We start from the raw sequence: 139,530 nt of genomic DNA on the forward strand, positions 1-139,530 counted from the left end.
GTTGCTGTTGTTGTGATGTGGTGTGTGTGTGTGTGTGTGTGTGTGTGGTGGTGGGTTTTGGTTGTTGTTGTTTTTAGATTAATCATTTTCCTTTGTTTTCATTTTAGACCCAATGGTGGTTGGGCTTCGGGTCACGTGACGGCTTCTTTGTAGCTACTGAAGAGGACTGTGAAGTTTAGGTTGCATGGAAGAAGCAACAATCAGCCAGATTTTTTTGTTGTTGTTTGGGGTTGGGGGACAGGACAGAAGTTGTGACCAAAGGAGGGAACAGACAAAAGGTCAGTGAATGAAAGAAACCTAGAGGCAAACAGGCTGAACAGAAAGACCTACAGAGAGCGCCCACGAGCCTCCCTCTTAGAACTTGTTACTTAAATCTTAGCTAAAGAATTTTGCGGAATTTTCCAGGTTAGTGTGAGTGAGAAAAAATGGGTTTAAACCTGAGACATAGCAAGGGAAAAGCAGGGGCCTGAGCAGTGGATGGGAAGGCCAGGCTAGGATCGCCAATGTCCTTCTGTTGGGAAAAATTTGCCAGTCAGCAACCTGGCTCTGCTATCTAAATTGGACCACTAGGACAAGATAAAATTGATAACAGAAAGTTTATTCAAGAATTGTTCAACAGACAACCCTTTTAAGTAAGGAAGAAAGTAACTACGAAGAACAAAGAAAGTTCCAAGAGGGAATAACTCTAGTTCTACAAATTCAGGACTATATAGTGACAATTAGGAGCTGAGTTCATGCCTTTTAGAACTAATTACAATCGCTCATAAGTACGAGTTTAACATAAATCTACAGCTCTTTTCTAGAGTACAATAATAACTAAAATAGCTGGTTATACATGACAGGAAACACAACATCCTTTATAACAAGTAAATACTAAAAAAGTACAATTTTTTTCCTTTTTCCCTCATATAAATACATAACATAGGGGGATAAATAATACAAAAAAGAAAATATTTTAACAGGCTATAACCAATAAATATATATGAAAATGTTCACTAGAACACACGCTTTTTGAGCGATGCTGGGCTCCTACAGGTCCAGGCATCTCTCACAGTTGTTTTTATATCCATTAAAATGTAAACTCTAAGTGCAACAAAAGTGTCCTGTCAAGAGGGTGAGCAAGGCACATAGGCCCAGCTGCAGCCCCTGCCTGGGACAGACAGTTTGTTCAAATATACCCTGTTTTCACGTTAACTCAAGAGAGCAACAGAAGAAAAGAAAAGTGTAGAACCTCTGTCACCGATTGCTTTCTATGGAGAGAAGGGGGTGGACCTGGAGCCGAGATGGGAGGTGGCAGAATGGGCAAAACTTTAGTCCTAACAAGTAGCTTGCCCTTGCCTCTCAACTTATCCATAAAAGAAAAAATATATATATATATTTATAATATAGGCAGCTCTGACTTTCAGGATCTCTCGCCATCCCTGAGCCCTCTGAAAACTTTAATCAGTGGGAGCGGGGTGTAGATATTAATGTTCTAGAGCAGAAAAATATGGGGCTACAAATGGAGGGAGTCAATAAATTGCAAATGGATGGGAGCTAGTTTGAGGCTTCCAGGGAGCCAGAGGGGAACGTGCTTTGTGCCCTTAGGTTTGAAGTGTCTTTTCAGCTTTTTGTTTTTTTTTAAGAGAAGTGTGGGGCGGGGGGAGGGGGAATCAAGGACTTGGGGGAATTATCCACAGATGGAAAATAAGTTATTTAGTTGGTTAGTTGGTGATGGTCTAGTAATCTTGTCTGTTTTTTTTAATGTGCTTCTCTGCCTTGTTTTCTCTCACCTCCTCTTCCTCTACCCCACTTCCAAGCCTGGAATTCCAAACGGGTAGTGCTGGAGCCCTGGGGTTGATGGGGTCATCTCCAATCTGCTGTGGATTCCTTTCCTATAGGTTGGCTGGCAGATGGAACTAGGAACTGAAGGATTTAGGGACAGCCTTTCAGGTGGGGCGGGGGGACAGTATTGGGGGCTCCAGGTTCTTACTTCCCACAGAGCCTGACTGCCCGTCCTCCGGGGCTGCCCTCTTCCCCCACCACTCCCCTGTCAGATCAGCCTACTCCCCACCCCATACCCTCTGACCTCGCCCCTCCTTCCTCACTCTCCCATCACAGATGTGTTAATTTGGGCGCTTCTTGGATTCGACCCTGAGGAGGCGCGTGGTGAGAGGAGAGATCTGTGTAGGTGGGGTGGGGGTCGCACGGTCCATGGTGCTGACTGGGGGCCATAGGAGGCCCCCCATTGTAGTCCAGATTCCCCGAGGGATGGTGGGAAAGGTGGTTGAGGCCGTAGAGGGAGGGGCCGGCAGGGGGCGGCAGCGGATCCGCGTAGCCGCCCCCTCCCACGTACACCGGGCTGCCCTGCATGGTGGGCGTTCCATAGGCGCCCCCGTTGGCTTGGAGAACGTGGGGCTCGTAGTCGGGCGCAGGTGTCGGGGGATACTTTTGCGGGGGGGCCGCAGCCTTTGAGAGGGGGCTGGTAATTGGAGGGCAGCGCGTAGGCATTCTGGTGGGCTTTGCCAAAGGCGGGCGGGGACGGGCTCTCATAGCTGGGGGTCATGGAGTGTAAGGCGTTCATGAAGCCGGCGGTGGACTGCATGGGCTGCGGGGGACTGCCGGCGGGGGAAGGACCCCCCGACGACGAAGCCAGCCCCTTGGCCTTCTGGTCCTTCTTGTACTTCATGCGCCGGTTCTGGAACCAGATCTTGATCTGCCTCTCGCTGAGGTTCAGCAGGTTGGCCATCTCCACGCGGCGCGGCCGGCACAGGTAGCGGTTGAAGTGGAACTCCTTCTCCAGCTCCACCAGCTGCGCGCTTGTGTACGCCGTCCGCGCCCGCTTGGACGCCGCCGAGCCCGGGGGGCTCTTGTCCCCTCCCCCGCCGCCGCCCCCGCCACCACTGCCTCCGCTGCCACCGCCGCCGCCGCTGCAGCCCTCTGCCGGATCCGAGGGGGGGAGGGGCGGGGAGGGGGGAAAATGAAATAAAAGATAATTACTGAACACGCCGAAATTGAATGCATCGTTTCTTAATAAATCCAGGCCTGGACTCCGAGCCCCGGCCACTCGCCCCTTCGCGTCCCCGCCTCCTCCTCAGCCTACGCCCCCTACCCCCCACCCGCCCGTCGCATTAGCGGACACTCTATAATAGTGGCATTTATTAAGAGACCTGTTCTCCTTTCGCTGCCCCAGCTTATGAAAATTTGATCATGTCACGCAGACGGAGCTGCATGGCCATTTATTTAGGGCTGGATATTCTGGCGCGCGCTTTATCCCCCGATCCCCAATTCCAGATCTGGAAGAACACCCCCATCCCGTGGACGGGGTGGGTGGCTGAGGAGAACCCTGGAGGGGCAATCTAGACTTTCGTGGGCAATATTAATTGTGATTAATACCCACAGTACTCCTACTTCATAATAATCGATCGTTGAGGCGGCTGCATTCTCCCGGCAGCCTCTCTTGGCTTTGCGGCCTTGCAAAGGGCTCTGAGGCCGGGCGCCTAGCCTTCTGGGGTTCTCAGAAACTGAGGGGGTGGGTGGCTGGAGGAAAAGGCTTCTGGCAGCGTCAGGGGTCACCAGGTGGTGGTGGGAAGGGAAATGCACCACTGCTGCTGCCACAGCCACCTGATATTGTTCCCAGCCCTGCGCCCCAGGCCGCCACGGGGGAGCTTAAGAGCTGGGTGCTGCAATAACAGTGACATTCCTGACCCGGCAAAAGCGGAGGGACGAGGAAGGCAGAGAGCTGGTACCTGTGCCGGGGGAGCTGTTTTTCAGCTTGGACGTTTGCCTCGACTCTTTCATCCAGGGAAATATCTGTTTGGTGAGGGTGGAGTTGGAGCTGGGACCGCACTTGGGGGGGCCGCTTTTGCTGGGCCCGCCCGCGTTATTGCTGTTGCTAGTGGTACTGGTAGGTGCGGCGCTGGGCGGGGGTGAACCCGGAGGGGCGGGCATGGGCTCGGGGGCCAGGCCGGGCCTCATGCAGCTGCCGTTGAGCTCCTTGCTCTTGGCATGTGGGGCGGCGTTGCCCAGGGACTGAAGCGAGCACGCTGAGCGCTGGTAGTCACCCTCCAGATGCGTGGCCGCCTGAAAGGGGGGCTGGGGGGGACCGTCGTAGCCGAAACCATTGCTGCCTGGGTACGAGGAGTAGCCTCCGAAGAGCGCAGCCGCGGCGTTGTCGTAGTAGGTGGCTTTGTGCATCGCTGGGCGAGGCCCGGGCAGTGGGTGGCAACTTGCAAGGGCCTGATACCCTCACGACCGGACATTGGCACCCCCGGGGGTCACGTGAGGCACCGGACCCCCCTCCCCTTTCTGCCTCCCTCCTCCCGGGGTTTGTTCGAAGCGGCTGACCTGCGGGGTGAGAGAAGAAACACAGGGGGGAGAAGAGGACTGGGGCTCTCGTATCCATCTTAGGAACTGAAAAGGGAACTGACATCAATAGAGTTTTTTTTTTCTTCTTCTTTTTCCCACCCCAACATCTCCAGAGCAGATGCTGAGGCTAGCTGACTGAAACAGGATTTTCATTATTTCAAACGCTTTAATTTAAGAAATGAAAGCCTACCAGTTTTCATTTCCACCTGAAAAACAAGGACTAGACTCCTTTGCGGCCTGTCTAGGTGTCGATTCTTATTCCTGCAAGGGCCACTGCTTCTCTTCTGCCTGCGAACTAGCCCCGACCTCTTCCTCTCTGCGACACAACTTTTGGGATAGGGTGGCTCATGGGGAGGGGGCTGGGAGACTCCAAAATAAAAGCCTCAGCAACATCTCCTTCCAGCTGAGAGGCCTCTCCGCCTCCTGCCTGTCCCTCCCTCCCTATCCTCTCTCCATGTCCATCTAGGTCTCTTTCATCCAAGTAAAGTCCAAAGGAGACAGGAGGGAGAAGCAAGTTCAGAGGGTAAGGTCTCCTGTGAGGGATCCTCTCCTCTCGTTCCCCCTCTCATCTCACGAAAACAACATCAACAACAGCCTGACCTGGAAACCTTGAAGATTTGTAACCTCTAGAACTGGCAGAACCAAGCCTCCTCTGTGGCTGCACTGCAGGTACCACCACCTCTAGTCCCAGAGTCGTCGCTCAGCCAGACCTGGGTCCCAGCAGCCAGCGGCTCCATTGGGGCACCCAAATGGAGCCGGATTGTTTCCCTTTTCCTGGCTGGCTGGTTGGTGCTGTGACTGACCATTTGGCTCAGACCCCCCCCCAACACACACACCCTTTTTTTCATTAGACTTAATATTTTCACAGCCTTCCTTTGCCGCCTATTTCCTTTCGTTTCTCCAAAAGAAGAAAGAAATTTTGCCACAGCTGGACTTTTCTAGCAAGAGACAGGAAAAGTGTTTTCTAAAAGAGAAAATTATTTCCTAGGAAAAAAGTCAACAAAGCAATAAACAACATTATTCTCTGAGCTGAAAACAGAGGGTATCCCTGTTTACTGAGGCTTTCTGAGGCAAAAAATAAAATCTCTATTTTTTTATGCAGCCTTTTAAAAATGTGCCAGAAAAATAAAGATTCAAGCTGTCATAGGATACTGTGTATTGGTTTGGAAACTTCTGATTGCATTTCCCCCCCCCTGTCTTCCCCAACCCTTCATCACCACTTTTAATAGACCCTCCAGGCTGACTCTCGCTGCTGCATGTATGTTTGCCATACTTATATCTCACTCTGTCCAGCTGGTCAACTCCAAAGAAAACGGAAAATAAAATGAAAGGAGTACAGGTGAAGGAAGTCCCTCCCACACATAAATCTCCTTCTGAATGGCACAGGTTTATACTGAAAAGGGAGCCGGGGTAGCCCTGAGTTCCGATTGGTTTCTGGGAAAAATCTGTTTCTGGGAAATACACATGGGTCTGCAAAGCAGCAGGTCCTTCCAGGGAGGAGAACTGGAGTTCAATTGACCAGGCTGACCCAATCCCTTTATTATTATTACCATTAGCCTCTGATGATTTAACCAAAATTAGCTTCCGAGCAGCCCTGGCTGAAGGGGGAATTAATTAACAGGCATCAGTTGAGTTTGTTATTAATAGATAGAGAAGAGAATGAAATAAAAACGTTGGAGGGGGTTGGCTGGCTAGGCCCTGGCTTTATTTAGTCTAGATGATTGTTACAGCAATAATGATGATGGCGATAATAAAACAATAATTTGACTAGACGCCTGGGGCCGAAATTCTTGTCGTTCCCCCTGCAATAAACCCCAAACCATCGTAGGACCGAGACTAGGCGAGTGTGGGAACCGAAGGAGCCAGAGAAGTGACAGAAAATAATGGAGACTCAGCCGGTAACGACGAGACAGGACCAGGAGGGTTTGCGGATGGGGCTCGACCGGGGCTACCGCCGCCGCCGGGCTGTCTCGGCCACTGCTGCCACGGTGGCTGGCGAGGAGCTGCCAGCCCCCGATGCTGCCCCAAGGAGGCGAAGAGAAAACGGTCAGGACGCCGAAACAACCAGTTAGCGGAAGCAGGTTTCAAGCGTATGGGGCCGGCCGAAGGCCAAGCCCCGCGGGTGGCTGCAAGTTTGGGCGCCGGAGGTAACCGAATTAAAAAGCGCCCTAGCAACTCCGCTCCGGGACTTTGGCCAGCTGGGTTGATGGGACAGTGAAAAGAGGGGTCGCTCTGAGATCTGGGGATCCAGGAGAAAAGGGAGTGGGTAGCAGCTCTACCCAGCCAAACATTTCTATTTCCCTTGCCTCCATGTTGGAAAAATTCAGGCTCCATATGGTTCCTCCGGAGGAGGGAGGAAGACCGTGGGTCCCAGCTTCTCCCAGGGTCTCGCTGGAGAAGGGAGGTGAGCCCCCCGCCCCACCACGAACCCCACCTCACTAGGCACACCCCCACGAGAGCAGGGGAGGGTAACAATTGTCAAAGCCCCGGGAGAAGGGATAGGCCACCTTCCAAGATTTAAAAGAAAATTAATAGAAAGAAGAAAAATTAAAAATAACACAAAATAAGGAAGGAAGAGAGAGAAAGGTTAGGCTCTTCTTAGCAGCGGGGGCAAAATCCAACCCTGCATCTGGCTGTTAAAAGAAAAGAAGGAAGAAAAGGAGAGAAGCAGGAAGAGAGGAAGAGAGAGAGAGGGAGGGAGGGAGGGAGGAGGGAGAGAGAGAGAGAGAGAGAGAGAGAGAGAGAGAGAGAGAGAGAGAGAGAGAGAGAGTCGCTGCGTGGAAGGAAGCTTAAAGCTTGTGAACTCTTCTTGAACCGAGATTGGAGTCATATGGGCCATAAATCATTGAGACATACTCTCCGCCATTCACAAACTGATAGCCTATTTCAGTCCAGCTTACCTTAGCCACCGACGAGGGGAGAACAGGCAGACATAATATATATTCACATCGAGCCCCAGCGCGAGCGGCAGGCGAGAAATCTCCCCTCCTTGAAGGCAAAGGAAAAAAAGACCACTGTTTAAAGCTGCGTCGCCCCCCCCCTTCCCTTCCCCAATAGCCACCCTGGCTGGGGAGCCCGAGGGGCAGACCGGCCGGAGGAGCCGCGCGGCGTCCGCTTCAAATCACTCGGCTTAGGAGTGGGGGTGCGCAGGAGGGCGGGGGTGGGGGAGCGGGGGAAAAAAATAGAAGAAGAGCCAAAAGGTGCTCGGGCGGCGCAGCCTGCCCAGAATCCAGCTCTGGGCTCCCGCTCGGCCAAGCCGCCACAGTGTGGTTGCCCTATAAGACTGGTACGCCCTACTCTCGGTAACAATGGCCTCTGCTTTTGCACAGGGAAAGAAAACCACACAGACACACACACTCACACTCACTCACACACAAGCTCACACACACCCCCACCTCTCCCCCTTTAGCAAGCTTAGATGCCTGATAAGGACGGAAGGTGGTGGTGATGGGGAGGGGGGATTTTAGAATATCGCCCCCCCCCAAAAAAAAAGTGAGAAAAGAAGGAAAGTAAAGGTTTTCTTTCCTTTTCTTTTCTTTTTAAAGAGCAGGTAAATTTTTGAGATTTTGGGGGGTTATGCGGCACAGAGGGAAAGCAGAGTAGATAGAGCCTGCGGAGTTCACAGCCCTCCCCACCCCAGCACTTGTAAGCCATTATGCTAATTTAAGAAGTGGCATTTAGAGGCCTAGTCAAAGCTGCCGGCCTTGCCTGGGGGTGGGGGTCCTGGGTGCGTGTTCATTTGCAGTTGGAACACCAGGACTTTTTTTTTTTAAGTAGTTTCTCTCATCCGGGAGTGCTGGTGGCTGGGTATTCTGCCGTCTTGCTCTGGTTCCCTCCTTCTGAGTCTCGAGTTACGTTTTTTTCTCTCTCCCACACTCTCTCTATCCCTCCTGGACATTCTTTTCTTTCGTTCTTTTTTTTTGCTTGTTTTAACAACCCCCTCCCTTTTTTTGAGAACAGACAACAAGCGGTGAGTGATGATTTTAAAAACCCAGAACCTCTTGGGGGCGTGGGGGGGATGTTGAGAAGGGGTTGACAAAAGCTTGAGCTTCAGGCAGGGCTGGCAGTAGAGGGGCTGAAGGAACTTCACCCAGAAGTTTTTGTTAAGATTCTCACCTCCCGATAGGCAGAAGGGGCGAAGAGGTGAGAAGGACATTTGTACTTCTAAGAAGATGAGAAGAGTTGGCAAAATGGCTTTGGAGAGATGGCAGTGGCAGAAGAGCCAGAGAATGGTGATTATTATTGTTATTCAGAACAAACCTGTTTGTTTCTCTCTGCTCTGCAAGATTTATGACTCTTGGCACAAGTAAGGAAGGCTACAAAAGCTAAACTTTTTTTAGGGTGTGTTTGAGAAGGGCAGGAAAAGGCAAGGAAGAGGCCTGTAGGCGGAAGACAGGAGCAAAGAATGTAGGTGTCTGCAGATTTGGGGCGGGGGTGGGGAAGAGCCATGCCCAGTGGAGGAAAAAGACCAAAAAAAAAGCACCAGGACATTTCCAAAAGCAGGAGAATTTGCAACTCTGCCTAATTGCTGACTCGGGGTTTAGAGAACAAAATAGAAGGCAGACGGTGTCTCTTTTGTATAAAGGCAGCTTGGAAAACTGGTTCTCTTAACTCCGCGTACACAGAGCCAGCCACTATCCTGCGGTTTCCTGGTCAAAATACTTTCCTCGCTTTTGCCCTTGTCCATCTGGATGCACCCAGGAGAGGAGACGGGACTGGTGAGAACAGAAGATGGGACTGGGGAGATGTTTCCAGCTATTGTCTTCCCTTCAGGAGAGGGTGGCAGTGTCTGGCAAACCTTCCCTCACACCCTCTCCTCCCTACTCGTGGGATCTGCTTTGAGCTGAGAAAGAGTCCTACTCTCCTACGAGGTGGACCCTGGCCTCCGTTCCCATTCCCAATTCTTCCAGATACCCTGGGCCAGACTGGGTGGGTTGGAGCAGCTGGTTTCCTGACCCCCCTGCTGAAGAGAGGGAACCCATCACCTCCCTACCCTCCAGCAACAGGAGCTGCACACAGAGCCTTCAGCTGTGGTATCCTCAGGATCCTACCGCCTGCAAAAGAGTTGTTATCTGGGACAGAAGGAAGGGGGAAAAAGTGCAAATGGAGGGTAGGAGTCATTTGTCTGTGTTTATTAGTAGTAGCAAGAGAAGAAAATGCCCAGGCTAGCCCCAGAGCTGGGACTCAAGCAAAGAGAGCTTTTAGGGCTTCCTAGGTGTGTGGCTATGACGAATATGCTCTGGTTAGAGACCTACAGGGTTGGACCCCACGTAGCTTTGAACCTGGTATGTCGGGGGATTCTGGCTAGGAAGGTTTCTACAGGCTCAAGGGAACCAGCACTTTGGATGTCTTCTCTTACTGCCCCAAATAAAAATCAGGAATACAACTCTGACCATCCTGCTCTCCTGGCTGTTGCTACCACTGGTCAGAGAAGGTCACTGTGAAAGAAGAGAAGAACCTGGTGGCTTGGGGAGCTGCACAGCTTTGCCTTAAGGAATAATAACAGCAAAGAGGGCGCATAGCCATCTGTCTGCCTGCAAGATGGGGCTGCGGGAAGAGCGGGCCTGGAGCTGAGCTGAGGGTGAGAGTTTTCCAGAGCCTCCTCAACCCCTTGTTGTCCCTTCTGGCTACACAAGGCGGTGGAAGGTAGTGGGGGTGGGAGCAAAAAGGAGGACTGGTGAGCAAGAAAGCTAACCTGGAGAAAAATTTCAGAGGACAATGCACCCCCAAATGCGGTAGGAGATGGAATGGGAGCTTCTTAATTCTGGAGAGCACAACCTATTTTGAAATGCTTGGGAGGCAGTTAGATAGTTAGATCCCAGTTTGGTTTCTTTCTGTCTTTCCTTTTTTCTACCTTTCTCAGAGATTTCAGGCTGCAGTTGTCCCCTGACTGGGTCTCGGAGCTTGGTGGGGGTGAACGGTAGAGCAGGAAGGCTCTAGAGTGCCCATTTCGTTTGAGGTGCTGCTGTGGGTTAGGACCCTTGCAAACCTCACAGGACAAAGGCCGGCTAGCAAGGAGCTTGGGCAAGGAACTTGGGGTGGGAGATATTTGAGGGGTCTGAGGGAAGAGTTTGGGGCCCAGGAGAAAGATGGGGGAGGGTTTATCATTCCTGACAGAGAAGCTGTGATTTATGAGGAGACTAGAGATAGAGAAGAGGGGACATTTTTTTCTTGGATTTGGAAAAAGAAACTTGGGCAATGTGCTGTGCGTGCATGTGTGTGTGTGTTGCAGGGGGGGATAATTAAAAAGAAAAAAATTGGAATATTTTTACTCTGGAAGAGACAGACTTCAGTGGAAAATAATAAAGGCAAAAAATTAATAATAAAGGTAAAAAGAAAATGCTCCTCTCGGTAGACATCTTTCCTCCGATTCTGTTTCCCCCAGCCGGAGCACTGGCCCCTCCCGACTCCTCTACTCCTACTTGGTACCCCAGGAACGAGGAGCATTTTAACCCCCCTTGAGCAATCATTGGTTGGCCACCCTTGGGGCTTGGATGAGACCAGGCCTGCCTCCACCCCCCAAATATGACAAAGAGCGAATGAAAATTTCCCACTTGATAAGGGCAAAATGGCCGGCTTCCTAAAACCAATTTCTGATCTCAATCTTGGGGAAGCCAAGGATCCAGTGCAGAATTAGCCTGGCTCCCTGGGCTCGCTGGGGAGCTGGACCTGGGGGTGTGGGGCAAGGAATCTAGTGCTATTTTTCTTTCTGGTCTCGTCTTTTTCCAGATCGGCTACCCAACTTTGTAGCCACTGCCAGAGCGCTGTAAAGTTCATACACGCACCAAATCTCCATCCCTTTTAAATATCAATAAAGATTTCAAAGCTGGGTGTTTTTTTTTTTTTTTAATGGGAATTGCTAATGAAGATAACTCTGGCTTTGGAATCCCCACCCCCCACTTCTCTAATATGCCGGAGCTGGCTGGGAACAAAGGGGCAAGGGGCTTGGCGCCTTCACGGAAGCCCGCATAGACCCGGCTCAAAAAAAGCAGGAGAAAAAGAAGCAAAAGAGTGCTAGAGTTGGTAGGAAAATAAATCCAAGTTGTACTCTCCCTCTACCCCAGGTTGGGGTGCTGCCCTGTCTCGGGCCAGCCTGCTTTGGGGGAGGTAGGAAACACCAGGGCAGCCACAAGGGTCTCCCAAATCTACTCAGGTGACCATGGAAGTTACCTGGACACGCTATAAAGGGATGGCGGATCTGTGGTCCAAGTCGGGAGCCACGGGCAAGTGGCCCTGCTTTGGCAAATGAGCCGGTCCTGATTCAGGGGTTCTGCCTCATAAGTCCTGGCTGGCAAACTCCGCCCCACGGGTGCAGAGACTAAGTTTGAGCAGAGTAGAGAATGTAAGAAAGAGAGAGGCTGTAGAATCTTGGGCAGCTTGGGTGGGGGTGTTGCTGGGGAAGAGAGGGAGAAGCAGGCAAGAGAGGCACAGGGCCCAGTCCCCTGCGAGTAGCTGCGTGGGTCTCTCCTTGACAGACTGGACATCTCTCTCCCAGTGACCTCTGTTTAGCAGACAATAACTCACCGGATTAATGACCAATCAGCGGAAGGCCTTTGGAATTGCCTTCAAATACAGAACTCCAACATCAGGATAGGATAGGGCCAGAGTCTGGACCTGCCAGGACTTTTGATTCTCTCTCAAAAGGAAGTTTCGGATGCAACTTTAGGAAGTGGAATATCTGGTCAGAGGCTATGATTTCCAGAACCCCAAAGATGAGATTTTTTTTTTCTCATCTTTTACCACTTCCTCCACCAGAAATCACATCCTAGACTACACTTTTCAAGGCAGTCTGGAAACCTCTCCTCCCTGCTTGCCTCCTCATATCCCTGATCCTACAAGCATACCTCCTTCTCACAACCAACCCCATGCAATTGAGATGCCTCCACCTCATTCAGATTTAATCTTCTCCCAATTGTGGAGAGAAATGGAAAATAAGAGCAAGGATGGGAGAAAGCTGTTCATTCACATTGCAGGCCTTCTTTCCTTTTCTGGTAGAGACGTGGTTCAGCACTGTGGGTGCTCCCTCCCAGGAAGAGGGGGCCGAGGGGCCCAGGAGCCAGGGAAGTGGGGCTAGGAGTGGGCACCTGCTATCATCGAAACTAAACTCTGAAACCTCAATTCAGCCCTCGAGCTGCAGCAGAAAGGATCTCAAAAACCTCAAAAACCTCAGCCTAAACCCAGCAACTAGCAGTGAAAGGACTTCGCTCAGTGAAGCTGAGTCCTTTCTCCCTTGCCCCACCCCCCGCCCGCCCCCTAATGCCAATCCCATCCTGGCCCACTAAGCTGGTGTCCCTCCACTGCCTTCTACTTCCACTGCTCTCACCCTGGGCTCATCTGCTGCTGAGAATAAGGATGCCTTTGGGAGGAGGAATGGTCCAGTTTCCAATGGATTTGCTAGAATCAGTCTGAATAACCATCCACTGCTGAGCATTTACAAATTCTCTTTATATTGCAAATGCATATGCAGTAACTCCTACACCCACAGGTCCATAGAACCCCAGGAAACACAAGGAAACTGTGCCCAAGAACTGTCTACAGAGTATGGATACATAATATGGGGGTGGTAGAGAATAACCCAGGTCAGAACTGGGGAGAATTCAGGGAGCGTCCAGTCCAACCTTGCTGCTTTTACATCTAGGGAACCAAGGTCTGCACTGGAAAGAGATCTGCCTGCAGTCACACTGGGGATAGGCCTGGGCATCTCCGGAGGCATGGATTCTCACTGTTCCAGCTTGATTGTACAGCCTGAGGCAAGGCACACTTTGGATCACAGTGTTCCCCTTTGTAAAGCCAGGGCATACACGTGGAGGGGAGAAGTTGGACTGAATGATCTCTAAGGTTCCTTTCTGGACTCACAGTTGGTGGTTTTCTATGAACTGATGTAAAAGCAAATGACAATAAATAATAATAGACTGTGTTTGGAATTAGCAGTCCCATTTCATTTAAAAGCTCAATCCTGGCCTGGTAAAACTCACCCCTACTGATGCCAAGACAAAGGTGGGCAGAACTGAGAAGATAAGAAGGAGCAGGGCTGTGAATTTTAGACAGTTTTGGCCAGTGGGGCCAGGGGGACTGGCGGCTGTGTCTCCCGCCCTCTGGCGTTCTGGCCAAACAAGAATATTTCTCTTGGGATTTAAATGCTTACACCCCCACCACTGAGCTCACGCCCCACTTCTGGTCCATTCCGCCCCAACACACAGAGACACATGCAACTCACTGGTTTTTAACACAATTCTGTGTGGGGTGGGCTGTTTTCTACCCTCATCACCAAATCAAGTGCTATATTTGGACATGCAACCTGAGCAGTAAATAATTAATTTGTATAATTAGAGGAGAAAACCTTCAACCTGGCAATTTTTAACAGGGAGTCAATGCTCCCATTGTACCCGCCTGGACTTCTCACCACTCCCCCTCCCCCCACCCCCACCCCCACCAGCCACCTCAACTGCCTCCTCCCAGTTAGAGAGCCCCATTTCCAAAATGGACCGCGGAGTCCACGAAGCCAGACTCCGCTCCCTACCCAACAAAGTTCCATTCTCTGCCTTGCTCCGCACAGAAAGTGGTCCGCCAGCAGCTGCACTTCGCAGCCTGCTTTCCCCATCTCCCTAAGCTGTGCCGGGCTCCACGTCCAGCTCTCTGCTCTTAGAAAGCATGTGATCCACCTCCCCAGACCAAGATGCCCAACAATGCAGTGAGTTTGCATTTCAAGAAACTCCCATTAATATCAATTTACTTCACTGAAACCTCGGGTTCTTCATCAAGTTGATGATTTATGATAAAATCAATTAAATTACGGCCACTTAGGGCCCAGCCGCTTCCTCTCAGATTTCATTGGTGCGGGGCCCAAGTGTCTGGCGGAAAATGCAAGTTAGCTGGAGGCGAGGAAAGATAATTCTGCGGCTGAGAAAATTTAATGCAAAACAATTTCCAGGCAAAGCCGGGCGTCCAGGCAGAAATGCAAGAACCACCAGTTGGCCTGCGGAAATAAGCATCTGGGGGTCAAAATGTTTCTTCCACCTGCACCCCGTTCCCCTTCATACTGTGTAACTAACTCCCTTTCTCTGTTTCCCTGTGTATCCCTCCCAAGCTGGGACCTGGGGGAATTTAAGCTGGAATGGTAGAAACCCAAGCCTGCCAAGGCCCTGTCACAGATCTCCTCTATCACCCAGGCCTTTTTCTCCTCCTCACCCAACCAGGCTCACTAGTTCCTCAGACTCCCACAGCAGGGTTAAAGATCCAAAGTGAAAATCAGGCAGTGTGGGCAGAGGGCACACGAGGAAGTGCAGAATGGACAGCTGTCGGGCCAAGTGGGTTCTGCTTCATGTGGCCATGGGAGGAAAGAAAGCACAGACGGAGCGTCACCCCCATGGAGAGGGCCCAGGGCAGCAGAGCGTGTCCAGTCACCACAACCCAGAGGACCGGCACCAGAGAACACTAAGTTTCCCGCCCAGCCATTCGATGTACCCTTCCCAAAGCAATGCTGCAAACCCATCTCACATACCCAGAGTGGAGCGCAAATGTCCCAGTGTGCCAGCATGCTTGCACAATTCACAAACACACCTACAAGTGTGCATGCCTGCACGCTCCCCTTACACCACACACAGACACATCACAGCAAAGGACAGTTCCCACCATCTCCCCACATCTGGGAAAATAAATCCCAGCGCATCAACCTGCCTCCCACTCCTAACAGAGGGGCTTCTCCCGCCTCTGCTCTGTTTGGTTTTGGGTTTCCAGAGCAAGGCGAAGCGTAAACACATTTCTCCGAAGCCATAAATCACCCCCTCTCCTACCTGCCCGGCTTAACACCCAGACTCAATCCCTTGTAGTTTCAGCTTCAAATAACCCGCTAGGTGCTAAAGGGCTCCGCCAAGGTGGCAGCTGGACTGTGGGAGCCGAGCTCAGCCTCCCCCGTTCCCTGCAGATGCCCCTCACATTTCCCTCACAACTCGCAGCTCCCAACCTCCAGCAAACTCTCCACTGCCTCCACCCCCCTTCCTAGCCAGGAAAGCTCCCCCAAACCCTAACCCTGTCCCTGGCCACACAAAGTGCGAGGAATGCCCCACATTCCTCCACTCTTTCTACACACCAGGAACCCCCCACCCCTCCCTTAGACCCCTCTCCCTATTCTAAGTTGTTCTCATCTTTTTTCTCCACGATATTGGACCTCAGTTTCTTTCTTGCCCCAGGAGAGAGGCCTGAGAAGCAGCGGCCTCAGGCACTTCCTCTCTCCGCCCCCAGCCAGCCCCGGAGCATCGAGCTCAGCACCCCACCCTTACCTGAGCGGTCTCCCGCTAGGGTGCGGGCAGCGGCGGGCAGCCGGGTGCAGGGGGCGCGGGGCGCGCGCGGGAGCCGACAGCCAGGCCCGGGTCCCTCGGCCCCAGCTGGGGCTCCGCCGCCGCGGCCGACCTCATCCTGGTCATTCAAACCCCAGCAGTCCCGGAGCGCCCCGCCGGGCGGGGAGAGGCCCGGATGCGCTCGCCCCCACCCCGCCCCCGCGCCCGCCCCCGGCTTTGTTAGGCCGACGAGGCGGCCGGCGCTGCCAAGAGCGCGCGGACTCCGTACTCGGGGTGCGCCCGGCGCCCCTTTTCCTGAGAAGCCGGCCTCCCGGCCCGCTAAGGGCCGCGCGGGTCTGCGGGGAGCCCGGGCGGGTCTGGTCTCGAGCTGGGGTCGGGGCTGAGAGCGGGCCTGATTGCCTGGCGAGGGGAGCAGCGACTGGCGGGGGGCACGGCGAGGCGCGGGGAGCGCGGGGGGCGCCATGGCGGAAGGCGGGCGCACGGGCGGCTCTTCAATGTCACCGGCGAAATGGGTTCCATATGTCTGGCCCGGCGGAAAAAGGAGGGGAAGGGAGGGGAGCTCTGGGCAGGACAGGGGCCGTGGGGGGCGTGCGATGGAGGGAGCAGAGCGATGGCAAGGGTGTATGCGAAGGAGTGGAGAGGCAAGGAAGGTTTGCATTTTCCATTTTCCCTCGAGTTTTCTAGAGCTGCTTAGTCTGGTAGGAACTTTCTTGCCTTTTTTTCCTTTTCTTTCCTGAAAGATGGGGGAGGGAGGATGTTAGTGAGGGCAGCATCCGTTTGCTAATGTTGGGAGTTCAAGGGAGGAGATGTGGATTGGAGGTGAAAGGGAAAGTTCTTAGGCAGCTGGAAGACCAACTCCTCCTCCCCATGCCTACAGAGGGAAGAAGAGACAAAAACCTTAAGGCAAAGAGAAGCCAAGGGAGGATTCCAGGGTCCAGGTGTGAGAGACAGACCCCAGCCCATCTCCCCGAAGGTGGAACTCTGTTTGGGGAGTTTCCAACTTAAGTTCCTAGTGATGGTGGTGGAGGAGACTGAAGGAGAAGTGTCCAAGACATCTTGGCCCTTCCCTGACACCCGGATTCCTACAGGAGCTGCCCCACACCTGATTTACCACTCTCCAGGGCCTGCTGCAGAAGCAGTTGCTTCTGAAATAGCCTCTGCTCTGGGCAGCTGCCTGTATGGAAAGCCGGATGTACCTAGAAAGACAGGGAGCTCAAAGTCGGGAGGAGCTCCCAGGCCCTCCTCTGTGCTTGCCTCCCAGGTGTCCGGGCTCTCTTTCTTTTCCATTTTCCTCTCTCTATTTGTGCTTGTCTCTTTTCTGTGTCTCTTTTCCTGTCTTTCTCTCTCTCTGACTTTTCTAACCATCTCTGTTGTTTCTCTCCCTTTCTCAGCGCCCTTGTCTCCTCATACTCTGCCTCTCTGTGTTGTAAGTGAATTTGAATTGAGCCTTGCGAAGGACTCAGGAGTAACTCCAGAAATCACTCTGGGCTCCTTCAATAGGCTGCCTCTCTCCTTCCTCTCTCCTTGTAGCAATGGGGAGTCCTTGGCCTCAGGGCACTTTCCTCCGTGGGGGAAACACAGCTTCGGTCATGGAGACACTCTTGTAAAGGAAGGGGGCAAAGAAGAGGCTCCAGCTGTCCTGAGTGGTCTCCTTTCCACTCACCTTCTTCTCACTTAACTCTGAGTTTGTGTGTGTGTGTTTGTGTCCATCCAAGTTGTACCGCTCTTTCTTCCTGGGCAACCTCCCTTCTCCACTCAGGGCCTTTGCCTCTGCTCTCCCTGTCATCCTCTCCTTGGGTTCAGCCTTGATTTCCCACCCTTGAAGGGGATTCTGCTGCCTGTTCTCTCACTGGGTACCTTTCCTTTCTCTTCATCCTCTCATGTGCCTCTTCTTTCTCTCCAACTTCTCCAGTCAATAAAGTGTAGGCAGGTTGGCTTCTTAAAGGCTCAGGGATAAATACTATATTTATATGGAGAAAGAGAACAGCAGCAGCCTGGGAAGAAGACAGAGCCAGAAGCTTTCCTAGAGCCCCTTCCATCAGATGCATTCTACCCTACTCTCCGAACAGCACAAAAGCAAATCAGAGGTGGGGGTCACAGAAATGGGAAGAGGCAGGGTGCTTCATGGCTAAACAAACCAAATAGATAAACAAAGTCTTTACAAACTTGCTGATTAGGGAGGGAAGGTCAGGCTTAGATGCCTAGATGGAGGGCATCAGACCTTACATAGGGGGGTTCAAGGAGGGACCAGTGACTGAAAGATAATGGTGGAGAGGGATGGTCTCCTGCTTTTGTCTCCTGGGGAAGAGTCTGTGTGTGAGTTGGGGAAAGGGAGGGGGAGGGGTATCAGCGCTCCCCTCCCCAGGGGCAGAGGAGACAAAGACCTGAGAGGGGTTGAAAGAATGGAAGGGAAGGGGGGGGGGGATCAGACTTCTACGTCACAGGCGAAGGCAGCTGGGGGAGGGGAGACCGAGAAGAGGTGGGGGAGGAGGAGCTGGAGACATGGGGGGTAGGGGGCTTGTGGGACTGGCTCCCAACTCTGCACCGCTAGCTAAGGCCTTCCTAAAGAGCAAGTCCTTCAGCTTCCCCTTTTGTTCCCCATCCTCCAAAACAGACTGAGTTCAGAAGCTAATAAAAAGGGATTCTACCTCTTCCTTCTCCTTCATGTCCTTCCTTCTCTCCAAGGAAGAGATGACCCTTCCCTCCCCTACTGCCAGACATTCTAAAACAGGCTTTGGCCTAAATCGTTTTGGGAATGCACTCATCCCCTCCACAGTTACATCCCCCCTACTTCCCAGGAGACGGGAAAGTGGAACTACTCACCTCCCACACTAAGTGTGTGTGTGTGTGTGTGTGTGTGTGTGTGTGTGTGTGTGTTTTATTCTCCAATGCAAAAAGACCAAGGTTTGGAGTTCCCTACCTTCCAGGTCTCTTTGCTGCCTTCCCCAGCACTCCCTCCACACACACACACACACATACACACACCTCCCACCATCTCCAGCCCTGTCAAAGCCACCTGGAAAACCAGACTCTCCCCAATTTCTTTACTACAGGCCAGGCAGTGCCCCCACCCATCTCAGCCTAGGGTCTTGGCCATCTACCTCTCTGTCCCCTTCTCTTTTCACTCAGACACTCAAAGTCAAAGGCTTCACCCACCACCCACCTGCAAATCTGCCTGCTAACAAGAATGGGGCTCAGCGCCCACTTGGAGCAGACTGTGGGAGCGAGCTGAGCTGCTGGTGGCTGTGAGGCCTGGGGCCCAAGCCGCCAGTCCACGCGGCTGATGCCATGAATAATTAACACCCGGTGAGGCCTCGCTCTAATTTCCCTGCTCAAAGGTTTACACTAGCAGACAGAGTTAAATATCACAGCTAATAGTGGCTATAAAGTCAGTTGGCCGGGCTCCAGCCAGAGAAAGAGCAGCCAGCAGCCGGGATAGGACTTGGCTAGGACGCTGGCCCTCTGTCCCTCATCCATCACAACTTTAGGGCGCAGGGCAGGACATCGCCACAAGCCACCTCTGGCTCTGCTCTTGACCAGCAGACTCCTCCCTAATGGGGATGGGGGGACTGGATCTCCACATGAAATCCAAGGGAAAAGTTGCCAGCTCCCCCCCTCTCAACCAGCACCCCAGTTGTGCCCTCCTCCAATTGGGACTTGGTGGCGGAACCAACACCCCAGCCCTTGAACACTCTCCAACTTTCCAGGACCACCTGGATCTTAGAACATTTCTTTTCTAGAAAAAACTTAGAGAACTTATCCCCCCTTTAGCCCTAGACACACACACTCCTTCACTATTGAGCAAACTTTCTTTGTTCCAGAAGGTCTAAGGAAGACTGCTGGGGTGTGAATTCATTTCCTTGTTTTGTTAGCCAGAGGTGGAAGCCAGTCTTCCAGCATCTCTCCCTGCCCTTCACCCTCTGCCTCCATTGTCTCCCCCAACTTAAGTAGCTCCTTTTCCACACTTAACCCCACTCCGCCTGCACATCCGTCCTATGAATTAAGCTTTAATACGATAACTGAATCCCTCCCACCACCTTGCAATTACAGCAGACTTCGATTTGATCCCAATTGATTATAAAAATCTTTGCCTTCAACTCCCATAATGTTTTCCTCCTTCTCCCTCATTTCTCCCTCTGTCTCCTTCATTTCTCTTGCCCAAAGACTCCTTCTGTCACTGGAGTTGAGTTCGGTCACCCAGGGATGGAGTTGGAGAAGCCCAACTCCTGGAGGTTAACCGCTGAAAAATGACGCTCTGTCTGCTGCTGCAGGAACGTTGGTTCTATCAGGCTTGCAGATATAATTTTTATATTAGGTCGTGGTCTTTGACTGGGTTTATATGCCAATGAGGCATTTCTGGTTTACCAAATTTATACAAATCTCGCCTTAATTGATAATCTCAGATGCTGTAATTTAAGACCTCCAGCTATAGAGCTTTCATATTAACTGCTGATATATTACTGCAAATCGTCTGAAATAACCAACTCCTGGGAGCAGTGCAGAAAGGGAGGAAGTGCCTCTGAGAGCGACTCTCTCCCGGCCGCAGAAACAGCCCAGCTTCCCCATCATTTTCCATGAGAAATGATTTATCGAAGACATGGCCATAAACAACACAACTTGCTCACAAACACAAGCAGACGCGCGCGCACGCACACACATACACACACACACAATGGCTGGCATGCCGGTCGAGAAGCTGACACCCATATTGCTATAAATCAAGAAAAAGGTTGGAGGAGAGGGAGAGAGGGAGAGAGAGAGAAGAGGAATATTCCTAAAATCTCTATGCAATGCCTCAATGGGTATAAACACACAGAGCGCCGTGTGAAGAGAAATGGCAGGAAATGAAGATGGCTATTTGTCACATTTTACGACAATAACATTAATAACAAACAATAAATTTACATGGACATATAAGACGCGGTAGGTAGTGAGAAATCCCTTCTACTTACAATACCCCAGCCCGCGGTGTGGCTCCGGCTGCGGGGCTGTTTTATTGCTGCCTCCCTCTCTTTTTCTCTCTCTCCCTCTCTCTCTCTCTCTCCCCCTCTCTCTTTTTTTTTTTTTTTTCTCGGGGTACAGGCTTGTTTTTCAAAGGACAGTTGAATTGCACGTCAGAAACAGGGAGACCAAGCCTGCAATTTTCCTGACGAATACATATCTATTCTGCAACCTCGGCATTAATTATTTAATGAATCACGTGACCAGGAGGGGGAAGGGGGTCTTTCAATTTCAGGCTCAAAGGACCACTATGACCTTCCCCTTCAGGAGGAGAAATTTTCCTGCAAAATATGTCCCCCTCCCCAACTCACTGATGGAATAGTATAGCGAGATCTCCTCTCTCCCACACTCACAGCTATACCTACTCTATCTGCAGCTCCGTACCCACCCCCCAGACACACACTTACCCACAGCCCAACTCTCCTCTCACCCTTCTCCTCCTGCTTCTGCTTAGTTCCTGGAGGTGCAGGAATAGTCTGCAGGGGCGTCTGGGGGTGGGGGTGGGGTGGGCGCGGAGCCCTGCTCCAAGCCCCTGGATTTCTCAGCTTCCAGCTCTTCTCTCTGCATCCTTTAGGTTTAAGATCTCCCCAACCCCATTCTCTCCCCGACTCCCAGGGCATTTATTTGAGTGGGTCCCACTCCCCCTCTTCCTACATAATCAACAGAATTTCTGACAGGGCCAGTTTGAAAACAAACGCTTCAAAATTCCATGTTATGTATGTATAAAGAATGGGGCTTCTGGTGTTAATTCTCTTTTTGATCATTTGTGGTGCCTTTCGAAGGTGCAGAAAAGGGACAGGGTGACGAGAAGTCTCTTAGAGCTTCCAGACTTGAGAATAACCGCAAGGGGGACTTTTTCCCAATGTGATGTTAGTACTATAGGAAACCAAATTCTACCGACCAACTCAAGAGACAAAGACCGGGTCTACGGTTTCTTCACAAAAGACGCAGACACACAGCCTCTCTCTACCTATGTCACACCCTTTCTCGGTCCCACCACCCCCAAAACTGTGAAGACAGCTGCAGATTTGAACCCCAGGGGAAGGAAGGGGAAGAAACTGGCTTTGAAGTCTGCCTGGCAGTGCCTGGTCCCTATTTCCCAGGTGTTGGTACTCCTAAGCTTCCAATTAGCAGTCAATGGACACTGATCAATGAGAAAAAGGTGGGGGGGGGGGTTATATATGAAAGGGTCAAGGACTGGGGACCAGAGATAGAAGAAATCCAATCTCTAAACCCAGATAGAGCAATATTTACAGATGCTTCCACCTCAAAAATAAACAAAACAAAGCAAAACCCCCAATTTCCCCCAAATACCGTCACACACAGCTCAGTCCCAGAATGAGCAGGCCCATTACAACCAGAATCGAAACCCTTGGCCATGGCAAGGGTGTTCAAAGGGAAGCAGGCAAGACATTCCCGAAGAAGCCCCTCACTGCACATTCCCAGCCTTATCTTCTGCAGCTCTCAGGGTAGTCACCGACCTCCACCGCCTGTGCGGGCAGGGGATTCCAGGAAGAACAAATGCGATGTGGGATAGAGGAGCTCCGGGCTGAGCGGCCTCTATTTTCGTGTTTGGGGGGCTCTGGTCCAAGAGTAACTTGATGGAGAGAAAGCTGAGGACCCAATTGCCTTAATAACCCCCAAAGAGACAGTCACCAGTGCGCTGGCTGTGGTATGTCCCTGCTGGGCAACAGCGCAGTCCCTGCAGAAGGAACCGGCCAGCCTGGCCTCCCCGGATTCTCACTCCCACCACACAGGGTAGGGGCACAGGAAGGGCCCAGACTCTGTAGGGGTGTGTGTCAGGGGTGGGCTTTGATCATCCAGATACAAAACACAGACTGGGATTGAACTCAGCCTAATGCCTATGTGGGCCCTGCTCCCGGCTCCTGCAAGAGCAACTGTGCAAGGTCCTGGTTTCAGATCGATTTAAAATGATCCCCCAAAGGAAAACACTCCACTAAGGTCTGAAAGAAAAATATGATTTGGGGAGGCGGGGGGGGGGGGTGGTGGTGGAATATGCTGGAATATGGGAAAATAATCTCTGAAGCCGAGAAATTCGTTTTTAAGGACAAGGAAAAGAACAGCAGAGAGACACGCAAGCATGCCGGGCAGGTCCTGTTATGCCCACACTCTTTTCGGATCCTGGGAATGTCCATGTTCAAATAAACAAGCGCCTGAGCTCCGGCTAAGCGCTTTCTCGCTGCCGATAAAGTGAACGTTTATACTGCGAGAAAGGCGAGATTGATTTACGAATCTGAACGCGCCGGTTTTATGGCCGATCACAAATCCGTCAGCGCTCAACTCACGCTGGGAAACTTCCCAACTCCGTTTTCCAACCAGAAACCCGTCCCCAGCCGCCGCTTCCCAAGGAGACCCTCCGCGGGCGCTGGGGCAGCCTCGGCAGGCTCTGGGAGAGCTGGACAGCCCCAGTCTGTCTTGTGAGGGTGGCAGGGTGCGGCGGCACTGAAGAGGGAGAGCGGTGAGGGCAGAGGGCAGGGTGGGGGGTGGGTGGGTGAGGGAGGTAAAAAAAAAATTGGAAGAACTCTGTGGCCCCTAGAATTATGGTGGATGAGCCCACTGGCCACCACTGGGCTGAGGTCACTGCAGCCCTGCGTGGAGCCTGCCTGGCAGCTCTCAGCTCTGAAAAGATTGGAGTCTGGGAGTGAGGGAAGAGGGCAGATCTTGCATTCCAGCCTGTGAGACTGAAATGCTTTAGTGGTCTCCAGCCTTTCCTTTTCACCCGTCCTCTCCTCTCTCCCTGTGGTGGACCCCTAGCCCTCACAATGCAGGGAGCTGCCTGTAAAGTCCCAGGTGAGTAGATTTTTGTCACCAGGGCCTACGGAGGCTCTACAATTGTTGTCTGCTCTTCTGGCTACTAGGTGCACATCTCCCCTGAGCCCCAAAGATTTACAGTTCAGCGGTCCAGTCCCCCTTGCTGCTTGCCCCTTTCCTTTCTCTGTTCATGTCATCCAGGGACAAAGGAAAGGATAACCAATTCCAATTATTTCTTGCCTAAAACAGAATCCTCCAAATTGCAGGAAACAATTTTCAAAATGCAAACCAACACCCCACACACATCCCAGCAAGATTCTGGCTCTCTTAGTCTTAACATTTCCTCTTCCCAGTCTGAATTTGTCCTTTTCTCTTTCTTCATCTTGGTCTGTCTCCCTTAAGAGGAAGGCTGTTGGTGTGGGTTTTTAAGACACAACAAGTAGAATACAGATTTGGAAAGGCTGTATGTTTGGGGTTCATCTATTCTTAGCAAACTTCTCAGTCATCTGTTAAAATAAAAAGTTGCTAGAAACTGGTTGACAAGGCATAGTCGGCCCCCAGGAAGGGGTCAGGACAGCCCGTGCTGACCCTCCTCTCACTTCTCTTCTCCTCGGTGGTCTCTAGTAGCTGAGGTAGGATTGAGGATTAGGAAGAGGCAATGAGGGTGACTATGGGAAAGACTTCCTAAACAAAGAAACCAGAAAATGGGTCGAGAGGCTATGGATTTGGATATCAGACCACAAGAGATAGCATGTTCATGGTAAACATCCTCCTTCTCTTTAGGACCACCAAATTTATTCCTTTGGACCTCTAAACTCCTGTGGATTGAGCTTGTCCAAACTCTCATCTCTCACCCCCCTTTGTCTTTCTTCCCTCAGTTCCCTCCAAGTGAAACAGGAGAGAAGAAAGGATGGGAGAGGGTGCTGGAGGAAGGAGACTGGCCTAGCAAAGGGCTGCAGAACAGAGACAGACCAGTACACCACTTCCCTCCCCGGCTGGACTGTTGGGCTAAAATTTGTATTCCTTTTCTCCACACCAGCCAGTAATAGAAAAATGATCCAGAAATTCCACAGTAGCAATAAAGAGAATGGGGGCTAGAGGGAGATGGAGAACAGGGGACCCACAACAGCCCAAGGACCCCTCCCTACAGAGGTGTGATTCTCCCTCCTGGGCAGGAGGCAAGAGCCAGCACAATGTCCAGTCTCAGAGAGGTCAAGGGGCTTCCGAGGTCATTTCGTGGTTCTAATACTGAGCTAATCGCCTAGAAAACGTGGCCTCTCCATGAACTCTCTCTCTCTTGCCGGTCTCCCGCCTCCAAACCCTCACTGAGCCCCAGGGAAAAAGGACTAGTGCTTTTAGGTCTAAGGCAGCGCCCACTGGCTCCCTCACCCTGCGAATCAGGGTCCCAGAGAGGGGAACACAGCCCCCAAACCAGAGTGCAAAAGGAAACCAAACAGAACACAGCCTCCAGGAGGAGGGCGGAGGGGGTGAGAGCAGAAGAGGAAGATTCTGGCGTCAGCGAACCTCGCCTGTGAACTGAGCAGTTTCCTGCTCCAGAGTAGCAAATATTTGTCTAGAATCTCCAAGCTAGACACAAAAAGGAAAAAGGAGCACATCCACCTGTACCCCAGCTCCAAGGCTGGGACATTCCATCCAAGAACCGATGGGTTTTTCCAGGAGATGACAGTGACAACATCTCACTGGTAAACAGGCACACCAGACACAAGTCACAGGGACACGTCGGCCTCGTGTGCGTCACTATGCACACGCGTGCATACACATGCTGGAGCTCCCATGCCTGCCTGCACTTCCCCAAACCAGAAAAGCACCTCGGAGCTGCCTCACAAACAACCTTCTCTGGGATTTTTCAGAGGCCCTGACACCTCTGTCCGAACCAGTTCAAACACTCTCCAGGTGTCAGGGCGCTCTCTCTCTCTTTCTCTCTCTCTCTCTCTCTCCCTCTGACTCAAGCATCAGTCATCATAAAAGGCAACAAACCTGATGAAGGGTCCACCATAAAAACCCCACGAAGATAGTTGAAAAAAGAAAAAAGAGGAGGCGAGAGAGTGTTTCTTCTTTCCCTTGTGAAAAGAGCTCATAAAACGATCAAAAACCGCCAGCCCCAGCTCGGGCTTTGTTACCTTTGCGCCTCTCGCCTCCTCTCTCCCGAGCTCCGCGGATCCCATTCATGACGAAAGGCTTCTTCCAAACTGAGAGAAAAAAGTTTTCAACTTTATGGTTCCAAATTTTTTTCCCCCTCGCGGATCCCGGAGAGACGGCTAACACTTTTTTCCCCCAACAGCCGGTCTGCGGAGATTTGCTGTTGAATAATAACAAAGGAGAGAGGATACGTATTTAAAGAAAAGAAGTGATTAATGGTTTTCTGTATAATTCTCACATTTTTCTTAGCTCTTGTCTACACGGAATGGCTGTGAACTTTAAGCTCCATAGAAATCTTTTTTTTTTTTTTTTAAATTCTATTCATACCTTCGAAGGAGCAGCTTTGATTTGGTTCTATAGAGACATTCCTGGGGGGCATATGCTTTTTAAGAACTTTTTTTTTTTTTTCCTCCTTCCATGAAGGGCCGCCGCATTTCCTCCCAGCTAAACAGCACACCGCGATTCGATCGAAACAAAGCTCGTCCCTCTCATCCCCCAGGTCCGGGCGATTTTTTGTGAGTCTCCCCGCAACATTTCAGCGCGCGGTTCCACCGTCCTTTCTCGCGCCGTGGACACCGCCCCGCCGGCCGCCGGCCCTAGCCAACCGCGAACTGCCGGCGCAGCTAACCAGAGGAATAAAAAATAAAGCAAAATAAAACGTGCGGGGGAGATTGGCTGTTTTTATTTTCTGAAGGGAGATGGCACCGAAACAAGACTTTGAATTGCATATACTTTGCCAAACCCCGAGCGCTTTTTTTTGGAGTCGGGGTGGCTGGACCCTGGTCGACCCAGGAATAGAGACCCCGAGGCCGGAGTCCCCAGACCTTAGAACTTCTCGGCGGCGCTGCACACAAAATCGGCCCAAGCCCGACAGAGCGCCTGAGGGTCAAAACCCCACCTCCTTCCCCTTCCCCCACCCCATTCTAGGGGTGACTGGGACCTCAGCGACAGAAAGCTATTTGGTCCCCAGTCGTACTTTCGATACTTTCTATGAGAAAGAAAATGAAAATTAATACAGGAGCAGGGCTTCACAAAAGAGGCCATTTGTCTTCTTGATTATCTATTTGCTTGTCAGAGTTTGAGCTATAGCACCAGCCAGCTCCTTTGTAATATAAAAATACTCTGAAAACCTGCAAACACCCAGAAACATCTGTGCAAAAAATTAGACTCATTAAAGTCTTAAACACCTTCAGAAGAAAGCGATACCTTCTTACGCAGGCAGGAAAGAGGCCGGCCTGGCGAAATCCTCTCGCGGAACTTTAATAACCAAAGAGCCGTCTGTCTAGAAGGAGACAGCTTAACCGCATTTTATTTGCTTATGACAAATAAATCACGATATGAAAGGCTTTGCAGTGCTTAAGCCTCTTGTGTCCTACAGTGAAACGTTTTCCCCCCCATTAGGGACTGGAGTCAGTCCTACCAATCTCTCAATCCATTTTTGGGCTGGAGGGGGAAAAAATTAAAAGCCCCAAACAAAACACACCCACCCCAAAAGGAAAACAAACCGGCTACCACAATTTGGAGTCCACTGAGATAGAAATTCCTGTCGGACCGTTTGAAAACATCTTCAACCACATCCAATGTGAGGCAGAATCGAATAGGGTGCCCAACATATAAGCTGGGTGGTATTTGTCTGTATCATTACATCAAGGTTTCAACAAAAACACGCTGTGCTGGTCACAAGAAACCAAACATTTATTTCTATTGTCACTCTGTACAGGACACAAATTTTCACGCCAAGGGAGGGTTCTAGAATTAGGTAGCCCCAGAGGTAGGAAGGGGTCTGGGTTGGAATGTCAGAAAGAGAACAGGAGTAGACGCACAAGACATAAAATAATAGTAATAATAATAATAATAATAACAATAAACAACGACGCAACAACGATAAACTATGCGAGAGTGCTCTGCAACATCTTCCGCCCAGACCGGGAGGGGCGCAATATTTTATTTCCTAGTTTCACATTCATTCTCAGTCTAGGACAGAGGGCCTCTACCTCCAGATTTGGCGGTAGAGTGAGGACGCAGTTGGCCCCTCATTCTGCCAGCCACAGCTTTGCCTTCCAGAGGAAGGTCCTCACCTGACTTCGGGTCTCTCTGTATTCTGGGCCTCAATTTCCCTGTTTGCTCCTGCGTTGCCAAGCCACCCCCCTTTGCCCCCTCTTGCCTCCTTCCTGCTGTCCCAACCCGCCCGGCCCCAGCCAGGCATGGAAAGGGGTGAGCAGTCAGTGTCCCAGGAACAGGCACGGAGGGAGAAGGAGGTTGTGTGTGTTTGTTACCGTTGCCAGAACCCTGCGCTATCTGGCAGTCAGGGGTGCTTTCGCTGAATGCTGGACTGGGGGACAAAGAAAGAAAATTCAGGCCGTCTTCCAGCAGCGGCAGCAGCAGAGGCGGCGCGGCCGAGCCGGGCCTCATTTGTTAGCCGGGTGTCGAGGTAATGGTGGCCACCGAGGCCCGTCCTCTCCTCGGCAGAGTAAACAAGACAGATGGGCCTGGGCCTGGCGTGATTAAAGATGAAACGTGGATCCATCTTCACCAAAGCTGAAAACGAGGAGCTGCAGCCTCCTCCTATTTCTCTTTCTGTCTTTTTCTTTCTTCTTCTTCTTCTTTTTTTTTTTTAAGGAAGAAAGCAAGAGACTTGAACCTTGCTTCTGGGGGGCCTTGCCGGGCTCCCTATTGTCATTTCTATAAATAAAGCTTCCCCTCCCCCTCCTCTGCCTTTATTCGCATATAGATAAAGTGGGGGGAGGGCAGATAGGCTTTTCCGGGCCCAGACCCCGGGGCCCCCTCCCGCCCCTCCCGTCCCCTTCCCCGCGCTCGCTGCCCACCCCCGCCCCGAGGTCCGCAGCACCCCCGCGGGGAGCACTAGAGCGCGGGGGGGCCTCCGTTGGGCCGGCCAGGGGGCCCTCCTGCGGTGCCGCCCGAGCGGATCTTGGTGTTGGGCAACTTGTGGTCTTTTTTCCACTTCATGCGCCGGTTCTGGAACCAGATCTTGATTTGGCGCTCGGAGAGGCAGAGCGCGTGGGCGATCTCCACCCTCCGGCGCCGAGTCAGGTAGCGGTTGTAGTGAAATTCCTTCTCCAGCTCCAAGACCTGCTGGCGAGTGTAGGCGGTCCGAGAGCGCTTGGGCTCCCCGCCGGCGTAATTGGGGTTTACTGGACACACACAGAGAGAGGGAGAAAGAGAAAGTTTTATTGCCCCCGAAAGGGAGGAGGGAGAGCCCTTTATTCCAGCTAACAACACAGTGCTTTCCTCCCTCCCTCTCCTGGCACCTCTTCTTCCCCAAGGGGGGGGGGGGAATGAAAGAAGAAAAAGAAGGAAAAAAAAAGAAAGAAAGAAAACCGAAATGGTTAAGAAAGCAGAATCCAAGAAAGAGAAAGAAACCTCAAAGTTTTGGAGGGTTATGTTGTCATTTTGTTGTTTGGGTGTCTGAGGGTATTCAGGAATCTTTACAAGGTTTTAATCGCTACTCCCCCTCCTTGGCCTGGGGCCCGGGATGGGAGAAATGGGAGGGGGCCGGAAAGTGCAAGAGGGAGGGGGGCTTCACTAAATCTTTCCTCTTCTGTTCAGTTCCCATCCTTACTGGTCAAATTCAAAGCAATGTCTTCCCCCAGTAAAAAAAACTTTTGCCTACTTCCATGGCCGATGAACTAGATGAAAGAAGGGAAAAAATAAATACTGGGAATTGACTCAACTCTCGGTTTAAATACAAATTACCTCCTCCCCCAACCTCCACTACTCCATATCCCACACCCCTTCCCAACTTCCAACTTCAGTGTGACTGCATCTCGCCGGCGAAAATGTCGCTGGTGAGAATGGCGAAGAGGATGGGGAACAGACTTCAAAGGCGCGGGGCCCACCAGGCCATAAAAATTTATGGGGGATGTAATTATGTGGCTCTGAAAACAGGCAACTGTAAATCTCCCGCAATGGCGAGTTTACAGCGGGGACAACTGGCTTCCCCCAGCTCCCCCCTCCCCATGCCTCGGAGGTCCCTTCGGTTTAAAGCGCCCGGGGTGGGAGGGGGAAGGGGTGCCCACGCACTCACCCGTGCTCACGTGAACTTTGCGCATCCAGGGGTAGACGACAGGCTCTTTGCACGCGGAGTGGGACGGGCTGGGGTGCAGGGGGTTCTGGGCGCAGGGAGGCGGCGGGGGACTGCTGCTGACCGCCTCGCAGCGCTGTCCAGGCTCCGGGAGGAGGGCCCCGGAGGGCGGCGGCGCAGGAGCCCGAGGGGACAGCCCTGGCGGTGGCGGGGGCGGCGGGGGTGGTGGCGGAGGCGGCGGGGGCCCAGGGTCCCGGCAGGCCGTGTAGCGTTGCACGGTGCACGCCGCGCGCCGCGCGAAGCCCGCCTCCGGCTGGAAGCTGCTCTCTCGCCTCTGGCCGCCGGCGTAGTACCCCGGCGAGTGGTCGCTGGGTAGGTAGTCGTTCTGAGAATATTCCTCGCACGGAGGGAACTTGGGGTCGACATAGTTTGAGTTGATCAAAAAAGAACTCATAGCCATTAATTTCTGGGAATTGCCCACAAAATATACTAAAATTTATTCCGACCCCTGACTCGTTTTCCTGTTTCCGAAAGCCCTCCTACTTACTGTCAAGTGAACAAAGTTAGGGACCCACGTGATCTTCGGAACCAATGGCCGCCCCGCCTGCGATTCCCGGATAAGGAAATCTGCTCACCCGGACCCTACTCCAGCCAAAGAGGTTTATTTCCCCTTCTTCTCGTCCCCCTCCCCACCTACCCAACACCAGGATTTACATAGGGTTCCAGTGGGGGAGACCCCCTCCTCGCCTTGCTCTCTCCGGAATCAGAGAGAGAGAGAGAGAGAGAGAAGGCAGGGTGCGACAGGAGGGCCTACTGGGAGCAGTGGGCAGAGCACAACCTCTGGATTCCCTCAAAAGTCAGGGATCCTCATGTAGCCCCCTCCCGTCCTGCTTCACCTTCGTCCGGCATCCTCTGCCCTCCATAGCCCCCATCTCTTCCCCATGGCAGGACAGACCTTATGCACCCTGTGCCTGTGTGGGGAGTTGAGTGAGGGGAGAGCCGGGGGCTCGCCTGGAAAGGAGAACCCATACGGGGGCGAGGGGCATTGAGCACAGGGGCTTTTCTCTGCGGCCGGATGGGGACGGGTAGGGGGTGACAGAGGAGGCGTTGGGAGCAAGCGGATGGGTGCGCAGAGGGACTTGTCAGAGATGAATGGAACTGCGGGCGGATCGATAGGAAATTCATGCACTAATTCGGGGAGACCTCGCCTTCCAAATCGCATTTAGCTGCGCTATTAGCTTGGCTGGTCAGTCAGTCCGTCTGTCCGCTTTTTCTACCCACTCCTCCCCTTACCCGGTGCGGCCCAACCGGGAGAAGCGACTCGGTTTCTCATACTGAAGATGAGGACTGGAGTAAAAAACCTGCAACTTTTGAGAGGAAATTGAATAGCAATTTGCTAATTCCAGAACCACCCGAGCAATACTAACCGCGGCGCCCGCGGAGACGTTCTAATTGCTGCAATGCCGCCGCCGCTGCGGCGAATAGAAATCTCACATCCTTATGATGCTAGGGATAGGAGCCCTCGAGGTGCCCACACACACAATAACACCGCATGGCAATCGAGGATTTCCAGGACATCTTGTTCAGAACCCAAACGGAAAGGCGACCTCAGCATCCATTTGAAAAGCGAATTTTCTTTGCCCCTCGCACACTGAAGAGAAGTCATTTTTTTCGGGATTCTCAGTAAAGCCTCCCTGAACCCAGAATAGAGAGTAGGTGGTCTTGGGGCGAAAGGGCATATTAAAAACATCATCAACAGCAGTTTTGACCTCTCTAGACATGTGAAAAAGAACAAGGCTCCCAGGGGCAGGCGTGGGGAGATTTCAGGTAGCTGATTCCTCCACCTCGAACCATGTGGCCGAGGAAGAGAACGAAGAAGGAGTCTTCATGTGGGCAGTCACCGCATTGTCCTTATTTAGAGGGAAAAATGTTTTGTTTCTTCTGAGAAAAAAAAAATGAGCGGAGTGTTTATGTCAACTACATATTCCCCTAGATACGAATTTGTGACCACAAAATTCCTTACACAAATTCGGATCTACAGGGTATATACAGAAGACAGACAGATCTTCTTGGCCCAGAAATCCTCCAGTTCTCCTACTTTCCACGCGTTCTTCGTTTGGGGTGCGGTTTGAGGGCTTTGGTTTTATTTCGTTTTGTTCTACTTTTGAGCCCTGGCAACAGGCAAAGACACTGCCGAATCCATTCTTGAAACTACAAGGTTTTCGGTTCTTTTCTATTAGAGAGAAATAGAAGCAGCCGGTCCGCAAAGGGACGCGAACCTCGCGGCCGCCCAATTCTCGCGGCGCATGAATTATGAGATGTAAACATTAGCTAAGCACAAAAGGAGGAAGGGTCATTCCGAGGCTGCCGCCAAGTCAGAATCGGGCCCTCTGGCTGCCCTCGCGCCCCTCCCCTCCGCCAAGGACTTTTATTTTTTAAAAAAGAAAAACAAAACCCCAATCGGCTCCTCCGTGCCCCTCGCAGCTTTTAGTTTGCGATCAAACGAATATCTAGATATTTTCCACGGAGCCTCTCAGCGAAGGGAGGAGGGAGAAGCGGCTGGGTGTGAAGGAGGTATCATAAAAGTCTTTTCGGAGAAAGTCAATGGTAAAAAGAGAGAAACAGCTGTAAAGAAAAATGCTGGGAGACCAAGCAGATGGGGCCCTGGATATTTAATGACGGGCAATTCTGTTTACAACCTGAGAAAAAGATCAAAGGCGTTTCATTTCCGAATGAAGGGCAAAGAGGAATCATAAAAGATCCAGCCAGATGATGTGCCAGGCCCCTCCCAGCCTCCCACACCTCCTGGGGGCCAGAAGAGGGGGTTAATCCCCAGGAGGTGTAAGGAGAAGTCCCGTTTCTCCACCTCCCTAGCCCCAGGCGGGTCCTCTCTCTGTCTAAATGTACACACTGGCTTGGCCCAGCCACCTGCTTGGGTTGCTGGCAGCGGGGCCAAAATGGAGATCTGGGGTTTTCTGGGCTGAATTACAACTTCGTGGGATTCCCAATAACTGCTGAACTTACTAAACTGGGGGACTGAGGGTTGGGCTGGGGGGAACTGAGTCCTACACCGTGAAAGCTAAGGGCCTTTACAGGGTAAGGGGAAGAGGGTGCATAAGACGCCTCCTCCCCACTCAGATTCCTTTCCCATCCTTCTAGACCTGGAAAATAAGCATCCCTTTCTGAGCAAGTCCGACTAATAACAATTTCATTAGCAAGTACAGCAACAACAGGCACACAGAAACGACCTTCTAACCATCACACTCCAGGCCCCAATGTATCTTCAAAGGTCTCTGTCCATCCTCAGTTCTGGGATCTTTGCAAATGGTTAGAACTCCCACCTGCCCTGGCAAGTAGATCCAGAGCCCCTCTGATTATCTATCCCGAATCGAGGCATTGCTAATGTTGGCCTCTAGGCCCGATGTCTAATAACAACATTCCCAGCTGGGCTGGACTCCCACATATTTGCAACAATAATGACAACAACTGAAAAAAACCCAAGAGAAGGTTCATTAATTTACCCCAGACCCCTATCTGAGCTCCCGGGGAGATTGGCGTGTAGCCCCGAGCCCACCAACTAAACACCCTAGTGGGACCCCCGCCAGCACCCCCAGCATCTAGCAGGGACCTTTGCAAATCGTGTCAAAGGCCACTCAGCGAGGGGCTCCAAGACCCACAACCGGTCAGGCCCCTCCCCCACCCCATACCTCTGTCCTCCTCAACTGGCCAGTTCTCAGATACCCGTCCAACCCGTCGGCGTTTCGGAAGTTTGGGAGGGCCACTAGGCAGGCCGCAAGCCTGTCTGCCGCTTTACAGTAAACAAGGGGTGCGGCCCAGGTGCCCCTAGTACCCAAGAGAGAGGGATAGGGTGGGTGGAGTCCAGTGGGGGGCAAAGCCGCCACGAGACTGAGGATGGCTGATCCTAGGGACAGAGCGCGGAGACTTGCTCCTCTGCGCCCTGGGAGCCGCCACCTGCTCGTCCCCACGGAAGCGCCGCATCCGCTACCCCCCAGCTCCAGGCAGCCCTGGAGAGGTTGGAGGACAGGGTTTATCAGCGACACTCAAGACGCCTTTCACCATTGCAGGAGGTTCCCTGTCCCTCCACCCCTCTAAGAATACTAAGATCCAGACGCAGGGTGATAAGAATAAGGGGGAGCCGGGGCCTCTGCGCGCGCCTTCGCAGGCAACTCCTCCGTGCTCCCGGGCGGTTCGGCCTCCGCGGCCGCCTGCTCCCGGCAGCCACAGGTTGCTGAGAGTGACCCCTCACTGCCCAGCCGCCCTTCGCCGCCCCGGGCGGGCCTCGCGGGTTCCGAACCCTCTACCTTTGGTCGGCGGAGAGGGAAGGACGGAGCGAGGGAGGGAAACAGAAGGGAGGAGCCGAGGCAGGCCCCCGGCCGAAAGGAAGGCCCAGAGGGGGAGCGGGCACGAGTACTCACCGGGCGGCTTTCCCGACCACCGACCCGCCCGAAGAACCCGCTTAGCAGCAGACGAGTTCGCTCGCGTCCACTATTGTGTGTCGGGAAAACCGAGCCGCGGCTGCGGGCAGAGGAGCTACGGGCCTCCTCGGGGGCCAGAACAAGATTTTTTTTTTTTTAATTTTTTTGGTTTGTTTTTGTTTTCGAAGCGCAAGTTTTCGTATTAATCTCATACTTTGGCAGTCTTTGTTAAACAGCTAGGCGCGTCACGAGGCTCTCGAACATTTTAATAATTTTTAGACGCCGTGACCTGCGGTTCACCCCTCTCCGGGCCTCCCCCACGAGCAGGCAGTTACTATAATACGCCTCGCGCAGTTCGCTGGGTCATATTGAATTTTGCGCAGGTCATTACTTGGGAGAAAAATGACAGAGCAGGAATTTGATTCAGCGCATCCTCTCCAGTTCCACTTTTAGACAGAACCGTCTCTCCCCTTTCACCCCACCCTACCACACCCCCCAAAATTCCCATTCGGATAGGATTCAGGCGGCTCCGGCCCCGCCCCCCCGCTTTGATTTCCATCATTGCTATATTTTTGTCAGCTCTGGTTCCCGGGGCAAAGAAGGAGAGGGTGGGATTCCATGGTGGGTCATTTTGCGGCCTGAAAATGAAGGTGGCAAGGAACAAGTGGAAACGGAGCCTCTAGTATCTGGCCCCAGAGCGCAGGCCAAAGGGCATGGCCCCTTTCCCTGACTTTCCCCCATAAATGGCCCAAACCTGCACAGGCTAGGGATACATCACTGCATACTATATCCACACTTTACTCCCTCTTGATGCCAGAGATACCCCCCATTTCTACTGAATCTTTGGAGGCTCCAGGGCCGCAGGAATGACCTTTATATCTTCCCAGGCCCAAAACTTTGGGCTACAGAGCATTTAGGGAGAATGGAGAGAACCCTGAGAGAGGAGCTTGGCTACAACTCGTCAAAGCTGGGTACTTGGTTTTCAGAATTTAATTTACCTTTAAAAAGAAAACAATATCTTCTCCACCTCCACCTCCTAAAAACTAATGCTCATCTATACAGTAATTCCTCTTCCTGTCCCAGACACCACCATAGGGAGATGCAGTAGCAAATTAAAGAGGGGTTAAAAATATGCAGGGATTTCCTTTGCATGTATTTCTCCTGGATTAAAGGAGGACAGGTCACCTACAAGGCACTTTCCCCTTTCTCCAGCCTCCAAGGAAACATCAGAGGTAGGTCAGGCAACTTCCCTTCCACCCAGTTCAATTCTGGAACAAATGCTCAGGCCCAGGGAGAATGTGGCAGGGTGCTATCTTCCTAGAATAGGGAGGTCCAGAGAGAGCACCCCAGGATGCCCAGCTTGGTTTGGGATGGCAGAGGCCTCCTCAAGTCCAGGATTTTGGGCTGCCCCAGTCTATCTCTGAGAGCCCCTCAATTGCTAACATTCTGTCCTGGAATGAAGGAAATGGAGACCGAGGGGGGACAGACAGAGATGGCTTCTCCCTGGTTTGACTCCCCACAGAAACTTGCCTGAGGACTGAGTAGAAATGAGGACTTGCTCCCAATTGGTTTAGGAAAAAGCAGGCCAAAATCGATTTGAGATTTGACATTAAATAAACCATTGTCTCTTCTGGCCATATTTCAAAAGGTGTGTTTATGAAAACTCCCAGATTCTCTCTATTCTGGCAGGACAAACACCCACTGTGCCCCTTCTTTATTTATCATGACATCTCAAAATGCCTTAACAAACAATCAGTTCAAGACCCAAAATAGCCATATGCCCTGGTGTTATAATTACAGAGGCTCTCTAAGCAGTTTACTTCTGAGCTAAGCTTAATGCATGGATTCCAGGTTCATTTCAGGTCGCCTGTTTCATCTCTACTTAAAAAGATCTCTGTGAGGCCATTTGGTATTTTTCCTTCGCATTTCCCCTCCCTCCTCCAAACAGGAAGAAGGGGATTTGGAATGAACATAGGAGGTTTGGGAAAGAATGAGAGGTGAGGGGGTCCCTGAAAAACAAACCTGCTTGGGTGGGGTGGGGGGTGATACACTCAGCCGTTCTGGTCCCTTTGGGGCAAGCAGGGTGGGGCCGATGTTGGTGAGAGTCAGGCCTTCACCTTGGAAGCCTACCTTGGCCCCAGCGAACGTCCTGCAAGGACGTGTGGGTAATCGGATTTTTAAAACGTGTGCGGCTGGATAGGTTTTAATTAAATTTTATACAGTGACTCAAAGGTTAGGTTATCTTTGGGAGAGAAAATTGCGCGGAGGATTCGCCACGCCCAGGGCGCTTTCTTTTGTGCAATTCGCCATCACCAGCACCGGTTTTTTGGAAAACGGTTTTTTCCTTCCTCAGTTTCTTCTCTCCGAGATTTCTGCCTCTCCCGCTGCCCAGTTCTGCTCCTCCACTTCCCACAGCCCTCGAGTGCTCCATACCTCGCGCATCACTTGCTCTCTCCTCTCTCCATACACAGAACCCCCTCCCCCTCTCCTACCCCGCCTCGGCCGCTAGACGCCTCCGCGGCCCGCTCCCGCACGCTGTAAACTTTTGACCCTCCAACTTTGCGACCCCGCGGGCAATAACACTGGCCTCCCCGCCCCGGGTCTCATTCTGCTGAGCCGGCTGCAGAGACCCAAGCGCAAGACGCCTCCCCTACCCCTCCCCCCTCGCCCACCGCCCCCTCTAGGAGTCTCGTATCTGGAGGAGTCTTTTGGATTATTAAATAACTCCTTGGACATAGAGGTCGACCTACCCCACTTGTCGCCTTTTCACTGGTCTCTCTTGCTGGGGTGCCTGAAAAGGGCTTTTGACAACCCGACTCCCCTGCATGTTGCCCCTCCCCACCAGAATGGGCTGCGGTTGCAGGGCGGGGGAAACTTGGGGAGCAGCAGAATGAGCTGACCGGGAAGAAGGGTATCTCTGGGGTGAACAGTGGGGAGAACTTGAGGCAGAGAGGAGGGGAGCACTGTCCCTATGAGGCTAGGTAAGAGAACGCGCTGCCCAGGCCATGCGAGGCCGAGCTAGGCCGGAGGCCACCTTGCGCGGCCGCTCGCTGGCGCCTCAGAGGCCCCAGCCTGGCTATGAACTTGGTCTAAGGCGGACTCTACTGGCAGCTCCGGGACGTTACAGCCTCTGCCTCTCGGCCAGCGCAGCGGCCGCGCGGGTGACCCGCCGCACTTTCGGTTTCCCTTCCGCCCAAATGTCGCCTCTGGGCCCCCACTTCTCAGGGGAAGAATTTCATTTCTCTTTTCCTAGGAGCCTTTGGTGAGTCAAAAACGACAACAGCAGCAAACAACAACAACAAAGACAGACAGAGGGAGAGAACGATGTTTAGAGAGAGTGACAGTGAATGGAACAAGCCTGCAGAAGCCCGGTACACAGGGACCATCCTCCATCACGCCTCCAAGGCCTGGAGTGAGAGGCCTCCACATCCTCAGACTTTTCCTCCACTTCCCCTAAATGCTTCTCCACGCCCACTTCCTCCTTCCCACCTGGCCTGGGTCATCTCTTAGGCCTGGAAGGCGGCCTGCAAGGTACCTTCCCCCACCTAGAGGCATTCATCCCTAGCCCACACGGCTCCAAGATCAGGGATCCTTACAATTAAAGCCAGCAGCCACTCTCGGAGGTCGGGGCAGAAGCAGGAGCTTGGGTGCTCAGCCGGAATCCACTCGGAGAGGAAGGCCAGAGCGGGACAGGGGAGCCTGGGAGCTGGTTACAGGCAAAAGAAGCTAGAAGATGCTGCAGAGACAGAAGGACTGCGTTTTCCTTCCCAGAAGGGAAGTTGGGGAGAGGAGAGACAGGACAGGAGAAGCCTATACTGGGGAAAGGAGGGAGAGCCATTAAAACTTGGGTAGGAGGTGATATTCTGGGTCCGACAGGTTCCATATTGCATGAAGTCCAATCCTCTTCAGCCCCCAAATCCCCACCTCCTCCTGGAGCCTGCAATCCGGGTGTCAGTGAATTCGCCAGAGAAAGAACGAAAAATCTGCCTAAATCCGTGCGCCTTTCCCCTCCCGGGCCTGGAGCGGCGGTGGCGGTGCGGCCAGTGGCGGGTAATGTATGCGGTAAGCGGCAGCCACCCGAGCCCCACGTAGGCCGGCGCTCCGGCCCCCGTCTGCTGACCTCTGCGTGATCCCGGACTCTATGAATTATTGATGAGATATGAGCGTTGATTTCCCCTTTCAGGATGCAACCTCCATTATATTGTTAAAATGGCGATTTAATCGTTGAGAATAGCTTTGGTGTGGTTTTTTCTCCCCCAACTCATTTGCGCCTCCTTCCTTTTCATTTAACTCTCTTAATTAAATCCTTTAACAGATTTTAATCACTTTTTGGAGGGAGGGGTAGGAGGATGGGGAAGGCAATAACACCATCACTATCACCACCAACAAACGGGACACTGTAGGAAACAAGACAAATCCGAAAACCACCTAAAGCTTCTACCTTTGGGAAGTTGAAAGGAAGGTGGGGAAGGAGCATTAACCCCTCTAGAAATGGCATATTGGGAACATCCACCAGGAACCGAACCTCAGAGTGCTGGGGAAACCTAATTCTGACAAGGAAGGAGCTGGTCAGGGGCCTGCCGAGCCCGCGGGGATGAGTTTAATTCCACCCCCAGGAGGCTTGTGTGGGACGCCCCACAGTGGGTAGTAAGTCACGCTGACCCCTGCTGGGAAGTCCAGCTTGGGAACCATGACAGGTTTCTTGTGGGGAGCTACTCTCCAATCTAGACTCCGGGGTCCCTTAGGGAGAAATGTCCATTCTCTTTAAAGGGTCCCTATTTCTCCCCTCCCCCCCTCCAAACAGCTCGGTTTCCCGGCGGGTGTCTGGGTTAATTAATATGGATGTGTAACAGTGCAGCGGCAATCAATAAATCCCTCTGTAGGCAGATCCCAGTCTCGAAATCGGATTACTCTGAGAAACTCCCAAAATGAGCAGGGCCCTCCCCCCAAATCAAAGAGAGGGTTCTTGCTAGCCCTGTCCTCTTTGGTTAGTCCGGTTGTTTCCCAAGCTGGGGAGCCCATGCGGGTGAGAGTCTGTCACCAAAGAGAGTGAGTTTGGGGGACTGGGCTGAGCTATTCCTCTTCGCCTTTGCTCTGAATTCCTGGCTTCCATCCCAGCATCCAGACCCCAGGGATAAAGGAACAGGCAAGAAGAGCTTCCTTTGGGATCCCACTCCCCCACCCCACCCTCACCCCATTAGCCCCTCAGTGAATAAATTCTCACAGCCAGTGAAGGGTTAAATGTCCCCTCTGCAGTTATGAAGAGGAAGCCGATGAAATATGGGCGCTCGGAACTCCAGGCCCGGCTGGCTTTCCTGTTTACACTTCTTTATACTTCCTCCCACCCCGCGGCCGCGGAGAAACAAAACATAACTAAATAAAACAAAACAAAAAAATCAAAATCAAATTGTCCACTGAGTGGTGGTCAGCCTGGCCTCAGAGGAAAAAGGAAAACTGAAGCCTCCATGTCCAGCTGAATCTCCTCGGCACTGGCCCAGCTGGAGGGTACGCCAGGGATGATCCGTGGAGGGATTTGGCAAGAGGGCACAGGCTTGTAGCCAGGGAGGTTGAGCCCTGCACCCCATGGGGGAGGGTAGGGAGGTGGGGGAGGAGGGGTAGAAGGATCCTCCAGAGGTAGAGCAGTTTCCTTTGAGAGATACAGTCTTCCTTTGGATGGAACGGGAGGGCAAGGGTCTGGGGCACAGGAGAGAGATCGGCTGCACCTGAAATGCCTTTGCCTTTCTCTTCCCTCCCCCAACACATCTCTATTAAGGTTCAGGGGGACCATTGCCCAGAGATGGAGAAGAAGAAAAGCCCATCTGGGGAATCTTCCCCGGGATCCGTTTGGAGCAAGAGACCATCCAAGGGTTTGGCCTCTCTGGGGCCTCTTCGGCGGAAGTGGGTACCCTAGCCCAGGGCTTCTCATCTGCACTCCGGAAAATCTGCCCAGATATGTCCAGCAAATGTCCCCAGGCTGCCGGCCCCACGCATTCTTTTTCAGACTTTGCAGAACTGACATGAGAGGGAGCCAAAAAAAAATCTTCAGGGACAGCCTGGTGATCTGGGATTTTGGGTTCCTGGAAAGGCTCTGAGAGAGAGGCAGCATTAGAGCATTAGAGCAAGGCCTGGGGGACAAAGTCTTGTGCCCCAGGCCTTGCTCTAATGGAATTCCCCTGGAGGCTTCAGGTGGGTTTCTGCCCCCACCCCTCTCTCAGTCAGCCCCCTACCCCTCTCTCAACTCCTTTGCCATCTCTAGCCTGTGAAAGCTATACCCTCCAAATCTGTTAGTATTTTAAATGGAGGGGATGATTCCTTGGGAGCCGATGGGAGTCCCATTCTTTCCCAGGGACACAAATGTCCTACTATTCTTGGAGAAACTATGTCTTCAAATTGGAATGAGGACTTCAAGCTCTCTGTCCTCTAACTCTGCCCTCTCCGCCTCTAAAGGATCTCCTGTAAAGCAGCCTTGGTCAGGGAATGGAGAAGGGCTAGAGGAGAGAGGGGAGATGGAGAGAGTAGTTTGAAGAGGATTCTGTGACCACCTCCTTTTCCAAAAATCAAGGTGCCATATGTCTGATCTCAAGGACTATCCATGGGAATTAGTGAGCTGAATCCAGAGATGGCAGGCTGGCCAAAGCAGGAGCTAAGAGAGTGGTTGGTCCCATGGGTCTTAGAATCAGGGGGGTCATTTTGGTGGGGGAAGGGATCTCTGGCTTTTAGAAGGGTGACTTTTCCTTAGAAAACAACAAGCCCCCCGGGGATCAATTCTGAAATCCCTCTGGATTTCACAAAACAAAGGGGTCTTTGAGGTCCTGGTAGAGAAGAAGAGAGAAAGGAGGAGAGGAGAAAAAAAGAGCATCTCTCCAATTTTGTCTCCCGGCTTCTGGGTCTCTTTTTTTCTTTCTGGCAGTTGGGCTCTGTGTTCCTCAGCAAGTTTTATTTATGTAGGGGTTGCCAGGGTCTACTTAAACACCCAGCTCCTCTCCCTCTCCGCAACGCAAAAAGCTCCCCCATTCCCCCACTCTGGCCAGGAATTAAGTTTTGGGTTGGAGGGGATTGCCCCCTCTGTTCAGGAACCCCCACGCTGACCTCAGGAGCCTACATAGAGCCAAGCAGAAGGGACAGCTTGAGACCAGCAGGCTGAAGTTGGGTGCAAATATGCTGCATTCCCCATCCTGGGTGGCCCCGCTGAGGCCATAGAAAACTGGAGGGGACCCCCTTTCATGGGGTTTGAAACTCTGAAAGCCGAGAGCACCCCAATACGAGGCAGTCCACAACAGACGCCCTTCCTGGTATTTTTTTCTCAGCTCAGATGTATCCAGATAAAAGTGCCCAGCGGCACACTCACACACCCCTGACAAATGAATGTCATAAAGTTTTTTTTTCCCCTGGGGGTGGGGAGATGTCTGTCTGAAGATATCCAGCAGTGAAGTGGCCCCCCCACTACACACAGGGCCCCTCTTTCAACAGTACACACGCCTCTTTCTTGTCCCTAAATTTCCAAGGATACCGAATGGACACGGCTCTCACACGGACCCACGTTCCCCACACAAAATCAGACATTCCTGCAAACAAAAAACAGGCACCTCTCTCCCCACCCCTCACCAAAACGGACTGCCCAGTCTTACGGAACTGAGTACCCCCCATTCAAACTCCCAGCTTGTCAGAACTGGGTGCAAAAAGGGACTAAATTTTCTCCATCTATTGCCCATCCCACCACCCTGCCAGAGGCAATTTCCTTCCCCTAGTCCCAAGCCCCCGGATTTCAAGGGGAGAAAGTGAAAGCTGGAGCTGACTTACTGCGGGGAGTGCTGGGCCTGGGCTGCTGCCACTGCCTCCTGGGCTGGTCCGGCTGCTCTAGGCTAGGAGAGCGCTCACCTACCTCTGGCCCCTTCCCCACCACAGTGAGCAGTTAAAGTGTCACTTAACATTCTGGAGAATGTGAAATATACCGCGCGGTGTCAACTCCCCAAAACCATAAAACTAACTTTATGGACCTCACGTGACTTTCTCGAGCCAGTGAGGGGTATCTGTCTGACTTCTCGGCGATTTTTACGATCTAACTTCAAGATAAAACCCCTATCCATTTGACATCTAAATGTCATAGCGACTTTTGGGATAGTTTGCTATCGACAAAAGGGGACAAAGTCAAGGGGTAAGGGGGAAAGAGGGCCCAGTAGAGCCTTCAGGACCCTCGGCTGCCTCCTCACCAGCTTCCCCTCCCCCCCAAGTCCTGTAAGAAGTTGGGCCAAGCTGGAAGGGATTGACCGGGTAAGTGTCCAGACTTGACTCTTGCGCTCAGGGTGGAGGCTGACTTGGACGGAAGATTGGGTCCTGGCCTTACGCCAGTCCAGCTGGAGGGGGGAACCAGGGGTCTTCCAGGGGGCACCCCAATTCCTAATCAAAAGGGAAAGTTAGCTGGGCCACTGGAGAGAGGGAGGAGCCCTAGAGAAGTGTAGAGAAGACTGAGAGTGAGAGGAAGCCTTTGAAATCGATCTGATTTTTAACGTCTTAGCGGGTGGCAGAGCCGAACTGGGATTTGGAGCAGGGGACAGGGATTTGGGCAGACCTCTATCACTCCCAAAAGGCCAGGAGCCAGGACTTAGGCCCAAATAATTTTCTCTGAAGAGATTTCCAGAGGCCTTCCTGGCCAGTTGATAGATCCCAGGAAGGAACCTAGCAGCAGCCTATCCTCTGCCCTTGCCCCAGGTGAGGCCTCTGAGCCTCTCAGCGCCCCCAGGCCTGGAAGCCTGTCCCTTGGCTCAAGCACCACTGACCAAGCCAGGGACTTGAGTGGCTGAGAGGGGCTGCAGATGAGCACTCTGCTTTCCCTTCTCCTATACCTCAAATCTATCTAGAATAGTCTAGGACGTGCTTTGATGATGGGAGAGGCAGGCCCTCAGAGAAAAGACAATTGGAAGGGCAGTGGAATGGGGGGGAACATTTATTTGACTTCAAGGAAAGCTACAAACATATACCAAAAGCGAATCACTGAGACAGGCCCGGCAAAGACAGATTTCACACGTAGCACAGCATCCACTCGCTCACTACAAATGGTCTTGGAAGCGAAATGGGTAGGGGGGAGGGGATAGGTCTGACCCAGACCACCCCCATATTTACAAGCTTTGGGACCTCTATGCCAGACCCATGGATTCACAGAGAAAGACACGCGAGACGTTTTACACTGAATATTATTTTTGTTTCTGTACACTCCCAGACAAGGCCCTGTGGGGCCTACGCAGGCAGCAGGAACTTAAATCTCACTATTTACCCTTTTCTCTTCTCAACATCACCCCTTTGGTCCACCTTGGCCCTTTCCCGCCCCAGGACCAAGCCACTGGGAGGTTTGGGCCTGGGGACTGGGCGGCAGGAGAGGAGAAAGAGGAGGGCAAAAAGAGACACAGTCGTGAACTCCATCTACTCCGAGGCCAGCTCAGCTGGGCCCGGCGCTCGGCACTACCCCACCTCCGCTGCTGCCCCTTAGAGAAGTTTCAAGCTGAAACTCAAAATCATCCTTTTATAAATAAGTTAGAACATAGACGGGGAGGGGAAAGTTCACATTAAACATGCGAGTTTCTTTCTTTCTTTCTTTCTTTTTTTCCTGGGGAAAGGAGTGCAACCACAGCCACGAACATTCAGAAACACTGGTGGATTTGGGGGGAGGCGTGGGGAGCATTGAGAGGAAAATAATAATTATCATTATTATTAACAATAATAACAAGATTAACCAGTCCAGGAGAGAGGGAGTCACAAGAAGATCTAGGACCAAACGAAAAATCGTATCACAAGGCTGGGGTGAGGCAGGCTGGTGGGAACCGGTCCCCAGCGGACGGCGGCAGCGCAGGGAGGCTTGGAGGGGCCGGGACTCCGGGCGGGCTCAGGGCTGGAAGGCGCTGCCGGCTGTAGCCAGGCTCATACTTTTCAGTTTGTTGTCTTTCTTCCACTTCATGCGCCGGTTCTGGAACCAGATCTTGATCTGGCGCTCGGACAAGCAGAGCGCGTGGGCGATCTCGATGCGCCGCCGCCGGGTCAGGTAGCGGTTGAAGTGGAACTCCTTCTCCAGCTCCAGGGTCTGGTAGCGGGTGTACGCGGTCCGGGCCCTCTTCCCGTCCGGCCCGGTCATATCTGGAGCAGATAGAGCAGAGCCACGAGGCAACGTTATTCCGGTTAAGGGAGGGGGGGGCACTGGGCAGGAGGGGGCGGGGAGCAGGACCCAGGCGTCCTCGGAACCCAGCTCACCGCAGCTCCAATCCTCCCCACTCCAGACGCCCGCTTCCAGACTCTCCTTCAGCACCCCTTTCTCCTGCAGCCCCCACTTCTCCCAGCAGCAAATGCGCCCGGCTTTGTCTCTTGCTTGCTCCCTGCGCCTCACCCTTCCCTGGGCTCAGGCGTCCGCTCGCCTCGGGAGGGAGGAGTGCGGCTGCACTTTTGCCCTGGAAAGCTCATTTTACTGCCCACCCCTCCTTTGCCAGCGGCAGTGTCAAAATTTCAGTGGCAAGAGGAACCCTTCCCCACATTCTCTAAACCATCCTTCACCCTAAAGCTAGTTGGGCTTGGGCGAATAAAATCTAAGTCGGATCTGGGAACAAATTATGAAAAATACACACACACCCCCAGCTAAAGACCTTCTCTGTTTCTCTCCCTGGAGCTGTGAGGACCCTCTTAGAGACTTCTTCCCCTCTGGAAAAAAGAAATCTATATTTGAGGAAAAGCCAAGCTCTCCTCACCCCCCACCCCCACCCCAAACGCAGAGAAGGAAAGCCGAGAAGACAAAAAGAGAGAGAGAGAAAGAAAGAAAGAGAGAAAGCGAGAATTACCGTGGCTGATGTGAAGCTTCCTCATCCAGGGGAAAATCTGCGGAGTCTGTCCTTCGGGCGCGGCTGTGGAGGTGGCCATGGGCTCTGGCTGCGCCCGGGCTAGGCTCGGGCTGCTTAGCTGGCTCGCCGCTTCCTCAGGCTCCGAGGACGCACTGGCCTCGTCTATTTCGGTGAAATTGGCGCTGGAGCTGGCCGGGGTCGCCTGGTCGGAGGGGGACGAAGCAGAGGGCTTGGCGCCGTGGCCGTCGCCGTTGGAGCAGGGCAGAGACTCGGGCGAGGACAGGGAGCAGCTCGACGCTGCTTGCCTGAAGCGGGGCTCCTGGGCGGGCGCGGGGAAGGCGCGCGAGCTCTCACCCACCGCCCCAAAGTGGCTGGAGGAGGCCGAGGAGCGGTTGACGCTGAGGTCCATCCCATTGTAATTGTAGCCGTAAGAGCCGGTGTGCATGGCAGCGGGATCCCTGTAAGAGCCGCTCAGAGAGCTGCCACTGCCATAATTTAGCAACTGATAGTCCGGGCCATTTGGATAACGCCCCGAGAAGGAGTTTACAAAGTACGAGCTCATTTGGGTGATTTTGGAGGGCTTGATTTGTGGATCGTGGTCGTTATAACCCTGTGCTTCACGATTTATGATGTATTAATGAATTATAGCGATGCACTGTACTTCGTTTTGCTATGTATGCGGCCAAATATGGGGGGGGTGGAAGGGGGATGGGGGGGGCGTTAGGGAATCACGTGCTTTTGTTGACCAGTCGTAAATTCTCGCTGATGACCTCAAGAGGTAATTCATGCTCTATGGTTACAAATAATGACGATCCGAGAATCGTTAGGGCCGATTCAATGCGAGCCTCGGAGAGAGGGGGAAAAAAGGAGAAGGGGGAGAAACCGGGAGAAGGTTGGCGGCGGCCTCTGATCAGAGCGCGCCACCTCCCGGCGATCGGCGGAAGCGCGCGCGGCAGACCGCCATGGCGGCGGCGGCGGCGGTGGCGGCGGCCGCCTACCTACTGGCTCACCGCAACCTCCACGAGAAAGAAACCCCTACCGAGGCTCACCCTCAGGGTTGAGCCTTTTAGAGAAGTGACTTGGTTGAACGTTTTACCCACTTTCGTGAGGTTGAGAGAGAGGCTGCCTATTTGTGTCCTTCCGGACACAAATCTGTGTCCTGGCCTTATTATTAACTCTGGACGAGAAGATCCGTCAAAGACCGAGTTGCTTTTCCCTTCCTGGGGCTTCGGGTGTCTCCGAGTTGGGGACGGAAATGGGGAGGGGGTTGGAAGATGTTGTGTGGAAAACATTTCTTGCAATGGCTTGTCTCCGCGAGCTCGGCGGGGCACACTTCCTGACAGAGCTGCTGTGGTGGCTCCACCGCGCCCAGGCCGGGCCGGCAGGACCCGGCCGGAGGTTTGAAAGGAGAAGCTTTCACTTCTCCTGGGCCCCTCTCAAGTTTAGAATCCACTTCCCGACCTTCTCCCTGTCCTTTAGCCCAGCCCAGGGATGTGACAGAACAAGCTAGGGGCCCAGGAGAACAAGTAGTGCTCGGGCTAAGCGGCCTAGCTGCGGGAAAGAGTGCGATGGTGACCGCGTCGGCGCCTGAGGTTTGGGTGGAAATATGTGTCTGAGAGTTTGGAGTCCAGGCGGGACTCCTTCGCCTCCTCTCCAGAAGCCGGCCATTGCAGCTGGGAGCCCCACTCGCGGCCCTTTGCTCGGCGGTTGGACAGTTTCACAGTGCTGCCCCGCGGCCCACGGCCTTCCTGGAGAAGGGGTTCCGAGAACCGGTGGCGCCTCGCTGAGCGCGCTGGGCAGCCAGAGACCGCCGCAGCTGCACTCCTTCTGCTGGGGCTGCTATTTTCTTTAAAAATAAAAATTAAAAAAAAAAAAAAAAAGGCGGGGAGAGAGAGAGGGAGGAGAAAGGAAAGAAAACAGTGTCCGCAGCTTGCCGCTTGGGTGAGGATGGGGGTGGGAAGAGAAGGGCCATTTTGGGTTGAGGGGATGAGACCACACTGCCCCATCACCTGGTCTCCTGCCTTCGCGTCTGCGAGGAGCAGGGGGGAAGTCGTGCCCTCCGCCCTGCTCTTGCCGGCGCGGCTTCGCACACCCCCACTTGTCGCCGAGCTCCTGCTTGAGACGGGAAGGGGCTCCCCGAGCCTTCAGCTGAGGGGCCTGGGGATGGCTGGGGGCCCCGACTGACTCAGTCTCCAGAGCCACAGGCCGGGAGCCGAGATAGCGGAGGCCGGGCCATGTGGGCGGGCCAAAGGCCAGGGGCCTGGGCGAACGCAAGTGAGGACAGAAAAGCTTGGCGGAGGTGCGGAGATCCGCACGCCCCTGTCTCGGCAGGAGCTCTGGGCTAGGAGGTGTTCATTGGCGTCCCTTGTGCCGCGGACAAATGAGGAAAACCTACCTAGAGAATAGGAGGGAAACGGATCCTTCTCCGTTCCCCAAGTCTGCACCCGGAGAGGCCATTCCGGAGCCCAGCACCCGCGAGGCGCAGCGCTGGGACCCGGCCCGGGGCGGGACCGCTCCAGCCTTTATCTCAACTGTAACTTCCGAGTCGTGTCTGGCGGGCCCGCTGGGGAGGCCCCAGGGAGGCCCAGAGCTCCTGCCTTTGCTGCGGAGTTTCCGGCCCGGGCACGATGGGGTGGTGGTGGGCGAGAGGGAGAAAAAATTGGCAGGGGAGGAGCGGAGGTGACTGAGCGGCGAATTTTCATGTCTTTATTATTATTATCGTTATTAATAATATTAATAATATTATTACCGAAGTATTTCACGCCCAAAGCTAAGACAAGACTACAAACACAACACATAGAAAATTAATAAAATAGAACTTTGTTTTCTTCTGAGGCTCCTCTTCTTACTTCTAGGTAGTATGTGCTCCTTCCAGTGGTTTTGGGGAGGGTGTGGGGGAGACATGTTTGGGGTCAGGGAGTCTTTCGAGGCCCCGCTTGAGAGGACAGCGAATTTACCATTGAGCCGTGCAGGGGGGACATGGGAGAAATGAGACGCGACACGGACAAGAGCATTTTGCTCTGCTTCCAGGAAACATCAAGTGAGTCAGATCCTCAGTTCTCACTGGGGAGTTGGATCCGGCCAAGGCGGTTCTGCCAGGAGGGAGGGGGAGCGTGGGGGTGCTGGGTGGGCTAGGGCGGCACGGCCTCGGTGCACCCAGCGAGAGCTCTGCGGGCGGGGTTGTCCGGCTGGGCCCCGCCCGCCGTGCTCTGGGGAGCATGTCCCGGGCTCCCCCGCCCGCAGAGCCTCCTCTCCGACTCTCTGACGCCCTTGGCTCCCCACAGGCTCCCTTTGCGTACCCCCCTCCCTTTCCAGCGCCTTCACTCGGCTGGTTTTTCTTCCTCTTCCTCGGCACTGAGCTGAGATGCGCTGAGCAGTTTGCTCTCTTTTTTCCACTTCATGCGCCGGTTCTGGAACCAGATCTTGATCTGCCTCTCGGTCAGGCAAAGGGCGTGCGCGATCTCGATGCGCCGCCGCCGCGTCAGGTAGCGGTTGTAGTGAAATTCCTTCTCCAGCTCCAGCGTCTGGTAGCGCGTGTAGGTCTGGCGGCCTCGCCGGCCGCTGGGCCCAAAGGAGGAACCTGCTAAGCAAAGAAGAGACACTGAATCCTGGGATTACCGGCCCGGAGCCCCCGCCCCCACCCGATCTTTAAACAGGGACTCCCGCCCGTCCCTGGATGCCCTCCACTCCTCCCCCCACCCCCACTCCTTCAGCGCCCCCTCTAGATTCACTTCGGGTCTCCCAGGCTTGAGCCTTCTGTCTAGAGTCTTGGTGGGGGAGGGGAGGAGCAGCTTGGACACCCACCTGAACCTGAGGGAGGGGACTGGGGAGGTGCTGGCCAGGTGTGTTCTTCCTAACCAAATCTTTCCTCCCCACCCCTTCCATCCATCTAGCTCTCCCCCGCCCACCCAATGATAGATTCCGGCCCTTAATCCGCAATGACGTGGATCGATCCATAGTCGGCATTAACGGCTCCTCACTTTCGTGTCCCGCTAATGGACATCAATTTGGGACTTAAATCCACAAATAATCCAACACGAGACCCAGGCGCCTGTTTCTCTCCCTCTCTTCTGTATCACCCTTTTCTTGGTGCCTCATCTTTCCCCAGCCCCCAACCTCCCCCCCACCTCTACCCCTCGGGGAAGCACAGCCCGGGACAGACCCAACTCCCTCGCCGGCGTCACGCGCCCGCCCCCCCTCCCTGACGCACTCCGTTTTTTAATGGGGCGATCTTTGGGTGGAGGACCCGTCAGCACTGGGAGCGCAAAGGAAAGCAAAGCCAGTGACTGTGGTCCCTGTTTCCTTCCCTGATCGGGAATCCCCGCTCTGGCCTGGCGCTCCACTGGCTCCTGGTACGGCTGGGACTTTACAAACTTTGCAACTCCTGAAGGGCGAGAGGACAGAGCGGGAGACCCCGTGCAGGCGCCCCATTTTCCCTGATCTCCTAACTGAGGTGCCCACCCGGCACCCTATAGGGGAATGAGGTGGGGGTGGGGTGGGGAGACTCGCTGGCTGTGCCTCCCCGGGGTGGGCACCCGAGGGAGGGGGTCGGGGAGGCGGCGTGAAGTCTCACTCACTGTTGCACGAATTCATCCTCTGCATCCACGGGTAGACCGGCGTGGAGCACTTCTGCTCCTCGCTTTCGCCGAACACACTCTTGTCCTGGGCGCAGTCGGACTTCCGCGGCTCCGGGTGGAACGGGGGCGGCTCGTCCGCGCCGGAGAGCGCACAGGCCGACTCCTTCTCGCGGTAGAAGGCCGGAGCCGGCCCGTAGTCGCAGGGCGCCGCTCGGCCGTAGCCGCCGCCGGCCGCCGGGTAATAGGAGGAAGCGGCAAAGCCCTTGTCCTGGCCCGGTCCGGGCCCATAGGGCGCCGGGTAGTGCCTCAGCGGGTCCGCATAGCCGGACGAGTAGAGCGGTAGCTGGCCCAGGAAGGACTCCTGCCCGCTGGCCAGAGTGACGGGGAAGGTGGAGTTCACGAAATAGGAACTCATTGGAAGGGGAGGCGCGCGCGGCCGCTGCTGCTCCGCCGGGTTTATGATTTGTTGTGTTTTATAGTCCGAGCGCCGCGCCTATTAGTAGTATATCCGAGATTGGGTTTTAGCTGAGGGGGGATGGCGAGGTGCCAGTGAGGGCCAGAAGGAAATACAACCATCTGATCCAACACTGACCAATGGCAGAGGCAGGAATTGTCAAATAGCACCCAGGAGGAGCGCAGCCCGCACGAGGGACCCGCGCACAAACCTATCAACCTTTTTTTTTTTCCTCCTTCTTCTCCTTCTTTCTCTCTCTCTCTCCAACAACACAACGAGTCCTGTTCCACCTACGTAGGATCTGCGAAAGAGGCGTCTGTGCCTTAGAGGGAGGAGGGAGCATTTGGATTGAGACACCCCACCCCCCAGGGATTAAACAAATATATCCCCCCCCCAATGCAGGATAGGAAAAAGTTAATTGTGTTTTCAGAAAAGTTAACCCCTGCGTTGCTTGGGCCTCATTCCCTCAAGGAAAGGATGGGTAAACGTCCTTGAATCTCGTTGAGGTAGAACTAAAGGAGAAGGTTTTTACCTAAGGTTTTGTGTTGGCAGAAGGCTAGGAGAGTTCTCTGCTGTCTAATTAGTATCACTTTCAGAAAGACAGAGGTGAAGAAAAAACACCTTCTATCCTAGATTTTGAAAATCGTGTATTCTGTTGATCAGATCAGCTCTTTCTTCTCCAAGCCCGAGTTTATTATTCCTGCTTCTCCATAACTCTTATGGTCTGAGGGAGACAGGCTAGAGTGCACTGCCCAGAGAACCAGAGATGGGAAAGCGGCAGGAGGGTCTGAGCCCCACCTTTCCCTCTGGTTCTGCGGCCAGGCTAGGAGCCTCTGGGAGAGCTGTGCCTGTGGCTGCCCAAGACATCCAGCCTGCTTCTCATATGCAGTCACTAGCTGCAGGGGAGGGGACATGGGGTAAAAGGACTCGCTCTCTCCCTGCTCCAGAATATGGAGGAGGGGAGTGAGGAGTGTCCCCTCGCTAGGTGGTTTTATTTGTCTGGTCCCTATCCTCACTCTACTCTCCCGCTCCCAGTCCCAAAAGACGGGAATACCTTGAGCTACAGTTTCTTAGGAATCAGAGATGTCCCTGGAAGTCTGGGTACATGGAAGAAATTGTTCTCCTTCCCGTTCTGGGCCTTTGAATATCCTGATATTTGAGGCTATCAGAGAACACCTAGCAGAGAAAGGCCCTTTCCTCTTTTCCAGGTCTCTCTAGAATCTGGCACTTCTTTTTAAAATCAATTATTTTCCAAGTCTTGGTTTTGCTTTAGTTTTATAAGGAGGAAGGGGTGTTTGGGTCCTCCTGGAGGACTTAGCAGGCAGCTTTCATCACCTCTCCAGAAGCTCATAGCTCTTCTCTCCCAGCCTCTCTATAATTCCTCCCCATATTCCCATGCTCGCATATCAAGGTTTGCTGCTGTACAAGCCTGGGTGTGTGTAGAGCATATGTCCCTGGCTCTCTCTCTCATCCAAGGAAAATGATCGTGTGGCTAGGCTTGGAGACCTGGCCATGATGCATTTCCAACATATGAATATGCATTTGCAGGCCGGGCATTGCAGGATGACAACCTTCTGATTTGGAGACAGGAAAAGGAGTGTGGGGCAAAGCCCACTATGGGCCAGGCTGTCCCTCTTCTGCTTCATTCTTTGGGGCCCTTTTTATGGCCAGTTTTACCCACTAAGATGGCACAGAACAATACAGAAGGCAGTAAAGGGTTGCAAATTGGCCTCCGAGGCTCCCTGAGCTCAGGACAACTTCTAGACTGCAGCTCTGTAGCCAAGTGACTGCCCCTAGATGTTCCTCCACCACTTCCTAGACAGGCTTTGTAGAGTTTTGATAAGGATTTAGGAAAGGAAACCCATAATTATGGAAAACCATAAATGTGCCAGTGTACTGTGGTTAGGCCCCACTCCTAGAGAGGAATGGGGGCCATTTGGGTTGGAGAGCAAGATGGGTGAGAATTCCTGAGTATACCTCCTTCCTCCCTGACACTGAGGCTGGGCCCTGGGCCTCAGTGCTCGCTGAGTCCTTCCTGAATGCAGTGCTCCTAGTGCTCTTAGGACTGAATGATACGGGCTTCCCTGTGGGGTCTGAGCAAACAGATGCCTGGAAGTATGGGGCCTTTCTCTGTGATATAAGCACAAAAATAATCACCTTATCCTAAAAATCGCAGCTCCAGATTAACCTCACCTCTGCAGGTTGCCTGTCATGAGATGGAGTAGCGACGGCAGAGCTGGGCGCCTGGAGTGGGGCATGAAAGGAAATAGCGCCTCATCGCTCTTATCTAAGCCCAGAGGTATTTATGAGCGTTTATTCGTCTGATCCGTTTGTTTGGGAGAAGGAGCAGGCAGGCCGGCCCGGCCAGAGGCCGCCTGGCTTCTGGAGCCAGAGCTCTACAAATCTGTCTATGGTTCGGTCCACTGCCGTCTGTCTGTCGTTACCAAGGAAAACATAAATACACAGCCTGCACAGCTGCTTGCTCATCTGGGCTGTCTCTTCCTGCCTTCCCGAGGAAGTGTGTGTATGGAGAGGTGACTATGAATGTGTACAGAGTCTTGAGTACACAACAGATACCCTACAGACAAAATTTATCATTGTAATTTTCTGTGCTGCAAGTCTGCGGTCCTGTGGGCACACACATTCCAACTCACCAGGGAAATGTCTCCTAAGTTGTATTCGGCTCAGGAGTAAAATTCTCTTGCAAGGGTAACCGCAGGAAAGGATATTTGCCTGTACCTGTTTGGGGGTGGGGGTGGGGATGGGGTTGAGACACTGCTCAGGCTTCCCAATTCCTCTAGGCTGCCAAGCCCCCATTCCGAGCTCTCTGGATTGTGAGGTCCTTTCCCCACCCTACCCCCAACTCTGGCTGGAGTCAAACATCTGAAGCCCTGGACTCTGTGATACTCTTGGTCTGGATAGCATTTATATTCCCAAGGTGAGGAGTGTAGCCACTCCCAAAGTTTTTGTAGAAGAGGTATCTTTACATTTTGATGCAACATTTTGCCTAAAAATCAGCCTGTCTGCAGAGCGGTACAAAGACCCCATTTCCATTATGCAAATGGACAGTAGTGTCTATGGTCTTCAGAGGGAATGAGCGATGGCGCTTAGGCCGCTCTCCTTGTCCCCTCCGCCCCCCAGGTTGGTGAGTACACCAAGAGGCCTCAAGTGTTACAGCCCCAGCCGGGCCTTTTCTCCCCACCTGTCCTGCCAATTGTCCACCAGAAATCATCTTTGAGGGGCCCAAAACCTTCCTAGGCGGCTCCCTCGGGGCCTCTAGCAGAGCGCCTCCCTGAGCCGGGCCTTCCAGCCGCTATAAAGTCAGTCCCGCTGCCGAAACGCTGAAAGGGCTGCTCCTGCCGCCCAGACTCAAGAGGCAGCGGAAGGCGCGGGGGTCGCAGCCACCGCTCTTGCTACCCAGCGCTGTCGGGCCCCCGGACCTCCGCAGCTCTTCCAGCTCCCGTCCAGACCCTGGCAACACCGCGGCCTGCCTGGAGCATCAGGCAATTTCCTGGAATCCCCGCCTAGGAGCCCAGGCCACTGCACCTTGAAAGGAGCGGCCAGAGCTTCCTCCTGCGGCTTGAAAGCCCGAGCTAATCAGTAACTCGTGAGACAGGGGCCAATATGCAAAGGCTGCAGCAGAGGAGAGGACCCCCGCCCTCCCTACCCCCTTCTGGGAAAGCGGTCAGGTTAAGCGAGTGTGAGGGGTCCAGCAGGAGCAGAAATTACAATGGCTGGTTTCCTTAATGATTCATCCACACTCGCACTCTTTTTTTTTTCCATAAGCCTCTTTGCGTCGATTTCGCTCGAGACCACCGAGAATGGGGGAGGGGCCGGGCGTTCGCTTGCAGACACCAACAATTTCCAGAATACTCGATTTAATTCTTTCACCATGGACCCACCAGCCACAGAACTGGCAAGACCCACCAGCCAAACGAGAGAACACAGACCCGGCTTGTTTTTTGACAACCAAGTGGAACTGCCGGGCGGCGCCTCCCCTGTCGGCCCCCTCCCTTGGTCGAGAAGAAAACCAAATAAACCTTGAACTGCCTTGGCCTCGGATCTCTCCGGCGGCCCCAACCCCTTTCTACTCGGCTCGGGCTCCTCTCCGCTCTTCTCCCCCAATCCTTTAGTTCAGGGCGCCCTGAGTGTGGGATGCAGTATAAGTCCTCTTTAATTATGTCCCTAGGAAAAGCCACGTCCCCTGCCCAGCCTCCAGATTTGGGGCTGAGCAGAGGGGTGGCGGAGTGGGGGATGGGGTGAAGGTGGGCGCTTGTGCTCTAATCCACATCCGGGCGGCGGGAAACCAAGTTCCAGCGGAAAGCTTAGCTCTGGGCCCGAATTTCCCCGAATCCCGCCGAACCTCCGCGGCGGGGGCTCCAGGCGCCAAGCTCGGCTGGTGCTGGGTCTCAGGGCTTGCGGCGCTGAAGCCGCGTGTCTTAGAACCGACGGTAGATGGCAGCAAACCGCATAATTTGGGTCAGAGCAAACTGTCTAAGGGACGATTTATAACCCAAGACTACAGGAGAAAAAGACCTTTAGTCCGGGTGGGTTTGGGGAATTTTCCCGTTGAGAATAAATCCGGATTGCAATGGGTGCTGGCCGAGAATTTCTCTCGCTATGCAGCCGAAGGCTCCTTGGAGCTCAAAGGTCAGGCCTATATGTAGGGTATCTACCTGGGCCCCCAGAGGCTCCCCTCCCGCGCCACAAGTGGCTACGTCCCTCTCCGTCCAGCTCAGAATTGAGAGGACCAATGCCCCTACACACCTCCCACACGCTGCTATCCTGGGGGAACCAGAGGCCCGAGGCTGCATGCCCCACAGCTGGTCTTTAAGAAAGAAAAAAGCAATTCCGCATTCTTGCAAATCAAACTAAATCGCAGTTTTTCCTGCCCTCCACCGCGCAACGCCATTTATCTCTCCACTTGCAGCTTCTGCAGAAGCCCTCTCATCCCATTTTTTAGCCTTTGCCTCGCGACTTGCACCTTCTGCCACCCCGCCACTCCACCACGCCACTACCCCACCACTACTTTAAGAATCTGTCTCTGGCTCAACGGTTCTTCTCCCCATCCCACCCCTCCCCGGAGGCCTGGCTGGGGAATGAAATCAGGCGCTGGGGGCCAGGACCAGCTATGTGAGCTCAGCGCCAAGGGGTTTTCCAGCCTGGATATCTCAGGTCCCTTGAGTGGGTTTTCTTTTTATTTTCTTCTTCCTCATCGTCTTTTTGTTTGCTAGTTTTGTTTTGTTTTTGTTTATAAGCCTTAAAACAACAACACGCTAAACAGATTCTTCACATTTGGACCCACATTTGGATCCAGGAAAGTTTGAAATGTTTCCATGGGTCAGACACACACATGGCATTTTTCTCCTCCACCAAAACCCACACACCCCGTACCAATAAACCACAAGTAACAATCAAAATGGCACAGAATCCAACATGCTGAAACCTACCGCGTTAAAACCACAAAACTGTCTCCCTTCAGAGCGAGGCTCCCTCCTCCGGGAGTGGCAGAGACGTGGGCATTCTCTGGCAGGCTTCCTGGGAGGGGAGGGGGGTCACCCTCGCTCTGGGTGCCTCCACCCACGGCCTTTTAATTTCAGAAATGACTCCCGAAGGGAGATAGTGAGCATTTCTCTGTGAATTGTTCTTTCTGTGTCTCTCTAGCTGCCTCCTCAGCCCCACCGGCCTCTGCGGAGATTCCGGGCCCTCCAGAGACCAGGACGTCTCTCAGCGCCACCACCCCTTGTGCCAATGCTGCCGGGAAACCGTCGATACCAGCACCCGGCCAGAGGAGTGTAAGGGGACAATTGGGGGAGGCTCGGACAAGGGAGGATGGGGGAGGGGGAGGGGGCCAAACCCACAGAGGCTGTAGCGACGGCTGCTACGGGCGCCGCTGAAGCCCAGATGCCCCCATCCTCTCCTTCGCAGCCCCCTCGCCTGAGCCTGTCCTCCCAGCTTAAAAAAGCGACTGAGAGCTCGCTTCCTTGGCCCCTTTCTGTTCCTCCTCCGGTCTTCCCTGCCTTTGCTCTCCCTCCAGGAAGCAGCCACCCCTCTCTCTGCCACCGAATTTCAAGGGAAGCCTCTCGCTGCAATGCCCAGAGGTGGGGTTCAACCCCGTCTTGGGGGGGGGGGGGAGACAAGCCCAAGCCCCACCCCACCCCTTACAAAATCAATGCGAAAAAACAAGAATTGTAGAAGCTCCCTTACCTTTGCAGACCTTGGAATTCTTTTCCTCCGGCTTGAAAGGGGTGGAGAGGGAGGGAAAAAAAGAGAGCGTTCCGTTTCTTCTGTAGCTTCCAGATAATATTGTCCCAACCTGAGAGCCGTCGCTTCCCCTTCTCTGACTTGGGAGAGAGAGTGTTTCGCTTTTCTGACATTTGCATAGAAAATGGAGTAAGTTCTGGCTTTGAAAAATGATATCAAGCTGTGGTCCTGGGCAGATTTTCCATTTACCCTCCATGACGACTAAAATCCCAGATCAGCAAGCAAATTAACTTACGAGTTAAAATTATTTTGGGTTCTCTCTTTTGTGTAATCCCCTCCCCTCCTTCTCTCACTCTCTCTTCTCTCCTCTCCCCCCTCTCTCTTCCTCTCTTTCGCTCTATCAAGCTAATTCTGAAGTATAAAAATATCAAGAGGCTGGAGCCCTGAAGGACGACAGTGCTCCGACCTAGGTGTGGTGTCCAAAAGAATGCTGCATTATAACCACCAGGGAAATGATAAAAAGTTCATGTTCACGACCGCCCGGCCACATGACCGGCGCCGGCCAATCGCTGGATTCAACCACTCATAAACTTCTATCACAAAGTTGTAAATTTTCATAAAACAACAAGGAATTTATTGCATTTCTTCATGGCTGCTCCACCAGCAGCCCTTTTCTCAGTCGCCATCTTCTTTTCTTCTCCTTCTCGCTTTTTGGGGAAACCCCAACCTGAGAAGGGGTGAGATTTGGGGTGCAGGGAATCAGGGCAGAGGAGCCACAAGGGGTCAGTTGGGGAGGGGATTCTTTTTGGACCCTCCCTATTTCCTGCAGGAGCTCTGTCTACCTCTGATAGTAAAAAATCACCCCGATTCCTCAGTATCTGAGGAACTGTTCTTGGGAAATTTGGGGGTTGGGATGGAAGCAGCGGTCGGTATCCAGAGTGGCCACTAGCATCAGGGAAAAAAGCTTCCGTGCACCTTCTTCCCCATCCAGCAGCCCCCTACTTCCCAGCCTCATAGCTGAAGGGACCCCCACCTGTGAGGCTTGCTGCATTGAGGGTGTGGGCACCCTAGATTCCCACAGGCCCAGCTTTTGCCCCACGATGAAAGGTGGCCTGGGTGGGGCTAAAGAGGACAGTTGAGCAACCAGATTTTCCCGTCCACACCCCAGTAATTGGGGGAAGAGGGCAGCGGGTGAAATCGGACGGGCGTCTCTGGCCCAAACCTGTCTAGGTTTTCTAAGATAGGGGCCCTGTGCTCCTTAATAGGGGAAACTGCAGGTTTAGCGGCCTTTTACTTGCAAAGTCAGATTAAACAGATTTCCATAAAACGCGCTTCCCTTTCTAACCCTCCTACTGCTTTCAATCCCATGCCTGTTCTTCAGATTTAAATAATCCAGGGCATATACTAGAATAAACACTAAAACTCGGTTCCGTAGGTCCAGCTGCGTAGATGCTGTTCTCCAGGTTTTTTACCCACAATCAGAGGATGTTTGGGAGTAAAAAAAAGAAAAAAGAAAAAACATCACCCCATGTTATCTAGGTGCCTGAAATACCCCCATATTCTGGAATTGAGGAGCCAGCGCCGGAATGCAAGAAACGAAATACCCCCCCCCAAAAAAATATTTTCGCTCTCTCTTTCTCTCTCTGTGCTCTGGAGAAAGTTCCACGTTGCCGGTGGCGCTGGGAGCTGGAAGAAAGGCTCGCAGGAAACCGGCGGGGCCTCGGAGGGCGGCGCAGCCCGGCTCAGAGCGGCCCGGATCCATACTTGCCCGGTAAACTCACTCCACTCCGGCGCTCACCCCGGGAACTCAGTTTTTCCCCCCATTTGAAAGTTTTATTTGGGTCACCTGTGTTAATTTAGAATGCGCTACGTTAAAATAAAATGACGTAAAATAAATGAAATTAAATAACCGAACATAGGTCTTGCCGAAAATGTTTGCAGAGCAAGCGGGAAGCCGCGAGCGAGCTGGCTGTGGAGGTTGCCCTAAGTGAGCCTGGGGCCTCGGCTGCCGGGCCTGTCTAACCAGTGCCGCCGGGGAGACAGGAACGTACTTGGGTGTTCACCTTTCCCTTCCTTCAGCTCTTCCGTCGGGTGGGGACGAGCATTTTGGATTTCAGCTCTGTGCTAATGCGCCGGTTGCAGAGCTGAGCGCTTAGCGCCGGCATTCTGGTCCGAAAACCTGGATGGGGAAGATCCAGGTTGTGAAACCATAGATTTTGTTTTGTTTTGTTTTGCGAGTTTGTGTGTTTGAGCATGTGGGCTCATGGATGTGTTTAACAAATGTTAATCTGTGTTTATAAGCCAATGTCTGAATCTACATTTGTCTGTATAAATGTGTCTGTGAGGGAGTGTGAATGTGTGTTCATTTGTGAGTGTGTGTGAATGTGAATGCATATCTCCCTGGGCATAGAGTGGGATTGTGTGGATGCCTGTATGTTTATTGTGAACATTTGAATATGGGTGTTTGTTTGTGACTGTATGTGACAGTGTGTATACGTGCACGAAGTCAGCCTGTTAGCATGTGGAATTGTGTGCAATCACGTGTGTCAACATATGTAAGAGGGTGGAAGAGGAATGTATGTTTTTGTGATGTTGGGGTTCACTAGTTGGCAGCCCTTACAGCAGGCGGCACTAGGGGGAAAAAGCAGGCTGCAAAACAGAATGAAATGGGCCTGTGGCAGAAATTGGAGAGAAGGCTCTGAGACACCGCCACCCTATCCATAACCTGTCCCAAGACTCAAAAAATAGGGCATCAGTTTATTTTTAATTGCTTTTTATTTTTTCATCCTTTATATATAAGTAGAACGTGAAGAGGGGTGCAGGGGTTCAGGGGCTGGTAGGGGCAAGGAGCAGCGGGCAGGCACACAGAGGGGACACGCTAGCTACTTGGTCTGTCATTGGGGTTCACTAAGGCCCCTTGTTCGGCCGCTATCAGGAAGGCGGAGGCTTAGGAAGGTGGAGAACCACACACGTTAGTCCAAACCCACAATCCACAAAGACAGCATCAAAAGAGGGCTACAAAACAGCAAAATTTTACAAAGACCTTACAATAGCCACATAGAAAAGGGGAGCCAAATTTCAGAAAGCTACAGAACAGGTAGATAATGTCCTTCCCATGTTGTACAAAAACCAACCTAATGCACGTTCCTATAGGTAGTTTTTTTTTTTTCAGTGTTAAGAAACCAACCAACATTTCACGGTTCTCTCTCCTTAAATTTTTTTAACCGTTTTCCATTTAAATAGGATTTTTTTCATGTTTGATAAATTTCCTGGTTCAGTCCCCAGAGCTGGGCTTCTCCCTCTCCCTCTCTCATCTCTCTCTCTCTCTCTCTTCCTCTGCCCTTTCTCTGTCTCTCACTCTTCTTCTTCCTCCTCCACCTCGGCCTTGTCCTGACCGGTGGCCCCGGGACCGGTGGTCTTGTTCTCCTTTTTCCACTTCATGCGCCGGTTCTGGAACCAAATCTTGATCTGTCTTTCGGTGAGGCAGAGCGCGTGCGCGATCTCGATGCGCCGCCGCCGGGTCAGGTAGCGGTTATAGTGAAACTCCTTCTCCAGCTCCAAGGTCTGATAGCGGGTGTAGGTCTGGCGGCCTCGCTTGCGGTCGGTCCCTGCATACATTATTTAGAAGAGGAAAATCAGTGAGTGCGTTTCGAAAACGCCAGAAGAGAGTCTATCTCCTTCTTAGACCCTGTTACGGTGGTTTGGGGGCAGTGGAAGAAATCCATTTTCCCACTGAAAAGAAATTCTGGCTGTCCATACACCAGCCTTTGCTTGCCCTTTCCCCTCAATGGCCAGACCTTTCTGCAGGCCCCCCAAGGCAAATATTCCCATTTTCCATCTAAGAATTCTCTTTTACTCTGGAGCTTCTGAACACAGGAAGATCTAACCCACTGGCTCTTGGAGGCTGTTACTGGCAGGACTCCCTCTGCTCCTTAGGGTTACATGTTGCCCTTTGGGATCAGAAATCCCAAACCTCCACTTTTGAGTGCTGGCCCTGATGGTCTTCGGGGTGGGAGACAAGAAAACCATGCCAGTGATCCTGGACTGGGGCTCCAGGCCTGGCCTGGGTGCATTTCCCTAGAAGAAAAGAAGACAAAGGGGCCTCATGGGTCCATTGCCCACCCCTAACCCCACTGTTGTGAAAAGAGGAGATGAGGTTCCTTGGAGCCTGGAGTTGGTCTGAGAGTAACTGCCCTCTGATGACTCTTTTCCAGTGAGTGGCTGAGGGTCAGACAGGGCCAGGTTTTCCCACCTGCCCACCTGCTCATGCAGCTTAGCAGTCCAAAGCAATCTTTGAGCCTCCAGGGAGGTGCAGGGGGTGAGGAGAGACAGCAGCCTGGACCGGGTGGAATAAGAAGTATCTAGGTGGTGGGGGCTGAAGCACAGAGAGACCTTCCCTGGTTAGGCCCAGAGCAAGAGAAGGCTTGAGCTTGGGGGTGGGTTGTGCTGGGGGAGGTGCTGGTGCCAGCCCTCCAGGGAAGGAGACGGGGTGGGGGGTGGTGGGGCTAGGGGGTCCCAATATCAAATCACATAAAAAAGCTAAGCTGAAATGTTTACAACCACAAGAATTTGGACTTTGATAAATCAACTGGAAAACAGTTGAATTATGGAGCAGGTAATAGGGACCATGACCACCAATGCTGATGGTGTGAGAGTGGGTTCCCCCTGGCACCCAGCAGTGGCTGGGTTGGGAAGCTCTGATTACTGGAATGGAGCCGTCTGGATGCTGGAGCTTCCCCCCATGTCTATGCAAGGGTAGTGTGTTAAGAAGGATGTCTGGGCCTGGCTTTGTGGGAGACTCCCATGGAGCCCCTCACCTCTTAGGCTTCCTGCAGCAGCTGGCCTTGGTGGCCTGCACTCTCTAAGTTCTGATTTGGCTCCTTGGAGTCCCATTCCCTCTTCCCAAGCTGGAGCTTCACCCTTCTGGAATGATACCTTCAAACATGTCGGCCAGTTCTCCAGGGGCACCAAGGAGCTTTGCAGGGTGCACACCTGAGCAAGACAGCTGTAGTCCTAGGAGGCCTCCACTCCTTTCTCTATTCTCTAAGTTCACTGGGGGGTCAGGAGCCTCATCTCTCTTGGCCTGGGTGCCCCTCCCTCCACCTGCCTCTCTATACTGTGTCCCTGGCTGGGTCCTCATCTCTTCTGGCACCCCCTCCTCCCGCCTGGCCTCTAGAGCCCACCTCTAATTGCCCTGACGGGAATAATGGGGGAGCCGGGTTGGCTGGGAAGGAAGGGGGAGGGGAGTGTTGTTCAGCGCTGAGGCCCCCCCCCCAGACCTAATCCAAGCTGGGGTTGGGGGACACACCCAGAGCTGAGATCCCCGGCGGGGAAGGGGGGAGGGAGGGGGGAGACCCTAATGGCTATTCTCTGCAAACCCCAGCCTTCCTCCGCAAGACAAACGGCCTCATCTCCAGCCCGTGCCGGCGCGGCTGATAAATATTTAAAGCTAAAAGGCCGGGAGGAAAGGTGGGGGAGCGGGCTGGGGGTTGGAGCGTCGTGGCGTCGGCGGAGAAAGATCCGCCTGGGAAGCAGAGCGAGCTTGGAAGCACCGAGCAAAAACGGGGGTGGGGGCAGCCCTCCGGGTGGCGGCCCCAGGGCCGACCTGCGGCCGGGAGCCCTCCGGGCACAGGAAGGGACGTCCGCCGGGAAAGGGGGCGCCTTCTGGGGAATGCTCCCGGGCCGCTGCGGCTCCGGACGGCTCGGTGCGCGGCGTTACCTGAGCTTCGCATCCAGGGGTAGATCCGGAAGTTACTCTCGGCCGCCAAGTCCGAGTCCCTCTGCTCCTTGGCGCCCGCCGCCTTGGCGGAGTCGCCGGGACACACCCCGGAGAGGTTCTGCTCAAAGGGCGCGCAGTGCATGTTGAAGGAACTCGGTTCGAGCCCGTAGCCGGCCGCGTAGACGCCGGCTGCGCTCTGGCCCGCCATGCCCCCCCCGCCGGGGTACAAGCCCTGCATCGAGGCGGCGAAAGAAGCGCCCGAACCCGCTCCATAGCCGGGGCGCTGGGGGTTGGAAGCAAACGCACAAGAAGTTTGTTCGGGGAAGGCTCCGGTAGCGAAAACCGAACTTGCGGCTGGATATTTAGAAAATAAAGCATTCGCATAATACAATGAACTCATAATTTGGCCGGATGATTTGTAGGCAGGGACGTTTTAGTGTCGGTTTTACGAGATTCCTTGATATATTACAGAATTAGAGTCCAGATTTACACCAAAAAGGACCCCCTTTTTCCTCTCCGGACCACGTGACCCCTGCCCACGTGACGTCCCCTCCGCCAATGGCCCGGCAGCTTCCCCACGGCTCCCGGTAATGTGGAAAAAATTGTGTGGCGTTGGATTTATAAAATATGATCAATAATGAATGGGGAAGCCGAGCCCTGTGGATTGGGGCTGGGGGCTCCAAGGGCCTCTGTCGACCCCCGCGGGCTGGAGGCAGCTTGCAGTCGAGATTTGGGGAGGAAGGGAATGAGTGGAAGGGAAAATAACCTCGGAGCTATCCGCGTTGCCACCCCCACACATACACACACGCATCCTCCCCAGCACGCTGCGGTGCAAGAGACAGACGCAGGGACTGAATGCACACAACCGGGTTTGTGTGGGGAGGGGGTGCGGGTCAGGTCTTTATTAACTCGGGCCAATTCATCTCGACTGGACTTTTGGGGGGACTTGGTCAGGTTCTCTAAAGGTGAGGGACGAGGTGAGCCTGGCTCTCTCCGTGCCCCAGACATAAGGGCAGGGATGGGGCTTAGTGGTCCATGCTGGCCTCGGTGTTCCTAGAGGCACGGACCGGATCCTGCCCACCGGTATTAGGCGCTGCGGTTTCTGGTGGCTAAAAAGAAAAAGAAAAAAAAAAAACGTTTGAAAATAAAAGGAAGGGGTGGGGTGGCTGAGGACAGAAAGGAAAGGGAGGAGGGCGGCCCAGGGCACACCACTCTCCTGGTTCCGGGAGGCGGATGCCTCTGTGGACCGTGGCAGCTGGAGAAGCAGAAGCAACCAAGGAAGCAAGGCGGCGAGCTACGGCCTAGGAGCTGGGCGAAAGTGGCCAAAGTCCCCGGAAAGAGAAGCAGAGAAGAGCAGTCACCCCCGTCTCCTGCTCCCCCACCAGAGTCCAGAAAAAAAAAAAAAAAACATAAGCTTGTTCAGCAGCCCTGCATTCTACCTTTATTCACTACCCACCCCCCCAACCCGAGAGGACACACTCGGAACAAAGGGGGAGGTGGCCGGGGATACGGCCACCAGCCCGGGCGCATCTTCCCTGCGCTGCTGGGCGTCTCGGTCTCCCCGGCCTGGCGGCCTCGGAATTTGAGGGGAGGGGGTTTCTCTAGGCTCCCACCCTCGTTTCTCTCTCCTCCAATCAGGCGCAGCCGCCTCCCTCACCCCCTGCGCCCCTAGGCCGAGGGACTCGCACCACCTGCCTCCAGCCCCCGCCCCCTCCTCTCCAAGCTTGGCCTCGGCGGACGCCGGGAGCCGAGCGACCAGCTCCCCCCAGCTCTGCAAAGCGCCCAGGAGCAAATGAGGCAGCGCGGGCCGCCAGTCTCGGATTCTGGCTTGTAAACTTTATTGTAACTCTTCCGCCCTTTTCAGGCGCAGACAACAGAACAAAGTATAGAGGAACAACAAAATATATAATTAGCCCCCCCTCCCCCCCATAAAGCAATTCACGGATACAGGATACATTCTCTTCACAGTAAACCTAAGAACACTTTTAACAATTGCCCACAGCGCGCATGCTAACTAAAGTAACCTCTTTTGAGAAACACTTAAGACGAAATTGTCAAACCAAAGGGCGGGGGTGGGGGGCTAGAAGCAAGAGAGAAAGCCAGCGAGCTGGGAGGGGGGTGCAGCGGGGAGAGAGGAGTTGAAAAGGGAAGAGAGGAGAGAGAGAGAAAGATTGAGAGAGATAGAGAGAGAGAGAGGGGGAGGGAGACAGAAAGAATTACGGCGTGAATAGGCAGTTTCATGTTGTTGGGAGAACTTAGCAGAAATCGGTACCTCGGTCATTACAAAGAAGCACGTTCAAAGGAAAAAAAGACCATTGCACAAGGAAGCTTTTTACAGGGGGCACGGGGCGTGGGGGGAGGGGGGCTCAGCCGGGCCGTGGCCGCTCACCCTCGCTGGGCGAGGGAGTCCTTGCTTAAAATCCTTTTCTTTTCCCCCAGCCCCCAAGAGAAGGAAAGGAGATCCACGGTAGCTCACACACAGAAGCTATTACGAGATACTACCACTAGCGGGGACTGGCGCGGCGGGGGACGCTGCGGTGGGAGGCCCGGCTCTGGGACCCGCTAGCGGGGCCCGAGCTCGCTCGGGCGGGGACGGGCGGCGGCGGCGCGGCGGGGGGACCGGCGGCCCGGTCGGCGGCCCCGGCCCTGGCAGTCCCAGGCTGGAGCCTACTTCTTGTCGCCCTTCTGCGCTTCGCCCTCGTCCGCCGCCTCCGGGGCCCGCTCCAGCTTCTGTTTCTCCAGCTCCTCCTGCTCGCATTTGCTGCTGGGGAACTTGTCTTTGTTGTTTTCTTTTTTCCACTTCATCCTCCGGTTCTGGAACCAGATTTTGACCTGTCTCTCTGTCAGTCCCAGCGCATGCGATACCTCGATCCGCCGCTTGCGAGTCAGATAGGGATTAAATAGAAACTCTTTCTCCAGCTCCAGGGTCTGGTAGCGGCTGTAGGTCTGTCGGCCTCGCCTGCGTCCGGCGGCTGCTGGGAATGGGGGAAAGGGCGAGACAGAGGGGAGGGGAGGTTGGGGGAGGGGGTCGAGACAGAGAAGGTTGGAAGATTCGTGAACCAGCCTAGGAGACCAGGATAATAAGGGCTAGGGACCTTCTACCCCCTCGCGGGGGCGGGGGCACAGGGAGGCCGCGGTCAGAGCAGGGGAGGGGTGAGGCAGGGGGGGATCAGACATCTCTGAATCTAAGGGAGGCAGGAAAGGGGGAGCCCCCTCCCCTGGTGAGCAGCACCAGAGAGTTGGGTGTGGGGTGGTTCAAAATCTATTAAAAGTACCATAAACTTTAGAAGGAAGGATGTGAAGGAGGGGAGAAAAGAGAATAAAAAAGCCGGGGTGGGGCGGAATGGACCCACCTTGAAAAGCCCCCAGAGCCTCTGCCCCAGAAGAAAAGTTTCTTCAGGGTAATTAAACTATAAAGCAATTGAAAAGTGCAAAAGTTGAGCGCCCCCACTCCCACCACCCTCTCTCCACAACCCCCCATAAAACAGTAAAATAAAATAAAATAAAATAAAAGGAGGGGAAGAGGAAGAAAAGTAAGACAGAGTGCGGGGTTTATGGATTCAGGAAATGTCGCTTAGCGACCCCCTTTCCAGGGACACAAAGAAAGAAAGAAAAAGAAGAAGCGGGAGGCGATCGGAACCCGGCCGGCAAGTCTCCGGGTAGCTGAAGGAAATGCGCTCTGGCCTGCCCAACCCCTGTCGGGCCTCGGGCCCTCCCGGCCCCCTCCCGCCGCAGCCGGCCCTGACGCGAGCTCACCTTGCGGGCGCATCCAAGGGAAGAGCTGCGTAGGCGACGGGCTCTGTTCCGAGCCCTCGGCCTCCTCGCCCAGGCCGCTGGCGGCGGCGAGCTTGCAGTCGGCGTACTGCACCAGATCTGGGTCCTGCGCCCCAAACAGGCTCTGGCGCTGCAGCGGATCGTAGCCGTAGAAGTTGCCCGGGTCCCCGTGGCACGCCACGGCGCACGGGTTCTGCTGGTAGGGAGCCGTGGACAGCGATGACGGCCCGTGGTAGAACTCCTGGATTTGTGACGGGTGCTGGAAGCTGCCGCCGCTGCTGGGACCGTACACCACGGTGGGTCGGCCGCCCAGGTCCTGGGCGAAGCCGCAGTCATAATAATTGGGGCGCAGGGACTCCCCGGTTTTGTATTTGGAGAACAGTGAGTTGACGAAATAAGAGCTCATTTTATTGAATTTTGAGGCGGCGGCGGCGGCGGCGGCTGTAGTTGGGGGCTGTTGGGGAGGGGGTGGGGAGGGGGAAAGGGAGGGAGAGAGAGAGAGAGAAAAAAAAAAAACGCGGATTCGCCGGCTCCTAGTCACCCTCGCCAGGAAAGGAGAGGGAAAGGGAGGAGGAAAAAAAAAGAAAAGAAAAGAAAGAAAAAGCGAAGATCTGGAAGCTGCCACACTTTTTGTGATTTCCAGGAATAGAAAAGGACAGAGAAGCCTCCAAAAGTCTAAGCTCGCATGGCAGCCGCGGCTCGTTCGCCCTCCCCCCACCCCCCACCCCCCAAACAAAAATATACCGCCACTTAAAGAGGTCCTCGCTTTACATTTCGAAGAAGGGATGCCAGTTCATAAACAGTTTTCGGTGATTTACTTCCCTGCAAATGAGTTGTTTCATATTTTGCACTGTCTTTTCATGATCATTTGCATCCATTAGAGACCCCGCATCCTATTGGCTTCTCCGTACTCCTCCCGGACAGAACGCAGAGCGAGGGTGAGAGCGAGAGAGAGCGAGCGAGCGAGAGAGCTAGAGCGAGAGAGCGCCAGGGAGTGAGGAGAGAGCGGAAAAAAAAAAAAAAGGAGGGGAAGAAAAAAACACCCAGGGAGAGAGTGAGAGGAGGAGAGAAAGGGGGAGAGGGAAGGGGGGGTGAGAGAGAGAGAATGAATACAGATTAAATCTGTTTAACTACCTACATTAATGAGATATCTCTCGCCTCACAACAAATCAAATACCTTCGCGGACCACCCCCAAAGACTGATGTGGGGGAGTCACGGAAAAAGCCACGCACACACACATACACCACGCCAGGCGTAGGCACGCTGTTAATTTCGCGATTTTAACGAGGCAGTTGGAGTCTTTCTAAATGTCAGGGTCGCTTCGGAAAAATGTAAAAGAACACGGTTTAATTGCGCCGAGTTTTAAAAGGTCCTATAAATGTAATTGGTATTTTAATACAAGTTATCAAATCATACAGCTTTCTCTCCTAAACATATTTTCTAACAAACGAGGTAGTCATATTTAAAGCTTTAATGATCAATTTCCTTATTATTGATAAAGGTTTAACTATCGTGCGGAGGGAATTGGCTGGGTAACCGGCCCCCAAAAACGGCTGTAAACTCTTTAACAAACTATAAAACGCAATAAAGCCGGAGTCTGTTGTTGTTTATGCCGCAGCACATAAAAGCTGTTAGCATTTTACGAGTTCTTTCCTCTACAGCTATAAAACTGCAGCTTCGATCGGCCCCCGCCGCCCGACTGCAGCACGGTGGGGGTGACGAAGCCGAAATGAGAGCGATTATGGGTTTTTTTTTTTTTTCGGCGCAAACGGTGACTTTTCCCGAGATTTTCACCTCCTTCAGCTATGGCAAGCACCTGCCCCCACTCCCCATCCTGAAGACCCCAAAGCACCCCTCTCTACCCCGCCCAAGCCACTCACTCAACTTTCCCTCATTACACAAATAAGCAAAGATTTTCTATGGAGAAGGGGTCCGGAAGGGCGTGGAGAGGGGACTGGAGGGGGGGAGGAAACTTTCTGGTTAATGGGCAGTGGTGAAGCACGGAGTTCGCCTTGCAACTGCAGATTCTGCAGTTTTGCACAATCTCGGCTTGCTGGAGGGGTGTGCATGCTGGAATGGGGTGGGGTGGGGGTATCTCCAGAAGGTGCTCAAGCTCAGTCAGCGCTTTGGAGGACCCACTTTGTATGCAGGGAGAAGGATCTAATGCCATCGGTGGGGTGACACCCAAGAAGCTGCCCCACCCAGCATCCAAGCCTTTGGGCCCTGTAACAAAGCCCTCTTGGCTCCCAACCTTCCAGCCACCCTGGCACCTTCCACAGCACCCTGGGGAAGAGGCTGCTACCAACTCCATCATCTCATCAATTAGAGGGCAGGGCATAAAGGGCAGGACATGGAGGCTGCTGCTGGGCACCAAGGACTCAGCTCCTGGCCTGACTATCCACTGTCCTGCATCCTCCCTGCCCTGAGCAAGGTGTGTATAATGTGGATGGGATGCCTTCTAGTTCTCAGGGTCCACAAGACCCTTTGAGCCACTGGCACTACCTGAACTGGCCTTGGGTTAGAGGGAATTCAGGTGGAGGAAGGTTTTTGCATCTCCCGTTTTCTCTTCTCTCCCCTAGGGGAGACTCTAGTTAACCTGGCTTCCCCTCCAGACCTGGAGACCTGGGCCTGAAAGAAGAGGCAGGAGCGAGCTAAGGGGCACCACTTCCTCCAGCGGCTGCCTTCCCAGCCTACAGGCCTAGCCCGGGTGGAGGCCACTCTATGGAATGCTCCAATCTAAGAGTCAAAATCAATGGTCTCCTACAGGGGTGGCTCCACCAAAGGAAGGAAGAAGGGAGGGAGGGAAGGAAAAAAAAAGAGAAAAAAATGTCTTGCAACAAGGTGGAGGCTTTACAAATATGTTCAATCCATTGTTTATTCAGGGGAGGATGGTTTGCTTTTGGAGGGGAGACTTTTGGGGACTCCACATACCCTAAGATTTGTAAAAATAAAATGATCACCTCCAAGGGGAAGCCCTTATGCTACCAAGGGGGCCACCTGGTCCTTCAAAAGTAAATCGAGAGGATGGGAAAGGGGCTAAAAGGGAGAGTGAGAAAGGAGAAAAAGAGGGGAGAGAAGCCATGGTCCTGAATTTTCAGCGAGTGGCTGAGGCCGCGACGAGACAGCGGAAGGCAGAGTTCAGTTCTTGGCAAAGAGAACATTTTTATCAAGTACGGGGGATTTTATGGTCATGATTTGAGGACTCACCGGCGAGGTAGAAATTCAATGGCTTGTTCTAAATCATCCCTACACCGTGCCAGAAATTCCTGATGGAAGGAAAATGTTTCTATTATAAGAAAAAACAAGAAAAAGCGAGGAGGTAATTTATAAACACCCAACGGAGCGCAGATTTATTAGAGAAACTCAAGTTAAGGAGAAACTCCACTTGCCTCTTTGCACCGGGTTCCTGCTGGAAGAGGCGAGAGGCTGCAGTGGGAGTGATTTTGAAGGGTGGCGAGTGTCTTTTTCTCGCACAGGATTGTCCGAATGGGGGGCACAGATCTGGCCGGGGTGAAAGGAAATGGAGATTTGGACTCAGAAGCTGTGTGCGGACAGAGCGCGGGTCTCAGAGCCAAGAGTGCCCGGAGTAGAGGCCTCCAGCTGCTCAAATACGAAACGATCCGCGCCTCCCAGGTTTATCTGGGGCCGGGGGACCCGGAGCCCCGGCCGGAGGCGCACTGGGAGTCGGAGCTCTCACCTGGAGTCACCGAACGCCGGGATAACCGAGCTCCTGCTCCTGGTGGTGTGGGGGTTCCCAGCACCCATCCGGAAAGTGCATAATTTGGGTGGAGGGGGAGGAGGGTGCGAGGGTGGGGGCGGTCCAAATCAGGCCTTCCATAGCATCCAGAGATGTTTGAGCCTTCTTGCTCGTCGCCATTCTGGAGAGCCCCTGCCCCACGCAGGCTCGCCCCGCGCGCGCTCAGCCCCGCACCCCGGCACGTACAAAGGCTCCAGAGACTCGGAGGGGTGCGGAGCCTCCCCGCCGACTTTGGGCAACCCCACAAAGCCACCGCCCCATTCCCCGAAAATTGGGGACCCCTGGGCTTGTTCATCCTGTTCCCTTCTCCAACCCTTCTCGGTAGCCAGTCTCCGGACAACTTGCTTTGCATCCAACCTTCTTCTGCCCACTTGCTCTTCTCACCTGACCTGCTCACCCGCCCGCATTCGTGGTCAGACCTCCAGACCCCTCCCCAGAAATGTATCTTTTTTTTTCTGAATCAATACTCTTCTTTTATTTGAACCACAGTCCTATTTTAACTATCGTTCCCCGTTTTCATGCATTTATACCCCATCGAACACAGCAACTGGGTGAGAAGCACTAATCCTCCTCGCGGGGAAATTCAGAAAACTGACCGTTGAGAAGGGGGAAACACCACTATATCTGCAATCTATAAAATGAGGAAAGCTACCATAATGAACCCTATTTTTTACTACGTGCAAATTATTCATGATTTTTGGTAGTGCGCAGTTCGTAGATAAAGGGCCGACCAAGGTGCGGCGTGAAGCCGCGGGCTCCTGCCGCAGCCGCACAGGGGATTTTCACGTGGAGCAAGGGTACCATCTAGCGGCCGCCCTGTGAAAAGGCCCTGCCGTCACCGGCCCCGCCAGGTTCTCTGCGAGCCAGCCGCCGACGCTACAAGGCAGAGAAACTTTCATTATTAGCAGAAAAGGAGAGAAACGACAGCGAGGGAGAGAAAAGGCATCGGAATCAGGAAACGGCTCATGAAATTTTGCAGATAAGCTAAAAGCTGGGGAGGAGGGGATGGGGAGGAAAAAAGGAGCCACAAGCTTTTTCTTTAGTATTTACATCTCCCTCTCCCAAGTCCCCAATTTCTGACTGAGGCCGCCAAGCAGTGCGCCGTTTATGGCTCGTAAAAGGGGGAAACGAGCCCTTTTCAAACTCCACACGATTGTTTTAAATTCCGAGGAGAAACAATTGGGTTTTTTTGTGGGGGGAGTGGAGGCCTGAGCGGGTGGGATGGGACTGTAAAAGGATCAAGAGGCTGCCCGCGCCCAGACGTCTGGCCCCGCTGGACGTGTGTGTGTGTGTGTGTGTGTGTGTGTGTGCCTGTGCGCGCGCGCGCGTGTGCATGCGCAGGGGCCTTCTTGTTTATGACTCCCGATTCTGGAGGGGGTATGAAGAACAAAGACGACCGTTCGAATTGCGTTCTCTGAAGCATTTGCGACAACAAAATGTTCTTCCCTCCCCCCCGGCTTCCCCCTTCTCCCCTCTCTGCCCCCTGGGGCTCCCGGAAGCCCCGAGCCCCGCATGCTGGGCGGGTGAGGTGGGGGCGGCCCGACCCAGGGCCTATCGTTTCCCCGCCAGGCCGGGAGCCGGGGCCCAGCTGCGGCTCTCTCAGCTCCGGAAAGTTTCCTTTCACTGTTTGCTTTGCTGCTGTTTAGTTTCTTAACCTTCAGAAATTTATACGCTATAAACTTTTATAGCAGCCATATTCTTTTATTGCTGCGCACACGGCATTGAATTCCTCTCCCTTCTTCTCTCGGTCTCGCACTCTCGCGATCTCTCTCTGAATCTCTCTCTTTCTTTTATGACAACTGATTTCCCCATCTCCGGCTTCCCAGCCTCCGCACGGTCGCCTTTGTCTTTAAAGAAGCCTCCCCCGGGCTCGGGACCCAGACGCCACCACCGGAGGCCCCTCCTGGCGCCCTCGTCCTCCAGCCCGCAGCTCTCTTTCTCCTTCCAGCTCACTTTTTGCGCTTCCCTTCGGCGGAATGCACTTCTCTGCTCAACGCTCAGTTCCCGGCTGGGCCTGGGGAGCCCAGGATGGGGGGAAAGAGCCTAGTCTACACAAGCTCTAATGCGGGATTCATTTCCCTTCCTGCAAGGTGCGGGTCGGGAGCCTACCTTTCCCCCGAGCTTCGCTACCTCCTACCTCCTGCTGTCTCTCTCCAATCGACTCATCCTTTCGTTCCAGGGGGGTAGGCTTTACCTTTTCATCTCTAGGCTCCTCTCCCGGGCCATGCTTTGTCCCCACATTTCCCCTGACCCGCAGAGTCTCGGCGGGCTGCAGCGTCGCTGCGGTGCGCACGGTGGGGGGCTCCGCCGCGAGGCCGGCTCGGGAGCGCCAGACCGACCCAGGCAGAATCCCAGTGCCCGGGTAAGAACGGCAGGGCTGCCGAGGAGCCGCCGTCTTCAAAAGAGGCGCCGGCGGGGTCATGCAGGCCGGGAGGGATAGCAAGGTGCCTTTCAAAACCGAGTTTAATTCTTGGGTTCGATCGGGAAGGGGACTTTTTCTCCTGAGACATTTCTGTTCTACGCTCAATCCTCTCTCCCCAGGCCTGAACGTCCACCAAACCCAGCCAGCCTGGAGCAAGACTGTGCGACCCTGTGGCTCAAATTGGAGCTTCAAACCCCAAGTAGGGGGGCAAGAATACTAATGGGTTTACCCCCTTGGAGTGGAAGAAAGGAGATTAGGTCCCTCCTGAGACCTCTGTCCATACCAGCACCCCTGATGCCAGGAATGGCAGAGGGAAGTTGCCATCTTCTTTGCTTCCGATGGCATTTTCAAGTGGACAAACCAAGGTGGGGGGACAGTCTCAGCTGGCTGAGAATAGAACCGCTTCCAGAAGGGGCAGAGAGCAGGCCTTCCCTTGACTTCTGCTACAGAGCAGGTGGGCAGGGCTCCTGCACAACCTGCTCTGCAAGAATGGGTCTTCATTGCTCACGGGAGAGAGACCCAGACCCCTCTCCAAACTGCTGATACCCCACCCTGGCCCCAGTCTCCCAGTTCTTCTGTTGGCAGCTCTTTTATAATTTAAGCAGCAGTCTCAGGACCAGCTCTCAGTCTGCTCTGCCAGGCCTAAAGAGGAACCCCTCCAGCATAGGAGACTCTTTTTTCCTGGCTGTCTTCCTGGCAACCGGGATCTCTAGCTATGGCCAGGCGAGGAGGGTCAACAGAATAAGACACAAGGAGAGATTTATTTTCTAGAGTGATATATATTTTTTGTTCTTTTTCTTGTCTTTTTTTTTTCTTCCAAAATGAACAATCAGAGCTCTAGGTCACTCACCCTCCCCCCAACTCCCACCCACAACCCGCCCCAATTAGCGACAACTGAAACAGGGAGACAATCACCCTCAAAGAAATCACAAAACACAAGCACAATTTCACGACAGGCACCGACGAAGCAAAAAGTTCTACTGTAATGCCCTTTTGCAGGGTCTGGAGAAGCAAGAGCAAAAGTCCCAGAATTGGAGGGGATTGAAGAGATGGGAGAGCAGGGGAGAGGAAGGGAGGCAGAGAGTAAGCTTCAATTTGTTGCTTAGGTGCTTTTCCGTCTCTTTCCTTTGCATGCGGGACTGTTCCCCAAAAGGCTGCGCGCGCACCAGCCACGCAGCTCGCCATTCAGGCCCGAGTCCGAGGAGGCAAAGCCCAGCGCTGGGGTCGGTCGCCTTCTGCGCTGGGGCTGGCGGCCGCCGAGTCCTGGGAGTCTCCGCGTGGGTCCGGCCGCGGGCGGGATCCGGAGCAACGCGCCAGCCTTGCGCGTTGCGGCCGCTGCCCTTCCCTGTTCCCAACAAACTCTCCCGGCAGGGCGTTCGGGAGTTGATTCACAAATTTGCAATTGGACTTTCCTAACCTGGCCTTCCTGCCTCTAGCAAGCTTGGGAGGATGGAGGGGTTTTTGTACAAGGGGGTGAACAACTGGCTGGTGCAAGATGGATTTGGCCAAAGAATTAATTTCAGAGCTGGGAAGGATGCTGAAGAGCACGGGGCCAGTGCAGAGCAAGGGAACCCACAGTCTGTCAAGTGGGGCACAGATGAACCCCAGGAGGACATTGTCAAGGCTCTATGACCCCGGGGTTGACCTCCTTTTGTTGAAAGGAGAGGAAAACATCATGCAGAATTAAACACTTCCTGCAACAAAATGTGTGTGTGAACTCCACTTAAGATACCTTCAAAACCATGCCCTACCTTTCCTTGCTCACCTGGCTAGAGGGGCTGCGTTGGCCACCTGCCTGTAGGCCTGCATCAAGATATAGGTGGACATTCCCTGGGGATGGTGGTGTGACGGCGAGCCCCTGGGGCTGCACCACCTCATCCAGGTGTGTGTCTCTAGACATCTTCCTAGTGTGCATTTGCATCAGGCATAGATACTTCGTGGACTTGCCTGATGGGCTGCAGGCTGTTTTGGGGTGTTAGGTCTGCACTTGGGGTATCTTCATTTGTCTGAAGAGTTGGCTGTGAGCATTCCCTGTTATCACTGTGGGCTCCAGGTTTTATGTACGTGTCAGCTGAGTGCAGATGAGTGTCTCTAGGTGAGTTTTGGATAGGTGCAAAGAGAGAACAGGCAGACTGGAAGTAGGGGGGCGGGGGTTCCCAGAAAAATTAGTAGGGGGTTGCTAGGGGCTTGACTAGGGTCTCTCTTTCCTTGTGGCCCATCATCTTCATAGGAACCAACTACTTCTACCTTCTAAATCAATGAAACTTTCTCCTGGGGGCTGGGAGAGAGAAAGGAACAAGTGAAGGCAAAGGAAAGAAGAGAGGCTCTAGGGCAGAAAAGGACTTTTAAGAGAAAGATCCCTTTCCCCACTCACTTGAATACATCCCAGACAGCACTGGCCTTGGAGCTATCACTTATAAATAAGAGTGAGATGAGGAAGGGGGGAGCTGGGGGTGGGGCGGGAAGGAATCTTTACTCTTTGCCCTGTTCCTTATTCATTTTCTTCATTTTCATCCGCCGGTTCTGAAACCAGATTTTGACTTGTCTCTCACTCAGATTGAGGAGTCTGGCCACTTCATGCCTACGGTCCCTGGTGAGGTACATATTGAACAGAAACTCCTTCTCTAGCTCCAGCGTCTGGTATTTGGTGTAGGGACAGCGCTTTTTCCGGGAAGAGCGAGCGTGTAGCCAGTTGGCGGAAGGGTTGGCTGAAAGAGAAGCAGCAATAGAATCAAAGAAAGGAAAGGGTGTGTGTGTGAAGAACCCCTAGTGTTCTCTTTCCAAGAGGGTACACCCCTGTTCTCCACTCCCCAGCTCATAATGGAGAAAGGGTCACTTGAGTCTTTAAGCACCCAGAAAAGTTCCCAGAGATGGGCTAGCAGTTGCTATAGATACCTCCAAAATGAGAGGTTATTTGGAGATGGTGTAGCCAAATGTGTGCCCAGGGTTCTCTGCACTGCGACAGCCTTGTCTGCCTTATGTTCTCACTCAATCCCGGTCTCCACTTGGATGCTTACTGGTACGATTCAGATCAGAGCTCAGCATGGCTGAAACTTCACCACCAGCACCGCCAGACTGGCTAGAGGTGGCTGGCTGAAGGATCCCAGGTCCAGATATGGGAGATGAGAGAAGGGGTTGAGGGGAGCTTTCTGTTCAGCCACAACCAAGAGACCTCCAAGTCCCTCAGTCCACATACAACCTTGCCTAGATCACCAGGGTGCTTGGCCACATGGCAGCAGGCGTTGTGTCTGTGTAGACACCTCCCCCCGACATACACACCGCAAATATAAGTCCACAGTTAGAGACGCAAACATCCAGCACACTCCAATTCACAAGCAACCCAATTGCAACCATTTATCAATTCCAGTCTATGGGCCAGGGAGCACCAGGGACTCACAGATAACTTATGGTTGTAATAGTCTTTCCTCTTCCATGCCTGCTCAGCTCGCAGTTTGGTTAATACAAGTTCAGGGAAATTGGGGAGCAAGATTGCTCCATTCCCAAGATGGGGAGCCAGGGATGATAGGGAGTTAAGAGAAAGCTCTTCACATCCCACCTAGCCTTAACTGGCCCCAAGTTGGGGGGGGGGTTGCGCAGAGAAAGGGGTAATTGAATGGAGGAGGGGAAGAAAGGAAGAAGTAAAAATTGTACAGACTTCTTGTTCTTACCTTCTTCCCTTCCTTGGAACTGAGAATATTCTCCAATTAAAAACCAAGCCAATTAAAAATAACAGCCACCCTCTGTTAGCTTCCTTCTCCCCAAATGAAAAGCATTGACTATTTAAAAAAGTAATAATAACCCGGTTCATCCTACACTAAGTACCGTGTCTTACCAATTTGCAGCGCTATTTCCTTAATGTGATTGTCTGGGATGGGACCCGCAGTCACATTAAATATGAAAGAGGGGGGAAAATCTGTTAATAATTGATCCTAGCCAAGCAGTTGCCTTGCAATAATGGGCTTTCCAGGCAGAGTTCCGGGGTTTGAGGTGTGGGGTCTGTTCCCGTGCGTGCGGGAGGATTTGGGAAGAGCCGCATCCCCCCAAAAGCCAGCTCTTGTGATTCAACCTGGCAGGTGTGAGGAGGCAGGACCCTGCGGGGATCTCAGGGAACTGGACAGTCCTCCCCTACAGCAGGCAAGGACTCCACAAAGAGCCAGTGGCCACTGTGTCACTGGGAAATCTGGCAGGGCAAGTGGAGGCTAAAATATCTGCCTCTCACTGCCCAAGAAGAGTAAAGGGTTGACTTGTGCCCTCCAGCCTGCGGGTTATTGTTCAAAGCTGAGTCCCTAACTGATGTGCCTTTCTTTTTTTTTTTTTTTTTTTTTTTTTTTTTTTTTTTTTTTTTTTCTTTCCTGTCAGGGAGTGTAGGCGCTGACTGACATGGCATAGAAATTCCGGGCTATCTCATCTAAGTGGAGAGGGGAGGAGTTCAGAGGGGCAGTTGGAATGGCTGAAAATTTTTGCTGATGTGCCTTTCTTAACCTTAAAAAAAAAGAAAAGAAAAGAACCGCGATTTCCCCTCTCTGTGAGCACCACTTCCTGGAAATTAGCCAGACTTGGGGTCCCGGCAGGGGTGCTCTTGGCGGAGTGGGAGGTGACGAGAAACTACCAAACTACCGACAGAGGATAAAGTTCTTCGCCTCTGCCTCTCGGCATCGCGTCTTCCTCTCCACCCCTCCTTTCCCCAGGGGCCCTTCGGGATCTCTTCTCCTTCACTCCCGCGGTCAGCCCCGAAGTTCCGAAGCGATTCCCCCACTCCCCGCAAAACGGACAGCCCCGGTTGGGGCCAGGGAGCCCCGTGGACAGCAGCCGGGGCCGCAGAAAGAAAAGCGGCCACCCGGGCGAGGATGCCGAGGAGGGGAGGGGGCGACCGGAGGGAAGGCTCCTGGGGAGGGGCCGGCGCATCCAGGGAGAGGGCTCAGTCACTGCGTCCTGGATTGCCCCCGCCCCTCTCGGCGCCGGCTCGGGACCCGCTCGGCTACTGCGCAAGATCTGCTCTGAACAATCCTCGGCCAAGCTGTTGCATCGCAAATAAAATCCTAATGAGCCCCCTCCCCCTTCCCCTTGGCCGGCTTTTACGGTCTGCGCGTGGCGCAGCGAGCTCCGCCAGCGGCGCGGTCCCGAGCAGCTCCCCTGTTCCCTCCCTCGCCGCGCGGATTCTCGCCCTCGCTGGCAGACCGCCCCGGCCCCCGCCAGTTCCTCTGCCGACCGTCGCCGGCCTCCTCCCGGGCTTTCAGCTGGGGCCTCCGGGAGAGAGGGGGAAGGGAGGGCGAGAGAGCAGCGAGTTGGTCCCCGCGCCCCAGTTCCCTCCAGGACTTGGAAGAGTGGGGGCGGTGCCCCTCAAGTGGCCTCGGTCTCTCTTCTGGGGCGCCCAGCTTCCTCCCTGCCCGCTTTTTTCTATTCTTCCTCCTCCCCTCCCTTCCTTCCTACCTGCCTGCCTTCCTTCCTTCCCCCCATTTCCCTCCTCCCCCGCTCGCTCTCCGGCCACCGCCGCGTTTTCCTTCACATTGTCCGCAGTTTATTGCCTCTCCCCTCCCCTCCCCTCCCCCTGGCCTGGCCTTCGGCCTGGGTATTTCCTCACTTTTTATAACTTACTTTGATCCGGCCTTTCTTTGTCCTCGCTTCCTTCGCAAATTTTATTGTCCCCGTAGTTGGGTCTTTGATTAGACAGGACAGCCTCCCTGCCCGCCGAAGTTTCCAAACTGTACTCGGGTGTGCCCTGTTTGAGCAGCTCCCCAGGCGCGCCCAGCAGCGGCTCCGCCTTCACGGCTGCCTGGCCCTGCCCCGGGGCAGCCTCGCCGCGCGGCGCGGGCTCCAGCCAGGTGCGGAGGTACCTGCTCTCGGCCGGCGGGACGCCCTGGGGCTGGATGTAGGGGTGGTAGACGGACGGCAGGCTTCCGGATGCGTGCGGGCTCAGCGGCGCCCAGGAGGCGCCGAACACCGGCGCTTTGGGCTGGAAGCTGCACGAGGGGAACTCCAGGTGCTCGGCGTGGCCCGGCTGCCGCGGGCTCGCGTACTGGCCGGAAGGAAACTTGGCTGGAGGCGCGTCCTCACTCTCGTGACTTATGATCGAGTCGACATAATAGCTGCTAAGCGTCCCAGAAATGGACATTCTCAGACATTATCCGGGCGCTCGCAGGGGGAAGGGAAGCGCTCGCGCGGCGGCGCCCAAGCAGGGAGAGGTGGCACCCGGACCGGTGTGAGGGCTTTCGGACGCGACCCCCCCCCAGCCCCCCACCCTCCCACCCCCACCCCCTGATCAACTTCTCAGCCAACAAAGTACAGTGGAGCAGCCTGGCTCAGCGCTCCTTGCAAAATGATTGGTCAAAGTTTTTCCGACTGCCTGATAAAGCGTCAGCTCCGACATAAATCAATCGGGCGAGGGGGCTGCGCTCTCGCTGTCATCCGTCCGCACCGCATTCCATATCGAGGATGGATTGTTTTATGCTGATGCAATGTGCTATCACGTCAGGGCTCCGGCGGACACGTAACCTCAGCCCGAGCTGCCGGCCTCCTGGTTGCCACCCAACCCCACCCCCCTTTCCAGGAAGGGGGGGGCAGTTCTCGACATGGGGCGGCGGGGGCGGAGGAGAGGCGGAGGGAAAGCAGCGGGCTGCCTCGGGAGGGACGCAGGCTGTGGAGCCCTCTCCCCAGGCGGGTCGGGTAGGGAGGAACGGAGGGAGGGAGCGCAGGGGCTAGAGGGAGGGAGAGAGCCCGAGCCAGAGGAGCAGCCAGAGAAGCCCGTCAGGATAATTAAAGAGGAGGTGGTCTCGCCCCCCCCTCCATCCCGCAGGCCCGCGTTTCCTCTCCTCTGTCCCCTTGACATAAGATGTTTATTAAACAACAGCAGCAGCAGCAGCAATCCACTAGAGATGAAGTAAAGGGGATGGGGGAGAAGTTGAGATTTTATGGGACTTTATCAGCTTTGGAGGGAGCTCTCTGTGCACTATTTTTGGACGTTTGCAGGCCTTGCTCTCAGCACTTTCCCTGACCCCTCAGTAGCTGAGGGAGGAGAGAGGGGAATAAAAAGGGGTGGGTGCCCGGGATCCGCTATCTATCCTGAAATTAGAACCTGACTGAGGTTAAAGGGATTCATCAAGGCCTGGAAACTTGAGCCTCCAAAGAGTTTAATACAACTAGCCAAACGCTCCTTTAAATCTCTTGGGCCAGTCTCTGACGCTGGCCAGAGGGATGGACGGGGGGCGTGGGGCCCAGCCGTTTCTCTCTTCCTTAACTGAGTAACTGCCAGAACCGAAAATTGCCCAGATGGTGGAGCTGAACGTGAGAAAGGGTTAAGGGGACCTCCCCGAGGTGTCACTTGAGTGGAGCCATGGGAAAGGGCACCCAGCCAGCATGGGAAGGGGTCCCGAGTTATCCCCACCGCTACCCAGTGAGGAAAGGCAGAAGGCCGAGTTTTTGGTTCGCTTGCCCTGGCGGGGATGCAGCTCCGAACCGATTTATAAATACCCGTATACGCACCAGCGGTAGATAAGGAGTATGGCTGGGTCACAGCCTCTGCCCTCCTGCCGCCTGGGCGCCCGCGGACCCCCTTCGTGGTGCTTTCAAATAACGGGTTTTATTGGCATCTACTATGCGGCCCTGTGCTCGGACTCCACTGAGGACACCGGCTGACTTCCTGGCTCATCTCCCAGCCATTTTCTCTCCCAGCCCCTGCTCTGGTGCACCGCCTCTTAAGGTTAGGGGTGTATGGGAGGCGCAGTCCCTGGACAGACCCAGTTCCCCTCGGCTGGGTTGAAAGGTTGGGTTGGGACTCATTTTCTTTCGCAGTTCTCTGACCTTGGGCTGTTACACGGAAGGCAGCTCCCAAAGCCCCAGCCTTACTCCCAGCCCCGTCCCTTTAACAAAACCAGGGGCCATTCTAACTTGGGGCTGCATCTTTTTTGGCCACGTACCCCTCGGCCATGCAGAAAGCTGCAGATCACCTCCGCACACGCACAGACGCATTCCCGCCAGCTTTTCTTTCCAAATGAAGCCATCTCGTGTCATTATGTGTGAAATACGAGGGCGAAGCGCCATATTTCTTCACATTATGGCGATTTCAAAATGATTTTTTAAAGATCAATGCCGGCACCCAGCCGGCCCCCTCCTTTTTCACCCCCGCTCTCCGAGGGCGATAGCCCAGCAGATCCAGAACCAAACAGCGTGAAGATCTGTTTTTTTTTTCCATGGGACTCAAGTGGGGAAACAAAAAATCCATGCAAATTCTTCTAAGTAGCGGTTGGATGCTTGGGAAAGTCGGGGGAGCTCCCCAGATCTGCCAGCGAGAAAGCTGGGCGCAGAACGAATGAATCACAGTTAAGGCAAAGCACCTGTTCTTGATTTGCCAGACGCATGGAGTCAGCTGTCGGCATTACCTGTAATAAATATATCCTTTAGGAAGAAAAAAAATCCACCCCCCATAAATAACGGTGTTATGAAGCATGGCGGGCTGAGTATATGATTTTCTGTAGTATATAAATTAGGGCCCAAAAGGACATGTGAACTGTGGGTTGGTCCTTTTTTATTTATGGAAAAGTCACAGCACTGGGCTGTTCTTAGGACCAAAGCTGGGCAGGCACTGGGCTCTGACAGCCACTCTCTGAGTCCCCAGCCCTTGCTTCCCAGCCACCTCTTTTTGTAATAAGGGGAGCCAAGAAAGCCACTTAGTTTAGGGAAGTGGTTAGAAGAGAAGGACGTTTCGGCTTAGGGCTTGTGACCTACCAGGGAGAAATGTTCCAGCAGACAGATTTCAGATTTTGTGGGCTTCTGACTGCCCAGGGAGTTGCCCCTAACCTCTGATGGTTCCTGTGTGTTGAGTGAGGAAGGAATCCTGGCTTCTCTTCTGAGACCAGAGTTTAGCCTCTGCACAAGCAGAAGCTGGCTGGTGGAAACAATTTCAGAATAATAGGTTTTGAAGGTCTCAGTCTTCTCGGGAGAGGTGACTGGAGGGAAGAGAATTAACTGCCCCCAAGCCCTAGAATCTGCCCTCTCCCCCCACTCCCAGTTCATCTCCCTCCAGGTGGGGCTGCAGATGCACCAAGTAATGTTTCCCAGCCCAACCAGGCCTCCTAAAATGCACTGCTGCCTGAAGCTGGTGCTCAGCTCCATCTCTGGCAAATATTTTAATGGATAGGCTGAGAAGGAGGCTCTTTCCTGGGGTGCTCTGGGGGCCTGTGGACCCCCCTCCCCAAAGATATTGTTTTCTCCCCAGACAATGGTATCTGTCATGATAGAAGGGGGAACAGGATTGCAGCCTCTAGAGCCTGACTTCTAAAGTTGCTTAAGCGAGGGGGTCACTTCCATGGGGGTCACCATGCCATCTCCACCCCACCCCCACCCCACCCCCAGTCCTAAAGAGGAGAGAAGGAAAACCCTGCCTTCCCTCCCAGCCTCTTGCCATTTCCTGCGCAGCAGCCGCGCCTGAGCACAACTGGAGCTAATAGCTCAGGGAAGGACAGGAAGGGAAAAGCTACATTCCCTGGTCTCACTGGGGCCCAGAGCAGCCAAAAGCAAAGCCGAGGTGGGGAGAGCAGAGGCGGACCCCGGCCAGGACAAGCTGGTGAGTGACTGAGGTGGGGCGGCTTTCGGAAGGGTTCTTGTCACTACTCGGGAAGAAAGAGAAAATCTAGAGGAAAGGAAGATGAAAGAGAGAAGAAAAATGGAAAACAAGAGTAATAAATGGGAAAAAGGAGAAAATAGCTTGTTTTTAATTAATATGTTAACCTGAAATTTAAGCATACTGTATTTGAATAGATGTGTGCGTCCTGTGCATATGTTTCAAATAAATATTTCTTTATGGGGAACCAGTGTGCAAAGGCACTGTGTTCTACATTATGCAGAGAATACATAATAAATAAATCTACCCAACTATAATACTGGACGTGCTTGAGCATCCGTTTATGAGACCTAATCATCCATATAACCCCTGTGAATGATGTGGGTTTACAATTCTGCTCATATATAATCTATAACCCAAAGAACTTGTTTGTCCATTTTTATAACCATAACACCTATGGAGAGAACAAGAAACTTAGGTATATGTGTATTTGAATTGCGCCTGTAAAATCTTAGTTGATTTGAAGCCTCACTTGAAAATCTGGCCCTTGGCTTGATAATCAAGTGGGATATACACTGTAACCTTGAAAAATACATGTAACAAATCTGGATTTGATTCAACTTCTTCTCCAAACATTTCTTCAGATGGTGAAGGAAATATATTGGCCCAGAAGAGGTCATGAAATTTCATGACTTTTTTTTGGCCGAACATGACATCTTTTTCCGTACGTTCTTACCCAAAACTGCCGGGACCGTTCACATCGGTTGATCCTCATTTCAGGGTAATGATGGGCACGGGGGTTTAGGTACTGTAACCTGTTCATGCGTGTGTCCCACACAAGTGTGGAGGAGAGACGGGGAGAAACAAGCCGGTGTGCAAACCCTCGCATAACTGTGTCATGCAAAATCACCCCTGGGTACAAAAAATTAGAAAAGTCCCCAAATCTATGTTCCCAAGCACCCAGAGTTATTTCTTTTGACCCAAGACTAGTGTCCAGACCCACTTTGGAAAGGAGCAAGGTGTGGGGACACTTGTTCCACGGAGAGGAAATCAAGTCCCCCAAACCCTCAGCCTTCACACAAATAGCCTCCAAAACAGGGATTACATCGAATCTGCACACCAGTTCAAACTTCGGTTCTTCCACACTTCCTGAGTGGGGGTGTTAACTGTAAAGTAATGAAATCTGCCAAACCTCCCTCCCAGGATGTCAGAGGTGAAAGGAAGGACGGAGAAGTCAGCAGCCCAAGTAGACCACAAGATCTTCTTACCAACTCTCAGCCATCAGGGATATCAGGCAGTGGGGGTGGCTGACTCCTAGGAAGAGGGAGGCCAAACGGGGTGGGCGGCAGGCGGGCGGAGAGGAGCTGAGCAGGTAGAAGGTTATTACGGAATTGCTTCCATAAAACCTGTGGCTGTTGTAAAACTCTCTGCTTTCCAAAGACTTTATTTCCTCCTTTCTCTGTAACATCTCCCCGCTCCCACTCTTTTTCTTTTTTACAGTACTTTTCCTGGGAGGGGGTGGCCGAGGGATGCCAGGGATGGAAGACAGTTGGGCTCTCAGTGGCAGGTTTTCAAGAGGCCCAGGCAAGGTAAGAAGGTAGGAACACTCCAAGCCATCTTCGCACAGATGAGAGGACAAGAAAATCCCAAGAGAGAGCGTTGTTGACTTTTGCTTGTCAGGACAGTGGGCTGAAGGCTGCATTTCACCTGGACTGGGGATGGGTCTCCCCAAGTGCCCCTCTACCCGAGCAAGGCTCCCTATTCAGAACTCCCCCTTCCCCCAACTCTCCAAGTCAGCTTGGCGCCTGAGCCCCATCCGGTGGGGCCCCATTGCTGGGCCCCTTTCCATGTTTCCTCTGCCTCAAGCAGGGGGAAAAAGTTTGGGAACAAAAGTTAGATTATGCTTTGGAATGCCCCCCTCCTTCCGCCAGGACTTCTAGCTATTTCTTTCCTGGGCAGACTGCCAGCAGCCTGGAGAGGGCTGGGGTCAGAGAGGGTATCATGTCCCTACCACTGCCCACCCCTCTGTTTCATCCTCTGCCACTCCATCAACCAGGAAACTGCTCAGCACCCGAGGCTCCCCACTAGCTTAGCAGTCAGGCCCCTCTCCCAGGGGGTGGCCCTAATAACCCATCAGAGCCCGCAGTCCTGCCCTGGGTCTGTCGAAGAAGCCAAACAGGGGATTGGGAAAGCAGAAGACTCCTTCAGTAGTTTTGACCTCCCTAGGGGAACCCTAGGAGAGTCCCTGGAGGCCTGGAGGCTGAAAGAGCAAGGAACTCATGTTTCTTTCCCTCTCATAATGGAACCTACTGAGCCCTCTTCAAGGGCCTCAAGCTTCCTGCTGAGCTGAAGCCCCATTCTCCAAAGGGTTACGAAGACCTCAAGGACCCCCTGCATCCCTTTTGGAATCAAGCATTTGCGAAGTTGTAAGTTGGGGAGACTTTCTCTGGAAGGTTCTGAATGTAGACATGGAGGCCCCCAAACAGGAAGCTTGAAACCCTAATTGCCATCCTTCTGCTCTGCAGCGCAGCTCAAGAGCTGCCCAGAAAGGTGCCTTTGGAAAGTTGGATGCTCTCCAGTCATTCTTGCCTTCCTTCTCAAACAAACGCTCTAAAGAAATTCAGAAGCAGGAAGACACTCCAGAGTTTCCCAGATCTCTTCTCTAGGGATCATCCTTGCTGCACCTGGGTGAGTGATCGCAAACCTCTCCCCACCATTTTCCCAAGAATGATACCCCAGTCTTGACTCTGCTTTACCTTCCTCTCCACCCCCCTCCTCCTGCTAAGTGAGTCACTGCCATGAACCTGGTGGTTTAATGTCGTTGTGTTCAGAAACACAGGCCCAACAACATGAAACTACCTAATTCACTCAGCAGTTCCAATCCATGCTCCAGGTCAAGGGCTCAGTGGGGCCAGGCCTCTGCCACCATGTGGAAGGCCAAAACAGAAGGCTAACTTTGTTTTCCTCCACTTTTTCCCTAACAGAGCCCAGGTGCTAGCAACAGCATTATCTGAAGAATTGGAACCAGAACTCCAGGCAAAATCATTCTGGAGCTCATCCTGGCAGCTCACATTCCAGGAACTTCTTTTCCCTTCCAGGAACTCTGGTAGAGGACACCCTAAGCCAGCCTCAAGCCTGTGCAGCACCTCACTGATGTACCTACTTGGTCACTGCCTCTCAATCTCTGTCCTGGCAGCTGGGGGTCTCTACAGATAAGAAGGTTTTTAAAATCAACATCAAAGTGTTCTCAAGGTGCGTCTACGCTCAACATCTCCATAGCGCCTAAATTCCAGGGTAGTTCTAAGAAGACAGATCTTCCGCCAGACACCAAACAAACCCCAGCTTTGAGACTGGGGTGTAGCCAGGACAGGGGGGAGCAGAAGAAAGTAAGTGACAGAAAAACGGAAAAAGCAGAGTGTCAGAAAGTATCAGGAAGTTTTGGGGAGCAAACAAAGAAAGTGGGATGCGGAGGGGCGGAGGGGCGGGGGGGGTGGGGGTGGGATGACCTGATGATCTCTGTGAAGCCATCCTACCCGAAATATCCGCGGATGGGGGCTTCAACGAGGCCGAGCGGCCCCAGGTTAAACAAGTCATTCCGGATTCACAGCTGGAACTGGGAGAGGAGGACTAGGATTGGGCCAAGTTCCGAGAACAAATTTGCTTCTCCTTTCCTGACCTTCAGTCTGTGCCCTTCGCCCGGGCCTCCTCGCCTGGGGACATCCCGCATCCTCCCACGTGCTCGCGCACCCACCCCGCACCCCTTTCCGCCCGCGTACACCCGGCGGCCGCGCGGGCCGAGGGCGGCCGGACTTACCTGGGCGGCGGCGGCGGCTGCGACGCTGGGCCCGAGCGGCCGTCGGAAGGTGCGGAGTGAGCCTTCCCGGCCGGCGCCCTGCCGTCCTCGCCCCGGAGGCCAGTGTCCGAGTGGCCACGTGTGCGGAGGGGAAGTCCGAGGTAGCAGGGAGCCCGCCTGGCCGCCAGCTCCCCCTCCGGGGTGGGGCCCGACATATAAATCTCGGGGACCGGAAATACAATAAAACTTCACCGTGTTGATGAACTTCAAAAGGTTAAATCCCTTGACGTCCTGAAAAGAAAGACGGCCGGGGGCGGGTTAAAAGGAATGGGAAACAAATTTACGAGCAGAGCGCCTGGAGCACCCGCCTCGGCCCCTTTCTTCGGCGTAAGACAAGACGTGGTCCGCGTGGAGAGAAGCGGCCCCGGCCCCCGGGCCTTGGCCCGGCGCTCCCCGCCGCCGGCCGCACTCTGCTCTCGAGGAATCGCCGGCGCCGACCCCGCCCGCGCGGCAACCCAGGCGGCGGCCGGCCTTGGCTGGCAGCTCCCGCTTCCCCGCAACGCCCCACATCCCGCCGCACGTCCACGGGCTCGGCTTGCAGCGACGCGCACCGCAGAGCTGGGCGCCCACGTCCATCCTGGCCAAAGTCCCGGCGCTGCCAGCCGTCCTGGCGACCTGCGTTCTCCCCAGCTTTCCGCAGGAAGCGGGTTTTTTTTTTTTTTTTCCTTTTCTGCCTCTCAAGCGGCCAGACCTTTGCCCTGCCAACCCGTTTATTTAACAGGTATTTAGGAGACGGGGAGGGGAGGAGATTCGGGAAAACTCAAAGGGCCCCAAGAAGGTTGATGGGGCCAAGGGGTCCCAGAGGAGAATCCCGAGGGGCCGAGGCGGGTCTCCGCGGGTGCGGACGGGGCCGCCAGCGCTCAGAGACCGCCGAATCTGCGGAGCTCCGATCCTTACAAACCTCAATATCAAGTAGCACTAACCCCGGCCTCCACTTTCCTCTCCACAGTTCTTATCTGCTCTGGCCTATTATTCTTTCTTTTTTCTCAAAACTTTGTGAAATACAGATTTGGACTATTAGGCCAGTGTGAGCCAAAATTAAGAAAAATCCCTTTTTGCCTTGAGCTCTGGATAACTGGGAGTGAAACAACACATTTCCTGCTTCCTTTGTCTATTTGAAAGACCTGGTTAGGGATTCAGATGTGCCTGGCAATTATTCACCAAAAATAAAATATATATTTTTAAAAAGTTAGGATTTGAGTCTGAAAGGCATTGGCCTGGAGGGTTAAATTTAAATCAGACTCAGGCAGGGCTCCCACCCAGGTGCAGGCCCAGGAGGGGGTGGGGGGCACTGAACCGCAACCCGCCTCAGACACACACAGGTGCAGCTCTGATCCAGCCAACTCCACCCTCCCTTCCAAGAAGAGGTGCCAAAGTGATGCTGAGGATAAGAATAAAAATGGATTTAAAAAATGGAACCACCAGGGAAACCACTAGGCTATGGTCTACACGTCCCAATCTTGTGATGAGAAGCTAACTGTGCTCCAAGGCAGTCCCAGCCTGCCCCTGCCCCAGGAAGGTGGTGGTGGTGGGGGACTTCTGGTCCCTTCCTTGGCACAAATTGGGAGGTAGGGGGAGTTCATTTGCAGTCGGAGGACAGGAAGTGGCTTGTTTCAACCCCAACATTCATATTCCATGATATGGGATAGGAGGCTCTTCCAGCTCCCCTTCTAGTTATGATCTGGAACTCTCTCTTTTAGCTCTTTATCAAGCTATAGTTTTAATAAAAATACTATAATGGCTGCCTTTGGCAGTTGCCCCTTCTATCAGGACTTGCCTCTGGGAGCTGTTGGCAAGATGGGTGGTGAGCAAAACGGAAGGGTCAGCAGTTTCCAGACCATTCCAAACGTTATTACCTACCCCCATCCCACCCCAGAAGCCTGCTCCAGGCGGCAGGTCCAGTTGTTGGCACCCAGCCCATTGTTGGCCTGCGCTCCATCACTTCCTGAGTCAAAGAAAGGGGCTTGAACCAGTTTAGAGTATTAGACAATTTGGAAAACCTGAAAAGGCCACAGCCTTAGAACGATGCACTGTGCACATATGTTTTGCATACACTTTTAGGGTGTTTGTGGCTTCTTCTGCCCCCTCCCGCCAGAATCCAGGCCATAGATCCCAGCCTTAAAAAATAAAACTCTCCAGGCACACAACATGGGGTTGAAGGCCACCTCAATCCTGGCCCTCAAGCCCATTCCCAGGGATGCCAGCCATCTCATTTTGAGGTCTCCTGGCCCCAAAAGAGGAGTCAACTTTCAAATGCACAGCACAGACACCCACTGCTGGGGATGCTGGTGCCAACAAGCACCTTCCCAAGTGTCACTTAAATAACCAGTTGAGATGATGCCACTCAGCCAGTTAAAAGCCATTTAGACAGTTTCTTTTCACATCTCTCCCAAAGTTTTGCAAATATTTTCCAAAACGACATTAATCTCCAAATTATTCAGAAAGTTGGACCACGCAGATGACCAAACTGTAAGATTTAGGGGCAACTTCTCCCCACTCCCTTTCTTCTTGAAGATAAAGCAGAGTTCTAGCATAATTGGAGGGGGCTGGATAATTCTGACGGTGAGGAGGCTGTGTAGACACAGAAGACAAGATCCTCAAAGAAACCGGCATTGAGACTCTCTTTCATTTTAGTGAGATCATAAGAACAAGATTTCTGAGTCCTCTTGGCCCCATCTCCCTTCGCGGGATTAATTACGGAAGGGGCAGTTTCGGAGAAGTCAGAGGGCCCGGGAGCCGCGTCCCTGAGACCAGACTTGTATTTTTTTTGTAATTTCTAGCGGCGGCTCCCCAAGCTCTCTGCCGTGACTGGCCAGTGAGGCCGCGGCCACAGCCGACCTCTAGGCGGCGCCCTTTCGTTGGGTCCGCGCTGAACAAGATCCTCGCGCAGCTCTGCGTCTGGCGCTGGGTGAAGGGGCCGGTTCCTGCCGGCGCACCGGGCTCGGCCGGGAGCTGGCCGCCGGCGCGTCGCCTTTGGCGCCCTCTGCCAAGCAAGAGAAACACGGTTAAATGAATGTGGGCTGGGAAAGGAATCGATCCGCCCCCGGCCCCTCCCCATCCCCCCCCGACTCGAGGGAGCCTTCCCCAGCCTGAATTTCCTTTGATCTTCGCTAGCAGCCGGCGGGAGCAGAGCCAGCATCTTTAAACCCCTCCCCCAACTAGCATAAGAAGACGCTGAGGCCCTAAGAAATAAAGCGTTAGCTCAAGATCAGAGCAGCTGCTAACGCTGGTGAAGCAGGTCTGGAAGATGCGCCTTTTACTCAGAATCCCCTTAATTTAAGCTGACCATCCAGCCTAGCAAAGGGGTCATTCTTGTAAGCCAAATTAATTTCCAGAAAGACAGCTTTGGAAGGTTGTCTACTAGAAGTGTAGAGGTTTTTCAGATTTGGGATTTGTGGGGTGACATAAGGAAATTGGAGCCAGATATAGGGGACACTCGGCCAGGATTGGGAGGCAACATGAGTTCCCCTTCCTCCCAGGACAGCCCGGGTCATTGCTTATGAGCTCCCCAGCTGTGTGACTGTGGGTATGCTCCTTAGACCGTCAAAGGCTCGGATGAAAAAGCCCATTGGATAGGGATGCTGTGAGGTTTAGGGATTTTGTCAAAGAGGGCTCGAGTACAAAGAGGAGGCGTCGGATACACCAGTTTCATAAAACCCAAAGCGAGGGGCGGGTGGGGCAGGACTCTTCTTCTTGTTCTGAATGGGGCCTCTCTGTTGATGGCCCAGGGTGGAACAAGGAGAAAGAGGCCTCGTTTGGGACACCCTTCTAAGTCTGAGCTCAGAGACGTATGGATTCTGGGACCAGGGGTTCCTCTTCCCCTGTCCACACGGCGGAGAAGCCATTTTATATTGCGGAACGCTCTGCGAGAGGTTTCTCCGAAGTTATTCCTAGGGTGGAGGTCCCGGAGGATCCCCTGCGGGGATGGAATGGAAAAAGAGGGCCCAGGGGAGCGTAAGCCCGGGTCAGCAAAGGGCACGCACCTACCACGGGACCAGACTATGGCGCGGCGCCCGCCGGGGTCTGCGGCCCTGCAATGACAGCGTGTTTCCCAGCCGGGCCCGGGCTCTCCCGGATGCCTAATTACCGTGTGCGCATCTGGAACAGCTGCGCCCTACCCGGCCTCGGGCGGATTATTCCGCTCCGAACCCTATTTTCATTCCCAAGGCTGAGTCATAAAGACTCTGGAGGCAGTGTAAAGCGCTGCAAAGCTGGGCCTGTGTCAGTTTCCCTGTGTGTGTGTGTGTGAGTGTGTGCGTGCGAACTTGCCGGCGTCTGTGCGTCTCACTGTGATGGCCCAATCGATTCGCAAAAGTTAGTGGGGTAAAAAAAAAAGAAGCAACATCAGGCGATTTCAACTGCGAACATACTGACGGGCCTCATTACCCGCCCATTTCAAAGGAAAGCATTTGTGCTTGGAATTAGCTAGCTAATTGCATCATTTCCTTGTTCACTTTAGGGCAGGAGAAACTATCTGTGTTCTGTTAAAACACTCTATATTTTAAACTTTCTTTAAGATCTTTTCGGTCCCAATTTTCTTTATTTCTACCCCTTCCTCTGCCTGTACCACATGGGCATTCAGAACTGCGGTATTACATTCACCTTACTGAACACACACATACAAGCCTCATGTTCCTAAAGCAACTCTTGATTTTTGCATCTGAAAAAAAAACTGGATAAGTCTTAACTCTTAGGGTTGTTGTAAGGACTAATTGATGTATTATGTGCCCAGGATTAAGCAGAATGCCTGGGACAAAGGGAGCATTTAGTAAAATAATAACTCATATTAATAACGAGAAGGAGGAGAAAGTGGTAGAGCAGGATGGGGTGGGGGCAGGTAAGGAAGGAGGAGGGGGAGAGGGAAGAGAAAACTTCTTTGTTTTCAGAGAACCAGTGTAGTTTGGGGTGGGTGGGTGGTGGCGGCTCAGCCTGTTTATGTATAATGTATTCTTTTGACTTAGATCAATGTCCATAAAAGTGAGGCCCCTTAAACCCCTTGGCCTGTAAAAGAAGCAGAATTGGAGCAATTATCTGGCTCATTTCAGGTTCAAACTCCTTTTAGCCTGAAGTATCTGGATCTTGTAGGGGAAAGGTCTGGGGCAAAGTGGTGGCGTATTCTCATTTGACTTCTCAACGAGCCTTTTCCCTTTGCTGGGGTGAGCAAGGGCCTGCTTTAGTGAATGGGTAGGAAGGAAATGGGGTCCCAGAAAAATGGAATTTAAAACAGCATCTGCCAGACACTAGAGAAAAGCTAGGTCTGTCCTATTTCCTGGGCACCTGGCCAGAGACCTTTGCTCTGGCATTCAGCAAACATTTCCTGAACACCTATTGCACTGGTCCCAGCTCGGGGGCTCCAGTGGGGGTTTGTACTCCACCAGTTGGCAGTGCTGACTTAGCAGCCAGTGAGAGTTCTCCACTCCCAAAACAAGTCCAGGGTCGGGGGAAGGGGGACGACCCTGCTGGGAAGGAACTTCTGGCCAATGACAGCATTGCCTTTTCAGGACCAAAAGTCCTGGTGCAGGGGCGGAGCTGGAGGGTCGCAGGCAACCCACCCACCATTGTCTCAGAAACAGAGCAACTTCATGGTGGGTGGGTGGGTGGGTGGGGGGTCTGGGGGAGGGGTGGGTATAGAGGAGCGAAGAAGGGTTAAGAGATGACTCCAGGCTCCTGACCCTCAGTCGGAAGTTTCTGAGAACACCAATTAGCTTCCTTTAATTAGTCAAGTGGGGAGCAAATGGGCATATATTTCTTCTGCTCTGATTAAAGGCATTTAGGTCAGGTGTTCACAGTCAGAATTATTCAGTTTAAGCTGTCCCAAGCAGAAAACTGTTGATTTTTTTTTCTTTTTCTTTTCAGGCAGGGGTCTGAATACTATTAACCAACCATTGGCTTCTTGTCACAGCCCAGAACTGCTGAAGCTGGTAGGTGGCAGGTGTGCCAGCTCAGAGAGGGGCAAGCAAGAATGGTTTGGGGTCTTTCATGCCTCCGAGTCACATTTGTTTGAAATACGTTGGCAATTGAAGAACAGCCAGGAGAGGTCTGGAATGTTTGTATGCGAGTGTGTGTGTGCACACGCAATACACCAGATAATTTCAGTTCCCCTAAATTGTCTGGACTGTCCTAGAAAGAAAGGAAGTTTGTTTGCTTTCAAGACCTCAAAGAAGTCTGGCTCTTCTCCTGGGAGATCTACATTCAGACCAGCTCAGTCCGTTCACACGAGTGAAGAGAAGACCAGGAAGCCTTTACTACACTGGAGAGCAAGTGTTAAGTCTCCTGAGATCAAGTCCTTCACTTCCCGTGTCTAAACAAGCCACAACACATGAGGCTGCGTTAAAACAGGTTATTCTCCAGGCTGATCAGGAGACACCTGGTATTTGGCTCCAACACACAAGATTGAAAAAAAAAATGTTTGGGAGGAAACCCTCTTCCCATTAGTTCAGAGTTAGGTATCAGCCAGTCCCTAACCTTGCCTAAGTCCTCAGCGCCAAGCAGTCTTGGAGTCCCCAAGAAAATGGAATAAATAGATTTGTACGGGCCACAGAGAAGCATTCCATTGCTCCGCCTGGTTTGCTTGGCTCACAGATGGCATTAGCCAGGGGACTGTCGTGCTTTTGTTTCTGTTTTTTTTTTTTTTTTTTCCCAGGAGTCAGTATGGTTTTTTATTCTCTAGAGGCTGCTTGAGCCCAATTTCCTTCCAGTGGCTGGTGCCACCTGTCAGTCCAAGATCATCTTTCCCCAGTAAAGCTTTTCCCATTTTCTCAGGTGCCCAGGTCCCAGAGAGAAAGACTGCCTCAGACCCCACAGGCAGTAAATGGGGAAAGAAACACTGCTGCCTGAGTGTTTTTAAAGGAACACTATCAAAGGAAAAAGAAAACCTGTATTAACTGACTGCATTTGGTGTCAGCATTTTCCTACTTCCAACTTCTTTGATCAGTTCAACTGGGAGTTTTTATCCTGGAGTTCAAAGGGTCTGTTACCCTCTGAAATTATGGGATTAGTGAGTACTACGTAAGTGCTTTTCTTTCTTTTTCTATTTTTTTTTCTGGTGAGGGGCGGAACCAATACCTTTCATCGTATTTTGAAGCATCAGTGAGGGACCTAAAAAATGGTAAGAACCTCTCACCCGCACATTCACATGCAAACACTGCGAGTGCGATGCAGAGGGAAGCAAGAAAATGGACTTGGGTATCCAACAGGACAAACAAGAAGAGATGAAGAGACGATAAACAGTTGTGAATATCACAAGGTCTGTTGGATATGATCACCCCCCCTGCCCCCCCCCCACTCCCCCCACAGAGGCATCAAGGAACCAGGACACAGACAGTGGTGTCCACAACACAAAGCCCTCCTCATACCCACTTGCCCATGTGGAGGAATTTGCAAGGTCTTTATGTTTCTAACCTAAATAATGTTGAACTTTCTTCATGAGACCTGGAGCTTCTCTGTCATTTGCAGCCTAGTCCTGAGCTGGTCCATATAGAAGGAGAATCGAAAGTCTCAGGAACCATTTTCCCTGTGCAAATGCCCCAACACCTCACTCTTGAGGGAGGGGAAATGCCGGGATCCCCAGCTCCCTCAGGACCAGCCAGTCCTTCTGGGAAGGGATCTGAAAGGAGGCCTGGAAGCCCCGCTGCTCGCCGTGACTTTAAAGTTCGCTTGGCCCCAGATGGGCTCGGAAAGAGTGCCAAGGACAGCTGGAAAGGTAGACAGAAGCAGTCACAGAGAGGGGGGTCTTCAACGGCGGCCAGAGAGAATTCAGAGAATGGCAAAGGAAGAAGGGAAATAGCCAGGCAGGAGGCGGGAGCTGGGGCAGGTGGAGCGGCCCAAACCCGCATGCTGAGAAGGGTCGGGGAGAGCCGCTGTGGAGGGTGCGACTCGACTTCCCACCTTCACCGGGAGGTTAATGACTTTGTCAGCGACCCCTTGTTCCCAACTGCCCAATTATAACTCCTCAGCCTCCTTAAAGCTGTCTGGTTAATTGACCGGTTCGGGTGGATGGAGGTGCTCCTCTGCGAGGTTTCTCCAGATCGCTTATTTGGAAGAAGGAGGGTCCACCCGGGAGGAGAAGCCGGGGGCTGGGAGATGGGGAGAGCAGGGCTGGCGCCTGCGGCCGGGAGGGAGAAATGAACTGTTCGTTAGGGGCAGCCAAGGTAGTCTGGGGTTCTAAAACTCTGAAATTCGGGCTCACTCCTACTAGGACTAGGAAGGGGAGAAGAGACTGCTCACTCGGAAAGGGCGAAGGCCTACAGCGCGGCGCCCTGTCCCGAGCTCTGTGGGTCCCGGTGACTGCTCGGTCCCCGCGCACCGATAACCCGCTTGGAGCCCGGCGCTGGGTCAGCGTTTACAGCCGCTCACTGCGCCCGTGGCTGGACAGAGCCTCCCATCCCATCCCAACCGCCATGGGGGAGGCTGTGGGTGGACAGGCCCTCGGCGTTGCCGTGTCTGAGGGCCCACTTGTGAGTGCAACTGCGACTTCCCTTTGCCCCTTAATTGCAGCTTCCGGACGAGCTGAACACCTCCTTTTCCTAATCCCTCTGCCAGACTCCCGCCTCCTGGCTGCAGGGGCTGGAAACTAGGCCCCCGACTTCCAGATCCCACCCCTGCTGCGCCAACCTGCCAACCTGCATGGGGCTGTCTGCCGAAGGGACTAGAGCGCGCAGAATGCAAAAGTGCCCCTGAGCTTCTGAATGCCAATTCTGCGCTCCGACTCGGCCACCTCCCCGCCGGGGCGCCACCCCCGTCTCCGGTCCGCAGCTGGGGGGCCACCGCGAAGCAGGCCAGTGGCTTGCGCCGAGATGTTCCCTCGGGGCCCAGCCCCAGGCGAAGGTGCTCAGCCGTAGAGCAGCACTGCGGGGTCCGCCCTGTCGGGGTTCTCCGCGCAGGCCCAGAGCAAGAGACTCTGAGAAACCGGGTCGGTCCTGCGTACCTCCAAGCACGTCCGAAGTCCGGGACCGGAAAGGCCAGCGGGCTCCAACACCTCCTCGGGTCTTTCCCGACCACCCCCACCCCTCTGCAACCTGGTCCCACAGTGGCGGCGACGTCTTCCCCAGGAGCCACAAGGCACCGGGAAGGAACCCTAGGGGAACGAGGTTGCTGAGGGGAGCCCCCGACCCTTCGGTTCCCGTCAGAGCCCAGAAGCTGTGGTCCTCGGGTCGATGAGCAAGGACAGATGAATGAGGAGGTAAGAGGAGGTTTAAGGAGTAGAAATCGGACTCTCTTCCCCTTTTATTTGTTTAAAATGTGAGGTCTTTGGGCTTTGCAGTTTCTCTCCCTAAAGAAGTTTTGGTGTTCGGACAGTCATTTCGAGTCTGGGCCGCAGCACCAGACCTTGAGATATTTTGAGGGGGAAATTTTTTGGATTGTAGGGGTTTGGAAATTCATGATTATTTTTGTTCTTATTATTTAATATCCAGTTTATTTCAGACCAAGCCCACAGCTCCACTCCATGGGAACTCAGTCTTAAACTGTAGCCAGGGAGCATTTGGAAAGCCGGGAGTGGGGACGCAGGAACTCAGATGGGTCCTAAGCTGGGCAGTGGGGTGGGGGTGGGGGAGGGCACCTTAGTCTCAATTATCCTATCAAGGTAAGGGGATAATTAACTCCAGTAACTGGGGTTGGGTGGGAGGGGGGTCTAAGGATGGTAAGGGTGGCCACTCACATCTTCTTGAAAAAGACTTGGCGTTTGAGACCCAGGCTCAACTTATAGGACTCCAGAGGCTTTTGCCCTTTGCTTTACAGCAGTGGTGGGGAGAGGAGCCCTGCTGCCGCCTGGGGACTTTTAAAGGTGAAGGTTGACCTGGCAAGAACCAAGATATCAGCCAAAGAGAAAATAGTGAAGATCTACATCAACCCACCTTAGTTGGTCTCAGTATTTTCCAGAGACAGACTTCTCTGATCAATCCCAACAAGAGTTCTTAACCGAGATTCAAAGGATTTGAAACCTTCTGAAGTTTAGAATTTTTGTGGGACTTCACAATTTCACAAGAAAGCCAGAGATCACCGTCTGAGAAACTCTGGGAAAGGAGGGAAGCTAGGGGAGGCGCAGGAAAAGGTGAGAAGTCCCAAATCCTGTTCTTTCGCTCCCTAGAAACCGAGTTCCGAAGGCTGAGATCTGAAACCTCAAGCTGAACCGTCAAAATATTGCCACACTGAAGAAGGGGAAAGTGCAAGACAGTCAAGGAGACAGATTTTCTCTACTGCTTTCAGGATAGATCTGGGTATCTAAGCAGATTACAAATCTGGATTTTTCTGTTTTTTCTTCTTTCAACTATTCCTGATTTTTGGCCCAGAGTGGGTCCTGGGGCGTTGGGCAGCCAGGCAGAAGAGGCACTGGCTCTTCCAGCCCTCTAATCCTGCTGAAAAGCCTAAGGTTCCCTGCCGATGGGGTCCAAGGCTCTGTCCAAGGCAGGCCTTGCCCCAGCCCGCTTAGCCCTTCAGGACTTATTTCTTGATGAACTCCAGGTCTACCAGCCAAACTACAGACTTCCCCCACATCTGGCCACCTGAACACCTAAGGCATTTTTCTTCTTCCTATTTTGGAAAACTAAGAAGCCTCAAATCCTTAGTTCCTCTTAAAGAAGATGGTGGCATTGGACCATTGGTGGGGCAGGGGTAGAATCAAATAACTTCTCAAACAACAGTGTATGGTCCTGCCATGTGACTGGGTGGTTTCAGTTACAGTTCTGGGTCTGCCTGAATGGGTCAAAGTATTCCCTCCTCCTTCCTCCCTCTCAATCCCCTCTCTTGAAGCCCAGAAAAGTCACAGATTTTCTGTCTTTTGATGTTTGGAGAAAAAGAAGGAAAGAGAAAATGAGGACAAAACCCGAGAGAAATAGAGTGAGGGAAGAGAAAAGAAGGTAGAGAAATCCAATAGGTTGCATTAATCAAACTCTCGTTCTAATCCAACAACATCTGAAGCCCATTAAATCCAGCTGGGAAGAGAAGTTGGAGGCCGGGTGGGTGGGAGATGAAGTTCCCAGACCAATGGACTGAGTCCCTTAGGGGGCCAGTCCCTTCAGAGGTGGTTCAAAGGCAGAACTATCAACCACCTGCTGGGCCCAGGGCGTCTGTGGGAGTCTGGGTGTTGGGAATTGCAGCGTGAAGTTGTGGGCTCTTCCTGAGAGCCTCTGCAGTCTCCTGACAGCACTTTGCCTGGGTCAAGTACTGTCCATCGTGGCATTTCTTTTGATGTAGTCTGTATGTGCTTGTGGTGGTGCTGGGGATGTGGCGACTGTTTCTAAACCATGGCAGAGGCAGGCAAGGGTGATATGTTTGGGAGTGGAGGGGCTGGTTTGGAGTGAAGGAGCCTTCATCCCCTCTGGGCGGGGGGCGTGGGGAGATCTGCCTGGACTTGGGGCCAAGTGCTCCAGACTCTGGGGAGAGGAGGAGCTGCAGCTCCAAAGGAGGATGTGGAAGACCATATCAGGGTCCGGGAAGAGTATTTAAAAAGGCAAACTTTCAGGGAGGACCCCCTCTCCAATGCAGGTCTTTGTGCTTCTATTTATACTGAAAAGTACAACTCTGTGCAGTACATTGCCACATTTAGCATATGTAGACTATGTGAAATATACTGTGTACTGCTTTGCTTCAGGAGAGGGGAGAGGGAGAGTCCATACTGGTGTAGATGTGCATTTCCCATCAGATACCTTTATTATGGGACAGAATTGGGAGCACTTAATTTCATGTCTCTTCTGCATGTTTGTATGAATCCTCAATCTTTGCGGTGCTGAAATAACTCTGAGAGGCGACTCTGCCCTCATGTATGATTCCTCACTGCCTCCTACAAGGTTACTAATTCATGAGAGACTATAGCAGGTCAGTCACGCACATCCCTTTGTGCTTGCCTCTCTCCGTGAGCTTTCAGAGACGAGTAATTTTTGTTTTCACCCATGAGTCAGTCCATACAGGTGGAGATTCTTTCCCTTCCTTCTGCCCCGCTCCCTTAAACAACAAGCCCCTCTGTAAAAATGCACACGCAGCGTTCTTGTGAGGAGTGAGTTTGGAGTAAGATGGCGACGCCTGGCCTCCTTCAGATTCAGATACATCCTCCCCCAGGCAGAAGGCCGCTGGAGCTCCAGCACAGTCTGGAGGGCGAGAATCCTTGATCCTCTTGCTGCAGGAGAACTAAAAATTCTCACCACCACCCTCCCTCCAGGGAGCGGCTAGAAAGAGCTGATTTTTGCACTTTGAGGGACTGGGAGCTCTTGTCTAGACCCAGAATTACAGGCCAATTTCTAATTCCCATCGAGAAAGAACGGGCTTCCTTCCCTTTCCGAACCCCCTACCCCCTACCCTAGGCCGCTCAGGGCAGCTGGGCTGTGTCTCTGCCTCTAGAACCCTGAGTTATGAGTGGGAGACTGGGCAGTGAGGGCCTGAGGCTGGGACACTCAGCACCGGGCTCTGGGGAGCCAGAATTTCGGGTGGAACGAGGGGAGGCGATCCCCAGACGCCCCCCACACCCCTTCTCTTGAAGGGCCCGGCTGGAGCCGGCCGGGAGGACCAGGCGTTGCGGGCGCGCCTCGAGGCGCCCCCGGGGAGCCTGATTCTATCCCGAGCTCAAGTTTAAGCTGGTGGCTGCAGGTAGACCCGCCACGGCCGGGTCAGTCCCCAAGGCGCAGGCCCCGGGAATGGCCGGCAGCGAGAGGGGCCTTCCCTGCCGCGGCTCTGACGCCCGTGGTGGCGGCCCCAGCGGGGAGAGCAAGGGCGGGGAGCGCCTTACCTACCTCTCGGTCCCGCGCCGTCCTCGTCGGCCGCAGCAACCCGGGGCGTCCGCCGAGACACAGTCTAGGGACCGAGGCGACGGCGCCCGGGGCGAGGCGGCTCCGGGACGCCGTCCCCGGCCCTTTGCGGCCCCTGGGCGCTGTGTGTGCGCGTCCCGGGCGGCGGCGCGAGGCGGCTCACGTGTCCTTCGTGGCCCTGGCGCCGGCGGAGGGGCGGGGGCGGCGACAGCGGCCGGAGGACTGGAGCCCGCGCCTCCTCCCTGCGCATCCGCCGCGGCCGCGCTGCCGCCAACCTCACCTGCCCCGGCCCTGGCCGTCGTCGGATCAGGGCGCGGCGGGTCCAAGAATGGGCCTCTGACCCTTCGGAAGCCAGAGCTGCGGAGGAAAGGCGCCGAGGCGGCCGGCAGAGAGAAAGGAGAGCGGGTGTGTGTGCGCGCGCGCGCGCGCGTGTGTGTGTGTGTGTGCGGGAGAGAGTCCGGGCTGGGGGACAGAAAGAAAGAAGCTCGGCGTCTGAAGAGAGCGACAAGTTGTCCTTGGAAGTTGGGAATGTGAGAGGGAGGTGCGAGGCCCAGGAGTCTAAGAAGGGGCGGGGCGTGCAGACCCTCGGCTGGGGCTGGAGGCCACCGGCGCGCCTGTAGGACGCAGAGCCGCGAGCAGGAGAGCGCGGGACCCCACTCCGCGCCTTCCATCCCCCGCCCCCCAGCCCGGTCGCTCCCCCGCTCAGAGCAGCAGCCCGGCCACTTCCCGCTCTCTTGCTCCGCAGACGTGCTTGCTCCCTTCCTGCTGCTCCGCCCGACTGGGGCACCAAGGACCGAACGCTGGCCTCCTACCTGCCCCCCTTTCTGCGGTTTCCTGGGCCTTAAATGGAGTTCTCCCCACTGAATGCATTGGACAAGTGAGACCAGAGACAACGACCTTGGCCAAGATCAGAGGAAGAGCTTGGAAGCTTCAGGACCCCTTTGCCTTCTGACCCTTCGGGTTACTGGAGTGTCACTCTAAAACCTCAGGTGCTTCTCTTTATTTTCTGCTGAGACGCAAAGCGATTTCACAATATCCTAAAATCGGTGGAAAGGCGGACAGGCCAGTCGGAGCTCCGGCATTCCTGACTCTCAGTTTATTGGCCTCCAGGAGTTTCCCCGACTGGCCTGAGATCTGACACCTGAGACCCTTTCTTTTCAGCCAGCACCCAGCTGCGCAAGTACTCATAAAGTGGCCCTTTCCTGCAAGTCCTTGACCAGGACAGAGACAAGGGTATTGTCTGAGATCTGAGTCTTAGGCCTGGCTCTCCTACTAACTGGACTTCAGGCCACTCTGGGTCTCAGTTTTTCCCTCTGTAAAATGGGAGAAGCAGGCTGGTGATTTATGATTCACCTCTGTAGCCTCTTGTTTCCAGATCTTGGTGAGCCTGTGCTGCTCTGCTGAGAGACATCTAAATGGTGATTTTGTTTTATATCCACTGAAATAAGTATAGAAATATGACAACGTTGAAGTTTACTTTCACAAATGAGTCTTTTTGATCTATTTTCTGTTTCTGTAATTTTTGTTGTGCATAGCATATATTCAGTAAAGGACAGTTCAAGTACTTTTTTGAGGTTTTATATATATATCCATTACATTATGTTATATTATATATTCACATACCATGTAATCATCCAAAATGTACAATCAGTGGTTCACAGTATCATCGTATAGCTCTGCATTAATCATCACAATCGACTTTTTAAAATCTTTTTTTGTGAAAAATAACATATATACAGAAAAGCAATAAATTTCACAGCGCATGACAGCAATTAGTTGTAGAACAGGTTTCAGACTTTGGTATGAGTTACGATTCCACAATTTTAGGTTTTTACTTCTAATTTCTGTAAGACTGGAGACTAAAAGAAATACCAATATAATGACTTAGCAGTCATACTCATTTGTTAAAACCTACTCAATGTACTTTTGCATATCGACACAGCGGGTAAGCACTACCTGGGTAAAAATATTTCCAGGATACCAGAAAGCTCCCTTATAACTCCTTCCAATCAATAACCCCCTAGTCAATATCACCACAGAAGTAACCATTATTCGGTCTTCTATCACTATAGATAAATTTTGTGTGTCCTTGAATGTCATATAAACAATGTCAGAAGTATTTATTCTTCTGCGTTTGGCTTCATGTGCTCAATGTTACATGTCTGGGATTCAACCGCATTGCCTTGTGTGGCAGTAGTTCATTTTATCTCATTCCTGTATAATATGTAATTGTATGAATATATCACAGATGCATTTATCCATTAGACTTTTGGTGGACATTGGATTGTTTTAGTTTGTGATTATTGTGAAAAAGCTTCCACAAAATTTTTGTGTGTGTCTTTTGATGGACACCTAAGAGTAGAGATGCTGGGTCATAGGGTAGGGAAATGCTTATCTTTTTGATGTGGACAGTTTCCCAATTTAGGCTCTCACCAACAATGCATGAGAGATCCAGTAGCTCTACATCCCTTCCAACACCTTGTATCATCTGTCTTTTTTTAATTTTAGCCATTTTGGTGGGTGCATAGTGATCTCACACTGTAGTTTTAATTTGCATTTCCTTGATGACTAGTGAAGCTGAGCATCTTTTCATGCGTTCATTGGCTGTTTGGATATCCTCTTCTTTCATTAAATAATTAATTCATTCAGATATTATTAAGTGCTAGATTCTCAAAGTATAGTGGCGAGTAAGAGGAGGGCAGGAGAGGAGAATTGTTCATTCATTCAAAATATATTTATTTTTCAACCTAGATTCATTGAATATCTGCTTCATTAAGCATCATGCCTTTTTAAAGTTTGCATGTGTGTTATTTTAAAAATCCTTTATTTTCCTTTTCCGCAAGTTATAATTAATGTTATAACAAGTAAAAAAGAAACATAAAAGATGAATAAAAGTAAAGCTAATCATCTTCACTCCTCAAAGGTAAACAATATTCTCCCCCAGTCTATGTGGGACATGACTCCCAGGGGTGTGTACCTTCCTGGCAACATGGGACAGAAATCCTAGAATGAGCTGAGACACAGCATCAAGGGATTGAGAAAACCTTCTCGAGTGAAATGAGTCAAAATAAAGTGTCAATGGCTGAGAGATTCCAAACAGAGTCGAGAGTTTATCCTGGAGGTTATTCTTACGCATTAATAGATATCACCTTGTTAGTTAAGATGTAATGGAGAGGCTGGAGGTAACTGCCTGAAAACGTAGAGCTGTGTTCCAGTAGCCATGTTTCTTGATGATGATTGTATAATGATACAGCTTTCACAATGTGACTGTGTGATTGTGAAAATCTTGTGTCTGATGCCCCTTTTATCTACCTTATCGACAGATGAGTAAAACATATGGAATAAAAATAAATAAAGGGGGGGGAAGGTAACCAATATTAGTAACTTGGTATATTTTCCCCACATCTTTCTCTCTTACTGTAACAAATATATGCACACATAGACATACATACGTAGAATTTTTGTTCCTTTGCTTGTCTTTTTATAGAGAGAGAATCATCCAATGTGCATTACTTTACAGCCAACTTATTTTTAGGAATTGGTGAAATGGTATTCACATTTAAAATTTCAACAACAGTTGCCACATAACTTTCTCAGAAGTCTTAATAGTTCTCATTTCCACCAATAGTCTTTTTATCTTTTATTGCATATGCCAGTATAATAGACAAAAGTTATCTCTCTTTGCTTCATTTGCCTTTACCAGAATATTGGAAAAGCTGTGCATCTTTTCATATATTTATTGACCATTTGGATATGCTCTTTGTGTACTTTCTTTAAAAAAATATACTCCATTTTGTATGAAGTTGTTTGTATTTTTCTTAGAAATTTGCAAAATATCCTTGTGTATTATAGGTATTAGCTCTTTATCAGTTACCTGCTTTGCAAATATTCCCCCTAGTGTGTCATTATTGATTTTATGTATGGTAGGTTTTCCATATATAATATTTTAAAGTTCAAGTATGCTTATCTTTTCTTTTAGAAAGATCGAAGATGCTTATGCTTTCTTCTAGAAATTTTGGGTATCTGATTTTATTTAGAAATTTCTCTCAAACTCATAGATTGTTCACATAGGCATAAAAAATTACTACCATAAAAATGGCTACAAACTTAGTGGCTTAAACAATATAAATTTATTTCCTTACTGTTTTGTAGGTTGACACAGGTCTCAGTGAAGTAAGATTATGGCAGTCGAAGGGCTGTGTTCTTTCTGTAGGCTCTAGGAGAGGATCTGATTCCTTGCTCATTTGGGTTATTGGCAGAGTTCAGTTCCCTGTGCTTGCTGAGATTCCAGTTTCCTTGTAGTTATTTGCTGAAGGCTCTTCCCAGCTTTTAGAGGACATCCATATTCCATGTCTCCTGGCCTCCTTTTTTCATCTTCAAAACCACCAGTGGAGGGGTGTAAGGATAGTTCAGTGGTAGAATTTTCGCCTGCCAAGCGGGAGACCCAGGTTCGATTCCCAGTCCATGCACTAACTCCCACCAAAAAAAAAAAAAACAAAAAAAAAACAAATGGTGGTGCAATAACGGGATACTCACATGGAAAAAGAATGGAATATGACCCCTACCACACAGCATACAAAAGACAAAACAAAATAAAACCACCAAGGGTAGTTCCTCTCATGTCTCAATTTTCTTTAATCTCTTCTCTCTGATTCAGCCAGGAAAAAGGTTCTCTGATTTAAAGGACCTATATGATTAGATTGGGCCCACCAGGTAATTCAGGATGATCTCTCCATCACAAGGTCCTTAATCATATCTGCAGTTCCCATTTTGCCATGAACCATAACATACTCACAGGTTCCAGGGATTAGGGTGTGCACATCTTTTGAGAGAGGGTGCCATTATTTTGCTTACCAAAGTACCTAAATATTATTTTTCCTAATTAAAAAAAAATGTGTCTTTAACATGTCTGAGAATTACTTTTATATATGGTATGAGAGTACGCTTTTGTTTATGAGTTTGATCATCTTTCCATACGATTGTTGGCTGTTTGGAGAAGCTCTTCTGTAAATTGCTTATTCAAAATCTTAGCTCATTTTGATTGTTGGCCTTTTTCATTGTCATGTAGTAGGAGCTCCTGGGTTTTTGGAAATAATAATTTTTAACCTGTTATGTGTCGATTGTGATGGAAATGGCCTTTTGTTTTGTTGACCAAAAACAGACACAGACCTGGCCACCTGAAACTTACGTTCTAATAGGGAACACAGATGTTAAATAAAGTTATTATCATAGACATCAACATATAAATTCATATGAAGTGCTTGAAAGAGAAGGGAACTGGGTACTATGATAGTGAGTAATGGGGGAACATTATTCCTAATGTCTATTAGGAAGTGATGTTGAAACTAAGACCTAAAGGACAAGATAAGGAATTATCCAGGGACAGTGTGAGAGGGAAGAGCATTGCAGGCAGGGACAGCTTGTGCAGAAGTCCTGGAACTGTGTGTTGGGTTAATTAATGAATGACTAATTTTCTATAATTCGGAAGCTACTTTTTTGTCTTTTTATTTTAATGCAATTTTATTGATATATTATATATTCACGCACCATATAATTACCCAAAATATACAATCAGTATTTTGTGAACCATCAGTGGTTCACAATGATGAAACACATAGCTGTGCATTCATCATCACCATTGACTTTTTTTTCTTTTTTGTGAAAAATAACATATATACAAAAAAGCAATAAATTTCAAAGCACACCACAACAGTCAGTTGTAGAACAGATTTCAGAGTTTGGTGTGGGTTACAATGCCATAATTTTAGGTTTTTATTACTAGCTGCTCCAAGACACCAGAGACTAAAAGGAATATCAATATAATGATTCAGCAATTATACTCATTTGTTAAATCCTAACTTCTCTGTATAACTCCAATATCTCCTTTGATCTTTCACCCAGTGTTTAGGGTTATTTGGACAATGCCTATTTTAACTTTTTCATGTTGGAAGGAGCATTCAATAATATGGTATGGGGGGATGGAAATAGTTGATGTTCTGGAGAGGCTGGCCCCTCTGCATTTCAGGACTTCTCTGGCCTAGGAACCCATCTGGAGCTTGTAGGTTCCTGGAAAGTAATCATAGTGCACGGAAAACTTGCAGAATCTCATATAAAAATTCAGGTGTTCTTTAGGGTTGGCAGGAATGCTTTTGGTTGGGGTTTGGCAAACTCTGATAAGTAACCATGTCTAGCTGAAGCTTGCATAAGTGCAACCTCGAAAGTAGCCTTTTGACTCTATTTGAACTCTCTCAGCATTGTTCATCCCATGGTGTCAGAGCCAGGCTCATCCCTGGGAGTCATATTCCACGTTGCCAGGAAGACTGTCACCCCTAGATGTCATGTCCCATATAGTGGGGAGGGTAATGATTTTACTTTCAGAGTTGGGCTTAGAGAAAGAAAGGCCACATCTGAGCAACAAAAGAGGTCCTCTGGAAGTAACTCTTAGGCATGACTGTAGTAGGCTAAGCTTCTCCACTACATAAACAAGCTTCACAAGAGCAATCCTCAAGATCAAGGGCTTGGCCTATTGACTTGGGAGTCACTAATGTTTGAGAAAGTGTAACGGGCTTCCCCAGTGGTAAAGTTTAATAGTTCCACATTTTTTCTGCTGTCCCTCAAGGGACTTTGCCAATTCTTTTTTTTTTTTTTTTTTTTTTTTTTCTCTTTTGCAATTTTAATGGAAGTGATGCTATTCATTTTTTTAACTTTCTTATAAGCACCAAATTTTAATGTCTAAGTCAGTTTTTTGACAAGAAACACTATCAAGAACTTCCCTCAGAAACAAAACAATGATATTTATTCTTCCTAATGTCCAAACTGAAGATCTACCACAACAGCAAAGCCTGCACAGAAATGAAAAGTAACAAAAATCACATTCTAGGGGTTCAGTGCATTCAGCAGCCTTCACTGGGCTGCCTAAACATCCTTTAGTTGACTTTCAAAAAATAACACCCTAGCTCATCAAAATATACATTTTCCATTTGCTTTTTTTAAATTAAAAATAATAATTAAAAAAGAAACTTTAAAGGAATTCACAATCAATTGCCTGACTCATTTCGGTGTCACATACAGCATATAAAGGTCAGGATGGCTATTTGCAGAACACATGATTAGGTGATATTAATCTTCAAGGTTTAGTTTTCTTCCAAACAGTGTAAAATACCCACAACTCCAAGTAAGAAGGAACACAGACGATCTCCTTCGAGAATTCCATGGGACAATACAGACGCCCGAGCTGTTCTTCATAGAGCGACAGGGCTTCCGTCAAATTGACACAATTCCCCTGTGTGAAATATTTCCCATCCTGTTTCAATACTTTCATTGAAAGGTCAAGAATCAGTCTGAGAAACTCCCATGTGGAATCTTCTTCCGGAGATGTGGAGATTGGAACAGCTGTCAAATCATTAATTACATAATCAAACTTTCTTCCTTCTTTGGCGTACTTCTTCAGTACTGGAATACAGTCTTCTATCAGAACCTGATAGCATTCTCCTTTAAGATTGTCTAAGACGTCACCACAGGTTTTCCGCATATATTTTTTACACCCATCAATCACCATTTGGTCAATCTCTACCATAGTGACCATCTTTGGTTTCAGTTTGACTATTTCACATAATATGCCCCCATCTCCGCCACCCAGGATCAGGACATCTTTGCCAGTGTAATCTTCTTTCCCACTGCCCATGATGGCCCGGGTATATGCCAAATCACTCTCTGCCAAATTAACATCCCCACTGAGGATGAGAATATTTCCAAATTGCTTTGAGTGTAGAATTTTAATGTTCTGATAAGGTGAGTCTTCATCATACACTACTTCATCTATGTCATACTCAACCAGGCGCCCATCAGCAGTCGGCCAGTATCTGTCAATGGCACCTCCTCGAACAATGGGTGGTAATCGCTTCACCCTCCCAGTACTGTCCTGACTCAATTCTTTCATCCTTTCTTCTACTTTATTCAAAAGATTGTCAATTTCTTCTTTGCCTTGTACATCGCTGTCATAACTCTGAAGGTCCACCAACACCAATCCATGTGGGTAAATTCTCAAATTGGCAAAGCTGCCGTTTTTGTTCGTGTAGGTTGCCAAATAGCCATGGTCCTGCCAGGTATACACTGACTCCGTCATCCCCTGCTCCTGGAAAATGGACTGGAGGCCTTTTAGAATGGTCTCACCATTAGCTTTGGCGCCGACCATGAAGTCGAGGGTGCTGTGCCGTGCTGCTGCCATGGTGCGGCGAGGCCCTGTGCCATGCCTGGGGAGGCGGCCGCGGGAGACTGGGGGCCGCGCGGCGTGTCAGGCTGCGGCCGGCGGGGAGTGCGCCTGCCAATTCTTTTTGATTATCTGCTTAACATACCCTGGGATGTATCCGGGCATTACATTAAGCTACACAGGATTGCAGGTCCTCATTTCCATTCTGGGCTTCTTGTGTTTGGGTTGTTTAAATGATCTATCCAGATAGGCTCAGTTAGATTATATGCTACATAAAATTTAGATTCTGGACAAAATAAGCATCTCTTTCTTTGTTCTTACAGAGTGGTCTCACAGAGTAGGTGAAGTTATAAATATAGACAATGGCTTCCTTACCTCTGTATTCTGAATTACTGAAGCTACTTTTGGAATAGGTTATTTTTTCCCTTCAAAGCTGTCAGTATTTGCTTCTTATGTTTTGAGCTCTGACATTAGGTGCATATATAATTGTAATTGTTATATCTTGTTGAATTGACCCCTTTATCAGTATAAAATGACCTTCTTTGTCCCTCAGAACAATTTTTGACTTAAAGTCTATTTTACCTGATATTAGTATAGTTACCACAGTTCTCATTTGGTTGCTCTTTGCATGGTATATTTTTTTCTATCCTTACCCTTTCAACTTCCTGTGTCTTTGAATTGAAGATGAGATTCTTGTAGTTGGCGTACACTTGGATCATGCTTTTTTATCTATCCTGCCGGTCTCTGCCTTTTGACTGGAGAGTTTAATCCATTCATAATTAAAGAAATTACTTATAATGCAGGACTTTCATCTGTTATTTGGTCTTTGTAAGTCTAATACCTTTTTTTGTCCCTCAGTTCTTCCATTTATGTCTACTTCCATATTTATTAGATTTTTTTTTGTAGTTTGCCATTTTGTGTCCCTTCTCATTTCCTTCTGTGTATATATTTTTTCAGCCATTTTCTTTGTGATTACCATGGGGTTTAAATTTACCATCCTAAATCTATCACAATCATATTTCATTTGATGCAAGCTTAAGTTCAATAGCATCACAAACACTGTTCCCATGCCCCTCTGTCCTGCCACTTTTTTTTTTTAAATCATCACAAATTGTATCTTTACACCTTGTATGTCTCAAACCATAAATTTATCATGACTTTTATGCATTTGCATTTTAAAACCTGTGAGAAATAAAAAGTAGAGTTACATACAAGAAAATTACAATACAATAGTCCTGGCACTTATAGTTATCCATTTGGTTGCCTTTACCACAGATCTTAAATTCTTTATGCTGCTTCAATCCACTCTCTATGTCCTTTCCTGTCAGTCTGAAAACTTCCTTTAGCATCGCTTATAGGGCAGTCCTAGTGATGACAAACTCCCTTAGCTTTCGTTTATTGGGAAAATCTTAACATCGCTCTCATTTTTTTACATTTTTAAAAAATTTTTTATTGTATAGTATAACATATATACAAAGAAATAAAAAGCAATAATTTTCAAAGCACCCTTCAACAGGTAGTTACAGGACAGATTCCAGAGTTTGTCATGGGCTACCATATGATCCTCTCAGATTTTTCCTTCTAGTTGCTACAGAATATATGAGGCTAGAGGGCTTAAATATTTTTTTTTATCATCACAATTGACTTTCTTTCTTCTTTTTTTTGTGAAAAATAACATATATACATAAAATCAATAAATTTCAAAGCACAGCACCACAATTAGTTGTAGAACATACTTCAGAGTTTGACATGGGTTTACAATTTCACAATTTTAGGTTTTTACTTCTAACTGCTCCAAGATTCTGGAGATTAAAAGAGATATCAATTTAATAATTCAGTGTTCATACTCATTTGTTAAATCCTTTCTTCTCTGTATAACTCCACCATCACCTTGGATCTTTCCATACCTCTCTTTAGGGGTGTTTGGCTACAGTGGTTCTAAATTTTTCGTATTGGAAGGGTCTGTCACTAATATAGGGTAGGGAGATGAAACTATCTGATGTTCTGGAGAGGCTGGGCTAGGTTTCAGGACTTATCTGTACGAGACACCCATCTGGAGGTTGTAGGTTGAAAATGGCTGAAAAAATATATACAGAAGGAAATGAGAAGGGACACAAAACGGCAAACTACCAAAAAATCTAATAAATATGAAAGTAGACATAAATGGAAGAACTGAGGGACTAACTAGAAAGTTACTCTAGTGCATGGAGCCCTTGTAGAATCTTATATATTGCCCTAGGTGTTCTTTAGGATTGGCTGGAATGGTCCTGGTCGGGGGTTGGCTGGTTATGATGGGTAGCAAGGTCTGCCTGAAGCTTGCATAAGAGCAACCTCCAGAGTAGCCTTCGCTCTCATTTTTGAAAGACAGTTTCTCTGGATATAAAGTTCTTTGCTGGCAATTGTTTTCTTTCAGTATTTTAAATATTTCATACGATTCCCTTGTTGCATCCATAGTTTCTGATGAGAAATCAGCATTTAACCTTATTTTGGATCCCTTGTACATGACAGGTTGCTATTCTCTTGCAGCTTTCGGAACTTTTTCCTTGCCCTTGGCATCCCACCAAACATATATGTTTGGTTATGGTTGTCTTTGAGTTTATTCGGTTTTGGATTTATGGGACTCTTGAATGTGTATATTCATATCTTTCATGAAATTTGGGAAGTTTTCTGTCATTACTAAATAAAAAAATTCCTTCTGCCACTTTCTTCTCCTTCTGGGTCTCTCATAATGCACATATTGGTACGGTAGATGGTGCCCCACAGGTTTCTTGGGCTTTGTTCCCTCTCTTCATTTTTTTCCCTTTGCTTCTCAGCCTAATTTCCATTGTCTAATCTTTTAGTTCATTAATTCTTCTTCTGCCATCTCTAATCTGCTATTGAACCCCTCTGGGGAATTTTAAATTTCAATTATTGTGATTTTCAACTCCAGTATTTTCTGATGGTTCCTCTTTAAAATTTCTATCTCCTTATTGAGATTCTTGTATTGTTCATTTAACATTTCCACCATATCCTTTAGTTTTTTCTCTATGTCGTCTGCTTTAGTTTCCTAGGCTGCTCAAGCAAATAGCATGAAATGGGTTGGCTTAAACAGTGGGGATTTTTTAGCTTATGGTGTTGCCCCAAAGACCGGCATTCTGGGGCTGGCCCCAGCTATCCTTGGCTCCTCAGTCACATGGCAAGGCATATGGTGGCATCTCCTGGTTTCTCTTCTGTTTTCCAGTTTCTGCTGATGTAGCTTCTTGCTCCCAGTAGCTTTCTTTCTCTCTATCTGCATTTCATTCTCCTATAAGGGACTCTGGTAATAGGATTAAAGCTCATCATGATTGAGGTGGGGTACACTTTAACAGAAGTAACTTAATCCAGAGATCCTATTTACAATGAGTTCACACCCACAGGAATGGATTAAATTTGAGAACATGTTTTACTGGGTACATACAGCTTTAAATCACCACCTCTTCTTTTAACTCTTTGAGCATATGAAGATCATTTTTAAAATAATCTTTCTCTGGTATATCCAAAGTCTGATCTTCTTAATTGATGTTTTCTGAATTTTTATCTTATTCCTTTCGGTGGGCCATTATTTCCTGTTTATCTTGTGTTTTTTTTGCACACTATATTTTAATATTTTAATGTATCAGTTTTGGGATTTTGTCCCTGAGATGTCTGTTCCTTATGTTTGTGTCCAGCTAGTGATATGACAAAGATTTTCTTGAGCGTCAGCTAGGAATTAATAAAAACTAACAAACCAATGCAAAAAAAACAAACAACACCTTTCACAGTCTTTGCAAATTGGCTTAGTACTGGCTGGTGCTCTCCTTCAGAGCTTAGCCCTCTTATCAAGAAGATCAGCCTGAGGCAAAAATTTGAGGTCCTTTCCCTCTTTTCTGGTCCTGCATCTTGTCCTTTGCTTATGTTCATGGCCTTAGGAATTTCCCATTTATAGGAAATTCGAATGATGTTTCACCTGCCTGTGAAATATACTTTCCCTCCTCCCATGTGCTCCACTGTACATCTTAAAACAAGTAATCTTTTGCCCCAATTTACTTTGATTTAATTGTTTCTTATGAAGCTAGCTGTCTGCACGCTGCTTCTGTCCATAGAGGAGACAGAGAAGAGTGTTTCGGTTCAATCTTTCAAATGCTGCCCGCACATTGCACTGACATACAGGCACCCCACTGTACACATAGGGGTTACTCGGCTCCCTCTGGTACAGGGCCAGTGGCACACACTGGGTGTCCAGGGTGACCCCATACCAAGTGGACGAGGGGCCAGCAAAAACTCCAGGAGCTTCTCCTACTGATTAAGTTTCGTTCTCTTAATTTGTCACTCCCTGAGCTATTGGAACCCTTTAACTGCTTTCCAGAGTTGGTGTTTTTTTTTTGTTTTTTGTTTTTAACATGGGCAGGCACCAGGAATCGAACCCAGGTCCTCTGGCATGGAAAGCAAGCATTCTTGCCTGCTGAGCTACCGTGGTCCGCTCCAGAGTTTTGAGGAAGATAGCTTTGCCATTTTTTGCTAGTTGTTCAGAGACTTTGGGGGGGGGGGACAGAATCCTAGAGCATCTTATACTGTCATCTTGGTCATCCAAAGTCCTCTTGGCAATTTGAAAGACAAATGGTTATCTTGTGATTTCCCTGTAGAGGTGGGATCACTCTGCCCTAAATTTGGTTTAGATGTTGCAGCTGATGATGACACACACAGCCCACACACACCCCGAGAGGGTATGGAAAAGTTTATTACTTGTATAATGAGGTTTCTGGGCAGAACAGGGCATCCAAAAATAGCTTGAGAGTGTAAGGAGGGGAAAGTGGTCCTGGGTTATAGGGGTTGAGGGATGTGGCTTGGTGAGGTTTTTCATGTGCAAGGTATCTTGAACTTTCTTGCTGGAGCCAAGCACCCTGCCTTTCTTATCAACATACCCACACATAGGGCAAAAGGGAAGGGGAGAATGGCGAGGCTTGAAAGTTGGCAGCAGTTAAACATCAAAAACAGAATCAGATTCTCTCACAATTCACAGCTGATAGTTGACCAGTGGCTGAAATGTGCATATTTAACTTAATTAAATATGAACTTGTGTAACCCTTTATCATGTTCTGTGGGGCCTACAGATTGAGGCCAGCAAGGAAGGTGAAAATCTATAACAAGAACCCAGTGCTATCTTGAGAAGTGAAATAAGTTCCTCGGTCACTATCAATAGCATCTGAAACTCCAAGAGGATAAGGATCGTCTTGTTGAGAGCGTGTCCTGTGGATTAAATATGTTCAGAGACATGTCTGACCTTAGTTTGTGCTTTGGGGTATTTGTGAGCAAGACATTCTCAGAGTTCTTTACTCCAGAGGGGTGCGCTAGGATAAGGAATTGTTGTTGCCATTGTTTGGGCCAGGTGGCCGGATCATTGGCAATGGCCCAAGAATCTGAAAAAAAAAAAAAAAAAGTGCAAAGGGGGCCAATTGTTGGCCAGGGCATCATTTATTGCCAATATGACTGCTTGAATTTTGGTCAGTTGTGCTGACCCTTGAGTTGTGATCTTTATCATGGGTGTCTGTTAAGGGACAGAGAACACCAGTTCTCTGGTGAGCTCCAGCAGGTGTGCTGCCATCCTTAAAACATATTAACTCCCCTGCTATTCTTGCAGTCTAACTGAAGAGCCTCTCCAGGTGGCCAAGAGATCTTGAAGAGGGGTGAGCTGCTCTAGCACTGTGGTATCTGTCGAGGGACTGAGAACAGGTGAGGCCACTCCCTCCTTCAGGTGGAATATGCCAGACAACCCAGCTTTGGCTCTATCCTGTAGATACCATTTTCATTTTAGCAAACAGGTCTTGGTGGCCATGCTATGTTTGCAGGGTACAACTTCCATGGCCCAAAGCATAAGGGGTAGCTGGGGATGGAAGGTGACAGGCTCAAGACCCATGAGAGCCTCTGGTTTCAGGACAGTTCAGTATGCGGCCAGCAATTGCCACTCTAACATTGTATAGTGCGGGGCTGAGGAGGGCAATTTCTTGCATCAGAAGCCCACAGTCAACGTAGGGTCATTATTGGCAGTCCTGAGACTTGAGGAGACATGAGAGGAGATTGCCCAAGCTCCTACAGAGAAGTAGTTTCTGGGAGGCACTAATGTGAGTATCTGTTGTATTGCAATTTGAACACACTACTGTACTTGATATTTCAACACAAATCTGCTGGATTTGCATAGATTACAATTCTCCCAGGTACCAAGGAGAAACTTGACTAGAATTATCTTGGTATTGCCTATGATTGTTGCTTCTGTTTGACAGTAAACCGAAAGATTTAAAAGCATGGTTAAAGAATTGGACCACTTAGGTTGAAATTCTGACTCTGCCTCTAGCTGAATGTTTCACCTGCCTTGGTTTCTTCACCTGTAGAACGGACATCATAATAGTACTCGCCTTGCGGCTAAGCCACATAAAGCAATGAACACAGGGCCTGGTACATAGTAAGAGCTCAAAAAATGTTAGCAATTACGGTATTTATTGCTTTTTAAACTGTCCACGTTGTCTTGCAGTGGAGATCTAAAAGCTCAGCTTAGCCAAAAACAGCGCTTAAACTAAGGAGAAACTTTTGGTTACAAACAGAAATCTTTGAAAGGTTTCTCGTCGGGCCTGCCTCACCGTGAACAGACACTAGAGGGTGCTCTGCGCTCACAAAGCCGCATGTTTTCAGGTCTACGAAGCTCTGTGCTAGGGAGTGATTGGACTGCCCACCCTGAAACTTTCTCTTTTGGTCTGGTGATTTACCAGGGAGAAGTCAGCTGTTGCGCTGGCTCCAAAACTAAAGAATTTGGGGTGGGGGTGGGTGGAGGAGTGGTATTAGGAGCTGCTGTTTGGAGCACAAATCTGGCTCTCTCAAACTTTCACCAATTGGCTTTTATCTGGACTGTGACCTTCTGGAGGGTGGAGCAGTGTCTTATGCATCCATGAGCCCCGGGGCTAACCCATATAGTAAATATTTATGGAAAGGGACAATCCAATGGGAACATCTAAGGTATAAATAATTATAACTGTAAATTGGCAAATCCTGGCTTAGATGACCCCTGAGTATTATGGGAGCCCCCAGAGGGCTGGGGGCTGATGCGGGTTGCCCAGAATGGCTTCCCTAAATTCAGGGGTCCTGGTCCTCTCTGTACTAAACAGAAAATACTCTTTTCTTCCACATCTGGCTTTGGGTATTTAAAAAAAAAAACAAAAAACAGCTTCATGCTCCACTTCATGTCTTTCATGTGACATAATTTTCAGGCTTTCCACCAAGTTCACCACTCCCTTCAGAATTTTAGGAAGGCAAATAATAGTTTAGTACCTACTGGGCTCAAGTATCTCTGTCATGTGAGCACGGCGGCAGAGTGCAGTGACTGCCGGTACAGTTTGGTGCCGCAGCAGTTTAACTCCTATTGCTCTTGCACCATCACTGCAAATGTCAATGCAATGAAAAAGGCAGATAGTGTCTTAGTGATGGATCTCGTAGACCCCCTGGAAGGGTCTAGAGCCACTGCTCTAGTTCATTCATTCATTCATTCATTCAAACATTTTAATCGAATGCTTTATGAGCGCCAGGCCCTATCCTAGGCTCCTGGATCATACAGCCCCATCACAAGGTCCTCACAAGGTCCTTAGCCTTAATAGAACTCATTGTCTCATGGGGAGGCAGACAAGAGACACGCACACAGGTAAGAAATTTTCAGATGGTGATGCCATAAAAACAAAGGCTGTCATTGGAGGTGGGGATAATACTAGACAGAGTTGAGAACTAATTGATGATGAGAAACCAACAGTTCACTGCTGTCCTTGCTAAAATGCAGTGCTCCAGAAAGCAAAGGCTGACACTCTGCCCACTCAGTGGTATGGAAAGGAGGGTCAGCAGACCAGCATTCTGATCTACCATTTTTGCTTTTCTGAATTTCAAGTTCTTTATCTGTGAAATGAGAATGGAGATGCCTGCCCAGCTTCTCACAGAGTCAGGGTGGAGTTCAGATGACCTAGGGATGCGCTAGAAAGTTTTTTATGCATTGTAATTTGCATGTTGCCTACTGGGTCAGGCTCAGTTACCTTCTTTCTGTGAGCAGCTGGGCTTCAGGCTTTCTCATTCCAAGCCCAAGTTCAAGTTAGCCAACCTCCTCCCCGCTCCCCCTTTTCACATGCATCATATGGAATGGATCATAGGCGAGTCAGATCTCTTCCATTCCAAATAAGAATTCTTGCTTTGGGAGTATAAAATAAAGGACCTGAAAGCAATCCCTATGTTGGAAAAACCTTTGCTAGTTTCTAAAGATAATTCTTGTCTATTGAAATCCTTGAAAATTTTATTTCAGTATATCTGAGTTTCGAAAAAGCCTGTTTTCTTTGTTTTCATCCAAGTGATGGAATAAAAAGCCAAACCCGGAACAGGCGCACAGGACACTTGAGCCCCTGACCCGTCCCCCATCCCCACCCCCAGTCCCTCCAGATTGCATTCAGTCACCTTCTCTGCTGTTTACCAGTCTCACAAGGTGGTGGATGCCATCCACTTCTCCAACTTGTCCCCTGGCTGTACAAAGGGGCAGTGCCAGATGTCTGACTGAATGGCAAACAAGCTCTCCTGCAGGTTGCTCCTCCACTTGTTTCTTTTATGTTAAGAAATGCACATGGTTATATGAAGAAATGTTCTGTTTACTTTGGTTCTCTGGGTATTAACATACTTCATTTCACTGAGGTGCAGAGGCACGCAGGGACTAAAAGCAGAGAATACTGACTTTTAACTCATTTTTTCGCAATTCTGGCCGAGGAAAGTGGAAAGCAGGGTGGGATGAGGCCATGAGGAGCCTCCGGCCTCCCAAACGGGGCGGGGGGGCTTCGCAGCAAGGGGAGACACGGAAAATGTTCGGGATGGGGGCGCATGCCATCTGGTCAAACGCTGACCTCGAGTGAGCGAGCAAGGGGCGCGTGGCAGTGGGGGGCGGGGGGTGGGTGATGTGATGCCAGCTGAGGAGGACACCGAGGCCGCGAGGCGACTACCGCTTCTCTGACCCTGTTTGCTCTTGCAGAGAGTCTTCCCCGGGACTCCTGCCGTGGGGTAAGCGCTCCCCATGTGGACCCAGGCGTGGACACCCGCGGGCTCCGGGAGCCGGGCGGCCTCGCTTCCCTCTCAGTGGCCAGCAGGGGTCAGTGTTTGGCTGCAGGTGAGCCAGCATGTCGGGGCTGCCCGCCCCGCCCCTCTGTCGGGTTCTTCCGCGAGGAGGAGGATGTAGGTGGGATTGTATAAAACCGAGTGAACAAGAGCGCAAAGGTGCGTCTGGAGCGCCACCCGGTGTGAGCTGCAGGGGTAGGTCCCTGTGCGACTATAAACTCCCGGGTAAGGCTCTCTTCCAGAACCTGAATTTCTACTGCCACCACCTCCCCTTTCCCTGGGTTAGACCAAGCGTCTAACCTAGCCTTGACTCCATCACCTTCCAATTAGTTCTTTTCTTGACTGTCTTTTCACAATGAGCTCCTTCTTTCAATACAAAGTTATGGATCTCTTCCTAGGCACTGGAAGTATAAAGAATAATTCTGCCTGGTTCCTGCTGGGAAGGAGCCCATAATCTAGGGCTGGGCACAGACTATGCACGTGCCATCTCTGTAAAAGGAATGTCCAGACCTGCTCCTAAAGCACCCAATCCAACCTGTGGTCAAGGGAGGCTTCCTGGAGGAGGTATCCCTTGAGCAGTCTTGAAAGGTCTCAGCTTCTTGAGACGTGGAACGCGTCATTTTGGGTGCCTAGCTTAGCTTGGCACATAGAGCTTAATACTTAGCACATAATAATATTGAATATGAGTGTCTCAATGTGTTGTGCTGATCTGCTGGGCAAATCCTAGTACAGCTTCTCTTCTGTCAGTTGAGTTGAAACCAACCAAGATACATGAATTCCCTTGGACCTTGATGATTGTGTCAGATAAGGGTTCACAGTATCCCAAATGAAGAAGAAAACAAACTGCTCAGGGTTGACACTTGGGAAGACTTAACTTTACAATAAAAGGACAGCCAAACTGGTCAGGCCCTGACCTCTGGAAAAAGCACTAAAAGAGGAGCTGGCAACCATAGAAGGAAGATGGCAGGACCCATGTCTCACTTCTTTTCCCACACCCCTTTGCCTGGAGTTCAGGACCTAGATAATAGGTCCTTATGCTTCAATGTCAAGAAGGGATTAGAGGGCGGGCCGCGGTGGCTCAGCGGGCAAGAGTGCTTGCCTGCCATGCCGGAGGACCCCGGTTCGATTCCCGGCCCCAGCCCATGTAAAAAACAAACAAACAAACAAAATATAATAAAACAAGAAAATGTTTAAAGATGTTTCCCTTTCTTCCTCCCATCCTTCCTTCCTTCTCTCTGTCTTTCCTTCCCTTCCTCCCTCTCTCTTTAAAAAAAAAAAAAAAAAAGAAGGGATTAGACAGAGAGGCGCTGTCCCTGGGTCATCGATGTGTGTGTTTGTGCGTGTGTGTGTGCGTGTGTGTGTCTTCTCTCGGGACCATATCCTCATGTAGCACCTTTGGATGCTGAATCTGGTTCTTCTGGTTGGTTCTTGGCCCTACCAATTCATCTGCCCTTGTCTGCTGATGACGATCTGGGTTCTTGCCTACTTAGACCTCACACCTTTCCTGATTCCCCCAGGTTGCTCCTCCCAAGTCACGCTATCTGAACCCCTCCATAAACATGCATCACTTGACTGGTGGATTACTTCTTGACCTCATACCAGACTTTGGTGCTGAATTGGAAAGAGAACAAGGCTTGGAGTCAGAAGATTTGAGTTCAAGTTTTTGCTCTCCAATTACCAGCTGAGTGACCATAGGCAAATCACTTTACCTTTCTCTGTCAATTTGACCTAATGGCAATAAGAGTAGTGGTTATACCGTGTGCCAAGGATTATGTGCTTCATGCTATGGGGATTATCATCTCAGTTCTAAAGATAAGGAAACTCTGGCTCCAAGAGAACAGCAGTGGACGAGAGGCAGAGCTTTGCAGGGTGGTAGTGAGAATTAAAATGTGAGAATTTTATTATTATTCTCTCTGACAGATTGGCATAGATCCTGCTGGGTACTCTCTCCTACTAAAAGGGAAAATAGAGAAAGGTATTTTTCAATTGTTAAAAGCGGCCTAGTGGGTGGGCTTGTGGAACAAGCTCACTAAAGTACAAGCTCTGGGAGGGAAGGGACCTTATCTGTCTTTCTCACCGCTCCGAGCTTGTCGCTTAACACAGTGCCCGATGCAAAGGATGCGCTCAGTAAATATGAATGAATATAAAAATATCATACTTCTTGTATTCATTCCAAGAAAGATCCTAATACGGAGCCATCTTTCATAGCTACCATTCAATTACCAGACAAGTGGTACTAATTACTAGTTCTAATGGCCATTGTCTAGTTTAATTAAAGGGAATTATTGGAGCTTCAGAAACTCTGACCATTCCCTCCTCTACAGCCTAATCATGGGGATTCAATAGCAATCATTTTTATTTTATTTTTTGTTAAACAGAACATACAAACACAAACATTCTTACCATGTGATTATTCCATTCTTGATATGTAATCAATAACTCACAGTATCATCACATAGCTGTATATTCATCAGCATGCTCATTTCTTAGAACATTTGCATCAATTCAAAAAAAGAAATATAAATACCTTTTTATCAGTATAGTCACAAGATAAATAAATTGGGAATTACCTTTGTGACTTGTGACATTGAGAATAAGGTGTAGGGAAATTATGAATGTGAGAAAACTGAAAAAGATTCTGTGAGCAGAAAGCTCTAGGCCTAGCTTCAGACATCCTAGGAATGCTCTCCCATGTGGCTTCAGCAACCCTCAGCCTCATCTCCATCCTTGCTTTGCTTCAAAAATCTATTTTGCTTGTCCAAAGCATTTTTTTAAACATTTTTATTGTGAAATATAATATATATACAAAAAAGCAATGTATTTCCAAGTACATTTTAGAAAGTAGTTACAGAACCGATTTAGAGTTTGGTATGGGTTACAGTTCCACAATTTTAGGTTTTTCTTCTAGCTGCTCCAAGACACTGGAGACTAAAAGAACTATCAATATAATGATTCAGCAGTCATACTCATTTGTTAAATCCTAACTTCTCTGTTATAATTCCTCCTCCTCCTTCGATCCTTCTCCCAATCTTTAGGGGTATTTGAGCTATGTCCATTCTAATTTTTTCATGTTGGAAAGGGCTGTCAATAACATGGGATAGGGGGATGGAACTAGTTGACGTTCTGGAGAGGTTGGCCCCTCTGCGTTTCAAGATTTTTGTGGCCTAGAAACCATCTGGAGGTCGTAGGTTTCTGGAAAGTAATCATAGTACATGGAACCTTTGTGGAATCTCAGATAAAGCCCTAGGTGTTCTTTAGGGTTGGCAGGAATGGTTTTGGTTGGGGTTTGGCAAACTATGATAGGTAGCATTATCTAGCTGACACTTGCATAAGAGTAGCCTCCAGAGTAGCCTCTCGACTCTATTTGAACTCTCTCAGCCACTGATTATTTGTTATACTTCTTACCCCCCCCCCTTTTTTTAATCAGCATGGCATTGTTGATCCCATTGTGCCAGGGCCAGGCTCATCCCTGGGAGTCATATCCAAGGTTGCCAGGGAGACTTTCACCCCTGGATGTCATGTCCCACTTAGGAGGGAGGGTAATGATTTCACTTTCAGAGTTGGGCTGAGAGAGAGAGAGGCCACATTGGAGCAAAAAAGGAGGTCCTCTGGAGGTGACTCTTATGCATAAGTATAGGTAGGCTGAGCTTCTCTGCTACATACATAAGCTTCACAAGAGGAAGCCTATTGACTTGGGAGTCCCTAATATTTGAGACAGTATCAGAGGTTTTCCTGGTGGTAAAGTTGAATAGTTTCATATTTTTTTCTGCCATCCATCAAAGGACTTTGCCGATACTTTTATTATCTGCCCAACAGACTCTGATATGTATCCGGGCATTACATTAAGATATACAGGATTACAGGCCCTCATATCCATCCTGGCTTGTGTTTGGGTTGCTTAAAAGATCTACCCAGACAGGTTGAGTTGGAGTATGTGCTATAGAAAATTTAGGTTCTGGACAAAATAAGCCTCTCTTTCTTTGGTCTTATAGAGTAGGTGAAGTTCTGAAATACAGACAATATCTTCCTTACCCCTGTGTTCTGATTTACGTTAGTCCCGACCCGATCAGTTTCGCTCTTATCTCTCATTGAAGCCTGATCTTTTTTTCGGTTTCTTTACCAGCTATTGTTTGTAGTAATGCTGACCTTCAGAGCTGTAGGAATCCACCCCTGAGTCTTAGGTGTCACACAGGTAGCCAAAGTTCGAGGGAGATACCACGTTATATATATATATATATATAGCACAACCTCTCAAAATCTACGAACAACACTTAGAGATCTGGGCTAAATGTGACTGCTATAAAAGCTTACAATCTAGACCTCAATTTTCTTATAAGTATTTTCTAAAAGAGACCATACCATATTTATTCTTTTGTTTCTGGCTTATTTTGCACACATAATGCCCCCAAATTTCATTCACCTTGTTGCATGCCTCACGAGTTTCTTCCTTTCTGTAGCTGCACAATACGCAATCACATGCACACACCACGGTTCGCCATTCGGCTTCTCAGTCTCTGCGTCCTTCAGCCACCTCCATCCATTGGGCACCCTGTATAACGCCCAAAGTCAGCCATCCATGTCCTACAGTATTCTCACTTAGTTGTGCAATCATCAACACTCTGAATTTTAAACAGTTTTCATTGCTCCAAAGAGAAAAATAACTGATAAACGCACCCTCCCCTGATAGAAACTCCAACCCCCTCCCCCAATTATTTACCCCTGGTGTCGCTGTGCTACTGGTGATGTCTTCCTGGTAAATACAAGCCAGAGCATGCAATAGTAGTTTTCTCCCTCTACCCCTCTATTATTGACTCCCAAAGCATTTTTTAAATCTATTTTTAATTAAAAACATTTTTTTACTTTCAGAACATATTGAGGACCCTAATGCTCTGGGTCCCAATCAGGCCCATGGTCCTAAAACATAAAATACTAAAGAGACCTGGTTCCCCAGTTGATAGGGCGCCTACAACAGGCGGGCAGAATTAAGGCCGTCTTTGGTTCAAACCCAGGAGCAGGCATCTATATTGACTCCCTCCCTAAAAGTTCATTTTTAAAAATATATAAAGAATCAAAATCTGTGGGGATTTTGGCAGTGGTGTGGTGAAAAGAGCAAAGATAAGAGGCTTGAATGAGCTGGCTTAGCTTAGTCTCCCAGCTCCAGTTTTCTCAACTTTAAAATAGGGGGGCAGTATTTTCTTCTGGTTTTCCTCTTCCTTCTCTGAACATTCCTTTCCTTACTGTTGTGAGCTCTTCCTCTCCTGCGCTCTCCTTCACCCTTGGTAGATCCCATCTGCAGACCTCTGTTTTGTTCTCCCTGTGCTCTGTTGTCAGAAAGTCTCTTCCTGTTCTATCTGCTTCCATGTTGGCACGATTCCCAGATTTCTATCTTGTCTTGTCTTCTTTACTATACTTGAGAGTAAATTAAAACAAAAGCAACTTTGGGCCAGGGGTTGATCCTTGACCAATCATCCATGTCCAAGGACATGAAGTTTGTATGACTATAGCAGCTACCACTAGAATAACAGTCGTGGAGTAGGGAAAGGGGGATTGGCCAGAGGCAGCCTGGAGGTGGGGTGCTGGCAGCCTATAATGGATACCCACCACTTAGCACTGCCAGGTAAGGACATTTTTACTTGGATGCCCCCACCGGTGTTTCACCATCTTCCCCTGCAAACCAGAGTCTCCAGCTCCTGTCCTTCTAACCTCTGTGAATGAAGCCACCATTCATCGAACCACGTAGGCTGGAGATGGGAGAGTCATTCTAGAACGCTCCTTCTCTATCACCAACCCCAATCTAACTAACCCCAAGTCTTTCTAATTATACCTTATAAATATTTATCCTCTCCATTCCTACTACCATTTTCTGAATGCACGCCCTCCCCATCATCTGAAATGTGCAATAGTTTCTTAGCTGGAGACACCGCCAGGTCTCCTAATCAATTCTCCTTACTGTTGGCAATGGTACGCTTTTGTTTTCTTAAATGAAAAGTATGATTCCTGATTATATTAAAAATACATGAGGCATCATGTTGAATGAAGTAAGCTATACTCAAAAAGACATATTGTATTATCTTACTTATATAAAATACCTAGCATAATCAAATTCATCGAGATAGAAAGTAGATTACAGGATACCAGGAGTCAATGGAAGTTATTACTTAATGGGTACAGAGCTTCTGTTTGGGGTGATGGAAAAGTTTGGGTAATGAATATTGGTGAGGGTACCTAATATTGTGGATGTAATTAATACCACTGAATTGCACACTTGAAAGTGGTTAAAAAAGGAAATTTTGAGTTATAAATATCTTACTACAATAAAAATGTTTTTTTTAAAATAAAGGTCATCTGGGGCTTTTTTTGCTTTGTCAATATATCTTTAAGAAATATATATTAAAATAGCTCTCCCTCAAACCAAGCAAACAGAGAATCATGATTTTATTGTATTTTAAGGAGTAAAGAGTATATGGTGATTCCAAATTTGGCATATATATAGTTTATCTCCATGTAATTTGAGAAATTTGGGTATACCCTGTCTTTTCCACCCTTCTTTAGTAAATTCAGTGAAGTAAACTAAAGTGATTTGGAAGTACAAGGGACACCGCCCCCCCCCCCCCCCCAAATGGTCTGATTGATTTCTCTGGTCTCCATCCTTACTTTTTTTTTTTTCAAAGCAAATTTATTTTGAGACCACAGTCCATGTTTATTTCTCTAGTTCCTTTATCTGCCACCTGGTATCTTGTAGGCAAAAAAAGTTTGCTTTTAATTAGTTAATGAACAAATTAACAGATCAATTTCCTGCCTTCCCTTCCAAGATTCCAGTTATATTCCATCCCTTTCTGGCATCAGTGGTTTCTGTTGTTTAGGTAGCAGTACAGGTGGAAGGGAATCCTGGAGCTTCTGAAGCTCACTGCAAATGCTCTTCTGAGTCAGAATCTTTCCAAAGCTGGGCCTTTCTGTCTATCACACCATAGTTCATTCAGCTTCCTAAAGTCAGGGCATCTCTTTGACCTGTGTCTCCATGTAACCAACAATGTTCTCGCATTTTTCAATATCCCCCAACTCTTCCATCTTTGTCAGCAATTTTGCACATTCCTGCATGTACTCTCTCAGCTCTGGGCTTTCGTTATCTTTCCCCATGTGTAACTTAGTGAGAAGTTGTACACAGGGAAACAAACACTAAGAAACAATGAAAGAAAACTCTAGGCACTGACTGAGACATGAATTTTATCAGGGGACTTACATACAGGAGAGGAGTCTGGTTGCTCTGAAGGCGGTCAATTCAGAGCACCATGTGAAAACAATCTGCATTGATGAGCTGGGGAGACAGGGTTTTATAGTGGGTGTAGACAAAGGAGGCACAGAGCCAAGAGAATGCGTGCACATGTTGCTAACAAAGTTAGTCTTTCAGCCGAGCTTCATACCCATTCTCCTTTCTTACGCACGGAGGCCTCCAGCTCCCTCGTGACACTCAGCCTCAGAACAAGGGTTTGGATTATGTGCAGGAAAATAGAGTCCCTTTCTGGATTCAGAGAAAGCCAACCTGTGTGGATTAGATGCTGGTGAATACCTCACTCAGTGTAACCAACTAAGTCACAGATTGGATTCAATTCAATTCAGCAAACATTTATCAAGCATCTCAGAGCTAGCCAATTTCTCTGTTCTATCAGTACAATGAAGCTCAGCCTTCTCTCCAGATTGGAGTTTTTGTATTTCAAGGCACAAAGATAGGTTTTAAGTACCTGTAAAGTGTGATAATTGATGCCTCATGAGGGTATGCATGGACTGAGGTCAAAGAAGAGTTGGAATAAACAAAACAAACCAACAAATTATGATCACTTAAAATATCAGTTAACCCAGGAAAAGAGTTAGGAAGAAGGTAAACATTGCCTGATATTTTAACCACAATGAGATAACTATGTTATTACATTGATGACCATTCTTTCTTTGCATCTCTTTATTCCTACAAATATTTGTATATAGCACAAATAAGAGTCATTATAGGCTATGCCCTGCCTTGAACATTATGCTCCATAAATGTAGAGATATCTATAGTTCCCTTACACATGCCATGTTATTTGTTTATCACCTCTCTGACTTTATTTATGCCTTGAACACTGTTCTAGTTTGCTAGCTGCCGGACTGCAACACACCAGAAATGGATTGGCTTTTAATAAAAGGGGATTTATTTTGTTAGTTCTTCAGAGGAAAGGCAGCTAACTTTTCTCTGAGGTTCTTTCTTACATGGGAAGGCTCAGGGTAATCTCTGCTGTCCTTCTCTCCAAGCCTCTGGGTTCCAACAACTTTCCCCGGGGTGATTCCTTTCTGCATCTCCAAAGGCCTGGGCTGAGCTGCAAGTGCTGAGATGAGGTATGCTGAGCTGCTTGGGCTGTGCTATGTTGAGCTCTCTCATTTAAGCACCAGCCAATTAAGTCAAATGTCATTCATTGCAGCAGGCACGCCTCCTAGCCGACTGCGGATGTAATCAGCAACAGATGAGGTTCACCTGCCATTGACTCATGTCCACAGCAACAGAACTAGGTGCCTTCACCTGGCCAAGTTGACACCTGAATCTAACTACCACAAACATCCTATTCCATTTTCTTCACCTGAGCAACGCCTATTCCCAGATAGACCTCCCATAGCAGCTGAACCAGCAGGTAGCACGTTGTATTGTCATTATCTGTAGATAGGTTACTTTCCCTCCCTTAGACTATAACCCTCCTGAGGGTAGGGTCTGAATCTTATCCATCTTTAATATGCCCAGCATTTGTCTCTTGATATTAATTAGTTGAAGGTTAAGCAGCCATGAAAAGGAGACTCATGCTTATAGTGATTTAAATAAAAACAGTTTATTTCTCTCTCACATGGCAGTCCGGGTTGGCAAAGGATCTGGTCATACGGCCATCCGAGAACTCAGGTTCCTTCCATGTTGTTGCTTCTCCGTCTGCTAAGGCTTCGACCTCATTTGCTTGGTGGAGGCTGGACGGCAGGTGCACGTGTGTTACAGCTTGCCGGAAAGGGGAAGAGACTGTGGCAAAGTAAAAGCCCAGGGCCTTCAAGCTCAGACCCAAAGTGGCCCTCAGCACTTTTGCTCCCATTCCGCTGGTGAGAGCTTGGCCATGTGCCCCCCTCGGCTGAGGGGGGGGGGCTGGAATGTGGCCTCCGTGCTGCGGCTCTGTACAGCTCCAAAGCCCCTTCTCTGTGAGCTCTGACATCTCTAAAGCTCTGAAAACAGACAGGTTTTTTTTCTTTCTTAAATTTGTCACAAATGCATGCGGTGGTGAATTCGGACTTGAAATAACGTGAGGAATTTACAGAGGTGCTTATAAATAGCCTTTCTCTAAACCAGTCAGAGTAAATATTCACGTCTTTCGTCTACACAGACACCACTGAGGAAATTGATAATATACAGTGTATGCAGCGTATCCCGTTTCTGAAAACTGAACAATTCTGAATTTCAAGACAGCATCGACCTTCGTCCCAGGCGAGCGGGTCCCACACTTCAGAAGGGTCGTTCCCCACTAGCTGAGGGGTCTGGGAGGTAAAAGGATGGTCCCACCGACAGCCTAAGCACTCTTCCCTCCAGACATTCCTGGGACACTAGACTTTGCTAATTTGCTGCCCACATGGTCCCAAGCCTGTGTGGCTCCTTACTGGGCATTTATGGCAATGGCCTGTAAAATCCCATGCCCAAGAAATGGCCTAAGAAGAGCTGTTTGCAGCAGGCACGGTTGGAGGCTGGTGGTGCAGGCTGAGGGGCCCAGGCACTTGGTCACGAGGCTCCCGACCTGAGGCAGAGCCGGGAAAGCAAAGACAAAGGGGAGAGGGGCAGCCATCCCAAACGGCAAAGTTGAACTTGAAGGAATCTTGTTCTGGTTCATTCAACTGCGAGTGGAGGAACAGGGTGAAAATGCTCAAAATAGCTGCTGCATGTGGCGAGGAGAGCAGCTGAAAGAGGGGATCTTTAGAAGTTGTGTTAGAACTTCCGTCGCGTTCCACCCGCGGACTTCCCAGTCCGCTCCCTCGCGGACACGCGAAATGCGCCCCTCTGCCTGAAAATGTTATCCCCCAGCACTGGGGGGCGGGTGCTTACAACACAGGAATAGTTTTCTCCAAAGGAAATCTCCTCCCAAAGTCCCTCCCCTCCGAGCTCTTGACCCTTTTATATTCTCAGAGTTAGCTCACGTAGCAGATTCTTTGTCATTTCTCCTGAAAGTCTGCACAGAGTGATTCTGCCTCTTTACCTTGCTATTTTGTGTGTGTGTATGATGTATGGCGGGGTCACATTTCATTATTTTTCCATGTGGGTATCCTGTTATTGTAGCGCCATTTGTTGAATTTTTGTTCGTTTGTTTGTTTTGCTTGTTTGTTTTTGGGAAGTGCACGGATGGGGAATCGAACCCGCGTCTCCCACATGGCAGATGAGAATTCTCCCATTGAACTACCCTTGCACCCCCTTTACCTTACTGTTTTGCAACTAATGTGTATTGGTGCTTGGTGGAAATTTCAATTTAAATATCCTGCTGCAGAGGGATTGGATAAGTATGTAGATAAATTGGACAGAATATATATTCTTCTAGGTGTGCACACATTTGATTGTTTACATGATATATATTGTTACATATTAGTCAGGGTTCTGAATTTTGTAACTCTAACAAGTTTAAGGGAAATAAAAATGTAGTTTATTTTCTAACGTGGTTGGTATGTCTAGGGAGCCTCAGGGGCTATTTGATTTAGGGGTTCAAAGACGTCATTAGCTTGCTCAGATGACTCTATGTTCCTCCTTCCCTCTTTCTTACCCTCTACTTCTCTCCCTCCCTCACGCCCTCCATTTTTCAAGTTGGGTTTCTTTTGGCCTCATACAGTTCCAGGCTCCCATCATCTTTAGCTGCCCTGATTTAGGGCCCTTTCTTTCAAACATGGGGTATTCTGATTGACTAGCCTGGATCGCTTGCCTACCTCTGTATCCTTTTCTGTGTCTGTGTGTGTGTGTGTGTGTGTGTGTGTGTGTGTGGTGGAGAGGAGGAATACAGAATTTTGCTTTTTACTATTTTTGATCATTTGTGTGTATTACTCCTATAAGAAAAAGTTTAACAAAATATTTAATATTAAATAAATAAATATGGGACACCCACACCAAGAAATACATGTACAGGGGGCTCTATGTGCTGATGTCGAAAGTATCCCCAACACATTATTAAATATGAAAACAAAGTATAGAGGTGCGCGGGAGCTCACTGGCAGAATGCCCGCCTTCTGTGCGGGAGACCCGCGTTCGAGTCCTGGACTGTGTAACCCCCCCCCCCCAAAAAAAAGCAAATTAAAGGTAAATTTATTTAGGAAAAAAAATGTATAGAGCCATAGATGCAATATAATCTGGGGTTAAGGAAAGATTTGAAGTGAGCGTGGTTGCTAATTCAGAGAAAATGTCCAGAAAGCATATGAGGAAGAAAAAGAGGAGAAAAGGAACGTAGGATTTTCCAGGTTAGCTTTTACTCTTCCACATGGTTTAGTTTTCCTTTTTTCTAATATTTTATAAAGATTTTCAAATAGAAAAGTTGAAAGTTTTACAGGGGACAGCCATATACCCACTCTCTAGATTCTACCGTTGACAACTTAGATTTTTATCACGTTTATTTGTTCACCTTCTCATCCACTGTTCTATCATATTTTTTATGCATCTCAGAGTAAATTGCAGACATTGGTTTACTCTGAGATGTCCCCTTACATACTTCAGTATGCGTACCATCAACTACCTCCTTGGTTTTTAAAATTAATTTGAGATTATTACAGATTTGCATACAGTTGTAAGAAATTTCCTGTACAGAGATCCAGTATATCATTTACCCAGTTTCTCCCAATGGTTACATTTTGCAAAACTGTAGTACAGGGCGGGCCACAGTGGCTCAGCAGGCAAGAATGCTTGCCTGCCATGCCAGAGTACCCGGGTTCGATTCCTGGTGCCTGTGCATGTGAAAAAAAAACAACAACAAAAAAACTGTAGTACAATACCACAACCAGGACAGTGGCATTGATACCGTCAGGTGCAGAACCTCCCATCACCACAAGGGCCCTCGTGCTGCCCTTTCAGAGCCCACACCCATTTCCTCCTGCCTCCACTCCCTCCTTCACCCCTGGCAACCATTAGTCCATTCCTATAATTTTGTCATTTCACGAATGTTATGTATATGGAATCATACAGTTATGTAGACTTTGAGGATTGGCTTTATTTACTCAGCATAATTCTCTGGAGATTCATCCAGGTTGTGTGTATCAATAGTTTTCTCTTTTTTATTGCTGAGTGGTATTCCATGGAGCGGGTGGAATAGCCATTGAAGGACATCATCTTTCCAAATTTGGGTTGTTATGAATAAAGCTGCCACACTCACTTCAGTTTCTCGAATCTGTAGGTTTATGTCTTTTGTCAAATTTGGGAAGTTTTCAGCCATTATTTTTCAAGTACCTATCCCCCTCTCCCAGGACTCTGCTGTTGATAGTTCCACAGATCCCTGAGGCTTTGTTCTTTTTTTTTTTTTTTCCGTTGTCTTTTCCCTGTTCAGATTGGGTAATTTTTATTATTCTGTCTTCAAGTTCACTGATCTGTCTTCTGTCCTCTCCATTCTGCTTTTGAGCCCATCTTTTGAGGTTTTTTAAATGTTGGTTATTGTATTTTTCCATTCTAAAATTTCCATTTGGTTCTTCTTTGTATCTTCTATTTCTGTGCTGAGCTGAGACTTTCTATTTTTTCATTTGTTTCAAATGTTTTCATAATTGCTCACTGAAGCACTTTGATGATGGCTGCTTTAAAATTCTTGTCAGATAATTCTGTCATCTCAGCATTAACATCTATTGATTGCCTTTTTTCAATCAGTTTGCAATATTCCTGGTTCTGGGTATGATGAGGATTTTCCATTGATACTGTTGGAGGCAATCTATTTCCCTGGAGAACCCTGACTGATAGAGCATCCCTAGACATTCTTGTATTATGCTGTGAGACTCTGGATTCTTCTTTAAACATGTTTTAGTTGATTTTCTCTGGCCCTGCTCCGACAGGGGAAGTGGGGTCACGACCTCTTCATTGCCAGGCAGAGGCAGTAGCCCAGGTTCTCCACTCGGCCTCTGTTGACATGGGAGAGGTCACTACTCCTCATTACTGCTGGAGAGGATCGGGAGTTCTGGCTCCCCACGTGGTCACCACTGACACCTTGGTGGAAGAGTGCCTCTTACTGCTGGTCACTGGTGAGAGTCCCATCTCTCATTACAACTCTGGCAGCACTCCAGTGGGGAGAGGGGAAGGGACATTGCATTGTTGCTATGGGCTGTGGAAGTCCAGGCCCTCCAAGTGGTCTCCAGGGACACAGCCAGGTTGAGAAATCAAACACCAACAAGGATGAAAGTCCCAGCTCCCTACGTGGCCATCCCCTGGCGGGAATGTTGGGGTACCTTGTGGTAGCCTCAGAGGTGGGAGCCTTGGCTCACCCCTTGGCCATTGCTGGGGTGAGTGGGAGGCGGGGAGAGCCACCATTTTTTCTATGGTGCTTGACTCAAGTCGAGCAGTTAGTGTCCAAAAGTTTTCTGTCTTGCTAGGTTGTCCTTTTCCTGGTTCTTTGGCTAGAGTGACAGACTTTCGTGAAGGCTTTTTTTATCTGTGCCCATTGGGATTTCCAGGTTGCTGGGTTCTTCAAGCTGAGTCTGGAATGTATGAGGCAAAAAGAAAACCCAGAGAACTCACCAACATGTCATTCCTCTGGTCTCAGGATCCATAGCCAGTTTGCTTTCTTTTCTCTATCTTTCAGAATCTTCTTATGTCTGTTTTATGGAGAATGTCCAGGGTTTTTAGTTGTAGTTAGCAGAGGGAATAAGGAAAAGTATAATTCCTCCATCTTCCCAGAAGTGTTAAGTCTTTCCCTCCTTGTTTTTAGAGAAGCCACACTTAAGAGGCGAAGGGGCAAGCAGAAAGCAATTTTATTCTTTCTCATGACTGTCCCTTTCAATTTTGTGTGGTCTCATTCTTCTCTTGGATGAATTCTCAGGCAGATCCATAGACTTTTCAGTCAGTTTCAGTTATAAATTTGTGTGTTCATATTAACACTAGTACTCTGAACTCTAGTCCCATTTAATCTTTTTTCCCCTCCCAGAGTGTAGGCCTAATCAAGGCCTGCCTGTGGTAGGAAAAGGAGTCTCAGTTAGCTTCTTCACTAATTTCCCTCCTTCTGCTCCCCCCACCCATTCTTTTTTTTTTTTTTAATATTTTTATTGACAGATCTTCACACACATGCAATCCATACATGGTGTGCAATCAATGGCTCACAATATTATCACATAGTTGTGTATTCATCACCGCAATCACTTTTGGAACATTTGCATCACTCCAGAAAAAGAAATAAAAAGAAAAAAGAAAAAACTCACACATCCCATACCCCTCAACCCTCCCTCTCATTGACCACTAGTATTTCTATCTACCCAATTAATTTTATCCCTTATCCTCCCCTACTATTTATTTATTTTTTACCCATATTTTTTCACTCATCTGACCATACCCTGGATAAAAGGAGATTCAGACACAAGGTTTTCACAATCACACAGTCACATTGGAAAAGCTGTATCATTATATAATTGTCTTCAAGAATCGAGGCTACTGGAACACAGCTCAACCGTTTCAGGCACTTCCCTCCAGCCACTCCAATACACCATAAAGTAAGAAGGGATATTTATATAATGCATAAGAATAGCCTCCAGGGTAACCTCTCAACTCTTTGAAATCTCTCAGTCACTGAAACTTTGTTTTGTCTCATTTCTCTCTTCCCTCTTTTGGCTTTCTCAATTCCATGATGCTGGGTCCCGGCGAATCCTGGAAGTTCTGTTCCATGTTGCCAGGGAGATTTACACCCCTGGGAGTCATGTCCCATGTAGCGGGGGAGGGCAGTGAATTTACCTGCCGAGTTGGCTTAGAAAGAGGCCACATCTGAGCAACGAAAGAGGTTCTCTAGGGGTGACTCTTAGGCATAATTTTAAGTAGGCTTAGCCTATCCTTTGTAGTAATAAGTTTCATAGGGGCAAACCCCAAGATTGAGGGCTCAGTGTTTTGTTTGGTTGTCCTACCCACCCGTTCTTTATGCTGTGTCCGACCCCACCCATGTTGAAGTGACGGGGAGCAAAGAGAGATGAAAGGACTGAAAAATTCCTTTATGATTGATACAGTTCGAATCAAGTTGGACCTCTTTAGGTATGGCCAGTATCCAAAAACTAACTCTCTAATCGGTCGCTTTTGTGGGTTTTTTTCAGAGCTCTCTGATCTTTGGTGATTATTTGGAATCAGAAACTAATTAGGCAACTCTTCTTGTTGGCCCTTGAATGGCCATACCCACTTCTACCTGAATTCCTTTGCTCATGCTGTTTCATGTCTGGAATGCCTTCCCCTTCCTTCCTCCTCTAGTCAAATCTCGCTTTCTTCAAGATGCAAGTAGCACCTCTGACTCAAAGCCTCCCATGCCTACTGTGACTATCTTCTCTTTTTGCCACATCATTCCACCTTTCACTGTCTGGCTCTTGCTTTTCAAAGGCCTTTTCTTGTCTCTGCAGTGGATATTTTGCATCTTGAAGGAAAGTGTAGAACCCAGATCCCAGCACCAGTCGTAAATAGCTATATGGCTTCAAGCATGTTATGTGACTTCTCTAAGCCTCAGCTCCTTCCCTGCACATGAGGAAAGTAACCACATTTCCACTGGGTGTTCCTTCTGAGGATTCTGATAAGAAAGATGAAGTAGAAGAGTGAGCTGAGGAGTCTCAGGCATGCTGTCACCTACACAGAGTCATTCAACTGACATCAAAGAAGATTTTGCCCATCAGAGTCTGACCTTCTCAGCAACTTCCTGCAGGCCCAAACCTCCCAGAGCCACCTAGGACATGGTCATCCCCCTCTCAGCCTGGCCTCTCCCAGAGAGGAAGAAGAATCATGCTGATGCAGCAGGACTGGCAAGAGAGCTGGTGATTGTGTTCTGCTTCAGCTCAGAGATAGGCTGAGAAAGCCACTCCAAAGCCAAAACAAGCAATTTCCTGGGAAAAGACAGCTGCACTGAGCCCAGACTGGCCTAGATCCTGCCTCACTTCCTGGACTGGCTCCTCAGCTGGTTATTGAATGGCCAATAAAGCAGAGCTTATGAGTCAACGAGCTTGGCCTTCATCACGGTCATGGTATCCAAGCACCAGCCAGTCTGGGATTTCATTTGTTGATGAACAAAGGAAGGGTGGGGGCTGGGGGGAGATGGAAATAATGCTCTCCAGAGATTTATCTGTGTCCTCTGATGTAAATACAGTCGTGGCTATGCAGGCTTCCCCAGTGATACTCAGTTATGTGGATCTCTTGGACTCTCTTTATAATTTTTACCTTTTGTGAAGCTTTGAGAAGTCTGAATTATCTAGATAATGTACAAAGAAATCTCCTAAAGATGTGCGAGAGTTGTAGGTCTGTTTAAGGTCTTTTGGCAAACAAATGACCATAAATTTCCAAAATTTGAAAGCTAAAAATTGTAGTTCCCAAACCAGATATTTTCTAGTGTCCAGATGTTCAATGGCATGTGAACCAAATGTCTGGATTATGAGTTGGTGTCTTCCTTACTCTTTCTTCCTCTCTCTCTCTCTCCCCAGATGTTGGGTCTAACTTGTCAGAGGCCTGGGGCAGAGGAGGGAGCTTCACCCAGGTTATCTGTTCCCAAGCCTCTCTGTTCCCCCATTCCTGCTTCCTCTTCACTACTCCCCTCTCCAACCCCAAATCCCCTTCACCCTGTACCACAACAAATAAGGATCACATCTAGAAACAGCTTTGCCCTTGGTGGTTGTGTCTATATAGGCAGATCAGATCTATCTCTAAGGGAAAATTATCTAGATCATTCAGAACACTTCATTCCCCAGAGTAGAGTACTTACACCCAGGGCCACAAGAGAGCAAGGCCAGGGAACGAAGTATAGAAGTAGGCTCCAGCGTCTGCAGGAAAAAGGGCTGGGAAGTCAAGGGAGAGATAAGAGGGGGCATGTAAACTGACCAGCATCCTAGAGGCCTAGAGCGGAGATAATCTCAGATGTCAGATCTCACCAAAGACAAAAATGTAGACAAATAACTGAAGACTGAGAAGACTTTGAGTGAAAGAAATGTGCAAAAGAAGGGGATAGAAATTAGGTGCTGGGAGAGAGAGTGGCTTACACAGTTGGGTGGGTGATAGAATAGAAATTCCGTGTCACCCAGTTGGTTTTGATTGGGGAAAATACCCTGGAAGAAAGTCAGAATGAAACTCCCCACCCCCACACACACACCTTTTAATAAATACTGTTGAATTCTTCTCTTTTGCAGATGTTCTACCAATCGAATGGAAGCGGTCTAGAGTGGGGAAGAGAGAGCCTCATCCTGTCATGGAATGGAATACCGTCCTTTTCCTCTGGTTGGATTCATGAGGATACAGCTAAACTCAAGGCCAAAGTTCTTCCACCATCAGTCTCAATTCCTACCACAGCCCTGTCCCTTCCTTCTCAGAAGCCCTCCACACTTAGGATGGGGAAAGCTGGAGCTAAGTCTGCACCAGCCATACTTCTCCAGAGTTAAGGGGGGAACCTAAAGCTGAAGGCTGGGCTATCCCCTGGCATGTCTGCCTGCTACCAAGGGCAGGAGACACGTTTTCCCGCTGGGCTACACTATCCCAGGGGGCTACACTATCCAGGCTGCCAAGGGTACCTGTTCTTAGGGATTAAGCTCCTGGAGGTAAATGGGTATTGAGCCCTGAGAAGTACCAAGGAATCCTTGAGGACCGCTCCCTCACTGAAGCTTCATGTGGGGAGGTGGTACTGGAGAGGGCCTCTGCATACCCTGGAGAGGCAGCTGGGACCAAGCTCTTGATGAACTCTCTGCTCCAGCTCCGTGGCGCCTCCTCATTGCAGAGTCCAGCAGACTCCATGGGGTTGGGCTTGTCTTGTCTGCTGTGTGGACCCTTTGGGAAGGGGCATGTCTTTGGACATGTCTTACAAGGCACACACCCTCTCTACTTCTCTCTGTCCTCTCTTGCTCTTGCTGTCATTCTCTATGCCTCCTTTTCTCTGTCTTTTAAGTCTGAGTTCTCCTTTTTCCTTTCTTGTCTCTCTCAACTTTTCTCCAGTGTGTATATTTTCCCCACCTTTTATCCTATTCTTCCCCCCTCCCTCCTTCTCTCCCTCCCTCCCCGCCGCAGTCCTCCATATATCAAAAGGAATTTTATCACCCTGTGAAGGAACCACCCTGCCATGTGCCATAGACGTGATGGGATAATGACTTGTGGATGTTATCATCTCACAAGTGCAGGTAGAACCTCAGGAACAGTCCCTGGTGACTAAACCACCTCAGCTACCTTTTCTATATACATAGGAAGCTACCCTTTTACAAACAGAATATTGTACTTACATTATTTTCTCAAGGTAGTACAAACAGGAAGATGACATAGAGTTGTTTTTATATCAAAATTATTGCATTAGACCAATTTGTCTAAAGCATCATCTTGATAGGAATCTTACATTCATTTTTGGGGGGTACAGGGAGAGGGGGTGCATAGGCCAGGACTTGGACCCAGGTCTCCTGCATGGCAGGCGAGCATTCTACTGAACCACTGTGCACCCCCTTTCACTTTTTCTAATACAATTAGAATACCTTTTGAAATTATCAACCAAATTTTAACGACTCTTTGAATCATATTTAAAAGCTTTGAGAATCTTTCTTTCTTAGCTAGTTACCTGGTAACCAGGCCATTAACTTATTTCACAGATGAACTTTTAAATTTTATTGTATTTTTATTTATTTTTTTTTCAGTGAAGTTTTATAACTATGTTTACAGAAAAATTACAAATAAAATACTGTCCCCATATACCCCCTTATTACACTTGTTTTAGTGTGGTACATTTGTTACAAATTATGAAACTGGCTATTCTAGTGGGTGTGAAATGGTGGTTTTGTTTTACATTCTGCAAATTTTTTTTTTTTTTTTTAGAGAGAGGGAGGAAGGGAAGGAAAGACAGAGAAGGAAGGAAGGAAGGGAAACATTTTTAAACATTTTCTTGTTTTATTATATTTTGTTTGTTTGTTTGTTTCTTACATGGGCTGGGGCCGGGAATCGAACCGGGGTCCTCTGGCACGGCAGGCAAGCACTCTTGCCCGCTGAGCCACCGCGGCCCGCCCCACATTCTGCAAATTTGATTTGCATTGTGGTTTTGATTTACGTTGGCCTAATGGCTAATGATGTTAAGCATCTTTTCATTATTGGCCATGTGTATATCTTCTTTGGAGAAATAGCTATTCAAGTCTTTTGCTTCTTTTTAATTTGGGTTGTTTGTCTTTTGTTGTTGAGGTGTAAGATTTCTTTATATATTGTGGATATTAAACTTTTGTCAGTGTATAATTTTTAAAATTTGTTGTTGGATTTGGTTTGCTATGTTGTTGAAGATTTTTCCCTCTATATTCTTTTTTAAAATTTTTTATTAATTAAAAAAAATTACAAGAAAGAAACACATTTCCAACACATACACTCAGCAATTCACAATATCATCACATAGTTGCATATTCATCATCATGATCATTTCCCAGAACATTTAGATCAATTCAGAAAAAGAAATAAAAAGACAACAGAAAAATAAAACAAAAACAGAAAAAAATTTTTACATACCATACCCCTTACCCCTCCCTTTCATTGATCACTAGCATTTCAAACTAAATTTAACACTTGTTCCCCCTATTATTTATTTTTATTCCATATGTTCTACTCTTCTGTTGACAAGGTACATAAAAGGAGCATCAGACACAAGGTTTTCACAATCACACAGTCACATTGTGAAAGCTATATCATTATACAATCATCATCAAGAAACATGGCTACTGGAACACAGCTCTACATTTTCAGGCAGTTCCCTCCAGCCTCTCCATTATATCTTGGTTAACAAGGTGATATCTACTTAATGCATAAGAATAACCTCCAGGATAACCTCTCGACTCTGTTTGGGATCTCTCAGCCATTGACACTTTGTCTCATTTCACTCTTCCCCCTTTTGGTTGAGAAGGTTTTCTCAATCCCTTGATGCTGGGTCTCAGCTCATTCTAGAGTTTTTCTCAATCCCTTGATGCTGAATCTCATCTTATTCTGGGATTTCTGTCCCACGTTGCCAGGAAGATCCACACCCCTGGGAGTCATGTCCCATGTAGACAGGGGGAGGGTGGTGAGTTTGCTTGCTGTGTTGGCTGGAGAGAGAGGCCACATCTGAGCAACAAAAGAGGCTCTCTTGGGGGTGACTCTTAGGCCTAATTTTAAGGAGGCTTGACCTATCCTGTGTGGGGTTAAGTTTCATATCAACAAACCCCAAGACTGGGGGCTCATCCTATAGTTTTGGTTGCCCACACTGCTTGTGAGAATATCAAGAATTCAACTTGGGGAAGTTGAGTTTTCCCCTGTTCTCACCTTCTCATTTGGGAAGGGGACTTCGCAAATACTTTTCCACTCACTGATCAAATCACTCTGGGATTCATCAGGGCATCACTTGGACAAACCAACACAATCTCATGTCCTATACAAAGTTCCATGTACTTAAAGTGGTCAACCGACTATCTATGTAAGTTATATTAGGAGATGCACTAGTCAAAGTATAAATTTGTACCAAATAAACATTTTTTGCTTTAGTCTCACACATAAGTTTGAATTTTAAAATATTAATTACCATCTATTTTCAGCACACTGCAGTAATGACCTTCTTTTGTTCTTCCTCATGCAAAAACATTTTTTTAATTTGTACATTTAGTCACTATCATTATACACTCTAGGCATTCCTAGATTACACCATCTCAATCTTTATCGTCTATATTTCTTTGTGATTTTATTTATGCCCCAGCCCTTCTCCCTCTATCATTCTCATACGCAGCTTCATTCAGTGTTTTAACATAACTGTATTACAGTTAGGTAATATTGTGCTGTCCATCTCTGAGTTTTTATATTCAGTCCTGTTGCACAATCTGTATCCCTTCAGCTCCAATTACCCAACATCTCACCCTATTTCTATCTCCTGATGGTCTTTGTTACCAACAGAATATTCCAAGTTTATTCACTAATGTCAGTTCATATCAGTGAGACCATACAGTATTTGTCCTTTTGTTTCTGGCTAATCACACTCAGCATAATGTCCTTAAGGTCCATTCATGTTGTTACATACTTCATAACTTTATTCTGTCTTACAGCTGCATAATATTCCATCTTGTGTAAATGTCACAGTTTGTTTAGTCAACTGTCTGTTGATGGACATTTTGGCTGCTTCCATCTTTTGGTAATTGTAAATAATGCTGCTATAAACATTGGTGTGTAAATTTCCATTTGTGTCCTTGCCCTCGTGTCCTTTGAGTAGAGACAGCATATAGATGGGTCCTGTTTTTTAATCCATTCTGCCAGACTATGTCTTTTGATTGGAGAGTTTAATCCATTAACATTCAGTGTTATTACTGCATGGGTAGTACTTTCTTCTACTATTTTGCCTTCTGGATTTTATATGTCATATCTAATTTTCCTTCTTTTTACCTTTACTCATAGTCTTCCTTTGTACACTCTTCTTCACACCTCTCTTTTCTGTCTTCGTATTTGTCTCTAGTGCTCTCTTTAGTATTTCTTGCAGAGCTGGTTTCTTGGTCACAAATTCTCTCAGTGATTTTTTGTCTAAAAATGTTTTAATTTCTCCCTCATTTTTGAAGGGCAATTTTTCTGGATAAAGAATTCTTGGTTGGCAGTTTTTCTCTTTTAATAATTTAAATATATCATCCCACTGTCTTCTTGCCTCCATGGTTTCTGCTGAGAGATCTGCGCATAGTCTTATTGGGCTTCCCTTGTATGTGATGGATTGCTTTTCTCTTGCTGCTTTCAAGATCCTCTCTTTCTCTTTGACCTCTGACATTCTGACTACTAAGTGTCTTGGAGAATGTCTATTTGGATCTATTCTCTTTGGGGTATGCTGCACTTCTTGGATCTGTAATTTTAAGTCTTTCATAAGAGTTGGGAAATTTTCAATGATAATTTCCTCCATTAGTTTTTTTCCTACTTTTCCCTTCTCTTCTCCTTCTGGGATACCCACAACACGTATGTTTGTGTGCTTCATATTGTCTTTCAGTTCCCTGAGTCCCTGCTCATATTTTTCCATTTTTTTCCCTATAGTTTCTGTTTCTTGTCGGATTTCTGATGTTCCATCCCCCAGTTTTGAAATCCTATGTTCTGTCTCTCGAAATCTACCATTGTACGTTTCCATTGTTTTTTTCATTTCTTCTATTGTGTCTTTCATTCCCATAAGTTCTGTGATTTGTTTTTTCAGACTTTCAGTTTCTTCTTTTTGTTCTTTCCTTGCCTTCTTTATATCCTCCCTCAATTCATTGATTTGGTTTTTGATGAGGTTTTCCATGTCTGTTCGTATATTCTGAATTAATTGTTTCAGCTCCTGTATGTCATTTGAATTGTTGGTTTGTTCCTTTGACTGGGCCATATCTTCAAATTTCCTAGTGTGATTTGTTATTTTTTGCTGGCATCTAGGCATTTAATTACCTTAATTAGTTTATTCTGGAGATTGCTTTTACTTCTTTTACCTAGGGTTTTCTTACTGGATGAATTTGTTGTCTATCTGTTCTTTGACATTCAGTTCAGCTTTATCTGGACCTCTAGCTTAAGTTTAGTTTAACAGAGGAGAATTTTTCAGTTCTTGTCTTCTTGTTTCTTGTCCTGCTTGTATGGTGCCTTCCCCCCACACACACACTTGTTAGATATTATAGACCCCAGCCAGATTTTCCCAGACCAAACTGGCCTCCTATCAGGAGGAAAGAGTCACCTGCATCGGTTTTCCCTGAGGGTGAGACCCAGCAGGTTGAAAGACATTCCTGTGAAGTCTCTGGGCTCTGTTTTTCTTATCCTTCCCAGTATGTGGCACTTGTTTGCCTGCAGGTCCCACCAGTGTAAGATGATGCGGTACCTTTAACTTTGGTGGACTCTCCCTGCTGGGGGTGTGGTGGAGACAGAGGAGAGGTTGTAGGCTGGTTTTAATGGCTTCAAATTACCAAGCCCTGGGGTCTGAATTCCTTGAGGGAGGGATTCCACCTGAGTTGGGCTTCATCTCTCCCCTGGGGAAGGCACAGGCTCCAGACAAGCCCCCAAAAGAGCTCACTTCTGCCTATGCCTGGGGCAGTTGCAGCCTGAGAAGTCCGGCCACTATATCCAAAGGCAGTCAAGCCTTTGTAGAAACACAGCCACAAAAACCTGTTTCCTTGTTTTTTTCCCCCTTTTTCCGTCAGCCCTGCCCCCTTGGTGCTGGGGCAAAAATGAGCAACCTCTGCTTTGACCAGGTTCACTTAAGCTGGGGGCCTATTTTTAGTAGTCAGAACTTGTTAATTAGTTCCACAATTGGCGTTTGATTATGCTCAGTCCCTGCTGCTGGTAAAGTTCCTTTCCTTTCCCCTCTGGGAAGCGGCCTGTGGGGGAGGGGCACCGGCCTCTGCAGCTTTGAGAACTCACAGTTCTGTGGGGGCTCGCAGCTGGTCCAGCTGGTCCAGACTGGGGTATGCTGTGTGTCTGGTCACTGACGTGGCCCCATGAGCTGTTCTGTACTGTTTCTGGCTGTTTAGTAGTTGTTCTGGAGGACGAACTATAATGCGTACATTGTTAAGCCGCCATCTTGACCCGGAAATCCATCTAAATTCTTAAGAGATATTGGTCTGTAATTTTTTTCTTGTGGTACCTTTATCTGTCTCTGGTATTAGGGTGATATTGATCTCAAAGAATGAGTTAGAATATGTTCCCTCCTCTTCAACTTTTTGGAGGAATTTGAGCAGGATTGGTGTTAATTCTTGTAATATTTGGTGAAAGTCATTTGTAAAGACATCTCTTCCCGGCCTTTTCTTGTTGAGAGGGCTTTTTTAAATTACTGATTCAATCTCTTTACTAGATATTGGTCTGTTGGCATCTTGTTTCTTCTTGAGTCATTGTAGGCAGTTTGTGTATTTATAGGAATTTGTCCATTTCATCTAGGTTATCTAACTTGTTGACAAACAATTGTTCACAGTGTAATGACCCCTTTCATTTATCATTATAGTTATTTGTCTCATTTCTCTTTTTTCTTGGTCAGTTGAGCTAAACTTTTGTTGATTTTATTGATCTTTTCAAAGACCAGCTTTTATTATTTTTATTTTAATTTATTCTCTATTTCATTGATCTCTGCTCTAATCTTTGTTATTTCCTTCCTTCTGCTCATTTTTAGTTT

The 139,530-nt window shown here is 50.1% G+C and overlaps 7 protein-coding genes, 1 long non-coding RNA gene and 1 pseudogene across 10 annotated transcripts; 1 reads left to right on the forward strand and 8 right to left on the reverse strand.

Moving 5' to 3' along the window:
- Window positions 1-381: 381 nt before the first annotated feature.
- On the reverse strand, window positions 382-28,361 carry HOXB3 (homeobox B3). Its single transcript, XM_077164658.1, is given in 5 exon segments — window positions 382-2,439; window positions 2,441-2,919; window positions 3,729-4,326; window positions 7,248-7,335; window positions 25,559-28,361. Coding segments are annotated over 3 exon segments (1,272 nt in total). The 5' UTR covers window positions 4,177-4,326; window positions 7,248-7,335; window positions 25,559-28,361; the 3' UTR covers window positions 382-2,094.
- A 78-nt stretch (window positions 28,362-28,439) lies between these two features.
- On the reverse strand, window positions 28,440-30,254 carry HOXB4 (homeobox B4). The gene is made up of 2 exons (XM_077163050.1): window positions 29,623-30,254; window positions 28,440-28,729 (listed from the first exon to the last, which is right to left on the reverse strand). The coding sequence occupies exons 1-2, from the start codon at window positions 30,077-30,079 to the stop codon at window positions 28,440-28,442; spliced, it is 747 nt and encodes a 248-aa protein (XP_077019165.1). The 5' UTR covers window positions 30,080-30,254.
- A 12,739-nt stretch (window positions 30,255-42,993) lies between these two features.
- HOXB5 (homeobox B5) lies at window positions 42,994-45,538 on the reverse strand. Its single transcript, XM_077163051.1, has 2 exons — window positions 44,873-45,538; window positions 42,994-44,180 (listed from the first exon to the last, which is right to left on the reverse strand). Exons 1-2 carry the CDS (start codon window positions 45,432-45,434, stop codon window positions 43,933-43,935), a joined length of 810 nt encoding a protein of 269 aa, XP_077019166.1. The 5' UTR covers window positions 45,435-45,538; the 3' UTR covers window positions 42,994-43,932.
- A 2,027-nt stretch (window positions 45,539-47,565) lies between these two features.
- HOXB6 (homeobox B6) lies at window positions 47,566-56,578 on the reverse strand. 3 transcript variants are annotated; one of them, XM_077164655.1, is made up of 3 exons: window positions 56,111-56,578; window positions 49,450-49,942; window positions 47,566-48,455 (listed from the first exon to the last, which is right to left on the reverse strand). In XM_077164655.1, exons 2-3 carry the CDS (start codon window positions 49,862-49,864, stop codon window positions 48,193-48,195), a joined length of 678 nt encoding a protein of 225 aa, XP_077020770.1. In that variant the 5' UTR covers window positions 49,865-49,942; window positions 56,111-56,578; the 3' UTR covers window positions 47,566-48,192. The 3 variants fall into 3 exon arrangements, with proteins under 3 accessions (XP_077020770.1, XP_077020771.1, XP_077020769.1); XM_077164656.1 differs by having other exon boundaries at window positions 47,566-48,452; window positions 49,450-49,974; XM_077164654.1 differs by having other exon boundaries at window positions 49,450-49,974.
- Window positions 55,042-56,001, forward strand: LOC143687578 (uncharacterized). Its single transcript, XR_013177585.1, has 3 exons — window positions 55,042-55,087; window positions 55,568-55,698; window positions 55,832-56,001. It is a non-coding gene; the product is annotated as an uncharacterized LOC143687578 (long non-coding RNA).
- Window positions 56,579-58,882: 2,304 nt separating the features above from the next.
- HOXB7 (homeobox B7) lies at window positions 58,883-62,333 on the reverse strand. The gene is made up of 2 exons (XM_077164657.1): window positions 61,827-62,333; window positions 58,883-59,715 (listed from the first exon to the last, which is right to left on the reverse strand). Exons 1-2 carry the CDS (start codon window positions 62,224-62,226, stop codon window positions 59,462-59,464), a joined length of 654 nt encoding a protein of 217 aa, XP_077020772.1. The 5' UTR covers window positions 62,227-62,333; the 3' UTR covers window positions 58,883-59,461.
- A 2,160-nt stretch (window positions 62,334-64,493) lies between these two features.
- Window positions 64,494-66,006, reverse strand: HOXB8 (homeobox B8). Its single transcript, XM_077163052.1, has 2 exons — window positions 65,583-66,006; window positions 64,494-64,801 (listed from the first exon to the last, which is right to left on the reverse strand). Exons 1-2 carry the CDS (start codon window positions 66,004-66,006, stop codon window positions 64,494-64,496), a joined length of 732 nt encoding a protein of 243 aa, XP_077019167.1.
- An 8,006-nt stretch (window positions 66,007-74,012) lies between these two features.
- HOXB9 (homeobox B9) lies at window positions 74,013-77,892 on the reverse strand. Its single transcript, XM_077163053.1, has 2 exons — window positions 77,376-77,892; window positions 74,013-74,488 (listed from the first exon to the last, which is right to left on the reverse strand). The coding sequence occupies exons 1-2, from the start codon at window positions 77,890-77,892 to the stop codon at window positions 74,253-74,255; spliced, it is 753 nt and encodes a 250-aa protein (XP_077019168.1). The 3' UTR covers window positions 74,013-74,252.
- Window positions 77,893-104,589: 26,697 nt separating this feature from the next.
- LOC143685918 (spermine synthase pseudogene) lies at window positions 104,590-106,240 on the reverse strand (annotated as a pseudogene).
- Window positions 106,241-139,530: the final 33,290 nt, after the last annotated feature.

This window comes from Tamandua tetradactyla, chromosome 6 (genome assembly GCF_023851605.1).
Source record: "Tamandua tetradactyla isolate mTamTet1 chromosome 6, mTamTet1.pri, whole genome shotgun sequence".
NCBI classification, from domain to species: domain Eukaryota; kingdom Metazoa; phylum Chordata; class Mammalia; order Pilosa; family Myrmecophagidae; genus Tamandua; species Tamandua tetradactyla.

Excerpts from the sequence above, each read along its gene's own strand:
- HOXB4 (XM_077163050.1), bottom strand. The coding sequence starts at position 30,079 with ATGGCTATGAGTTCTTTTTTGATCAACTCAAACTATGTCGACCCCAAG. Across the intron at positions 28,730-29,622 it reads CAAAGTTCACGTGAGCACGG|TAAACCCCAATTACGCCGGC; the intron begins GTGAGTGCGTGG and ends GTGTGTGTCCAG.
- HOXB9 (XM_077163053.1), bottom strand. The coding sequence starts at position 77,892 with ATGTCCATTTCTGGGACGCTTAGCAGCTATTATGTCGACTCGATCATA. Across the intron at positions 74,489-77,375 it reads CAAAGAAAGGCCGGATCAAA|CCAACCCTTCCGCCAACTGG; the intron begins GTAAGTTATAAA and ends CTTCTCTTTCAG.
- HOXB7 (XM_077164657.1), bottom strand. The coding sequence starts at position 62,226 with ATGAGTTCATTGTATTATGCGAATGCTTTATTTTCTAAATATCCAGCC. Across the intron at positions 59,716-61,826 it reads CCCCTGGATGCGAAGCTCAG|GGACCGACCGCAAGCGAGGC; the intron begins GTAACGCCGCGC and ends TAATGTATGCAG.
- HOXB5 (XM_077163051.1), bottom strand. The coding sequence starts at position 45,434 with ATGAGCTCGTACTTTGTAAACTCCTTCTCGGGGCGTTATCCAAATGGC. Across the intron at positions 44,181-44,872 it reads GAAGCTTCACATCAGCCACG|ATATGACCGGGCCGGACGGG; the intron begins GTAATTCTCGCT and ends TATCTGCTCCAG.
- HOXB8 (XM_077163052.1), bottom strand. The coding sequence starts at position 66,006 with ATGAGCTCTTATTTCGTCAACTCACTGTTCTCCAAATACAAAACCGGG. Across the intron at positions 64,802-65,582 it reads CCCTTGGATGCGCCCGCAAG|CAGCCGCCGGACGCAGGCGA; the intron begins GTGAGCTCGCGT and ends CCCCATTCCCAG.
- HOXB6 (XM_077164655.1), bottom strand. The coding sequence starts at position 49,864 with ATGAGTTCCTATTTCGTGAACTCCACCTTCCCCGTCACTCTGGCCAGC. Across the intron at positions 48,456-49,449 it reads GAGGATGAATTCGTGCAACA|CAGGTTCCTCCTTTGGGCCC; the intron begins GTGAGTGAGACT and ends TTCTTTGCTTAG.